The following is a 116,286-nucleotide window of genomic DNA, read 5'->3' on the forward strand; positions in this document are numbered from 1 at the left end:
TCTATGACTGCAAAGGCAGCTCCCCGTAAGGAGACATGGTTTGTGCAAGAAGTAGGAGGATTTTGTACACCACACAAGTTCTTCATGTTCCACAGTCCAAAATAGACTTATCTGGAGCCAATTTACTGAATGTAATTTATACCAGACCCTTGCTGGAATGACTTGCACTCTTGCGGCTCTTCAGATGTATATCCAATAGGGAGCTATCACTCTGCATGAGTTTTAATACAGAGGTCCAAGTACAAAATCCAGTACCCTGAGACACCATGTGGCTTTGGAGCTTTCCTTGAGAGAAGCAGAGCCAATAGCTCAGCAGCCAGGTTATATACACTACGGAGTTCTTCTACTTGTAACAGGTATGATATGGGTTATTTTCTTTTTAGGATTTGACAGTCTTCTCCAACAAATAACGAGGTCAAATAGTTAATCACTTTTTCAGCCTAGAAAGTTTTCAACTCAGCTATTATTTCAGAAAGACAGGCCTAGCCCTTAGAGATGCTGAGCATTGGCTATGCTATTGGAACAAATGCATAAGGAATATACAATTTTCTTCTGAATCTGTACAGCCCTCATAGCCTTTTTCACAGTGCTTATAAGCATGAAATGCCAAAGACACTATACAAGTCTGGTACAGAACTGGACATGAGATGTATAGATTACATGCACATAACCTGAACAACAGTTTGCACATAATTAAATACTCCCAACTTGAAATCTCATTCTACAGAGTTTTGTACCACAGAAAGGTCTTCCGCATATAATCTGGAACAACAGGCAGCCAAACAACTACATTGTACTCACCAACATGAGCTGTGCATTCTTTAAATTTATGTCTCAGGCAATTTCAATACCAATCCATTCTGCAGCTGAAAAATGAGGAAGTGAGAAATCACTTTTGATGTAAACCACCAGCATGAAGCAAGAATAGTCAGTAAAGAATATCCACTGTCTTTGAAAGAGCAGTGCTTCAGAAAGCATACACTGAAGGTATGTCTTTACTGCACCCTGCAATGCAGTGAAGCTTTTAGTGAACCAACTCCCACCCATACCAGAAGCAGCCCAGGCAAGGCAGCATGAAGCTCAGCAGGTGACCTCCTGATACTCACTGAAAGAGACCCACCATAAGCAGAATTATTTAGTTGCAACTGCAGCACCTAGAAGTCCTTAACATAAAGTGTGACATTCTCATTATTTTTTCTTTCAGATTGATAGGATCAGCTTTTGTGCAACACTTTCCGAATATTAATATATAGAAATTAGATTATATTCACCTGCATGTACACCTTAGAACATACTGCTGCTGTACTATCAAAAGGCAACTTTTAGCAGCCTCGCAATAGCACCGTGTCCTCATTATATGCCTGTATTTCAGCAGGGGGATGAAATGCTTTGAACCTAATGCTACAAAGTCAGTCAGTGAGGGAGCAAAGAGGTGAACTTACACCTGCAACACCATAGGTCACAACCCTGATTTCTACAGCAACCATTTTCCTTGGCCACAGGGAAGGAGCTCCCCCGTGCTTTGGTGCCCGCAGTCCCTAAACTGCAAAGGGAGGCACACAGCTTGTGGGGTAGCAGAACAGCAGGAAATACTTCACTGAAATTAAAACAAGTAGATTTTCACTGCTTAAACATGCAAATGGCTTACACATTACTGCAACATGGCAGGATCATATTAATTTTAATAGGCCTGCTCCCCACTGCAAAGCACTAGAGATCTTTCCTGGATATTTTTTTCTAAAATAGCTCAAATTGTTACACTGTCAGGCATGGTATCGGTGTTTAAGGCTCTCCTGTTGCAAACACTCACCCACAAGCAGCAGTCTCACCTGCTTTGATATTTATCAATGATAGGAAAGCCCTTTTAAATCCTCACAGCAGAGGAAACAGTGTAATGACCCTAAAGTCAGGGAAATGTAGTTACTGATTAGCAACAGCCCAAGAAAAAGAAGTGTCTGCAGGAGGGAAGAAAAAAAAAAAAAAAGGCAGTCTGGGGACCTTCAGAAGTTTATCTCAAAGACATCTGAAAGCCCAGAGAGTATTTTTGTTTGCTAACAGTGCAAGTATGAATGCATTTTCCTCAAATGCCTGTGCACCAGGCCCACAACTCAGTCTCTGCCTCTCATGAGGAGACTCACAGCAACCACGTCCTACCTGCCCTCACCAGGCACCTACCAACCACCCTCCTCCAGAGTCTGCCACACGGAAGGAATAACACCCCACCCCAGGACAGCAAAGCTGGGTGGGCAAGGAGGATTTCAGACATTTCCTGCTGTTTTTTGCTGTGCCCACGCAGCTCCCTCAGTAGCGCACCTCAGGCCAACACCAGGCAGCCATTACCTGCTCTAGGCCAGTCACAGCTGGTTCACTCAGCAGCAGGAGAACCCTGCTACACACCAAAACCTGACCATTGCCCCCCAAAATCATCAGCCCCTAACTTGAAAACACAGACTGCATTCCTTCGATGCTTCCCAGACCATTTTTACCAAAAGTTTTTACCAAAAATTTAGCAGTCACAGGGTAGGAGACAGTCCTTGCTCCCCCTCTTCCAAAAGAGCAGATACTTCTGGAGGCTGCTGGGTTGGTGGAACTGTTTCTAGGCTATTAAGTTTGTGTAAGTATTTGAAGAGCATTTTTTATTTCAGCTGCTACATCTCTTATTAGCAGTAATTTCCACTTAATAGATATTATTTACACATTGTTTTAAATATATTTAAGATCATCCCCATGCTTCCTAGCTTCATAATGGGTTCCCTTTCATAACTACCAAGGCTCTCACAAAAGCTGATTCAGTAGTAGGACATCATAGGCTACATCAACATCAGATTCATCTCAGGCAGATATATTTTGGCTTTATTCCCCCACACTGCATCTAAGGTGTGTAAACTGTCAGGAATATCAGCTTCAGGAAAGTGACAAATATTATTACTCTCACAAAACCACGCATTGAAATATGAGATGGCTACGAAGAACACGAGCTTGTTGTAGACCATTGATATTTTGAATAAGTTGAAATAATAACATCCATTCAACATGATAGCCTGTCTCTAACAGCAAACCTACTTGGCACCAAACAGTTATAAGAGTCAAGAACCATATCTCAAAAGCCTTGCAGTTAAAAATAAATATATATATATTTCTCAAAGCAATCTTGTAGGATCAGTAAATATTATGCTCCCACTTCATAGACAGATAGACTTCTCTGTGCCTTTTTAAACAGGCATAGACAAGGCCTGCAAAGTTAAAAAGTAAAAGCTCTAGCAAGGCTGGGGATTAAAATAAGAGAATATGGAGAGTTTGCCTCAGTCTTTCAACTAAGCATTTAATCAAAAAATAGTATTTCTATTCAAAAGCAGCTTGAAAAGCTCAGACATTTCTTAACCTCTCTTCCATCATAGCCCCAACTTGCCTCCATGGTGCAACATCTTCTCCCTTAGCAAGGAGGCAGCAACCATGCACAGCACAGCAGGGAAGATATCTAGCTTCCCAGCCACTCTTTTAAAGTTTCTTTTGCCACCTGATGTGAGAGACAGCTGGGATGAATCTTCCAGAATTGCTCCACCCAAAAAACTAGGCTGAATATTTGATGTAGGTCTAATGACTGTCAGAGTGGCACCAAGAGGCAATCAGTCTTCCAATGTGGCAGCAGTTTTGCCTGCTAAACGGAGCAGTAAAGTTTTGTATAAGGCCTAAAAGAGAACTGTAGCAAGCTCGTTGCAAGGTATCTGTAGAAACCTATCCAATATTCAGCAAAAAATAAAAATATAAAATATAACAAAATAAAAAAAAAAAATTGCTCCCTCTCCTCCATTGGAAACACCTTCCCAATTATGTGCTGCTTGCAGTCAAAATGATGTTGGCACTTTGTTGACACAGATCTTTCCTGAACAAACAAAGATCATGAAAACAGTCAAGAGTTGTCAGATGATAGGGAAGAGCGAACATTTCCCCATGGCAAGGAAAAAAAGCTATCATCATCAGCCTAAAGAGACAGGGGTTGATTTTTGTTTACAATACTTGAATGTGAGAGCAAACTGGGCCACCCATTTAGAGATGGATTCTGCTCCTTGATTGCACAGTTATTTTTAACTTCTGTGTTTTTATAACAAGTCTGGCTATGAACTTTGCTACAGTTCCTCATACAAAGAGAATTCACAGACTTTCAGCAAGACTGCTGTATTTTAGATTAGATGGCAATTTTATTTGAAAAGTGACAAAGAAAAAAGTGGCTTCTCTAGCTTGGCAGATCTGTGCCCTGTGTGTATTCAGTTATAATTTATTCATGCTGGTGATGAAATACATTCCCCTGGTTTTTAGTCACTCAGCCCTGCAGAGCTGGTGGAGCTCAGAGAGACAAGAGCAACTGTATTTAAGGGCTTCCCAGAACATATCAGTGTGAAACTTGAATGTTTTTTATTTATTTGTTGGGGTTTTTTTGTTTGTTTCTGATGTGGTTGTGATTTCTGTAGGTAGCAAGTACAGGTGGATGTCCCCTACATCAACCCAACAGAGCTAATGTGCATCCAGATGTTTGTGCCATTAAGGCTCATCCCAAGACTGTGATGGGCTCCACAGAAATTCCCAAGCCCCCTAGTTCCTGGGAGGCACCAGGCAGAGCAGCTGAGCGCGTACATATCAACTTGGCAGAGCATTGTGCACCACCATCAAGGCACAGTGATGTGGCTGTCATCAGCCTGGTGTCCCTCAGAAGGGTGGCCCCACTGCAAAGGCTCTGTGGGCTGCATGCATGTGTAGTGCTATCCAGGAAATCACAGGAAAAAAAAAAAAAAAAAAAGAAGAAGAAAAGAAAAGAAAAAAAAAAAAAAAAGAAGAAGCTTTGATGTTCTTTGGTCTGATTTCCTCAAGTAACAGCAGAATTGCTTGTAGTATGAAGTGGTGAAAAATTCATGGCTCAGACTTTTCACCCTGAAAGCTGCAAGACCTGGTTTCTACCAGGTGATTTTGAAAATAATAATAATGCATTGGAGGTGTTCTCATTTCTGACCCTTAGGATGTATGCCAGTTATCTTGCCAAGCCTCTTCTGTTGCAAACCTGGAGGCTAGAAATTTAGTTTTAAGGAAGACCTATTCAACTAGCAGTAGGTAACACACTATGAGATTCGCCATGAAGAAAAATCTATGAGATTCTGACATAAATCCCTTGTCTCCAAAACCAAAGGCTTTGAACAAAAGTTGTGAGATTTATGACAAAAAGCACCAGGGCTGTCAGCAAGGCATATAAAAATGCTGTTGAGGTTAAGCAAAAGCTTTAGAAGACGTAGGTCTGCAAAGTAAGCAAGGCTAGATTTTGGCCATAGAACCACCTCTGCCATTCAGCCCTTTGCCACAACAGTCAGCTCTGCCTCTTCCATGACAAGCAAACTTGTCATGGAGGTCACAATTTCAACCACTTACCATGTATATCGTGTAACGCTTAGGCCTCCCTCATTTCACACAGTATGGGTCAGTTCCTCCATCTGTTACATCACAGGAGAAAATCATAGAATGATAGAAACACAAGGTTGAAAAGGACCTACAAGATCATCTAGTCCAACCGTCCTCCTGTCACCAATACTACCCACTAAGCTACTAAAGCATATCTCATAGCACCTTGTCCAGGAGCTTCTTTAACACCGTGAGGGACGGTGACTCCACCAATCCCCTGGGCAGGCCATTCCAGCGCCTGACCACTCTTTTTTTTTTCCTGACATCTAATCTAAATCTCCCCAGGCACAACTTGTGCCCATTTCCTCAAGTCTTATCACTAGTTATCTGAGAGAAGAGGCCGACCCCCAGCTCCCAACACCTTCCTTCAGGCAGTTGCAGAGAGCAATGAGGTCTCCCCTGAGCCTCCTTTTCTCCAGCCCAAACCCCCCCAGCTCCCTCAGCCACTCCTCACAGGACTTGTGCTCCAGGCCCCTCACCAGCTTTGTAGCCCTGCTCTGGACATGCTCCAGCACCTTGATGTCCTTCTGGTAATGAGGGGCTCAAAACTGAACACAGTACTCGAGGTGCGGCCTCACCAAAGCTGAGTACAGGGGTATGATCACCTCCCTGCTCCTGCTGGCTACACTATTCCTAATACAGGCCAGGATGCCATTGGTCTTCTTGGCCACCTGAGCACACTGCCAGCTCATGTTCAGCCGAGCATTGATCAACACTCCCAGGTCCATTTCCTCTTCACAGTCACTCTTCCCCAAGTCTATAGCGCTGCATGGGGTTATTGTGGCCAAAGTGCAGGACCCAGCACTTGGCCTTATTAAACCTCACCCCATTCACCTCAGCCCAGCAGTCCAGGCTATCCAGATCCCTCTGAAGGGCCACCCTACCCTCAGGCAGATCGACACGACCTCCCAACTTGGTGTCATCTGCAAACTAACTGGGGGTACACTCAGTCCCCTCATCCAAGTCATCAATAAAGATATTAAATAAGATAGGCCCTAGTACCAACCCTTGGGGGACACCACTTGTAACAGGACACCAGCTGGACTTACCTCCATTAACCACAGCCCGCTGGGCACGGCTCTCCAGCCAGTTCTTGACCCAGAGAAGAGTTTATCTGTCCAGGCCATGGGCAGCCAGTTTCCCCAGAATACTGTGGGAAACCATATCAAAGGCTTTGCTGAAGTTTAAGTAGACTACATCAATAGCCCTTCCCTCATCTACCAGTCTGGTCACACGATCATAGAAGATGAGGTTGGACAAGCACAAGTCCACTTACTCAAGCAAGGAAGGTCTAAGCTTGTCATTTGTAAGAAAATCCGTAGGTCCAGTCACAAATTTTAAAAATGCTCCTGCCAAAACACAGAGAACAGAAGGGAGTGGTCCTTCCTATCCAGAGATGTGTGGGACAGCCTGCTTTTAGGAGAGGCGATGCTCCTGCAATGTGTTATGTGTATGTGTTTGGGGATATGAAAAAGTGCTATTCCATCAGGTAAATGACACAGATGACAAGGATGCAGCAGAAAAATTTCTACCTTCCCAGTGGCTCCCTCCAGAGTCTAGATTTTAGCTTCCTAAACTTTAGGGGAAAGTTTTACTTGGAGGAGCACAGGGGTGTTGATGGGTTGTTGTTGTTGTTGTTGTTGTGTGGTATTTTTTCATTGGTACTTAATTTCAGTAGATTCCCTAAGATAGAGAAGTTTAGAAATCAAGCAGCCAAATATATAAATAAAAAGAGAGAGAAAAAAAATGATGTCACCCTCAAGCAGTTCCATCAAGGGATGACATTTTAAATCACATCATGTCTCACACCCATTTCTTAGTGCAAAATAAATCACTTGAACAGAGTGCAAGCCAATTTTTACTTTAAAAAATGTTGTGTCCTAAGGCTGTCTTCTTGAACTTCAAAAGCATACTTCATAATTACTCTACCTATCAAAGGAAACTCAATATTTCACCTCCAACCTCCCTCTGCTTGTGTTATAATTTTTAATTGTTAATAAATTATATTAATTTTAAACTGGTTATTCTCTCTCAAAATTACATCTTTCAAATGAGTATGGAAAGTTATTTTAAATTAACATATTTACCTTTAAATTATATTTTAGTAATTTGTTTATGACTTTTCTTCCCTATTAATTCTTACATGAGGATTTCAACCTTGGGATACCCCATTTAACTTTATTTGAATACTGCTGTCTCAATTTAAGAGCCTTAAATCTATTTCACGGAGCTTGAGATTTCTAGAAAACAGGTATTTTTGTTTTGTTAGCATAGTTACATACTTGAGTTTGGAGGCATCACTATGCACTGCATGGGCTTCTGTCATCACAAGCTTAAGACACAGGAGGAAAATTTGAAGTCATATTTACCATCTAAAAGCAGCTTTTGCAGGTGTGTACAGCACTTGTAAAGAATATGCATATCAATATTTCTGGTGGGGCTATATTATTTTCTTTATCTAGCAGGTATATTACTTAACGCTCTATCCTTGCAAATGCATTCAAGAAGGGTAGATGCAGCATCTACTGCAGATGCACTCTTTTCTGTAAAGGTGAGTCTCTAAAGGTGAGGGTGCTTCTGGATAAAGAAAACTATGTTCCTGTGTGTATTCCAGCCTGGTAATAAAGGCATCGTTCTTAATAGTGCCCAACAGCCAGCATTTAGGAGTACTCACTGTTTTTTCAAGGCTGGTCACATGCTTAAATGAGTGAGTAACTACTGCAAAATGGTAGAAAAAAGCCAGCATGCCAATTTTAGTATTATATATAGCAATGCTCTTCAAACTCTAGCACATGGCAATTACCCTCATGGCAGGACCAACCAAAATAGGTGGCAATGTCCTGAGGTGAGACAGAGGCAGAGAAGTTCATGCCTAGGTGATGTTGAGTTTGCCTCTTGGGCTCCAAGAGTCAAGCAGAACTGGAGCACATGGCAAAGAAACAAAATGTACCCAGCTGGTGAACTCAACTACTTGGCTGAACAAACAATTCCCCCATTAAAAGGAAAATCTTCCCAGATATGCTTTTGGGATTCCTGGGCAGCCCATGGGAAAGAAAAACAGAGCACAGACTGTCTCTGGATAGTAAGTTGTGAACGTAACATTAAGCTCAATGTGTACAGGATGCTGTTCAAGTGCCAAACAGATACCCCTGTAGCCTGCAGTTTTCAAAACTAAATAAATACTGGGACTATCTCAACGTCCCTGTGTTACACAGCCACATACAAAAGTTTGTTTTTGTTTTTTTTTTTCCCAATTATCAGTAGACAACTGCAAATTGTCCATGTTCAAAGAACGCTGGCTACCTAAGGTGTGAAGCAGTCGGTACCTCAGAGATTGCTCTGCACTAAACCTGCCACATTTTGTCACCTTTCCCTCATTATTCTGCATACACAATAGTCTTCTCATATGAAAGAAATCCGGGTTTTGCTCACTCTTCAGTCATTTCTCTGTTCAAAACGAAACCCACAGAGTCAATAACTTTTTGTGAGTCCTCATGACACCCATTGCTGGTGGATCACGGGAAGACTAAATCACAGGAAGAAGTACAAGCAAAGTAAAGCAAAATAGTTTCAGACCAAATTTACACTCTTGCATAAATCTCCATACACACTCCCAAGTCCCAGCTCGTCGAGATGAAAACGCAGCTCCTAATTCTTCCCATATGCCTCAGACAAAACGTTATGAATGAAGCACAGCTCCCCGTCCCACTTTGTTCCCTTCCAGCCCAACCCACCCAACTCTGGATCAGCCCGCTTGGTTCTCGCTCCGTCTCGTCTGCCTGGTCGAGGCAGGCCGGGGAGCTGTGCCAGCAAAGACGCTGCACTCCTCCTCGCGAAGGGGACGGGAGCGTGAGGTGGATGGCAGCATGTGCTGGAAGGCTCAGAAGTGCTCGACACATGTGCTCCTCTCCGGCAAAAAGGCAGAGGGAGGGGATGAGAGGAACGGGGCAGCGCAGTTCCGCTCTTTCATGTGACGAGGGCTTCCAGAGAAGCGTGTTGCAGCCAAAGGGAGGCACGGAAAGCTTTCTGGATGTTCTAATTTATTTCTAATAGTTGTCTTCGTTTAAGGAGCAGCGTGTTTTCTCTTGAGCCTGGCATAGCCACTGGCTGAAGCAACAGATGTACCACTCTGATGATCCTGAAGAAGGGAAAAACATCTGTCTGCAGTAGCGTTTTTGGACTCCGAGGACCGAGTGTATAAGCCTATGGGAACTTCACAGGCACTTGAAGTCCCAATTTATTCATTGTTGATTTATTTATATACCTTTATGCGAGAGCCTTGGTGGCACACAGCAATGTATAGAGAAAAGTTTCAGCATATAAATTAAATTTTAAGACATCGAGTTACAATAAAAGAAGAGGCTTTAGGTATGTGTGAAGCGGCATGTCGTTAGATATTTGCGTATTGAGGCGGGCATCTGACGTTTTATAGTATACACAATTGACACATCTGGGAAAATGCATGCACTGCCAGCTAAAATGCCTAATCTCTTCTTTAACACATCTGTGGTTTAATTACAAAACCTAGCGAACAATTAAAATTCAGGTCAGCACACAGCAGCACTACCGTCCTTTGATGTGGGGTCAGTGTTGGTCACAGTCCTGTTCTCATTATATAGGTTAATCAACTTAGTGGAGTAACTATGACAGGGCTGACCAGAAATCCATGTAATTACCAATGCTCCGAGAGCGGTGGCAAGCAGGGCTGTTTTATTTGTTCGATACACAAATATTATTTCTTCTAAATAAAAACCAGCTCGAGATCCCAGATCCGGAGCTGTTGCTCTGAAGCAGATTTGTTTATTCGGCGAGTAACTCATTACTGCTGTCGCTCTCCTTATTGCCGTCCATCTGCACGCGCCCACGTGGCGGGGCGCGCACCCCCCCCCGACACACGTGCGAGCACACACCCACACGGTAGCCTTAATCTTGTAATTAGATTTGTACCGGTGACTACTTCTGCCCCTGCAGCATCCCACTGGCTGCAGTTGCTTGTGCTCTGCACCGACTTGCAAAGCCACTGCACAGATCCGCTCGCAGCAAATTTAGGACGAAACGATGCACACGTTGCTTTTGGTCTGGGAAAGAGGAAGGCACCGTGTGACACCCGCACGGAAGGGAGTGGGAACGTAGGTTTGTGACCCGGTCACCTCCGCCCATTCGTCCATCTCACGGGAGCTGCTTGTTGTTGTCGCAAATTTGGGGGCAACTTCCATCCAGCACCCATTTCATAGAAGCGGCTCGCTGTGGCCGGATCAGATGTTGCTTTCTCTTGCCCAGATGTAGATTCTCCTTGATACCTAAACAAAGTAAACTCACCCCAAACCTCCGACGGGTAATCCCGAGTCCAGCTTGAGGGATATAGCCAAGGCCCAAACGTCCAAACCCTCCATGCAGGAAAGCAGAAATTCCTGCCGGCTTTCTGGTAGGATGCACAGTGCCCCGAAAGCCAGGAGTTATCAGGCTGCTCAGCCTGGGATTTTCGCAATAGGCACCCATTTCTCCCTGAAATGAGAGTGACAGCTAGGAGGTTTGAGCTGGGATTTTTGCAACAGTCACCAAACTCCCGGGGAAATTCGGTGAGAGCTGAGAGTTTTGATCCCCCACATGAAAGTTGACAGGAAATTAATATGCATTTCAGTGGGGGTAGGACTCGGTCCGGGTGCCACACTCCCATAAGCTCTTTTGAAAAGCACAGCCTTAAAAGGTAATATTCTGATATCCTGACTATGCGAGGTTGGGTAATTTTTTTTTTCTAAATCTTAAAAATGTCTTAGTTATAATTTTCTCCAGCCCTTCCGTCCCCATGAGATAAAAGGAGCCTGGCTTTACACGCAGCAAGATTTACCAAAGTAGCCTCAGAGAAGTTTGAAACCGCCTCCTAAAACACTTCCAAATCAGTTTCTAGATTTTTCTTCCCGCACATTGAGTGCAACACGGGCAGGCAGCTAGGACTGAGCGAGGTGTCCCGGCTGAGCATTTGCCTGGGCTGAAGCTGGACCATTTGCTAGCGCAGCGATAACCCCAGGGGCACCCTCCCCAAGAGCAGCAAGCCAGACAAAGAGGACGCTGAGCCAACAGAGAAGCCTCTGGACATACGCCGAAGCACAGCCGTAAAAGAAATGACAGCACAGTACAGCGTGGCATTGTGGTGGCACGCTGTGTTTTCATTAGGGTGTGTCAAAATTTTAAAATGGGACAATAAAGAAGGAAAATATTTTGGTAATAAACCCTGGGTTGCCCCTTTTCAAGGGAAAAGTTTAAGTGCTGTAGGGGGGCAAGGACTGTGTTTTATTAGGTTTGTTGTCGGGTGTCTATCTCTTTGGCTTCCTTACATACTGTATTGGAATAGCAATAAATAAGAGGAGCCTTTAAGTGTTGCCACAGTGCTAATATTTACTACTTGTAACAGGCGTCGATGAGCAGATCTTTACTGCTCCTTTTCTGTTTGAGTCCTACTCCCTGAGACACTCTGCTCTCTCATTCTCCCCACCCACTACATTTAAACTAACAAACCAGGTTTTCTTTATGTCATCTCCATCCATCCCAAGAGCTTTGATCACCAAAGGGAACATGCCAGCGCTGGCAGCGTTCTCATTTGAGAGGAAACATTGATATTTCCAAGTTATTTTTGTTGTGTGGCTGAATGACAGCAAGCATTTTCAATTGTTTTAGTCTTCCAAGAAGACAAAAAAAAAAAAGTACTCTGGTCAGGATAGCTTATTTAGATTAAGTTTAAAATATCATTTATACTTTTTCTTCTTTTATTTTATGAAACGACTTTTTAACTGCTTCCTAAAAAAATAAAAACAAACCTTCAAGAAAAAAATTGTTTGGAAACGAAACACTGAAGCTCCTTGTTGTAGCAGGAGTCAAACAGGACATATTCATATTTTGCTTTCTTATGTTCAAATTAAAGTCACTGAAAAATTCACAAACCCGTTAAACATTCACATTTTTAATAAAAATGGCATTTTGGGTAGAAAGAACATTTGGATTGATTTTTCATCGACCAGTGGAAGCTCCCAGGGACTAGCACGATGTCTTCTTGCTGTTTCTCACTCCTGATGTTGCAATTTTGCTGCCACCCATTCTGTGGTCTTCATCTGCGTCGGGCTGGTTCACTGTGGAAAAGCACAAATGGAAACTCTTAAGACCCTCTTGAACAGAGCTAGAGGAGTACCAATGCACCGTTATGGGTTGTGTACAGAATCACAGAATCACAGAATTTCTAGGTTGGAAGAGACCTCAAGGTCATCGAGTCCAACCTCCAACCTAACGCTAACAGCCCTCCACTAAACCATATCCCTAAGCTCTACATCTAAACGTCTTTTGAAGACTTCCAGGGATGGTGACTCCACCACTTCCCTGGGCAGCCTGTTCCAATGTCTAACAACCCTTTCAGTGAAGAAGTTCTTCCTAACATCTAACCTAAAACTCCCCTGGCTCAACTTAAGCCCATTCCCCCTCGTCCTGTCACCAGGCACGTGGGAGAACAGGCCAACCCCCACCTCGCTACAGCCTCCCTTGAGGTACCTAAAAAGAGCAATAAGGTCACCCCTGAGCCTCCTCTTCTCCAGGCTGAACAAGCCCAGCTCCCTCAGCCGCTCCTCGTAGGACTTGTTCTCCAGGCCCCTCACCAGCTTCGTCGCCCTTCTCTGCACCCGCTCAAGCACCTCGATGTCCTTCTTGTAGCGAGGGGCCCAAAACTGAACACAGTACTCGAGGTGCGGCCTCACCAGAGCTGAGTACAGGGGGACGATCACCTCCCTCGCCCTGCTGGTCACGCTGTTCCTGATACAAGCCAGGATGCCGTTGGCCTTCTTGGCCACCTGAGCACACTGCTGGCTCATATTCAGCTGACTATCCACCATCACTCCCAGGTCCTTCTCTGCCTGGCAGCTCTCCAACCATTCCTCTCCCAGTCTGTAGTTCTGCTTGGGGTTATTGCGCCCCAGGTGCAGGACCCGGCACTTGGCCTTGTTGAACTTCATGCAGTTGACCTCAGCCCATCGGTGCAGCCTATCCAGATCCTCCTGCAGAGCTTTCCTACCCTCGAGCAGATCGACACACGCACCTAACTTGGTGTCATCTGCGAACTTACTGAGGGTGCACTCGATGCCCTCGTCCAGATCATCGATGAAGATATTAAAGAGGACCGGCCCCAGCACCGAGCCCTGGGGGACGCCACTAGTGACTGGCCTCCAACTGGACTTGGCTCCATTCACCACGACTCTTTGGGCCCGGCTATCCAGCCAGTTTCTAACCCAGCGAAGCGTGCGCCAGTCCAATCCAAGAGCAGCCAGTTTCTTGAGGAGAATGCTGTGGGAGACGGTGTCAAAAGCCTTGCTGAAGTCAAGGTAGACCACATCCACAGCCTTACCCTCATCCACCCAGCGCATCACTCTGTCATAGAAGGAGATCAGGTTCGTCAGGCATGACCTGCCTTTCATAAAGCCATGCTGACTGGGCCTGATCGCCTGCTTCCCCTGCAATTGCTGCATGATGACTCTCAGGAGGATCTGCTCCATGAGCTTTCCTGGCACTGAGGTCAAACTGACAGGCCTGTAGTTTCCCGGGTCTGTCCTCCGGCCCTTCTTGTAGATGGGCGTCACGTTTGCTAGCCGCCAGTCGATTGGAACCTCCCCTGATAGCCAGGACTGTTGATAAATGATGGAAAGTGGCTTGGCCAGCTCCTCTGCCAGTTCCCTCAGTACCCTTGGGTGGATCCCATCCGGCCCCATCGACTTGTGCACATCTAAGTGCCGTAGCAGGTCACCAACCAGCTCTTCATGGATAATGAGGGCCACATCCTGCTCCCCATCGCCTTCCACCAGCTCAGGGTACTGAGTATCCAGAGAACATCCGGTATTGCCGCTAAAGACTGAGGCAAAGAAGGCATTGAGCACCTCCGCCTTTTCCTCATCTCTTGTAACTAAGTTTCCCCCCGCATCCAGTAAAGGATGGAGATTCTCCTTAGTCCTCCTTTTTGTGTTGATGTATTTATAGAAACGTTTTTTGTTATCTTTAACGGCAGTAGCCAGATTGAGCTCCAGATGAGCTTTGGCCTTCCTAATTTTGTCCCTGCACAGCCTTGCTACTTCTTTAAAGTCCTCCTTAGTGGCCTGCCCACTTTTCCAAAGCTTATAAACCCTCTTTTTCCTCCTAAGATCAAGCCACAATTCTCTGTTGAGCCAGGCCGGTCTTCTTCCCCGCCAGCTCGTCTTTGGGCACGTGGGGACAGACCGTTCCTGTGCCATTAAGACTTCCCTCTTGAAGAGCGCCCAGCCTTCCTGGACCCCTCTGCCCTTCAGAACCATCTCCCAAGGGACTCTACCAACCAGTATCCTGAGCAGCTCAAAGTCAGCCCTTCGAAAGTCCAATACAGCGGTTTTACTGGTCCCCTTCCTGGCCTCGCCAAGAATAGTGAACTCCACCATTGCGTGGTCACTCTGCCCAAGACAGCTCCCGACGATCACGTCCTCCACCAGTCCTTCTCTGTTTGTGAAGAGAAGGTCTAGCGGGGCACCACCCCTGGTAGGTTCACTAACCAGCTGCATCAGGAAGCTATCTTCCACGCTCTCCAGAAACCTCCTAGACTGCTTTCTCAGGGCTGTGTTGTGCTTCCAGGATATGTCAGGGAAGTTGAAGTCCCCTACGAGTACAAGAGCTGATGATTTAGCAACCTCTGTCAGCTGCCTGTAGAATTCCTCATCCGTCTCTTCATCCTGGTTCGGCGGTCTACCGTTGGTTTCAGTTGCAAGTTAGTTAAAAATCTTGCGTTTAATGGATTCCCAGTGTTTGCATAATGCAACAGGGGATGGTGCAAGGAAATTGATTGTTCTTATCTGTGCCATCTGGAGGAACTGTAGGGCTGATACAGTGGAAAGTCACGAAATGAAAAATGACAGCTATTTCTGACAAGATGCTTTTTAAGGACCTTGAGAGGAAAGGTCTACGTATGTGTAGAGGAAAGGTCTACGTATGTGTCTGTAGCAGACTGGGGAGCGTCCAACGCCAGAGCCACCTCTACCACAATGCGCAGCACCAGAGCTGGTCCCTCTCGGATTATTTCTCTTTCTCTCAAGAAACCTCCCTTGGCTTCCTTGTTATTCCCAAATCTGAGAAACAAGTCCAAGAGCAGTGCTGTGCTGAGCTAGCAGGAGGTGCTCCTATAGCAAGAAAATCTGCCCAACAGACCAAAACATAGCTATGTGGCACCAAATTTCCTTGCCATTACCATACAAGAAGCCTTTGGCATACTCAAAAAAGGGGGTTCAGTATGGCAGGGAAACTGGTTTGAGCTATCCTACAGCAGGAGCCTAGACAGACACAATATTTTTCTTGTTTTTAAGTTATTGTAATCAAGCATATTGCAAAAGAGGGAAAAAAAAAAAAATGAAAATATGTTATTAGGTCCTAGTAGACTTGCAATTTCTGAATTTCTTTTACAAATGCCCATAGAGTATTCCGTCTTTATCCTCCCAAGTTACTGAGAATAACACATCAAAGAGCATGTTTGCATTTCTATAATAGATAACAGCATTGACATAAGCTTCAGGGTTCATACAAACTATAAACTGAATTACCAATCTCCTATCTCACATATTTATAAACTGTAAGTCGAGCCTGGAGAAAAAATTCCAACTCCAGGTGAAATAATTATTCTGGGGCTTTTGAAGCGTCACTTCTGAGCTACAGCCCGAATTCCGGTGGACATGAATTATCCTGTTGGCTTGCACCAGCCTCTCTTGGCGTAGCAAGAGGCAGGCAGCAGCCATGGCGAGGCTGGGAGCCCGCAATCGAGCAAGCCTGGATTGCCTGGAGCTCCTGCTTGTGAATCTGAAAGCATAAAGCAAGACACCTTTCTCCTTGTACCTTAAGGAGGAAGAACATAGTTTCCCTGATTTTCAAGAAAGCTCACAGAAAGGGCCCGTTTTTGGAGAAACCAGGCACCATACACCCTCCATGGACACCACAGCATCGATAAAGCCAGGGCACCTTGCCCCAGAGGTGAGTGCAGCAGGCTGAGAGCTTGCAAGAGACCACGGGGAACCACACAGTGAGTCTGCCCTGGTGTTGTGTCACTGGAAGAAGTCAAGGAAAGGAGCTTTTCACCTCCTGCCATGAGCTGGGCCGAGCGTGACTCACCTAAACCACTGGGTGAGAGCGTGGTTCTCGTGTGAGACACTCTTGAGTGCAACACCAGGCCTGGAGATGACGTGAGTCAGCCGTGCGGCAGCTCTCTGAGCGACCCTGTTCAGTTTGGGGGCACTGCGTTGTCAGAAAGGAGAGCAAAGCAGGAAGGAAAGCATTGCCAGAAAGGGTTGTAATGTCACACACGATTACCTTCACTGAGAAACCAAAAACCTGAAGCCAGGGACACTCGTGGGTCTCAAATACTGGTCCGAGCCATCAGCTCCAAGTCACAGCCCCTCAGAAGGTCTCTGCTGCTGCTGCCGCTGTTCAGCAGGCTCAAAAAGAGAGGAAAGACAAGGTGTTAGAGGAAATAACAGCCTGGTGTGTGAGACAGGATGTTCTTGGGTAGTTTTACAAACGGCAACTGGAGTCTAAGCTGGGCACATCTCTTTGTAGACCTCATACAAGACCAGTAGCCCCGATGGTGTTACGTGAACTCAGCAGGGCACAAAGGTCATCTGGTTCTGGACTACATAACAAGGCGTGGGCATTTAAGGCACGGAAAATTACAGGGGACATTTATTTGGGTTTTGTGATGAGGGTTCAGACCTCTCCTCTTAAGGTCCTTAAAAAGCATCTTGTCAGAAATAGCTGTCATTTTTCATTTCGTGACTTTCCACTGTATCAGCCCTACAGTTCCTCCAGATGGCACAGATAAGAACAATCAATTTCCTTGCACCATCCCCTGTTGCATTATGCAAACACTGGGAATCCATTAAACGCAAGATTTTTAACTAACTTGCAACTGAAACCAACTAGCTTTTTTTGGTGGTGGTGGTGTGTTGTTTTTTTTTAGCTGTAGGATGAAAAGCTTTTCTCTAATGTGTGGCTAATTCACTCAGCATTTACCAACTTCAAAACCTTCCCAGACAGACAGGACTGCTGCCAAACCAGACCAAATGTAACATACCTGAAGCTTTGCTGCTCGGTGACAAAACCAGCCTGTAAGCAGCCTGTACTTTTTGGAGAATGCCTCCTTACCCTCGCAAGCCTGATCGATTCATGTTTGCTTGCTACCGCACCAGTAAGAACAAAGTTGGCAATAGGATTTGGGGTCGGATCGGCGAAAGGATTCTCGTGACAATGGCAGCATTCACAAGCTCTGTCAACGCTGCATGGTTTATTTAATTCAGCAAACACTTAGCTTTGGCGGCAGAGAACGGCCAAGCGATGGAGACAGAAATATTAAGGTAGAAGGGCAGAGCAAAAATTTCTCCTGGCTAGACCATGACTAGATTCAAAGGGAGACTGAGGGGGGAGAGGGACTTTTTTGTTGTTGTTTCTGGGTTGTTGTTTTTTTTTCTGAAACAGAGTCCTGTTCTTGTGCTGCAAGTGGCAGAAACATGAGGTGAGGATCATTAAGCGATGAAGGCTCTGCAGCTGACAGATTACAGGACAGATTTGGCTCAGCCTCTTTAACTTTGCTCCCCTGCGAACCGAAACACTGTTTTATTTTTCTCTTTGGAGACATTATCTAAGAGGATCAATACATGCGAGAGAAGCATGTTCAGCCTTCTGGGAAACCGAGACATGGCACTGAAAAGACGCTCAAAAAAAGGCAGCAGAAAGTACTTGACTCTTGAATAGGTTTGTGTTTAAAAAATTGGACTGCGTAAGTGAAAGATGAAAAACTGTTCCAGTAGAATGTGCAACAAGCCCTTAAAATGGGAGTTTACAAACAAGAGCCCCTTTGTTCAGTGGTGCCATTTCATTTGGGGTTTGGAGTCTTTTTTTTTGTTCATTTCTGGCTCCAAATGGCCTTAAGAGAAACTAAAAATAAATCTTGCTCCGAAATCTGGCTGAAACAATATTTTTAGGTTACAACACACAAGAAAGCACGTGAGCATGATGAGAGGGCACATTTGGCCAGCTCCCCTATCAAAAGGTTTCCAAACTTGCTAGCAGTATAGAAATGGGGCAGAGCTTCCCGTGCATCGGGGAGATGCCTACCACCACCCCAAAAGTGAGGCTGGTCAATAACACGGTGTATGGAGGGTTTCACACGCCTCTACATAACGCCTCACTGCCAGTTGCCTTATTTTGATCTCCCAAGGACTTGCAGCTTTCCTACTTGTGCTACTCCACACCCAGCACGGCTGGTGGAGGTGCTGGAGCCAGATCTTATGCTGTTCAAAGGATGAAGGGCTTCGGGGCTTCAGAAGGCACTTACGTCAAGGAGCCCTACAGACTTAGAGAGCTGTCCTTATAGTTTTCGTGTGTGTGTAAGTGAAATAGATGAGTATTCCTGCAAAATTCCTGCCAGTTAAACCTTCCTGTTATATCAACGTGTCTGAAAGGCCAGATTCACTCACCGTTATTAAACCGGTGATGGACCACGCACAGAAACCCTCCTAAGTTAAGTAAGGATGGGTAATTGTATAGCCCCACCATGCAACACAATGGGTTATTTACACAAACAGCAACTGGTGCAGAAGAAAACCTTTAAATTGAAAGGAAAAGTATAGCCAAGAGGTCCAGCTAAACTGCATCGCCCCACAGCTGCAGCTGGGAGGAGGTGGGATCGGTTTATGCCGGGGAAATGCAGGGGAGCTGTGCTCCTGGCTCGGTAAGAGGAGGGCTGGACCCGACCACGGTGAGGTCTGCTTGCCTAAGCCATGGCCTCGGCCACAGAGATGTTCATACCGATAGCTCTCAGGCTGGTTAAGTGTGCGACACGTCCACCTACACGTACACACACATGCAGATACGTGTATTCAGACACCGGGATCGGAGTCCCTCTGTGCTCCTCGCTGTGCAAACACAGAGGACACCGTGGGCCAGTTCCAAGACCCAAGTCTCCGAAACCACAAGCAAGGATTAATTTTAAGCAACTGCTGCCAAGACTGCTGGAAGTATGTGCCTGAAAATCCTTTCATTGTCCCTTGTGTTGGAGGCCTTGAGATTAGTAATTAGCAACCGGCCTCCTTTGGCAGTGTTTTCCCTGCTTTGCTGTGGAACAATTGGCATTAAACGCTTGCAGGTCTTGGTCAATATCGTTGTCTTCTTTTCTGGTGTCATGTCCAAGTCCCATAAAAATAAGACTATGGGACAGTAAGGGACCTGGGGGCAATTTTCAGCCCATCCTGCTGTTGCACATAGCTTCGCAGACAGAAGGGCCATGCCCCCACTGCACCCAGCACGGAGGGGTAGACACCTTTCTTCACACCTTTTCTGTGGATCCACCTTTGTGGTATGCCAGAGGATGTTTTCCAATCCATCCGTAATAGCTCCCAAAGCATCATTTCAACATCCACGCACAAAACCTCCTGACGTGTCAGGTTTTAGAGGACCACGAACTACCTTAAAAACGTGACATAAAATTAAAGAATTAACTGTTCACAGCCCCCGGTAGGGAACCCAGTAATTAATATATAGCTTAATCTACGACTTCTGCTATCCTTACACAGCTCTAGCACTTTGGCCTGCAGCCCCTGTGTTTTAATTGCTCTCGCTAAAGATAACGCTGCTCTAATGCAAAATAATCTGGTGACTCCTATGCCCGTATCGGGGCCAAATGCCGGGTCTGTTAGACAAAAAGAAGCCAGCTCAGCACAACAAGGTGTTTGCCTGAGTTCGAGGGAAAACAGAAAGGTTTACTGTGAGTCAGAATACTGCATTGAAAATTAAATTAAATGCCACTAAAAGCTAATTTTTATGGTTATTGAATATTGTTTTTTTGTGGTCAACGTTTCACGGATAATCTTTTGTTAACATATAATAGTGAGCCACAACTTGTCTGCATGCCAGTGTTACCCTCTTTAAAGAAATATAAATACCGTGCAACACTTCTGATCTTTCTTATATAAAGATCATTTTTTTTATGAAACACTATTTAGATGCTTCATGGCCAGCAAACATAAATAAATGTTATTAAAAGTAGTCTCGGCTGAGAGAGAGGTCTGAAAGACTGCATTCCTCGAGGGAGAAGCAAATAAACCAGGGAAAGTTTTATTTCATTATCAACGTGGTAGTGGCATGCACACATCAGCTGGTATTAATCTTGGTTATAGCTTGAGGCTAGCGACTGACGGCATGCTGTAAATTCAAATTCGGAAGGAAAAAAAAAAAAAAAAAAAAAAAAAGGTGATCCTCCTGATTAATATATTAAAGCTCATTTTAAGTTGGATCAGATTGCAGACATCTGACTTTCACGTCACAGCAAGTGTTTGGGTCGGTTTCCGCTGTTTTGGTTTTTCCAGGCCGCTTTCCTCCGCTGCGTTACGCTCCTTGTGCCGGGACGGGCTTCCTGCGGTTGGAGGTTTAGGGACTTTTTAAGCCGGAGGTTGTATCCAAACGGTCGCGTTTCGTAGCCAAAATGAATTTGCCTAATCCTTTTCAGAATCCATTTCTAATTCAGGCCTCCATAACATCCTATGGCAAGGCGCTTCATAATTTAATTACACGTCGCGTGAAAAGGTAGTGAAATTAGTAGAAGTTATTAGGATTTCTCAGCCAAGGAGAGCATTGTTAGCTGGAGCGCCTTGCTTTGTCGAAAAGCCTTGCTGGCTGGGGAGGAAAGGCTGCTCCTGCTGTTCTTGCTTTTGGCCAGGAGCGTGGAGGAGAGGAGGAAAAGCAAAGGCATGAGGGAAAGCAGGGCTTTCTGCTGGGATATGAGCAGCCGGGCCTCACCCCTCACACCGGGCTTATCCTGAGCAGCGCTGGCTGGGCTCAAGAGAAACTGCACGTGGCTTTTGCCCACGTCCAGCCCTTTATTCCCCTGAGCCTTTGGTGGAGTTTCCGAAATATTTGACTGAAACTGCCCACGGAGGCAGCAGCCTGCAGGAGCTGGATGTGGCCCTCTGCGCCCCCATCCCCCTGGAGGTGCACATACATGGGCTGCTACCAGAGCCTGAACCGTGGGGCTATGGTGCTGAGATAAGAAGGCTCTCAACAGCACCACAGCCTCCTGAAAAGTCCTCTCTGACTGCACCACAGGCTCCTGCAAACTCCTCGCTGCGTTTCTCTGTCACTGGCCTAGCAAACCCTGCAGGGCCGGCTGCCCTTCACCCACCGCCGTTCAGCACCTCAGCCAGGCAAACCGACCTCTGCTGCCTCTCTGGGCAGCGAGAGCCGGCGCTCCACAGCAGATCCCAGCTCCAAGCAGCCTCCCCAGCACGCAGGGAAACTCGCCGCCTCCCTGCCAGCTCCCCACGCTTCCCACGGGGGAGCGTTTCCCTGCTCCTCTCCTTCCCCATCCAGCTGCGTGTGCGCGGAGGACACGGTCAGGCAGAGGTCAGGGCGTTGGAAAAAGCAAAAAAAAAAAAAAAAAAATTAAAAAAAAAAAAAAATCAAAGAGGAGTCACGCACGCGGGGAGCACATTCACCGCATTGCTGAACTGTCTCACCAGCCCGGGAGCAGCCTCCCACACGCCCGCGCCGCCGGTGCGCAGCTGCCGCTGGAGAGCTGCCCGCGGATCCGCCGCCCTCCCACCTCTCCCCGGGGACCTTCTCTGGAGCCACCAGGCTTCTGCTGGCCACGGGTGGCTGGGCACGCAGGAATCCTGTGGCCTAAAAGTCAGGCAGGGTCCACGAGGTGCTCCCTCCAAGTGCCTGGGGAGTGCAGGGCAGTGCTTTCGACGCCAGGAAAAAAAAATAAAAAAAAAATAATAAAAACAAAACCTGCTGGTGCGGTCAGCTCTGTGTCTTAATTCTGTGTTTGGTGGGATACATAAATTGGGTTATGTTGAACTCCAAAGTAGGCCTAGCTACAGCCAGGCCGAGGGCTTTTGCAGAAGGATGACTTCTCCACAAAGCGCCTCGCGTCCTTCTGGGACTATAAATACTAATTATGCGCCGTGCCAGCGAGCACCGGTAGGAAGAAACCTTTTCAGCCCCGGGCTCCCAAGGATGTGTGCACAAAACCACCAGCAAAAGCCCTTCCGTGGCTTTTCCCTGCTGCAAGCAAGAAGCCACAGCGTGAGGTGTTCACCGAGGTTCCTGGTCAGGGCCCCAGGAGCTGGAGGTGCCGACCTCGCTGGAGGGGCCTCTGGATATCACCGCCTGGCCATGGCACCCTGCCTCTCCAGGACAGGGAAAATTGCCACATCTGGGCCACATATAGCTTTTATTTATTTAGGAGCAGAATTTCTGCCTCTGAGCAAGGAGGAGATGTTGCTGTAAATGGGCAAAAGTGCTACTCTGCCATTAAAAGTCTTTCCTTCGGCTGGCATCTCTCCTAAGGGCCGCGTCCAACACAACTCCTAGAGTTTGGGTTTTGGAAGGTTCCCTTGGGGATATGGGACCACGCTCCCTTTGGGTCCTTTTAAAAACCCCGGCCTCAGCATCCCAGCTGGGGGGCAGCGAGCTGCTGTGCTCGTCCCGGGTCTCACCTTCCCTCCACCACTCGGCACGCGGCGCGTCGGGCGCTCGGCGCTGTGCCTCCCAGCCCTGCCTTCCCTTTCATCCGCACGCTGCGGATTATCCCATCTGATGAGTCATCGGAAACAGCCCTGCGGTGGCAGGGCGCGATGCGAGGGGTGACTTCGCACGCTGCTTCGTGTCACCATTCCTGGGAAGAAGCCGTGCCGCTTCCCCCTCTCTCTTCCGTGCTGCACTGTGGAAGAAAGCAGCCCCTGAACCGTCAGCTGTTTAATCTCAGAATAAGATAACCTGAGGCATTCAGGAGAGCTGAGCCACCAACGCCTTCGTCTAAACAAAAGTTCTTACAGCAAAAAGCACGCCGCTGGGATTTGCCCATTCAAATCTCATAAAGCCCGTGTTGCCGCGCGGGCGAAGAAAACCCGGCTCTTTAAACGAGGTAATTCCGGGCTAAGAACATTAATGGCATCCCAGAACCGGAAAGCTGGATGTGTAAATTAAAAAGCAAAAAAAAAAAAAAAAAAAAAAAAAAAAAAATCACATACACACTCTTAATATCCTAATACCTATTACACGCGATCTCTTTCAAAGTAGCTTTAGGTGAGCAGCGCGGTGATTCCTTGCTGCAGCTGCCAGGCACGCAGCTGGGATGGGATGGGATGGGATGGGATGGGATGGGATGGGATGGGATGGGATGGGATGCCCTTTGTTACAGTCCTGAAGCCGCATCCGCATCCCTCACAGAGTCGGGATCACCCAGTTTCGGCACGGATTAATCCCCTGCTGTCTCTTCCTCTCCCCAAAGCACAGATCTGGGGCAAGCACAGCACCGTCCCCCCCGCTGGGCAGCATCCCTCTGCTTCACCTCCCCAAAACCCTCACCCCAAAGGCGAAGCTGCCAGCTTTGGGGTCAGCCCACAGCACCCACATCTGCTGGGGAAATTAACCCTGAGGAGGGGGGGGGCATGCAGGGGGGGTGGTGTTTCCCTGGAAAACCTCCCTCCAAAGCCCCCCAGCGCCCTGAGGAACAGGGGGGGGCCTTCCTGCCTCTCCTCGCCCCTCCGGGGAGGGCACGGAGGAGGCGCAGCCCCCCGGGGGGGCTCAGCCCCGGCCGGGCCGGCCGCAGGGACGCGCCGTCGGGCGGCAGCTGCAGGCGGAGCCGCTCGGCTCCACAGCCCGGCGCTTTGAAACAAAAGGCTTTTTTTTTTTTTTTTTTTTTTTTTTTTTTCCCCTTTCAGAGAAGAACTCCAAACGTACATTTGCAGAAATACACGTTTTGTTTTCCTTTTTTTTTTTTTTTTTTTTTTTCCCGGAGAAAACGAGCTCCCCCCCCCCCCACCATGTGCGCGGCGCTCCCCCCCTTCCCTCCCCTTTTCTCCCCCCCACGCGTCTCCGGGCTGCGTTTTCCTTCTTTTTTTTTTTTTTTTATTATCATTCCTTTAATTATTATTATTACTTTTTTTTTTTTTTTTTGCTTTTCCTTCCCCAACCCCCCCCCCCCCCCTCCCATCCTCCCAGCTTCATTTCCACGCACGTTTCGGCTCCAGCTCCCCAAACTCTTTGATCTCCCCTTGCTGTCTCCTTACCCGGAAGAAAACCCTCGGCCGGCTCAGCTGGGAGCTCGGCGCACACGTGGGCGCCCTGGCTCGCCTCCATGCTCCTGCCAAATTTAGTCGCACAAAGGGCCCGGGGGGGGCTCGGGGGGGGGGATGAAAGGGGCCGCCGGCGGGACATCAAAGGCTCCGCCGCCCCGCCCCGCTCCCGCCCTCCCCTATATACCGGGCGCCGGCGGCTTCGCACGCAAAGGGGGTCCCCCCCCTCTCCTCTCCTCTCCTGGCTGGCTTTGGGGCACCCGGGGGGGGATTTGGGGTTTGGGGAGCCTGTGCGCCCCCCTTCCCCTAACCCCGACTCCCCCCCCGAGCCCGCTCCGGGGTTGGCATCGGGGGTCCCGTCCCCGTCGGTTCGTGTTCCCCCCTCCCCCCCGACCTCCCCAATTTCCATCCTCGACCCCTCGGGTCGGGGCTGAAATTAAAAAAATAATAATAAAAAAAAATAATAATAATTAAAAAAAAATCACCCAACATCACTAAACCGGCGAAAATAACCAAAAACGTTTTGAGCTAAAACGCCCAACACGGGAAAAAAAAATATATATATATATAAAAAATCCAACCCGCAAAGCCACCCCCCGCCCCAAAAGATGCCCGAAGTGCACCGAGAGCAGGCGGCCGCCCCCCCCCCCCCCTCCCCAACACCCCCCCGGCAGCCGCCAGCTCTGCCTCGTCTCCAGTGAAATCTGGCGTCGGAGCTGAGGTTTCCTGAGTTTATCCCCTTGACATAAATCTTGCCGGTCTCCACCCCCGCCGCCCCCTTCTCCTCCTGCGAAGCCCGAAACCTGCTCCGGGACCGGCCCCAAAGCCCGGGATGGGGGTGCCGGGGGGGGTCCTGGGGGGGGGCTGCCCGGCTCCGGTCCGAACCGCAGCATCCCCGAGGTGCCGCTTGCTCCCCGCTTGCCGCCTCCCCACGGCCCTTTTTGGGCTTTCCATGTCCCCTTTTTCCCTTTCTCCACTCTTTATTTTCGGTTTGCCCGGCTGGACAAATCCTGACCCCCCCATTTCCCCCCCCCCCCAAGTTTCCCACTACCTGCTCCCCGTCCCGGGGCTTGCGGCTCCCAATTCCGCAGCCGGTTTTTTAACAGCTCTCTCGTGGGAAACACGGCTTTTGCACCAAAAAAAAAAAAAAAAAAAACGGCGTGTTGGGACATTTCCGAGTGTCCCCAAAGCGGAGGGGGGGGGGGGGCAAAAAGGGACAGGCACCCCCAGGCTCCCCGCGCCCCTGCTGGGCCAATTTGGTGGGAGGCGGGCGGGGGGCGAAGCGGAGCGCCCCGACGCCGAAATCACGGGCAGTGGTTTGCAGCGAAATGCAGGGATTTGCTCGCTTACATTTTCTTACATTTTGAGACAAATATATATATTTTTTTAAATTATTAGTGTTGTGTTTTTTGTTGTTTTTTTTTGTTTTTGTTTTTTTTTGTTTGTTTTTAACGCGTCCGTACCCTGTCCCACCGCGGAGCTAACGGGGCAGCGCGACTTCCGAAGGGACGGCACGGGGAGGAGAGTTGGGGGTGGGGGGGGACACACGGGGACACCCCCCCACGGCTCCCCAAAACGCTGCCCCCCCCCCCCGGCCTCCCAGATCCCGGTGCCCCCCCCGGCGGCTCCTTTCATCCCCGCCCCGACGGCGGAGGCAGCGGGGGAGGGCGGCGGGGGGGGGGGCGGCCGCTTTTTTCCCTTTCCCCCCCGTTTTCCCCCTCCCTTTCTCCCCCCTTCCCGGGCCGAGCCGAGCCGTGCCGAGCCGGGAGCCGCCGGACAAAGCCCTGGGGGGTGCCCCCGCCTCGCTTTTTGTCACCCTCCCTCCTTTTTGTGTGTCCCCCCCCCCCTCCTCCCCCCCCCGAGCCATTTTAACCCGGGTGGCCGCAAACTTCGGGCGTGGGCACGGCTCGGGCCGGCTCCGCTCCCCTCCGCGACCCCTCAGAGGCAGCCGGGGGCTCGGAGGGGGGGTCGTGGGGAGGACCCTGGGGATTTGGGGCCTCATTAAACCCAGCAAAACCAAGGCGAGCCCCCCCCACACACACTTCTTCCCCGGGGTCAGGACCGGGAGGGAGTCAGGCTCGCTCGGCCCCGAGGGGGCGGGCGGGGGGGCTCCGGCTGGCGAAAGCCACCACCCCGAGGGCTTGACGGGGCTTTTTTTTTTTTTTTTTCTCCTTCTTCCCTCCTCCTCCTCCTCCTCCTCCTCCTCCTCCTCCTTCGCCTCCTCCCCCCGCTGCTCCTCCCGCTCCCCTTCCCGCGGCGGGCCGGCGGCCGCAGCAGACGCCGCGCTGCCGGGAGGATGCCGCAGCTGCCGGGGGCCGGGGGCGGCGGGGGGGACCCGGAGCTGTGCGCCACCGACGAGATGATCCCCTTCAAGGACGAGGGGGACCCCCAGAAGGAGAAGATCTTCGCCGAGATCAGCCACCCCGAGGAGGAGGGCGACCTGGCCGACATCAAGTCCTCGCTGGTCAACGAGTCCGAGATCGCCCCCGGCGCCAACGGGCACGAGGTGCGGGGAAGAGGGAGGCAGGGAGGGACGGAGCTGCCCCCTTTTTGCCCCTTTTTGCCCCTAGAAAAAACAGCCCCGGCCCCTCACCGCCGCTCCCGGTCCCGCCCGGGGACGGGAGGTGCCCCCAAGCCCCCCGACGGCACCCGGGGCACCCCGAAACGAGCCCGGCAGCACCGGCGGGGGCAGCCGCAAACTCTGCGAGGGATTTGCCCCAAAACTGCTTGGGAAGAAATTCCCGACGCTAAAACAACGTGGGGCGAGCCGGGGACCCGTTTGTGGTTGTTGGCTTTTTATTTTGCCATTTCTTTTATTATTTTTTTTTCATTCCGTCTTTTTTTTTTTTCATTCCTTCTTTCTTCATTCCTTCTTCTTTCACCCCTTCTTCTTTCATTTCCTCTTTTTCCTCCTTTTTTTCCTTCTTTTGTATTCCTTCTTTTTAATTTCTTCTTTTTCATTTCTTCTCTTTAATTTCTTCTTTCATTTCTTCTTTTATTTCTTCTTTCATTTCTTTATTCATTCCTTCTATTCATTTCTTCTATTCATTCCTTCTTTTTTTTTCTTTTTTAATTTCTTCCTTCCCTTTTCTTTTTCTTTTTTCTTTTTCTTTTTTTTTTTTTTTTCCTAAAGACCTGGCAGCCCGATTCTCACTGTTATTTTTGGTAACTCCATGTAGCGAGGGGGTTTCGCCAGCTGAAGCTGGGTGTGTTTTCCAGAAATCAGCCCCTTTCGTTAAGCGCAGGGCGCTGTGGCTCTGTGGCTTCGCACAGCCACGCAGTTGTCGTAAAACAATCGCTTATACAAACGATGATCCCGGTGCAGTTGCCTTCCAAAGGGCTTAGGAGGAAAAACAAAGATGCTTATCTCTTGCCGTAACTTTCTTCCGTCCCCAAGAAGATGTAAGCCCCGTGGCCGATACGTGAGCATCCACACAATGACTTTTCTTCTTTTCCTTCTTCCTCTCCGGCGGTGGATTCCCCGTGGTCAGGTTTCCAGGCAAACTCAGGCGCAGGATTCCTACCATGACAAAGGCAGAGAGCACCCCGAGGAAGGTGAGAACCGCACGGTCCCGTCGTGCTGTATTGGCCCGAGCCCCCGCGGACTGGAATTTGGTTTCTTTGGGGAGGCGTAAATTTAGTATCTTTTGGGGAAGGGGGATGCCGGGGCGCTTTCAAAGCACGTTTGGAAAGGAGATGGATGTACAGCATGTTTATCTCGAGTGACCAAATGGTTCTGCAGTTGTCTAGAAACTGATAAGTAGGCCAAATGGATCCTCGCTGAAGAAATAACTATTTTTAGGATATCAGCTTAAACACATCTATCTCCCCACTCAGACGGTGCAGCCGAGTTGTGTTCAGAAACTGTGTGCTCTCTTCCCCTTAGCCAAAGTCTGTCCCTTAAAGCCCCTCTTCAAATCTGAGCATGAACAGACCTCTTGCCATTTTTAATGTACCAGCTGCTTAATTTGGGTCGAGGAGGATGGAGGAAATAACAAAGTTTGTCAAATACTGCCTAGGAAGCTGGACACGTGTACAAAGAATGAGTGCTGCGAACGACGGAAGGCTGTGTTTAAAATGAAATGCTTATGATCGTGAGCTAAGCCAGATCATAAATGCCATGTAGGGACGGGCACCGTTCGGTCCTGCTGCTTGCCGGGACTCTGCAGTGATCTGTCACAAAACTGGTCGTTAAAGAGCCTCCAAGCAGTAATGCCCACGCTGCTGGCATTTGGGCAGTTAGGGGGAGGAGATCAGCTCTGCACAGCCTTCCCTTCCGCCTTGCAGCCTCCTAAAAGCTCACCTGCAAGTGGTGCCACTGCCAGCGACCCTCGGGTGGGAGACCTGTTCGCCCCCTCCAGTGCCCATCCCTTTGCAGGGCCTGGGGCCAAATTCTTTATTTTGGTACAAAATCACCTTCCTTGCTCGGCTTCCCCCTCAGCTAGAGTGCCATGCCTGTTACACAGCTTCCCCCTGACTCTCCCCCAAAAAATAATTCACCAGGGTCTCCTCAGAAGCCGGCCCTTGCCCTCTAATTGTTCCCGGTTAGCACGGCCAGCATGAATTGTTCGCTGCACACAGTGTCTCGGCAAGAGAAGGAAACAATTATATCTAGTTATCACTGCCCCGTTCCTCCCTTTCCTAACAATGATGGTGAAAACCCGTACTGACAATACTTCTGAATCCACAAATCCTAGAGGGATGTGTAAAATGGGGGAAGACTGCTACTTGAGAAATGTCATGTCCCTGCTGATGTTTCTGCCTCTCTGACTGGGGGCTTGGCAAAATAAATGGGTTACTCTGAGGGTTTGTCGTATACTGAGTGTAAACTCCTCGCTGAATGCACACAGCCCTTTAAGGATTAACTCTTCTTCCCCAAAAAATGTTTCTGTGAATTGCTGCAGACTACTTCCTGCTCGAAGTAATTGCCATAAGCGAGGAAGTGTTTGCATGCGGAGCATTTCCACGAATGGTACCTGTTCAAGTGCTCTGACTTACAAGAAATGCATGTGTGGGGAATAATGTAATCGTTGTTTCCTCTTCCACAGGAAAACATCCAGACAGTGGCTTATACAGCAAGGGACCATCCTACTCTGGTTATTCTGGGTATATCATGATGCCAAATATGAATAACGACCCGTACATGCCTAATGGATCTCTGTCGCCACCCATCCCCAGAACAGTGAGTGATCCCTTCCCAAGACGGGTTTTGGCGAGCGGGCTTTCCTCCTGCTCGTCCCGCAGCGTGTTTTTGGGTTGCTTCAGCCCAGGTGAAGGCTGCACCTCTGGTGCCCGGAGCCTGCAGCCAGCGGGGTTTCAGAGCTCGTGGCGGTGTCGGTCGTGAGCCCGCTGGAAAAAGCTGCAATCGGCGATTAAGCGCAGCCTTTGAACAGGGCCGGGGGCCGGGGGGGGGGGAGCCCTGGTTTACGACTGTAGGATAATGTATGGCGGAATGATGTAAATGCCGTCTTTGTAGTCACTAGGACAGATGTGAATTTTCTGGCTTTAACTCTTTGTTCGGCGAGGAGCAGCGAGGGCTGGGAGCAGAACCGCTCGAGTTGCTTGTCAGGGAGATGAAAAGGCTCGGTTCTTTTTTCCTTCCGCCGTCAGATATGGCACTGCTCCGTGCTGACTGACATTTATTCCTGCCGTCGGCTGCGCCGGGCAAAGGCTTTATGCATCCCCGGGAGCCGTGCTCTGGCACACGCGGTGCAAGTTCCTCCACACGCTGTGAAACGAAACGGTGCTGTAGGAATTCGTGTCTACGGCTTCCCGTTACGTTGCGGCAGGCACCGATCCCTCCAGGCCGGTCCCTCTGATTTCGTTGCTGAAGGTGTACCTGGACGGATGGACTTTAATGCATTCCTAATTAATTTGGGGCAGAAAATTCCTCTGGCCACTGGGTATGCAGAGAGAGAGGTGACGGGGAGATGGTATTAAAATGAGCCGTGGAAACTGTATTAGCAGAGTGAGAGCGGAGTGGGAAACACATTTGCTCGTAGGCATCCTACTGAGGGAATGTCGCTGCAGTCGTGTGTGCTGCGGTACAAGAAGTTGGATGCTGCTATTTCCTCGTGATAAAGCAGTTTTCCTCCTTACCGGCTCTCAGATTTTTATTTGGCAGCCTTTGTCAAACGACTGGCATCATTTTGGTCCCCTGTGTTCTTGATTTGTTCTTCAAGGCCATGGCTTTTGACTTCAAAAGCAAAAAGACGGGGCCTAATTAGTGTCGGCGATTTAATGGTAGCAAAGGGTGGTAAAATACCGGGTGTTCGGCTCGGGAAGGACCGAGCAGCCTGGCAGTCCGAAATTCCCACTTCTGCTGTCGTGACACGTCGCTGCTCACGTCTGAAAGATGCAGAGCCGTGCACCACGTCCTGCTTGCCACAGCTCTGCTTTTACACGAGACGGTGCTTGCACAGGACTTGCTGCTCAGGGGCCTGCGTTCGTTTAGGACGGGGCGCACACACAAGCTGCAGCGCTCCCAGTCCCCCTGTGCAGTGCCCATGACTGCTGATCCTCGCTGTTATAAGCTCTGCTCTGTGGAAAACTTCAGCTCTGATGCATCGAGGGGGAAAGGATGCAGCGTCGGGAGTGGGCACCGAGCCCCAGACCCGTCCCCGCAGAGACGGGGGAAGCCGAAGGCCTCTTTCCCCCGCTATGCTCCCAGGAAAGAACCTGGTGCTGGCGCGAGGCTCGGAGCCACAAAATCTGGTTTAATTATTCACTTAGGATTTTCTGCATGTATGCGTGTCGGAGTGCTGCTCCTTCTTACTGCTCTGCCATCGATTTTCAGACGAGCATCAGCTTCTTGCAGATGCACCCTGCTCGGGTAGCTCAGGTACTGGGGGAGCCCACATAGAGGGGTACATGGGAGAGAAGGGGGGCACGCATCTGCTCCCTGCTTTAAAGGCTCCTGCCTGGCATCTAAGGGGCTAATTCAGCCCGGCACTGCTCGTACATGTTGGAGCAGCACCACTAGATCCATAAAACAGCGCTCGGGGAGCGCTGCAATGTTGACATAAGTCTGGAGCGCCTTCAGTTTAACCGCAAGCCTACACGCTTGAGTTATTAAATAATATTTTTTGTTTAATTGAACTCTAATCTCCGCCGGTCCCGGAGCTGACAGCTGGCTCTTGACGGGCGTCACGTCCAAACTGGGGTCTCCACGCTCTGCCTTTCCCCCCAGCACCCCCAGTCCCACCTCAGCGGGGCATCCTTTGCCGGGGCCGGGGCAGGGGTCCCCCGCGGTGTACCTGCACCCTGCCATTTGCATGACAAAGCCGCCGCTTGCTCGCTGCATCTGTGGCCTGGAGGTGTGGGGCAGGATGAAAAAGCAGCCCCGGGGCCCTGAATTTTCTTTTTTTTTTTTTTTTCCCACCCCTCTGGGACACCCCGTGTCCTTCCCAGGGCTGGCACAGGGGTGGGAAAAAAAAATGCATCCCCTAGGAAATGGTGGCTGCACGGGTGGATCTGTGCTGGTTCGCTGGGAGCGTGAGCCAGGAGGAGGAAGGAGTAGGTGGTCGTTTGCTCATCAGGCTTCGTGCTGCCCTGCTTGAGCCAGACCTGTAACCGAGGTGGTGGGCCAGCTTTGCTGGGATGGGAAAAAGTTACTTTGACCAATGTGTGCAGAGAAAAAAACGTCCTTTTTCATAAAGAACAGGGAAAGGCTTTACACTCTTGCTCTGTAAAACTAAAAGTACAATTTTAATTGTACTTAGTACACTCGTGCTATCCTAATAAACCTTAAAAGAAGAAAACTGAGGTGTAATTTCTGGGAAGCTTTTGGAGGGAAGAGGGTATATGAGGAGGATTTCAAATTTTGATCAATCCACCGTGGTCAGAGCGGTCTCACTTTCCCTTCTCCACCTCCTTTCTGTATTAGTATGTATTTTTGTTTTCATTTTACTGGCAACTGCTTTGCCCTTTTCAAGTGGGATTTGCAGGAGAGTTAGCTGCAAGTTCACGCACAAGCCGGCTGCAGCAGTGCGTACCCTTATCAGCTAAAATCACTTCTAGCTGGGTGAGTGGAGAGGCGAAGCAGTGCGTTTGGGTAGCTGCAGGAGAGGGGGCACGTGATGACGCCAAAACCGCAGTAACACCTGGTGAATGTGCATCCTGTCTGCTCGAGATATCTTTCGGTGGTTTCTCAACATCACCGGCGTGCTGAAGATGGGAGACGGAGACAGCTGTTTGTTTTCTAGCATCTGCGGGTTTCTCGTACGTTTTCGTTAGTTTTGGGGCAGCAAACCTTTCTCATCTGTGTGATGGGAATGTGGAGGCAAAGGAGGAGGCTGCAAAAGAGCCTTGGCTGTTTCTTAAAATCACACAGAAAATTGTTTTGTCTTTGTTGCCCTCCCCCCCCCCTCTTTCCCAGTGAATTAAACTTTGTGCTGGAAGGTGCAGGATTCCTGCAACCTCCCTTTTGTCCCTTCTCCTCTGTTCTTGGGCTCCGGGTTTATTACTTTGTGGCTAAGCTGTGTGTATGTTAGCAGCTGGAGGTGTTAAATAGGTTGGAGGATACAATCTATAAACACCTTACAGTGACTTGCAAAACACAGCACATCCGTTTGACAGTGAAGAGGAATTCTGCTAGAAGAGTTCGAACGCAAAGAGCAACACTTATGCACAGGGCCCCCCTCCCTGCCCAAATTTTGGGTGTTCCTGGCGTGCATCTGCATGGTGATGAGCACGGAGGTGGCCCCTGTCCTGAAGAGGACATCCCAGGAGAAATGTGCAGGTAGCAAGGACAGGAGGAAGCAAGAAGGTAGAAATAGGCAGAGTGCATTGCCACAGGGTCTCAGTGAGAGATTCCCTAGCTGCATCGTGCTGTCCCTCAGGAAACACTGGCTTGTGGAAGGTTTTGGGGACCTTCAGAAGAATGTACTGGGGTGTTAGTGCTAGCGTATCCAGCCTGGAAAACAGTGGCTGGTGGAGCTGCAGAAGGCTATGAACGTGGTTTTCCTGTCCCCCTTGGTACCTCGCTGCAATGGCAGGCATTGCAGGGATTGCAAATTCTCCTTTTGGGAAGGGGGGGCAGAAGTTTCTGTGGTGCCTCTGGGTGGGCTTTTGTTCAGAGCCTGGTCTAGTCGATGACCCAGGCAGAGTCCTCGTGCATACACGTGCTTGTGTCCATCCGTCTGTGTGCTTTTGTATCTATGTTCGTGGCCTTTCAGCCCATACTGGTGAAGAAAACGACCTTTCTGCTTTCGCTGCCTTCTCCCCTTCAGGGTGGTGCAGTTGGTAAATCTAGCTAATTGTGAACGGGGAAAGGGGAAAGAAAATATTCCCCTTGTGGCTTGGTCCAGAGGTGGGTTTCGCGTGTGTGTGACTTCAGCTGAGGCGTGACCAAAAACCCCACCCACTGCAAATAATCAAAGCTGGAGCTTTGGTGTATCAACATGTGTATGTACGTGCCCTAAATCTCATTTCTCTGTATATCTAGGAGCGCATTCAAGGTAACCCATAAAGGTGGGGCTGCTGCTTTCATTTTCAGGTGGTGTACAAGCAAAATGTCATTCTTCTTGTTTTGGTGCTGTGCCACCTCTTCTCCAACTTAATCCCTGTCCAGAAAAAGGTGTTAATAAGAACAGCTTGTTATGGGCTTCGAGTGCCAGAGAGGATAGGGCTCAAGAAGGCCTGAAGCTCTACAGGTTCAGGAATTAGAAGAGGAAAAGACTTTCTCCAGATCCTTGCAGTGCTGCGTGGCTGCAGGCACTGAAGAGCTGGGTGCTGCTGGCCTGGCTCCTCCAGAGTGCTGAACTTCTGTTTATGGTTAGGGAAAGCTCTCCCGATACGGGAAGGAAATAACCCACACAAAAGCATTTTACTGCTGCTGTAATATTTCTGAAGTCCTATTAGAGGCATGCGCCTTCCTTTTTTTTTGTTGTTTTTTTTTTTTTGTTGTTTTTTGAGCCATAAAACATTGTCCGTATCTCTCAGAAAGAGACATATGTGCAGGAATATGCTGCGGAAGGAATACTGAACAATTTGCAGCCCGAGGTGTGTCGAATCCCCAGCTGCTGCCCCATGCACAGCACGATGCGCTGGGATCTTCCAGGCGGCCCCATCTTGGCTGGGGGGCAGCTATCGCCGAGCTGGGGGTGGCACATGGGGTGTGAAGACCCTTCCCACATCCCCATTGGGTTTAGTCCCATTTCATAGGCCCCTGGGGAAGGCAGCACAGCTGCTTTGCATGCTGTCCCTGTCCTGGCAGCCGGGGATTAGCATCTCTGTCACTCCGGCCCTTCCTAAGCATTGGATTCACTTAAGAAAATTGCATTCAGAATAACTTAATCTAGCAAGCCAACGGCTTCTATTTTAAGACTTGGATCTTGTGGATGTGTTTATTTAGTTTGGGTTTCCCACTTCAAAGGAATCTGTCCTGTCAGCAAGAAAGTGATTGAGCACTTAAATAAAAACGTATTCATTGAATCTTTGGGGCTGAACGAAAAGTATGGTAGGGAGTTAACTTGCGCGCCAACTGTGCTGATCGGCCAGGGACTGTCCTCGTAAGGGGGAAAAGACACAGTCTGAACCATGCCAGGAGGAATCTGTCCCCTGGCCTGTGCTGGTGGTGTTGCCAGCTGGCACTTGAGGGGATGAGGAAGGACCTCGAGTATCTTTGTCTGTGATCTTCAAAGTTACCAAATCCCTCATGCAAAAGAGCATTTTTGTGGAGCTGAAAGGTTGACTCGATGTTCGTCTGTTTTCTTTGAGTGGCTGTGAGTGTTGGTGAGATTGGGGCATAAAATCAATAGGAGGACCTTAGCAAGCATTACAAGTGTAAAGTTACAAGGCTTTGATCGAATATTCATAATATGGGCAGTTTAACAGGAGAAGTAGGCGCACTATTGACACCAGTGGTAACACTTAGGGACAGAGCATCACTTTGGCCAGGTGCTGCTGGGCAAAACCCCAAATGCACCTGCCTGCCCAAGCACTCTCTGCAGTCTAGCTCCTTCCTTTCCACCATGCCACGCAAGCTGGCAGGCAGCACCAATGTACTGTAATGTCCCAATAATGTTATGTACCATGGCCCTTAGGAGCCAGATTTCGTGCATGCTTTTGTCATGCAGCACCTTCTGAAAGCACTGGCACTTGGAGTGAGCACGGGGGTGCGTGTGTGCTCCTGTTTGCAAGGGAACTCCAGTCATGCTGCCTTGGCAAAGAACAAAAGAAGTCTATTTGTTAGACGATTTGTTTTTCTGCTTGCTTTCTGAGGAGGAAAGCTTTAAAGTGAACTGAAGCAGACAGCTGCACATCCAGCCTGGTGCTGGGCACTGTATGTACTTGAAGCTTGCAATTGTGACCCTTGGGAACCATGATAAACCCTGCAGAGACAGCACTGTGCATGAGGTATAGCAGAATTCAAAGTCCTTGTGCCGAAATCCCATTGATACTGATGGCAGCTCAGCTTCCCTCTTAGCTGACCGGAGCAGAACTCTGAATGAGAGGGCACAGTGGTTGTCTGGAGAAATGAGGCTGGAAATGGTCTGACTGGTCAGGTGCATCCAGAAGGAGACACAAACAGGGAAAGGGGCATGGGGCTTTTTTGGGGCAATTTTGTTGGCTCAGAGGTGGAGAGCAATGAAATCTAACAAGCTGTCCCTGTAGTCTGTGTGTTTTCAGTCTAGAGTTTGTGCTCCCAGTGACGCTGCCTGCTCAGAAGTAACTCTTTTTACAGTCACCTAGCTATGCTATGAAGCTCTGTTTCTACTATTTTCTGCCTCTTTCTATATTTCATAGAATCATGGAATCATAGAATGGCCTGGGTTGGAAGGGACCTTAAAGATTATCTAATTTCAACCCCCCTGCCATGGGCAGAGACACCTTCTACTAAAGCTGGTTGCCCAAAGCCCCATCCAACCTGGCCTTGAACACCTCCAGGGATGGGGCATCCACAGCTTCTCTGAGCAACCTCACCACCCTCATAGTCAAGAATTTCTTCCTAATATCTCATCTAAATCTAATTCTAGTTTAAAACCATTACCCCTTGTCCTATCACTATACTACCTGACAAAGAGTCCCTCCCCAGCTTTCCTGTAGGCCCCTTTTAGGTACTGAAAAGCCACCATTGACATTTAGTACCACCAGTACATTGAGGTACTGCAGGCCCTGGAGCCTTCTCTTCTCCAGGCTGAGCAACCCCAGCTCCCTCAACCTTTATTCATAGGAGAGGTGCTCCAGCCCTCTGATCATCCTCATAGCCCTCTGGACTTATTCCAACAGGTCCATGTCCTTCTTGTGCTGAGGGTCCCAGATCTGAACCTGGTGCTCCAGCTGGGGTCAAACTCACGAGAGCAGAGGAGGAGAACCCCCTCCCTCGGTCTGCTGGCCATGCTGCTTTTGATGCAGCCCAGGACATGGTTGGCTTTCTGGGCTGCAAGCACACATTGCCAGCTGGTGTCATCAAGCTTCTCATCAACCAGCACCTCCAGGTCCTTCTCATGGCTGCTCTCAATCCATTCCCTACCCAGCCTGTACTTGTGCTTGGGATTGCTCCAGCCCAGATGCAGGGCCTTGCCCTTTCCCTTGTCGAACCTCATGAGGTTCATTCTCACAGGCCAACCTCTCGAGCCTGCCCAGGTCCCTCTGGCTGCCATCCCTTCCCTCCAGTGCGTCGACCACATCACACAGCTTGGTGTCATCGGCAAACTTGCTGAGGGTGCACTTGATCCCACTGCCCATGTCTCCGACAAGAACGTTTAACAATGCCAGTCCCAAGTTTCAAAACCGCCTCCGAGATTTTTCTTTGTGATTGTTTTCTCTCCACAGTCTCAGCCTATCTTCATGCCTTGATCTTTCTGCCTTCCCTCCAAATCTTACACTCATCTACCATAAAAATGCAATATAGGGCATAAAATTAGAAGCATCAACACTTTTCAAAGTGGGCGGTGACAGCATGGCAATGTGGTGGCAGGCCTCACTGCGGCCTGCCTCCCTCCCGCCTCCCTGCCCTCTCCCCAGGCCATCGGTGCCATTTCTGTGTCCTGAAACACAAAAGATGAGGTGAAGCAGGACTGCAGCACGCCCAGGGCACATTTGGGATGCTTGGGATTGACAAGAAAAGGAAGAGTGGCTGAACCAAGCTGGTGCTTGCAGAGCTTTCATTGCACTGGGCTTCGTGGAATAATGTCTTGCAAACTTTCAACTTCATGTAGGTTTTGAAAAGGTTTTGAACACTTAACCATGTTCAGCCCTGCATTACTTTGCCAACAGTGCAAAAAGGAAATAAACCATACGTTGCACACACTAAAATACATTGTGAAAAACATTAGCAATTGAAAAACTTAGTCTGTGAAGTGCTCCTTTTGGTTTTGCTGCCCTCTGACACTGTAGCACTGAGTTACATTTGTGTGCTCCTCACTGCCAGGCTCTCTCCTGCAAAGTAAATTTGAACTGAGCATGTTGGGTTTAAAAAATAAATGTTTCTAAGTCCACTCTCTCTCACAAATTACTCCATGTCTTAAATACCCATGGTACAGGGAGAAGAGCAAGCTGTGATGGATCTCTAGGGGGGGGGAAAAGAAAGAAATGTGAAGAAAAAAATAGCTTTTGAGTGTGTGGAATTTTCTGATTTTGTTGTGACTTTTCGTTGTGGCTTTTTTCTTCTCTCTGTTATTTTAGGAATATTTCTAAGCTAATAGCTCAGAGATCCTGTTTGAGATGTAAGTGATTTTTCCAGAAAGAAAACTCAGAATAGGAGAACTGGGGAAAAAAAAAGAAAAAAGCCAGTTATTAGGCAGCTCCCCCAACAGTTTGACAGCACTGTTACTAACACTTTTTTTTTAAACTGGCAGCTACTAGGCTTCTTATCAGAGTGACCTGTAACAGATGACTTCATACTTTGTAATAAGGAAATATTCAGACAGTCTAGGAAAGGTGGTCAAAATGCTGTTTTGTTCAAAGATTTCTTGAATGAAAGGGCCTTTCCAAAGCAGCCCGTGCAGAAAGCTTTCCCTCTTTCTTTGAAACTTTAAATTTTTCTTTTTTTTTTAATTTTTTTTTTTAGAGGTTTATATAAATGAGAATATTACAGGCTAATGGGGCGGAATCAGAAATATTGCATCAGCAAATCTGGCTTAGTCGAAGCTGGTTTGATGACTCTTGTGTTTGGGAAGCGGGCAGACTTTTTAAGGGAGAGCGATTGCAGAGGGGTTTTGTAGAACTTGTCTTCCAGCTCCAGCTGCGCCGCTGCAGGTAAATATGTCCTGTTTGGTAAAGAGTTTTTTTGGTCGCTGTCCAAAAAAATGCCCTGCTCTGCTAAATGAACGTTTCTGGCTGATATCTTCCGGACAAAGCATTTTTCCAGGTTCAGTCCTGCTCTGGAGGCAGCACTCCCCAGCCACAAAGCCCTTAACGCATACGCTTGCTGTGGGCTGACTTTGATCTGTCCTGTGTCACCTGCGCTCGGTCTCAATTTCAGTGCCGGCTGATTTCTCACCGGAGGGCTCGTCTGGCTGAGGTGCTGGCTGGGATTTGAGCCTAGGGGGCAAAGCCAGGGCTGCGGCAGCTGCCTGTAGCAATGCAAGTTGTTAGGCTATGGCTGTTCTGGGGGTGGAGCAAAAGTTTTTGCTTGTGCAATTAAGCATGAAATAGGTAAATTCTGGGTATAATTACCGAGCACCGAGTTGAGCACGAGGACGTGACCCATGGAAAGGGCTGCGGGGCAGTGGCTGTGGGCAGATGCCGGGAAGGTGTCTGGCACCCTGCCCGGGGGGCACCGTCTCGCCTCCCCCCACCCAAAAGCAGGGCTATGAGCCAAGAGGATGGGGCTGCAAGCAGGGAGCCTGACAAGCAGCGTTTGTTTGGAAGGTGAGGGCAAAGGCAGGAACAAAATCCATGTTCCCTGAACATCCTTCAGGATCCCACCTGGAAGACAACTCCTTTATAAAGATATGTTTTTTGGGGTTTGTGATTTTATTTTATTTTTCCTTTTTTTTTTTTTTTTTTTTTTTTCCCTATGACAACAAAACAGAGTTCTGAGAACGTAAAAACTGGCATGTGTGTGGAGGGGGTGCTAAGAGGATTTCCCAACATCTCCATCTGATTACAGGCAATACAGATAAGAAAGTTCCTGGCAGCACTGGCGTGGCTGTTTCATAGCCAGCCTTTCCGCTAAGGACCAGAGAATCCTGATAAAGTTTTTCAGAAAAAAAAAAAAAAAAAAAAAAGAAAGAAAGGAGGGACTTAAAAAATTACCTTGGAAACTTTTTGGCAAAAAGCACACTTTACTTTTTTTCCCCTTCTCCCTGCCCACCACCTCAGCAGCACCAGCGTCTTCCCCCTCTTTTATGTTTGCCATCACTACTCCAATGGCAGGGGGCAGACCGCTTGCCCCTCTCTCCAAAATCCAGCATAAATGGGGCCAGGGAATGAGCACAGTGTGCTCCCTGCCCCCAAAAACTGCCATCCATCCTGGGCTCCTCCAGCTCCTGGGGTCAGGGGGCCAGCCGTGCCATACAGAAGTCTGGCTGGAAGCCTCTCCTGGGCTGGGGACGGTCTCTTCAGTTCCAGCTGCAAGAAAGGAGCAAGCTTTCAAGCACAAGGATCAAGTGGATCCTCTGTAAATGAAGAAAAAATGTCCCTGGAAGGGAAAATAAGCAGTAATTACAGAGAAAAATACTTTCTCATCACAATAATGGCTTGATGCTGAAAGGTAGGGTTGCAGCATCGTACGGCCGTGACTCCCCGGCGCTGTTTCGGAGACCTTTGCGATGCTGTGCGTGTTGCCCGCTGGGTTGCTGGGGGCTGGCGTTCACGTGCCAAGACCTGGGGCTCCCCGTGGGACGTGGGGATGGCTGTGCCACCAGCCCAGCAGCTGGCTGCTCCGGCTCTCCTTCCTCAGCACCGCTTGACGAGGATCCCTCCAGGCCGCGGAGCTGGTGCTGGAGACGCAAAGAAGGAGGCTCAATTTAAGAAAACAGGAGCGCAGAGGAAGCAGTAAATTTTCAGGGGGTGGGGGAAGAGTTGGGGACAAAAGAAAAGAAACGAAAAAAAAAGGACACCTTGGCTTAATGTTGAAAAGACTTCTTGATGCTGTTAAGAAATCAGGCATCTTGGTAGGGAGATTGCGTGCTGCAGTTGGCACCAGTTTGAGCCTCAGCAGGGCTGTGTGCACGCTAAGGAAGAGCCAAAGTAAAACCGAGGCAGTTTCCCAGCCCTGAAATGACAAGGACATTGGCGCTGTGTCCGCGGGGAGGGAGGGCAGATCCTGTGCAGTTGTCTCTGAGCGGGGTTTTAATGACTACAGGGAGAGAAGAAGCACCAGAACGGCAGAAGGAAAATGCTACAGCTAGGAGGAAATTATTTTTATTGCTAATACATGGGTGCTCATAATGTCTAATTCTTTACAGCTTATAATGTTTAATTCTTTACAGCTTTTGCTTTATTTGCACATTCTTCGCTCCTCGCCGCTCTGCAGGCTGTAGTGGCAGCGAGCATATTGCAGAATTACTGCTCTCAAAAGCCTCTGCTCAGTGGTTTCGAATGAATAAAAATGTTTGTTGAAGCAGCAGCGGTGCTCGGAGCGGTCAGCACCCGGACCAGGGCTGTGGCATGGCCCTGGCTCTGCCCTCCCCGCGCCGTCTCCTTCCCAGCGCTTACTTTTAAGACTTCCCTGGAAAGATTTTCTTGGGACAGCGTTTAGTCAAAGCCCAGGGCCGCCTCTCTTGGTGGAGGTTTGCCTTTGTGCTCGCTCCTGAAGCCAGAGGAGGAGAGGGGAGGAGGGTGGGAGCATCTGACACCCCCCGGAGTGGTGCTGTGGCAAGGCCAGGTTTTAGGGCAGCACCGCGGCCGGCCGTGTGGCTGGGGGAGAGGGAATCTGAGCGGCAGCTTTGCGGTGCTTTATGCTTTTAGATCACCGGTTATCTTTCAGATAACTAATGGGGATTTAATGTTCCCTCGCCACGTGCTGTGTCTGGTTCAGGATAAGCGAACCACTGTCAGTTTGCTGCAGAGGGGAGGCAACACCCAAGGCATCTGTATTATTTTGCCTTGCATCAGGTGCTAAAAGTCACTAAACGCACCGTGAGTCACAATATTTTTCCCCAATTTGACTCGCTTACCCAATCATATTTTTACTCCAGCCTTCAGGCCTGAAAAAGCATGTGCATAATCAGTTCATTTTGTGTGGTCTAGGCTATAAAAATGCCCCCTCTGTTCTTTCCATATGAAAAACGTGTTTTTAATTTTGGGAAACTTATATAATTTTCTGTGCTTTCTTTTGTATTTCAGATTGAAAACAAATGCTGCCTTCCCCTAACTTTGCATGTTCCAATTACGGAGTTGTGAAAATAAGTCATCCCTCAGCTTTTGTTACTTTAAAACAGCTATCGGTGATGTCAGAGTCAATACTAAAAGCATTAAGAATGCTGGCAGAATGTAATGCAGCTGCAATCCAACATGATGTTGGAAATGGGGTTGAGAGCATAAAGGCTTTCCATATTCCCAGGGCGCACAACTGCTCGCGGCCTTGGCTTTGATCTCTTCAAAGGCTGCTGCCTCCTCCTCGATGGAGAGACTTGGCTGCCACTCGCTCGCATTGAAAAAAGGCAGAGGTCTCTATTCAGGCAGAAATCAATCAGTGTGCAGGAACAATTATGTGTAATTCAACCATCATGAAAACAGGACGAGATTATGGGTTTGTTACCTGAGTGACTGCGTGGAGATGGGGAGCAGCGGACGCCGGCGTCCCGCTGACACGCCGCATCTCGGTGACAATTAGGGACGTGTGAGCGGGGCGGCGGGCGGGGGCGGCGGGATGACAAATGCTGGTCACGCTGTCCAGCAGAGCAGAAAATGAGGTTACAATTGGGAGATAATGTTTGCATATGTAACCATATTTCAGCAAGCTGGGCAACTCGAGGGAGCAGAGGAGACGGGCTATCGTAAACAACGGCGCTGCGTGCCGCGGCCGGCAGCTCCCCGTCAGACAGCGCGACCTCGGCGTGAGAAACCCGGGCGCCGCGTCCTAATGAGCAGCTCGTGGGACGCAGCACTGCCGGTGCTCGGGGCTGAGAATTTCCCAGGAAGAGGAGAAAAACCCCTGGTTTTGGCCCCAAGGGGGGGGGCAAAGGGAGCAAACAGGAGCGCGGGCGGCTCGCTGCGGATGCACCCGTCCCCTCTCGGTGGGGATCGGCTTGGCCCCGTGGATGTGTGTCCCCGAGCGGGAGCGCCTTTCGATTTGCATGGTAACGTTTTGGCTGTAGTAGGCTGCCGGGGGTGTGACGTGATGCTCAAAACATCTTCTGATGTATAATGGCCTCCTTTAATTAGGAACTTGCTTTCTTCCCCCCCCCCTCCAACCCCCCGCCTCCCCGCCCCGAGCAGGGAGCGAGAGCGCGCGGGCTTGAAAAAGAGAAGGAGAAACCTGCGTGCGTAGTGTCAGCCACGAGGATATTTATTTAAAGTGTTATTGCCTATAAAGTCTTAAAATAGTTTTCCTCCCAAAAAGGCAAAATAAAACACAGATGACTGATTATAAAATGGGATCCCTGCTCGGTGTGGTACACAGGACGAGCTTCACCTTTTATACAGCTCAGGCTTAGACATCAGAGGCGCAAGAAGCTGCTTTGAGTTACAGATCTTCAAACAATAAGTCAAAACAAAAAATCAATCCCTCCAGTCCCTGGGTGCAGTTAGCTCAAGATAAAAGAGAAAAATAAAGTTATGTGAAAGCAGGTAGAGGAAAGGAACGGATACGCCAAGGAAACACAGAGGACAAGTGCAGAGCTGAAGCGGGCCCGGCGCGAGCCAACATCAATGAATTTTTGTCTCATCAAAAACTTTTAGGGGTGCCAATTCTTTTCAGACTGGATCCACTGTGCTCCAGGACCGCCTGGAGCCTTGCCTGCCGTAAGGGCTGCTCTCCCCACCCTCCTTGGTGCCCTTCAGTTCGATGGCACCGGGGCTAGGCAGCGTCTCGCACACGTGTGAGACAGCAGCAAGGAATTAATGGCTCGGGTAATCCCTTGTCATTACAAATGCAAACTGAGAAGACTTCTCTTCAAATGTTTGGTAGAAGATGCACAATCTCAAAAAAAAAAAAAAAAACAAAACAAAAAAAAAAAAAAGCAAAGCCATTTCCCTCTGGTGATGCGTCCCCCTCCCCTTCCTCTGCCTCCCTATAAATGTAGATGGCAAAGGAATGTTTTTAATGTAGAAAAAAAAAAATATATGGGAACAATGTGATTTATGCTTTTTGGCAGCCAATTCGTGACATTTTTGATGCTGGCTAGCTGTCTTGACTCAATCAAGCACTTCTCTTAAGCCATAGCCTGCAAGGAAGCGAGCACTGCGCCCCGAGGCCACGGTGCACCCCTGAACTCCTCCTGGTTCGGAGAGGAGGTGGAGAAGTTTAGCTGGTGCCCACCACCTCCACGGCTGGGCCTACAGAGCAGAAAGGGACGTGTGGTGGCCCTAAGCAAAAGGTTGGGGATGTGCAGGTGAGCATGAAGCAGGGTGAGAGTGCTGGCGCTGGGTGTTGCTCGTCGCTGAGGTCTGAGGAGGGGATTTCAGGCAGGCTGGTGCTGGTTCTTCTCACTTCGGGCTGCCTAACCGCTGCCTTCCCTGCGCTGAGAAAAACATAAATCACCCTTTTCTCTTGTCAACAAAGACATCAGCCGCTACAAAGATGTTTATGGGATTGCAAGCTGAACAGGAAAAGGGTTAATGAGCGGAGATGTGACTACCAGATAGGGTGTGGGGGACGTGCCCCACGGTGCGAACAAAACGGCACCTTCGGTCTCGCGTTTCGGGGAGCTGGAAGTCACCGCAGGTAACCCTGCTCAGGAGAAACGCTCAGCCTTCAAAGGAAAAAGAAAAACCGCCACCACAAAACAAAAAAACTGCAGCATGATAACTATTGCCATTCATCCCTGGGCGGGACGGTACCTTAAAGGTGCAGTTTTTGATTGCTCTCCCCAGGGCTGCTGGCCGCGGGGTCAAGCTGGGGCTGGAGCTGCCCTGCATGCAGCAAGGCGCTGGGTTCCTCTCGTCCCACCTGGAGGTGACATCTCCTCAGCAGCAGCCCCCGACCTCTCTGAAGAAATATTTTGGGTTTTGCAGAGGCGCAGACGGGCCTGGGGCTAGGTGATGGAGAGCTGGGGTGTGGGACGTGCATCCCTCGCCAAGGGGAGGAGGATGGTCCTGTTTGGGGCTGCCAAGGCAGCCAGCAGGAGGTCACTGTAAAATACCTTCTACAATAGGGCACGTGGTGCCTTCTGATCTCCGCTGCTTCCTTCCTGAAGGGTGCCAGGCACAAGCTCCAAAATACTTCGGTTTGAAGCAGGATGAGCCAGGAGGGCCCAGCCCTCTGTAGACGTGCCACCCCAAAGGCCCCGCTGTCCCCGGCCCCAGGGGACGGAGCAGCAAGGATGGGGTTGTGCAGCTGCTGATTTGCATGTCTGCCAGCCCGGAGCAGCTCTGGTGGCACCCTGCTGTCCCCCCCCAACCACGTGGCGATGCTTTTTGGGTGTCTTCTGCTCTCCTCCTGGCAGCCCGAGCAGCTGGACCTGGAGAAGTCTCGAATTAGCTTTATTATGCCGCTGAGCCGAAGTCATTACTGGTGTAAGCCGATGCAGTCCCATTATTGTTGATGGGATTGTGGCTCTTCATGTCACAGGTGAATTGGGCTCAATTAAGCGGAGCCGGTTGCTCTTAATTAGAAGCTCGGCTCCTCCCGGAGGTGGGACACCCCGGCCCTGCCTGGCCACCCCCGGGGGGGGGCTCCTGCTGGATGCCACCCCCTGCAGCCTGCCTGCCTTCCCCTGCTCCCAACAAAACCACCTTCACCCCTGCAGGCGGGACATCCCGAGGCCCTTCCCACAGCGCGCTGCCTCCCGCTAAATATAGCGCCCACCCGGGCTCTATTTCGGGCACCCCATTTAAAGCAGGCGCCTCGCTGGGAGCCCTGCAGGACTCCGGGGGCAAAACCCTGCAGGAGGAGCCAGGAGGAGCCAGGAGGAGAGGAGAAGAGAGGAGAGGAGAGGAGCTGCAGCCGCCGCTCGGCTTCCTGAGGGCTCGTGCCCTTCCCTGGCCAGGAAGGATGTGCCGGGGACGGAAAGCTCGCGTGGGGCTGCCGCGAAACAGGCGGTGCGACAGCTGACTGCTGCCTCCTCCCTGGCTCGCTAAGAGCTCCTTCCTCTGCCCGCTCGTAGCTTTTTAATTTTTTTTTTATTATATTTTTTCTGAAAGCTCGTGGGAACGCGGCCCTCGGAGGCCTCTGCCCCCGGCAAGGTGGGGCTGAGGGTGGCCGGGGGGACGGGGTCATCCGTGTGGGCGAAGGCTGGCTCGGTGCTGATCCTGTTCAGGCCACGTCCCCCCAAGGGCTTTAGGATTTGGTAGGGCTGTTCTGGCGACCCGGCGCCTCGTCCCGTGGGCCGGAAAGCGGCTGCAGAGAGCCAGGAAGGGGGCGAGCAGCTGGAGGCACTGGCGGCACTCGGAGGCGGTGGAAGTCGCGCTTTCTCACGACCCCGCTGGGGCCTGGCCCTTCCCTGTGCACGTCTCACCCACAGCAGGGGACGGGGGCTCAAGGGGAGCGATTTGGGTCAGTTTGGGTCAGTTTGAGTCAACAGGGAGCCAGCTGGGGCATGGGCTGCCTGTCCACGTCTGGGATGTCCATGCAGGCAGCCCGTGGTCCGTGCTGTGCCCCGTATTTCATGTGGATGCTCAACCTGGTTGTACCGTGGAGGCTTCCTGGGCCATCCTGCTTGTCATCTCCACGGCCCTAACGAAGGACCCCTCGTTTCCCAGCGGGGGCTGCGAGAGCCGAACACCCCCGCGGCTGCTCGAGGGGAAGGTGCTGCTATTTCGGTTCCCCCGGTGGCTTGCAGTGGGTGCCGAGATAAGATGCGGTGGGTGGCACTCACATCAGACAGCTGCCCCCCTCCCGCCGAACAGAAAACAAACAGAAAGGGAGATAAGCCCTGCTTTTAAGGGAGATCAAAAACTCGCCTGCGTGGTTCTTCTCCCCGGGAGAAACCGGTGGCCCGACCGCCAGATCAAACGCGGGGCGAGGTGGGCACCTTCGGGGCACCGCTGAAGCGAAGTAGCAGCCGAGCACGGCTGCCAGGAGGATGTGACAGCTTCGGCGTGAATCGCCACACGGGCACCAAAAAAGCATTCTCTGAAGAAGTTATTTTCGTTCCAGCGGAGGTGCTCAGCCATCCCTGCGCCGTGCGGGGTGGGAGGCAGGGAGGCGGCTGCGTTTTGGGTGGAAGTGGCACGAAACAGCCTCTCTCTCGGTACCTTGTCTCCTCAGCTAGCTTGCAAAACGGGAGCTGCTGGTGGGGAGGGCACGGAGCCGGCTCTCCCGTGCCAGCTGGGTAAACGGGGAGAGATTAATGACTGCCTTGGAAGCCAGTTTTCCAGCGTGCCGGCCGGAGGGCAAGCATCGTGATAGTTGCAGCAGCTGGCTCGGAGAGGAGGGAAATGAGGGGAAGATAAAATTGCACGCCCCGAATGCCAGGGTAGCCTGTGTCCATGCTTTGATGTCTTCTCCCTCCACACCCTCCTGTGGGTTAAAAATGCAACTAGACTGCATTTATCATGGGTGTGTGGAGCTCTGGATTTAGCTCCAGCCAGCCAGCTCCTGGGCTGGATCCTCGCGTGTGCAGCTGGGCCAAGCGCGGGGAGGGAGGGGAGCTCGCTGCGCCCTGCTTTTTGGGGCACCCTGCCCCTCATCGTGGGGTGCCAGGGCAGAAGAAGGAGCTCCTCCAAATTGCCGGGTGGCTGCGGGAAGGCAGCTTGGGGGAACGGAGCCTGGCTCCTGCCATCGTGCCACGCCGCTGCATCCACGGCTGCTTTAATCAGCAGCCCTCCCTTGGCCCCCGGGCCTCGAAATTCCACAAAACCCAATTAAGAGAGATGAGAGAGCTCCAGCGTGTATACATCTGAAATTTCAGGAGGCTAAAAAAGAGACTCCTAATACCATAAAGCCTGCCCTAAAGTCAAATTTGCATCTGAAATCTACATAGCCAAGCCCCGCGAGGAAGGCGGCACCGCCGAGCACGCCGCCTTTTCCCCCCCCAGCGGGGAGAAACGTGGCCAGCTGGGGCTGGGTTTGGCTGCAGCTGGGGGAACCTGCGTGGGGTGGCTGCAGGGACCCCGCCACGGCCACCCCGAGGGCCAGGGGAACCTCCCCGGGCCCAAAGCAGCCGGGTGGATGCGGTTCATTAGGGGAAGTGCTGGAGACTCGGCTAATTAGCGCCCGCCGACTCAGCCCAGGTGTTTCATGCTTTACTGCCCCTGCACCTCGCTGCCTCGTTCCAGTCGCCCGTCCTGGGCTGCTCGGAGAAAGACACCCCCTCTCCTTCAAAATAATTAAAACAAACAAAAAAAAAAATCAGCAGAACCAGTCCTTTAGGTACAGGTTAGGCACTTGGGGGAATGGGAGGGGGGAAAAAAAAGCTTCATCCCCTTCTGCTCTTCGTTTTATGGTTTGGTTTGTGTCAGGTACAGCGCTTTCTCCTCCCATTATCCTACCTGCAGCATAATTGTGTGCTAATTGGAGGCCATGCCTCTGTGGCTCTGCGTATTTCGGAGCCTCTCCATGCGTGCCTCCCCTCCGAGCCATGCACAAGGAGGGGAAACGGAGCCCAAGCCTCTGGCCCAAATTCCCCCAGCGGTTCCCCGGCAGGGCAGGGGGGAGCTTGCAGCACAGGTAAGCGTTTCGCTGCCAAAACACGAGGCCTCAAAGCTGCTTTTTTTTTTTTTTTTTTTTTTTTTTTTTATTACCTCCGGATTCTGCAGAGGGCTCGTTATCTCACGCCGCGAGCCAGCATGATCAAAGCCCCAGGAAAGGTCAGGCATTCCTGCAGGAGCCACGCTCAGCCAGCGCTCCCCCAGCCCACGGCACCTCCCCAAATCCTTTATCTCCCTAAACGAGCCGGCCTCCAGATTAGCCAGCTTGATGTCGAGAGCACCCAACACCTGGCCTTGGTTTTCTGAAGAGGAGAGGGTGCTTTTTTTTTTTTTTTTTTTTTGTCTTTACGTTCTGTTTTGTTCTTGTCTCGTGGGGGAGGCAGCGTTTCCTTCCTCTCGCCGAGCGCCAGGCAGCTCGATGCTGAGAGCAGGGCGCACCTCTGAAGGAGCTGCCCCTCTCGCAGCAGCGGCTCCCAGCTCGAGGCCAAGTGATGCACACGGTGAGTTGCCAAATTTCCCGCACCCGAGAAGCCATCCGCGGTGCCTTCCAGCGCTGCTGTCTCTTTGCTTTGCTAGGCTGGCAATGAGTTGCTCTCCTGGGGCCTGTTTCTGCGCCGAGAAGCGCCGAGGAGGAGCGTGGCTGTGGTCAGAAATTGCCCACACCTCTGCCGTGCTGTGGGAGGAGGTAATTGTGCAGGGGAGCCTTAATTGCCTGGAAAATCAAGCCGGCCCTAATGACGGGGCCCTGGAGAAGTTCGGAAGTGCCTCTTGACCCAAGGAAGGCGTAGCTGGCTTGGGGTTTGGTCGGGTTGAGGTGTGACTGCAGGGCGACCCCGTGCCACGGGCAGGGTGCTGTGTGCAGCCCCAGGGCCATCTGGAGGGGTGATTTACCAGGGGCTCCGGCACTTCAGGCTCTCTTTTTATGATGTTTAGGCTTTTACCCACGTTATAAAGCGCAGTCCAGGCTTTTTACGAGGACGGAGGTGCCTGCTGCACAAAACTCAGGCTGTGGGCTGGGTGTTGTTTTTTCTTTTAAGAGTGATTTTAAAGGGCAGCTCTTGAATTTAAAAAAAAAAAAAAAAAATCAAGTCTAGCAGCAGGCAGGAATATCCCACGCAGGATTTAAAGGGCATCACGTGCGCCGTGCATACCGACAGCGTTTTATTTAAGCCCTCTGGCACCTTCCTGGGGTGAGCGCAGAGGCTGGAACAAAGCCAGAGCAGATCTGGTGCCACCACTGGTGGGAAAGTCACATTTTGGGTACCCCCTGCGTGATGATGCTGCGTTTTGACAGGCGCAGGGCAGCTCTCAGAGACTGACCAAGCACCAAAGCCGATGCAGGAGCATCCCCAAAAGACTCCCTTGTTGGCTCCTCGTGATGCTCTGGGTCTGGTACCTGGTGCTGAGCATCCGTGCCTGGTCCGTAGGAGGTGCATGAGTGTGAGGTTTAATTTTGACAGCTCCCTGACCTGAGCCACCTCCTCTTTTACGTCTTCTGAGACAGTGAGATTGGGCAGCTGGGGATGCTGGCATCCGCGGTGTGGGCCAGAAATAGCATTTAAAGCCCAGGTTCTTTGAGCCCAATTCACTCTCTGCTCGTGCTGAGCTGTGTGCTGCGATAGCTGTACCTTTAGCTACATGTAAGTGTCATTTCGGGGCGTGATTTTGTGTCTCACGACTGTTACAACCCCTCGTGGGGCTGATCCATGACATTAAGCTAGCAGCTTTTCATCACTTTTGTTTGTACTGAAGTCATCCTGCACAATGTGGCGGAGAAATAATTCCTGTTATGACCTTCTACGGATGGTTCAAATAACCTGTCTAAGAGACATCCTGTTTCTGGAGGGCCCTATTGCTTTAATTCCTATTAAAATTGGTTTTGCCTTCTGTGGAACAGTGCTGCAGAAATTAAGTACTTGCAAATGCGTTTTACCTCCAGATATATGTTGCAGTTTGCATTTTCAATCCCGGCGAAGCTTTAGCAGACTGCTGCTTTTGGCCTAATCATTTGTACGTTTTTAGGGATTTTTTTTTTTCTGAGTTTAAAAATGAATATTTTATTTTAAGCCTTCGGACCATCTTGCCCACATCCAGTGATGGATGTCTAATGAGATGACTTTTTACCTCCGCTAAATGGTTATATTGTTTGCACTGATGTATGCTAAGACTTGGTGCATTAAATCTTTGGTCATTAGCAGATGCCATTAGCAGAAAAGTCCAAATCACTTAGAGCTGTGACTTAAGACTTTTCATTAAAACCCGAATTTGCATGTTATTGGATAAATCTGCTAATACGGTTTAGCTGGACTCAGAGAAGTTACTCGAAAACTTTTTCCAGTGGGTATGCGGGGTCAGCAGTGCCTGGGAGCCTTGGATTTCGAGGAAGCGACCCCTCAAGTGCTTGCTCTACGCCCTGCTGGGTGTCCTACGTGTGCTGGGTGACCTCTGTGTTAATCCCACCGCATGCTGCCAGCCCCCAGGCTCGTCACTCCATGGCTCAAAACTCCTGGACAGTGCACGGATGGCCCTTCCCATGACTTTGGTGCCAGGCAAAGCTTTCCCCGTGGCAGCATTTGGGGCTGGAGTCCTTGCCTTGATGGGACAGAGCTAAGGTGTGCTCCCCGTGCATGCGTGCTGAACTTGAACATCTGAACCAAAACCGTGTGCGTTCCCTGAACCAAGAACATCTCTGTTCAGTTCACCTCAGAAAAATCCCTGCTCAGCGAGAAGCTGACAGTTTTCGGCCTTGTTGCTCTCAGCTGGCCTCTGTCATGGCACGTGACAGCGAGCAGGCCGTGTGGCACGGACACCACGTAGATATATACTTGGGAGCGGCCCTATTTTAAGCGCTTTCATCATGCTGCCAGGCACCGCCGCTGCACGGGATGGGGCTTGCTGGGTTCGCCCCAGGATCCTCGGCCTGCATCCTGTGGGACGCGAGGAGGCCGACGAGGAAGAGTCGCCTCATCCTGTGACGCACGGCGGCGGCCCAAACAGGAACACGCCGGAGCTCCAGGCACACACAGGAGCACCGACATTCAGGGGGTGCCCTCAGGCCGCTCGCTCCTCTACCACATTTTGGTATTTATCCACCTGACGGCCTCGCGTTTGCCTGAACAGTTTCCAAGCTTGGTTTGGAAACTCCCCGGGCTGAGTGTTGGACCAAAGCGCATCCCCTTCTGCAGGAGCGTGGCACCAGCTCGGGCTTGTGAAAACCGTGGCTCTTGTGTTCCCCCAGGAACAGGAAGGGCTGCGGGCAGGTGGGAAAAAACAGGGGGAAAACACCTTTGTGGCTGGTGTATGGTGAGGGAACAGCAGGCTGCGTGGGCAGAAGAGCCTTTGCTTAACCCCACAGAGCTGCGTATTCCCAGTGCTGGATGAACTGTTCAGGATGGACAAAGTTAAAGGACCTTCAACCTAAACGGAGCTTCGAATGAGCGCCAGCTGTTAAAATGTGGAGCATTTCCTAGGAACTGATGGCCGTCAGGAGGACCCGGTGCTGTCTTGGGAGAGCAACATAAAACATTGCAAAATACTTGAAGAGAAAAGGCTTTCCGTGCGAGTGTGCGGCTTTGCTGGTGATTTCATGCCCTATCAGTCGTCAGTGCGTATTTCTAAAACTAATGGGCTGTGCGACATTAAACGTAATCTGCACACACGTGCTCTGGCAGCACGTAAATAGCAGCGGGCTTGTCCTCTCCTCGATAGCAGCCTTGAAAGAGCTGCCCGGCTCCCCGCGCGGTGCCGCAGCATCTCGGGTCTCCCGACAGCCTTCCCGAGAAGGCGAGAACAAACAAATTAAGGAGTCACGAGAGAGTAGAAAACTCAGATAGCAGGGGATTTCTAATCAAGCTATTTTAATACGGGGTGTGCTTTAATCACTCGCTTAATGGCGGTGCTTAATGAACACTCGAAATAAAGCCTGTTTCTGTCGGAGATTCAACAGCCATGTTTTTAAAGCTGTCTTGAGGGAACTCAAATGTTTATTACAACTTTTCAGCAAAAAAAAAGCAGTCACAGTTGTGCTATATTAATTTCCAAGATTGAAGGAAGGAAAGAAAAAAAAAAAAAAGTTGCAAAAAGAACAAGGTAGACCCGCCATTAGGACAGTGTTTTCTCACTAACATCGCAATTAACCTGAATCCAGTTACTTCTTGTAATCCGTCTAGATAGATGCTTATCCCGGGCTTTATCAAATCCCATTCACTCTTTTCTTTGCAGTGCTCCCCTGGCTGCTGCACTCGGGTTTTTATTGTGCACTGACGCTTCAGGCTTCAAGCAGAGCAGTTTGCCCTTCCTCTGCTGGCATCCCTGTACGCTGTCTGTGTTGCCAGGCTTGACACCCTGTGGAATAAGTGGTGCAAGATCTGGTCCAAAAAAGAGCCCAGCATTGTTGCTGCATGGCTTGTGCTCTCGGAGAGGAGGCTGAGCACCTGAGAAACTGCCCCTCCCATCTCTCCCATGCATTGCAGCACTGCTTGCTGCCAGGCTGTCTGAAAAGGAAGGGGGTCTTGGCGGCTCAAAAATGGGCACAAACTTCTGCTGCTCCCAAATAACCACATGAGGCTCTGGCAAGGATCTCAAGGGTGCATCCTTTGCACTCTGGTGGCTTCTCCACAGCTCCTGGGGGTCTCCTGGGCTGCTGCATCTCCACATCCACTGGCACGAGGTGTCCCAGGGAAGGGGGAAGCGTACCATGACTTACAGTAATTTTCTTGTTCTCCCCTTCCCTGGCTCCCAGCACTGAATCCAACTTAATTATCTGGCCATGCACTGAAACAAAGGGCTTGAGGGAAAGGGGGACTGGGTGCAGTTTTCTTCTTTGCTAGTGACCGGTTTACTCCCTGAAGCATGCAGTTTTGAGGATAGTTTTGTTCTGAATAAGTGTTACCAGTTGCAAAGCTGCAAAATGTGATGTCAGAAGGGACGCAGGGCTTGGCTTTGCCATCTTACTGTGGCAAGTCCCATGGGTGTCACCCCTGGTGTTTCCAAACAGGAAGGGTCAGCAACATAAACAGCCCTGTGCTGCCATGCTGGGAAGCAGCATATAAAGAACGTGACTCTTTTTGTCTTTTATAATTCAAAATATTGCGGCACCCCTGTTTCTGAGGGGGTGAGTGGGGTGGTCCCTGTGGGCGTGCTTTCAAGGTGAGGTCAAAAGTAAGGCTTCAAACCCATCACCTCTGTACCTGCTATGTCATTTTCTCAGCTGCACTGCCTAGCAATTGGAGAAGGTTTTGAAAGTTAAACATAAAGTGATCTCTGCCGTCAAGAGCTTGTAAGGAGATTGGCTTTATACATAAAAACCATTTGCTATAATTTGCACCTCTGCAGATCTGCCTATGGAAAGGGATGGTATGACGGCTCCCTGGAAGATAGAAAATTGTAATTGCAATTATTGTTTGAGTCGATTACCTGTTTCATCTACTGGTAACGAGACACCTTACTTTACTTACTGCTCCTTCCACCTCCAGCCCCCTGTGCTAAAGCTTGCCCATGACAGCGGGCCTTCATACACAGGCCTGGTTTTCACATTGCTCCAGAACTATGCTCTTCTGGCCCTTGCATTCCTATTGCAACAGCTGGTCATCAAAGGCATAAATCCAGAGTTGGGTTAGCCATTAAAATGCTGTCGCTATTTTGAGATGGCAACTGAAATGTCGGTCTCCTCCGTTTGCCAAGTCCTTCTGCCTAAGAACGATTTCAGGGCCCTCGAAACTATGAGTTAAACAGGCTAAAAAAGGGACAGATTTCCCTCATCTTTGCAGGCCAAGGTATCCTGAAGTCCTTCAACAAGTCATTGGTCTTTGTCCTTTTTTTTTTCTTTTTTTTGAGGTAGACCCACAGCAGTAGTGGACAGGGTTGGTTTTTTTTGGTGGTATACGTTTGGAGGAGCTGTCTGCTGTTGTGTTTTCCCCTCTCAATTTAACATTTGCTATCAAAAACTTGCAGCCATGCTTCTCAAAACGACCTTCCCCTCAGGAACAGAGGGAACGCTTGCATTTGGCCACACAGGTCTAGTTTTCTCTTTCCTTAAGGTGTTTGCTGGTTTGTTTTGTAAATCTGTTTATTTTCGTTTTGATTGAGAAGACTGTCCGCTAGTGCTTGTACCCAAGGTACCACTTATTGACAGGAGAGAAGTAAGGAGGCTGCAGCATTTCTTCTAGAAGCAGACAAATGTTTAAAGGAGGCGGGAAAAAATCAGAGCACTGTTTTGGGTGTTGTTTTGACTCCAGGAACTGGCTGGAGGACGAAGTATTTCTTCATTTTTGTGACCTGGTGGTGGGGAGCCATGGCAGGCCTCAGGCCAGGCCCTGCAGCCTGCTGCTCACAAGGCCACCTCCCTGCTCCGTGCCCCTTTAATGTCTTTCTCTGGGACAAATGCCCCCCTCCAGCTCCAGCCTGCCTGCCCAGTGCTGACCCACAGGCATTTTTGCTGTGTCTGGCTTGGGATTTTTATAGTTTGTGCACACTTGTTGCATATAGGACACCATATAGGTGCAGGCCGAAGCTTTTCGCTAGCTGTTAGTTTAAGATCCTCGCGTAGGACAACAAGTAATCCTGTAATACGCCTTTCTTATTGAAGGCATAAGGTCTGATAGGGATTTGCAGGAGATTTTAACATTGTATTAAGGGAAAAAGGTGCTCAGTGCATCACGCCTATATAAGATATATATCTTGTCAATGTGACAGGGACTGAGGGACCACGTTCCCCTTGTGTGGAGCTCAGTGTGGTCAAGGTCAGCAGCCCCTGCTTTGGGCCTGACAAACAGCCTGAGCTTTCCTAAAGTACCGTGTTCAGAGACAAATTTGGGGAGAATCTGGGGAAACAAATGCACACAGCCCATGCTGCATGGGCAGCATGCTTGTGGGAGGAGGAGGAAGTCCACTGATAAAGAAAATATGACTTAATGAAAATATGACTTAAAGAAAGAGAAATCATGTGTTTTCTGCCCATCACACATGGTGACTGTCATGGTGAGACCAGCAGGGAACACGATGCTCAGCCTGACCACCAAGCCCCTGTCTGGTGGTGGATGTGGGTGCCCAAAGCACTGTGAGACAGGCCAGAGCACCTCTATCATCATCATCATCATCATCATCATCATCATCATCATCATCATCATCTTCATCATTATTTTCATTATTATTATTGTAGTTATTAATTTATTTTGCCAGTTCAGGCTCTGCAGAAGGACCTCCAAATGTTGTTAATGGAGATCCACCCTGTTTATATGTTAATTTTAAGCCCGCTGACAAGCGGTTTGCTTTTCTCCTCACTTCTCACAGTTCCTTCACCCGTTGAAAACCACTGCCATGGGCTTAGGGGATAAGGTGCTGAGAATTAGAAAATAAAATCGAATCTGCAGGATGCTGAGGAGCGAGGGGGTACATGGATTGGCTGACTGAAAGTAGGAATGGATGATTTCTGAAAGCAAGCAGCCCTGATACCACGGGCGTGCATGACAATTACATCCAGTATAATACAAAATGTTAATTACTAAATTTTGAGAAATTAATGCTGATTAGCAGCTGCGTGTGTGACCTAAATACATCTATTCCTTGATCTTTATTCATAATGTACAGTTTATTGTTGATAAAGTAATTGCTGAATGGTGGGCTGGCCCGTGCGTCTTGTAGCTAAAGACTGAGGCCTGATTTGTAAATCATCTGAAATTTGTTGGCATCTGTTTTTGTTGAATATATACAGATTGGGAAGATGAATAGCAGCCTGTGGTATCGCCTTTACAACTCAACTCATACATATTCTTGAGAATTCATATGCTTTTATTATTTGGTCACAAAAATGGACCTAATGCTTGTTGGCTTTAAAACACCTACTAGTGCTGCTTTCTCTCTCCATCTTGCAAAATATAAGACAAGGCCAAAGCTTAAATTAAAATCCTCAGGTTCTTATCTCTTTCCCACAGGAAAGCAAATCTGTGTTGAAAACCGTAAAATTAAGAGGAGAGCAAGGATAGCATAATTTAGCAAAAATTCATGGCACCAGATTCTGAGCTATATGACTGGAGGGATAGGTCAGACATTAAGAAGATACTGCCTGCTAATGCAAGTTCCTTAAGGTGGTGCTCTGAAAACAAGGAAAGCAGAAAACGCTGCACTGGTTCCCATTTGCTCCTTTTTCCTCTGCTCCCACCAGCCTTAACAATAAATTGAGTTGTCCATTTAATAGCCCTCCTGGTTCTAGAAGTCCAGAGAAATCCTTGATTTGTACTTGGAGTATTGTCGTAATGTCTATTTGTGCCAAGGCTTGAATAGTGAGACTCAAAATTAATTTCATTGGGTTCCTAAATGATTTTTTACTTCTCTTAATTCCTGGCATTTGACAGGCTGTTCTTGCTGCGATTTATCAGCATTTTTGTCTGAAGGCCTATTGCTTTTTTTTTTTTTTTCTCCTTTTCTTTTTTATTTTATTAAAAATCTGCTAGTTGCATAATTATTTTTGCCTCAGGGCAGGGTGCAGGGTGGTGGGGTAGAAGCTCGGAGCGCCTCTTACATGCTGGGATGGTCGCTGCGGTTCTTCCCACCATGGGAAAAGTGACATTTGTTTCGAGCAGTGTGAGCATGGAAGTGTTGCATTGGCATGGATGAGTCCCATTGCCTTGCAGCCTTCATTCAAGAGCGTGGTTTGTGGGAACATTGCTTGACAGCACCCCTTTCGGGACCCTGTTGGGTGTTTTCAGCACTTTGATTCCTCCCTGGGGTGACATGGCAAAGCTCCCAGCCATCTCCGCGTCTCCTTCCCAGCTGGCCCCTCCAAAAATGCCACTGCCAACATGTGAAATCAGGCTCTTAAGGGTGACTTTGTAGATAGCTGCTGCACAGACTGAGAGATTTCAACCTGAGTTTATGAAATTGCAAGGGGAAAAGCCCGATGTGTAAGCCAGCTTTGTCGGGCACTCGTCTTTGCTGCGCTGCGGTCCTGCAGAAAAGCAGGAACGTGATGGAGAGGAGGAGCAAAGTTGATAAAGCTGATATTGCTGTGTGAGCCAGAGACGTGGCAAATCTTTGCTTTAAACCTTTTGCCTTCAGTAACATGAATATATAAAAACCGTATTTTGTTAATGCATTTTTATTATTATTAATTTTTTAAATGCAGAAGCTACATTTCACTAATGCTATTTTTTTCCCCATCTCTTGCAGTCCAACAAGGTGCCAGTGGTACAGCCTTCTCATGCGGTTCACCCCCTCACCCCTCTTATCACCTACAGCGATGAGCACTTTTCCCCGGGGTCACACCCATCTCACATCCCCTCCGACGTCAGCTCCAAGCAAGGTGAGCCCGTCCCAGTGCCCCCCATGCTGCTGATGGCTTTGCTTGTCATATTTTGGGGGGAGAGCTCTGGCCGTGCATGCCTGCTTCCAGAGACAGCTGTTCTGCCGTGATGCTGGTATTTAACTTGGCTTTTTAAATCTTCGTGCTCTTCCTAATGTGATAATTCTGGCTTGTTTTACTCATCAGAGCCTTTTAAAATCTCAGTAAGCAGCAGCCAGCCCTCACCGCCCCCTGTTGTGCCTGAGGCTTGCAACGCACAGACACAGAAACAGCAATCATCCCTCACTTTCCCCAAAACCAGGGAAGAGCACTTCAGTGCTGCGGTTATCAAAGTACTGCTGTGTTTCCCTTTTAATCAAAGCTGAATTCTCATATTCTGAATTCTGTCTGAATTCCTCCACACAGTAGCTGGCATAACTGGAGCGTAGTCTCTAAAATACAGGGGAACAGTCTAGCACCTGCACAAGTTAAGGCTTTGCAAACGTGACTTATTTTTTTTTAACCTTCTTGCACCTGCTGCCTTCTGCAGAAAGCATCATTTTACATGTCCGAGTCACGGGTGTCCATTTTCTGCGTGCCCCTGGGACTTCTCAAAACCAACAAACAAACAAACAAACAAGCCCAGACCCCGTCTGGTGACGTTAGGGCTGCCCTGCTGCTGGGGGCAGGCTGGGCTTCCCGAGGAAGCACCAAGCCTGGGACTTGCACCCAGCGCACCCCCTGGACACGTGGGTGATCCCAGGGGTTTGGTGTGGCCTTTGTTTGTGCTGGGTTGAGATAAAGGAGCTGGAAAGGCTGGGGTGAGGGGAGATGTGGTGGTTCAAGGGCTGCAGGGGGAGGACTGACCCCATCCAACATGGGTTTGGGTGAGCAGTCTAAGGAGAAGCCTCTGTGGGAGAGCTGGTGGTGAGGAGGGAAGGAGGGGAACGGAGGGCAGATGAAGCTGTTTGCTGTAGTCAGGATGTAGCTGCTGATATGAGGGGTTTTGGCTGGTCCTGGAGGGGTTTCTTCTGCATGCACATGTCCCACATCAGCTGGCTGAAAAGTTGGTGAAGCTCTGCCTTACCTGGACACGCGTCCTCACACAGAATTGTCCTGTTTATTTGGAGCAGTGTTTGGCCACCATCACCCAAGGAGAGAGACTTTTTGAGTCCTGACTTTCCCTGAATGCTTTATTTTTACATTGGCCTTGCTATGCCGATAATAACATGGGCTACATCCAGAGAATGCCATGGCCTTGTGGCCATGTGGTGTTTGCTTGTTTTTTAATTTACTCTGGCCTGTAAGTGCATGTAGAATATATTTTTTTTCAGAGCAGCGGAAGCAAACACAGCCCCCTTGTCCTCATTTGTCTTCCTTCGTTGCATGAGTGCCCAGGAGGAGGATATTTCTGCTCATTCCTTGAAGCCCCATGGGTGCCGTGCATGTTGGAGTGGGGATTTGCACCCCTTGCCAAAGCCAGCTGCGGCTGGTGGGGCACATCCCAATGCCACAGCCCTGAGCTCAGGAGGCTTTGGCTTTCCGTGATGGCAAGTTATTTTTCTCCTCATCTCCTGCAGACCCAGCCTGGACACCTTGTTTGTGTTTGCTGCCCGTCCTCCCTCCCCGCCTCGTTTCTGTCTCTTCCCTGCGCAGCCCGTCCCTCACGCAGAGCTCTGATATTTCTGAGCGGGCTCCTGACTCCTGCGCTCAGCGTCTGGAGAAGATGCCAACGGACAATGTGGGCTGGAGGCTTCTTTTTTTTTTTTTTTTTCTTTTTTTTTCTTTTTTTTTTGCTGCGACGGTCTCCTTGATGTGTGTGGTCTTCCCATGCTCCCCATTCCAGCGCCGCGAGCGTGTCAGAGCAGCCCCAGTGAAGTGGCCCGTGCAGTTGTTGCTGCTAAGGGAAAATTTTCCCTCAGGTCCTCTGCCAAATGCCTCCGACCATTGTTTCTGTCCTCGCCTCCCAGCGTGGGGCTGGAGCGCCGGGGTGCCCTCCTCCCCCGAAACCCCTCAGCAGGAAGGCGCCGGGGGGTCCCAGGGCGGCTTGCCCCCAGCATCCCCTCCCGCACCCCGGGCACCTCAGGATGGCCACATGGCCAGCGCCTTCCTCCAGGCAGTCAGCTCATCCTTCCCTTTAATTCGTGTTGTTTTTAACCCTCCTGTGAGCACAAGCTGGCCTCCCCGTGGGTCAGAACAGGCCGGCTCCTCACACGCAGCTCGGCCTGGCAGGAGGGAGGTGGTGTCATGGCTCCCCGGGAGGATCAGCTGTCACCAGAGAGGAGAGGCCGGGCTTGTTTTTCACCCTTTTATAACCGCACTGAAAGAGCCTTCCCTCACTGTTAAAAACCCTGGGCTACACAAAATGTTCTCTCTCCTGTCAGCCGCCAGCTGTTTTTATGCCTCTGAAGAGACAACTGGCCACAGATCCGATCATCGGGCTGTGGTGCGAGGTCTGAGGACTGAGCTTTTCTGAGGCACCAAAAGAGACAGAGTTAGCAGTACCGCCACCCCTGTTGTTTTCCATCCTTTCCTCCGCACAATCCCGAAAGATATTCCTCAAATCTTATAATTAAATTCCGAAGATTTAAATGCAAACTGTGGGGTGGGGTGGGGAGGAATCAGTAGCGTCAATCTATAAAACCAAGTCTCAAGGTAGCGCACTCAGTCTTGGACCTTTGGAGTGTCACTACATAAATATTTAATACCCTTTTAAAGCAGCTGATTTAACATGTGAAGTAGACTTAACAATTCCTTCTGCTTCAGCCTCCTCTTCCCCAAACACATTTAAATAAACCGATGTCTTTGTGGCCTCTGCAACTGTAATTCCACGTCCCTTGGGGGAGCGAGTTTGAGGTGAAGAATGGAGACCAGGGGCCCTTTGGGGGCTGGGATTAGCTTTAATCTTGAGGTGATTCTTACAATTGTAGGACTCTGTGTTCTGGGGAACGAGGGCTGATGGATCGTTTCTGATGGGACTCTTTATTTTTCCATGAAACACTACCAATGCAAAACAGATTGACCTTGGAGCCCACAGGAGTCAACTTGATGAAGAGCTTAGTTGGAGCTGGAGTGACAATTGGAAGCCAAATGAATCATATCAAGTGTGACCATTACAGGCCTGAAAATGATTCTTAATTAACCACTGATCCTCTGTGGTAGCAAGTTTCCAAAATCTGTGAATCCATAAGGGAGCCAGTGAGAACATACAAGTAGCAATTTACCTAATCTAAGAGCTCGGCTGTGCTGCCTCTTTGGCAATGCTTTATTTTCCTCTTGCTTCGCGCTGTGTGTTAGAGCAGTTCCTCGGGATTCGCTTGGGTTTGGTGACAACACTTAGAGGATGGTATTGCCTAAAGCACCTGACAGGAAATCTGAACTTGTGCAGGTCCTTACCTGAGATGTTTATTGCACCTTTCCCCCCCTGTGTTTCCATTTGAATCACAACACCATACGCAAGGTATTTATTATTTAGAAGGGGGCATGGGTGGCCTTTTGCTTCAGCACTGGCCATAAAGGTGGTTAATTCCAGGGCACTAAATCCATCATAGTGCTGGCTGCATTAGCTCTGAACTGTAGCTCGCATTTGCAATATTTTGAGGGGAAAGTCATTCATTCTTCTGTACTCTTTAACAGGCATGTCCAGACATCCTCCAGCTCCTGATATCCCTACCTTCTATCCCTTGTCTCCAGGGGGGGTTGGACAGATAACACCACCTCTCGGCTGGTAAGATCTTTTAGCTTCTTTTCAGACAAGGTGCATGTTTGTACCCTCCGCTGTTGTTGAATCAGTCGCAGCATTGACAAAATAAGAATGTCGCTGCAGTAAGAAATGACTATGTTATTTAAGTTTAAAAGATCAAAAAATGTTGATCTTTGAAATGAATTGAATCTGGTTTTTGAACACGTACAGAAATTGAAGTGTGTAGATTTCACTTTGAAGTCTATATATTTCTTATGGCTCAGATTTGTGGCTCTTGGCATTTGGAAAGATAGCACAAAACAGTTCTCAAGGAATTAAATGTAAATTTTTAATAAACAAAATTGCAATTACTGAGGGGAGGGGAGGTAAGAAAGAACTTTGAAGTGTGTGTGTGGGGGGGGGAAGGCTTGAAACTGCACCAGAATGGAGAACAAACTTTTGCAGCTTTTTACAGTTTCTGTACGGAGAGATGCCTCAGTTACTGGGAGATTTTGCTCTTCTTGCTAACATTAGCACTCGAAGGATCTTTCTCTGCCATTGAAGGTGTCGTCTTCCTTTTGGAGGAAACGTGGTACTTTCAGAATGCAATCAATGTGACAAGGTGCCTCACGTCTGCTAGGGGTGGATAGGTGCTAGCCCCCAGTTCTGCCAGAGCAGGGAGCAAGGAAACTCAGCAACAGTTTCAGTGCTTTAGAAGCTGTGTCTTGACTAATCTGTGCCCACACAACGAGAGATGTAGATTTTTTTCATGTGTCTGTGTATGGGAGGAAAACATAATCCAGATGACAACAGGCAGAGAAAGTAGAGCCCAGAAGATGGTGAAATGCTTCACTGCTGGCAAATCTTTCAGGAAGGGCCACATACCTTTTTGTAGCAAATTATTATCAGATACAAAGCTAAAATATGGAAGCATCTGACTTCCCCCCCTTCCCCCCTCATTGCTGCTAGGCTGACTCACCACCTCCACCACCACCAGGCAGTTCCTGGCATTCATTTTCCAGATGTGGTCAATCGTTTCTTTTGAATGGTTTCTCAACGCAGAGGCTGGCGGGGAGGGGACTGGGAAGGAGGCTTAACCGGCATGAGAAAGAGGAGAGATGAGCTGAGATTTTACAAGGTTTGGGAGCGTGTTCGGTGCTGCTCATTGACAACTGGATGTAGCCAGCCTCCTGTGTGGTAGTGCTGCTGAGACTTCCTCCTCCCCCTTTTTTTTTTTGTTCCTCTTCCCTTTGAGCATTACTCGTTGCCAATCATTTACCCCAAGTGTGAAACCCGTATCCTGAACCCTACAAAAGCCACTCTCCCTTTTTCCCCCAGCTCTGAAAAGCTGCTCTGCCCTTCAATAAGTAATTCTTGGAACCAAATTGATGTGTGTGGTGGCCTTGCTGGACTGGTTCAGGTATTTGGGCTGAATTTGCAAAGGTTGAACTTTTAAGTAAAGATGCACTAAGATGTACTTGTGTTGTTGTGGGCTTTTAGGTTGTTGTTTGGTTGTGTTTTTTTTTTTTTTTATCAAACAAAATTCGAGTTTCTTAGAAAAGCTGGCCACTCGTTCCACACTGGAGAAGGTACAAATGAAGAGAGCCCTAAGTCTTCACAGACTGAGTAAAACTGTTCAAGAGGTTTTCTAGCTTGGTAATTCACGCTGTGGTGTTCTTGCACTGAGCTACAGTGGAATAAAATGCCTCTTTTAGAGCTGGTTAACCAAATCCGATTGCAGTGCATTTATAGCTAGGTGAGGGAGTGTGTGTACACGCACGTGTGCTGTACGGGAGGAAGGCTGGTTGTTTTTCTTTCCTCCCCAGTGGAAACCTAGATTTGGGAATCTCTCAAGAGCGAGGGAGGAAGTTCCTAAGTGCTCAAGCATTTGTTAGCTTCGAATACAGCCAAACTCTCGAAAATTTTACCTATTACTATTTTTGTCTCACCCTGAGCTCCCATCAAGTGCTTACAGATCTAGAGTAACTATTGAATACCGTATCATGTGATTGATGGGTTCCTTTCTTCTGTGACCTCAGGCAAGGTCAGCCTGTATATCCCATCTCGAGTGGATTCAGGCAGCCCTACCCATCCTCACTCTCAGTCGACCCTTCCATGTCCAGGTAGGTGTAGGAGGTGAATGACTGACTGGGGAGTAACTGCTGGCACTAGAGGGCAAGTTGCTCTTCTGCTTGCATCTTGGTCTGCCTTTGCTTGCTTTTCAGTCAGCTAAAACTTTATGCGTACATTTTTATTTAACGTATATGTGCATACACAGTTTGCCTGGATCCCACACTGGTTTCACTCAGCATTTTCTTGGCAGTCTCCGAAGCATCGCAATTAGGAGCAGCGGCAAATTGTCAGCAGCTAATTGATCTGTTTCATCTGAAATGAGTCACTAGTTCCTTCCTCGGTGCAACGGCTCACATGCATACTTTGTTTTTACTTTACACGAGTATGAAACCAGGTGGATTGTCACTCTCGTCTGCGCTCCGTAGTTTTAATTTCCAAGTTGCTGGTAATGAGGCTCGAATCATTTAGGTATCACTCCGTGTAGAAACTTGCTCGCAGGTAGATATTTCACAGCCCCAGGCCACTAATGGCGAGGGATGCCAGCACGGCGTATTCGCACTGGTGTGTGACTCAGGCACTGTCCTTATGTCTAAGTGCAAGCGAGCGATGCTAACTGAGACTTGGCCGTGACACACTCCAGACTCCTCTCCTCTGCTTCTGCACTCTAAAGACAGCTTCTGCATCCTGTGCTTGGTGTACACAAGGTTGCAATGTACCGTTCTTGTTTTTTTTTGTTGTTTTTTTTTTGTTTTTTTTGTGTGTGTGTGTGTGATCTGTAGAAGACACATCCTCTTGCACGGGGAATTAAGACAGGCCACTTGCTAAGTGGTAGGTCCTCTTGCCTCTGTTTGCGTGGGTGCCTTTGGGTTATCGCTATCCCTTCGCTTCTTTGCAGGGGAATGACAAGCATGTGCCTGGCAGGGTGACTGGGGAGAGAAGCCGTTCTTTCTGTACAATTAAAATCACCCAGCTGGTTACAGGGCTTCGTGTTTGCTTTATTTTCATGGAGTGGAGGATCAGGCCAAAGGGACTAGGGAATGGAGAAGGAGAGGCTGAATGCAGTTCCTTAACCAGCGCTCATTCAGCAAACCTTTAGCTTGCTGATGATGTTTTTGGGGGATTCCACCAGCTCAAAGCAAAGCGTGCAGGTTCTCCTGAGCACCTGGGGCTCAGCACCCCGAAGGCCCCTCACCCTCGAGGATGAGCTGGGTTAGCAGGGTGGGATGGTGGAGCTAGTGGTGCTGTTTTGTTTTCTATTTTCCTTCTCGTACAGATGGAAGGAAGTTTTACTTAGGGCAAGTCTTTCTTTTTTTTTAATTCCTTCTTCCAAGGCGCAGGAATTTTTCATCGTAATTAGTGTAAGCATTTGAGGGGAGGATAGTGAGCTTAGGTGATGCTAAAATCTTTTCATTTAAGTACCTCGAAAAGTAAGAGACTCCATACAGAGCTCTCAGGGACTTCTTGAAGAGACTTCTTCTTTTATTTTATTTGTTTCTGCATGGCAGTTCCCTCCTTCGCATTGGCTGGTGGTGGATAATTTAAGAATGTTTATATCTTGGTGTGGAAATACAGTTTTTGGTTAAGAAATGTGTATTTCTATTGCTAGTCAGTGCAACAGTACGACCACTAAATGTTTCTCCTGTGCATTGATAAAACTATTTGCCCGAAAGGTAATAAAATAACTTCTTCAAAACCAAAACATTGACCGAGTTTTGTTTTTCTTGAATAAAACCGGCTACAATGCACGAATCTTAGCCAAATATTTTTCATGCACTCTTAAAGAATTGCCTTTCCCTTGCAAGCTCCATGGTATTTGCATTCTTGGGGCGTCTGCTGCTGTCATATTTGCTTGATGCCTGCCTTCAGTAGGGTTATAGACCTTCCTTTGTTTTTTTTTTTTCTTTTAGGTTTTCACATCACATGATTCCTGGTCCTCCAGGCCCTCACACAACTGGAATCCCTCACCCAGCTATTGTAACACCTCAAGTAAAACAAGAACATCCGCACAACGACAGTGAGCTAATGCATGTGTGAGTCTGCCTTCCCGCACCGAGCCCCCTGTCAATAAATGTTTGAGAACTAATGCTGTCTGAAGACATGTCAAGGTCTAAAATGAACGAAAAAAAGAAATACCTCTCGTGACCTCTCTGAATTTTGACCCCTTATGTAACTAAAAAAAGGAGATAAGGGCGACTTTTTAGAAGAGTAATGAAACATGAAGCCCTTGCTCATTCCAGTCCAGCACTTTTTAGCTATCAGCAGCAATCATCTTGACTCCGACATAACCATGGGCCGGTCTACCCGAGGATGCTGCTTGAGGGTGAACTCATGAGCTTCTGCTGGAAAAAGTCTTAGCTGCAAAACATACCAGTAGAAAGCAACGTTGCTGCTTAGTGCTTGGAGGCAAGAGGCCCAAGAAAGAAGCAGATGAGGGGCTATCCTCCTGCCTGTAGCAGGGTACTGCAGATAACCATTCAGAAAGAGAATAGGTGAGATAGGGATGAATCTGGAGCAGATCCACAGATCAAATGTTATGTGCCCATCAGCCGGACACCTTGCATTAAGTCAGTTCTCTGAAAAGCTGTGAAAGGGGATGGGGCATAACCACTGAAATTCACGTCCTCGGGAGCTATTTCACTGTAACCACTGATTGGAAATTCTCATTTGGGTGGGGTTTTTTTAGGCTGAAGGTAAATAGATGCTTTTCTTTCCTCCTTCCCCCTTCCCCCACCACGTTTTAGGAAGCCTCAGCACGAACAGAGAAAAGAACAAGAGCCAAAAAGACCTCATATTAAGAAACCTCTGAATGCTTTCATGTTGTACATGAAAGAAATGAGAGCGAACGTTGTAGCAGAGTGTACTCTGAAAGAAAGCGCAGCTATCAACCAGATTCTTGGCAGAAGGGTATGTACAGAAGGGTGTGTGTGTGTGTGTGTGTGCTCACGTGTGCTGCTAATTTGTGTGTTTCCCTGTAGTGGGTGTGATGGCTCACTTTCTGCTCGAGGTGCTAACTAATGTGCAACTATCAAATTAGCTATAGAAGATAAAACATGCGACTAAAAATAAAAGCAAGGTCTTGATTTTTTTTTCCCTCCCCATCAAACTGGCGTCTGTTCCATTCATGTCAGCGCCTCAGGCAGGAAATATTCTCATCCACACGTGGAAGGAGCATTCGAATCGCCCTCGCTGTCCTCCCTTAGGCTGGGATCCAGTCAAAGATGAACTCTGGACGTCAATGGAGATGGAACTGAGAAGTGAATACAACCAGGGTCTGATTGTAAAATCACGTAGACTGACAGGGACCTGTGCAGGTGGTTCAGCCCAACACCTGCTCAAAGCGGGTCCAGTGACCTCAGCTTGCTCAGGGACCTGTCAAGTTTTGAATACCTCTCAAGGAACCAGCTGAGTATTTGGTGATCCCAGACACATCCCAGAGCCTCTCAATGGCCTTGCTGAGAGTCGTTTGGTTCTGTGGCATCACAGGCATGTTCTTTTCTTTCCATGCTCTCAAAAATTGCAGGAACCCACAGTTACAAACCTCGTGCTCACTGTCAGCATTGTTCTTCCAAAGGGAATGCAGCAGAGAGATGTACCCGTTTTGAATTTGATTGTCCCACAAATTGAAAAAGGGATGACATTTGTAGCACGTGGAGTATGGATTCTTGCAATCCCCTTGCCCAGTGAGCCCCATTTTTGACTCCTGGCTAAGTCAGTATGAGGAGGCACTACAGCTCTCTGAAAAAAATGTGCTTTTAAGTGGGAAGTCAGTGCACAACTTTAGCTGCTTCTCGCCTGAAGACCTATTTTACCCCCTTAAACAGCGCAGGAATCTCTTGTTGCTTGTCCCGGTTCCTTTAGCCCTCTTCTTTCTCTCTGATGTTCTTGTTGCTTGCTCTTAAAGGACACCTTGCAGCTTTTCTGTCCTTGCATGCAGGTCTCTGTGATCATGTTTTACATTCTCACCCCCCTCAGTAATTCGTCTTAGTTGCTGAGTACATCAGTCTTGTTTTCTTGACTTGAATGATGGCAGTGGCTCGTTTAACTCCATTTTGCTAATGAATCAGTGCTCTGCTCCATGCTTTTTTCCACTGCTCTGACTTCTATTTCCAAGTAAAAGTACCTCAGGTTCCTCTTTCCTGTGGTACAAACAACGCATGAGTTATCCCATATAATTGCAGGGAGATTAATTATTATCAAACGTTTTGTGTTCAGCCATCCTGGCCACTATTTGCTATGCTCTCTGCCACTTTGGAACGGGAGCCTCTGTTCCCGAGAGCTGACGCTCTGCATGCTGCTGGGCTCTCTGATGCTGCCACTTAATCCGGAAGCCCAAGGCTGGAAATCCTCTGCTTTAACTAAGGAGAGCTTTTTCCTCTCCTTCCCACCCACCCTTGTGCCTCCGTGGGCTCTAGGTTTAAATCGTCGCTTCTTCACACCCAGCAAGCAAGGGTCAAGGCACAAAAACACCTCTCAGGGAAACCTTAGGCAGCCTTAGGGACCTTCCAGGTCTGCAGCAGGGAAGGATGCCAACTTCTAAGAAAAAAAAACTTCTAATCCAGAGCTTTCTCTGCATGGTTTGGAGTCCCAGTTTTGCTCTTTTCGAGCTCAGAGAGTTTTAAATGCGGGCACTGAAGCCAGTGAGAAATGCAAGTCCAGTGTCACTGCCACACAAGGACCAGTTTTGTAACTCTGAGTCCAGGTGACACTAGAAAATGAGGCAGAAAGTGTCAGCTACAGGAAAGCTCTATATAATTTGTAAAAAAAATAAAATAAAATAAAAATCTAATAATGTTCTGAGTGGAAAAATAACTTTAAATTCTTAGATTTTTGACCTTCATATTTCTGGTAAGGCAGCTGTTCTCCGTCTGTCCTCCTGTTAGCAGCAAATAATGTCTGCAGAGAAATGGGCCGTCCCCTTATCGTATTTTCTTAAGGTTTCTCACTCCATTTGCACTGAACCAGAAATGTTCCACCTGTCGCTGAGGCGGCCTGACCCTTCTCGTCCTGCCTCTTGCTGTACTGAAATTTGGCTGCCTCAGTTGCTCATGTGGAATTTTTTTTTTTTTCCACAGTTGTAACTTTGCCTTTATCAGCTTACTTGCTGTTGCAAATGAAAAATGCTCGTTCCTGGGATGCTCGGGACCTTCCAGTCCTGGAATGCGTGCGTGGAAGCCGAGAGCTGCAAACAGGCTGAGAGCCGCTGTGCGCTCGCTAACACATCGAGCTTGTCGAGGCAGACAAGTTCACATCTTCCACCATGTAACAAAACAACGTATTAAATCAAATGTGATTTGACCCGAAAGCCTAGTTCTGTGAATTATTCGTGCATGAGTTTCTCACTGATTTCATGGTTCTGTGTTTCTAACATCTTCCTTCCTTTTGTCGTGGCCCCCCTGTCGTCGTCATCCCTCTCTCCCCCAGTGCATGTGGTCAAACAAGAAGGCACATCTAAAGCCGCAGCGGTGGACCCAATTCTGAATAAAACTCCTTTTCTCTTTCTGGTTCAGGTCTAGTAGCTGTTCCCCCAACTACAGAATTATTAGATACCGAGGTAGATGGTGCCTTTTCATCTCTGCACGTCTTTGGTTTCGTTTGGTGTTTAAATGAGATAAAGAAAGCAGGAAATTTATCCTTTCTTGGCCACCCAGGTCAGCTCCCGTAATTTGGAAGACTGCAGCGCTGTGGGTTTTGTACCTTAGAAACTTTCTGCAGTTGCCATTTTCTCTCCCTTTGTTACAACAAGAACTCAGAAGGCGGGTGCCTTGGAGCTCGATACGTAGAGGTTGATCTTGGAACAGGAGCCTGAGAGCCCTCCGTGTTGGCACTGCAACCCCGTGTGTAGCTGCTGCTCAAAAGCAAGACAGCAATCCCTTCTGTGGTGGGCAGCTCTCCGCCCTTCAAAGGCAGCACAAACCATTCCGTTTTGTCAGGAGCTGGAGTGCTTCTTTTTAAGCTTTTTTTTTTTTTTATGTCATGTTGGGAAAGCACGGTTCTGTGAGCGGATTATATGGTGAGCCCTGTTTCCATAAATGATTTTTGTCTTGCTCAAGGCACTTGGCAGTTACAGAGCTGACAAATGCCTGAAAGTTGTTTAATAAACACGGGTGCTTGTAACTGCTAATGAATTTCATTTTTGCAATGGAGGACTGAATCAAAGTCACAAAAACACTTGCTCATGTCATCTGTTGCCTAGGTATGAGTTATTTCCAGGTCTAATGCGATGTTTATTTTGTTTGCAGTGGCATGCTCTCTCCCGTGAAGAACAAGCGAAATATTATGAACTAGCTCGTAAAGAAAGGCAGCTACACATGCAGCTTTATCCAGGCTGGTCTGCAAGAGACAACTATGTAAGTCGCTCAGTTGAAGGTTCCTTCACCTAACGGGTTTTTTTTTTCTTTATTTTTTTTTTCGCTTCTAGCTTGTGGAAATACCTGGTAGGAGGGACGGTGAACAAATATACAACATAAGCCTTATATTTGTTTGTACTTCAAACATCCAGAAAATTTCACGTTTCGTTGTTGTTGAGATGCATCTTATGAAGGTCACAGATTTTGAGGGAAAATAAATAGCACAGAAACTTTTTCATAGTCAGTCATCAGCACTGTCTGAAAGCTTATGTCCTACTGCACAGCTGTGAATTTTCCATTATTTCTATTTGATCACCTGCTCTCCAGAAATCTTGTGTAGACCTGAGCAAAAAATAAAAGGGGTGCGTCCCTTGCAGGAGAACCTAAAGCCTGGGGTAGTGGTGGAAGCTGAACTTCAGTTGAAGGTAATTCTGGATGCTCCACCCCTGAAATAAAGCCTGCAAAACGTGTACAGATAAACCTTACGATAGATTCTGCTTTTATAGTTTGGCGAGGCTGAGAAATTTAGCTAAGGTTTTTTTTTAATGATTGCTCATATTTTATACTTAAATGTCAAACACCATTCCCGTGTTGCACAGCTTGCACTGCACAGCTGTAGTAGCGTGCTCGCTCCGAGCAGTCGGTGTAGCTGTTTGTTAGGTAACGAAGCCCAAAACCTTTCTGTCCCCCATCAGGTGTAACATTATTTACTGCGTTTTGAAGTGTGCATGCCACGTCTGGCTCGCTTTCCCATCTGCATTAGGCTGACCGTGGCATTTCTCGAGTTGTGTCTCGTGGACACTGAGGATTGGGGAGCGCCCGAACGCGGCGTTAACAGAGCCTGCAGAAGCACTCAGCGTTTCCAGCCCAGCACAGCTCCCGTTCAGTTCAAACACATTTTTTTGTTGTAAGCCAGAGTCTCCGAGGGAGATTTTTGGCACGGGAGGTGTTGACACAGAAACCATGTGATCATCTCCGAAGCAAATGCCTTGGTCTTGCTGACATCCGTGCCCGGTTGTGTAAGCACAAATACTACTGGAAGCCCTGGCAGCCTGTTTCAGCCTGTTGCTGCCTGTTTTACACGGCCGTCTTCCCTAGCAGATGGGCTCTCGTGACCTTATGCAGGTGGCTGGCTTTTAAAGTAGCAGGAAAGGTGTCCTTCAGCAGCTTACTTCACCTGTGGGGCACTGCCCGGTGACACTCAGACGTGTTGACTTCATGAACCTGATGTGTTTTGCCACAGCCTGCTGCCATACAGCACAAGCAGCAGACCTGTGGTTTCCTAAATGCCTCGATAAGACGTTGCCTGCATCAGGTGGCACGTGAGACCTCTCTCTCAGACCTGCTTCCTGCTAACATCCTGTGCAGCTCTGACGTGCTCCAGCCCTGTGTTGCACCAGAGGATCCTCCTGAGCGCAGCACTGCTGAGAAGGCAGTCATAGGAGACCGCAGGTTATCACTGAAGCCTTTTCAGGTCCAAGTCGTCCTTTTTTTCCTTCATTTTTGCTAACTTGCCGTCAAAAATGAAACTATGCATTTAGCCAAGAGATTGCTGCAATATTTTGGGGTTGGAAGTGAATTAGAGAGGCCCTGTTTCCTGCAGCTGATCTGACAAAACAGTGACTTTTAAGAAAATGTACCGCTTGGTTTTAATTCTTCTGCTTTGGTTTGCCCCGTTACTCAGGAGTTCAGGAGTTCCAAGAAAATGTTAAGCGTTGTTGTTAAACTGCTGACAATATCTGGGCACTTCTCATTGTGTTTTTTATTACTGACACCCAGAGAAGTCCTTCAGAGGTGTGCGACAGGCATGAGAGCAGTGTTTCCATACCGTGGCGGTGTTGCCAGAAGCTAGTTTCAGCCCAGCTTTTTCCTTCTTTTCTTCCACTTCTGGTACCCACAGGTGGGTCTCAGATCAGTGTGTTTCAGCTGAAGCCAGCCAGACTCAGAGAACAACAGAAAGCTCTCCTTGCGTGATTTTTCCGTGTAACCATCTGCAGTAAGGCCACGCCGCTGCAGAGCAGCCTTGCCCGGCTGCCTCCAGGCCAGAGCACACCGCCCTGATTTTCCCAGCCCCCTTGAAATCCGCTTTCTGCTTTCCCAAACCCGCTGTCCGTCCCAGCCAAAGGGACACCCCAGCCCTGCAGCTCTGCCCTTCCCGTCTGCGGCCGCCCCACGGCAGGGTGCTGGGACGTGGGGCACGCGTTGGTGGCTGCCAGATGTGCTGGGGGGTGCAGGGCAGAGCCAGCGGAGCCACACACCACTTGGCCACAGCTCCTCTCTTCAAGCCTCTCCCGCAGCTCGGAGGTTTTCTTAAAATACGAGCGGATCCACGTTTCCTTTCACTTCTCTTTATCTCTTTCTGGAGAAGTTTCCGACGGACAACGCAGGGCAACGAGGGGAAGGCCTGCGGCAGGCCGTCAGGGTGGCAATTAGGGCGCTGCGAGATGAGCGAGGCTGAAAATTGTGGGTCTAAAGCGAGCCTTTGCCTTCCGAGCTCGGGCCTTCCCCACAGCAGGGGGCACGGGAGGAGGCTGACTGTGGGTTGGCACGGCGAGCCCGTGCTGACACGCTGGTGCCAGCGTGGTGTCCAGCACAGACAGCTGCCCCAGGCCCCTTTCTGGCCAGCCCCTCGGTCTCGCCAAGGTTACCACACCGCACTGATAGCTCTCCAGGCACGGCCACGCGGCCTTTGCTCAGCCACGGGTGTTATCAGCACAGTTTTAGCTTGGCTGGCTGGCACCCTGGGGCCAAGCCGTGGTTGTCCTAGGTACTTTCAACACCCTGTCTGCTGCTGCCGTAAGTATCCGAATGTGTGAAGGGCTCTTGTAAGAGCCATAAATTCGGATATCAACGTTTGTGTCATCGGGTTATGAAGCACGAGAAGTCTTCCGGGTGCTCGTGGCTGCAAGCGTTCGCTGAGGAACTGCCAGAAATTGTATTTCGATTTGGATACAAAAATCTGTATTGCTCATGTGCATGGTTCTCCGTAGATGCTGAGGGGAAACCTTGTTAGCACTGAAAGAGCTGGAAGTGGGTTAGAAAGGGCTTTAACTGCTCTGAAAAAGATGTGTTTTGTTGTTTTTTTTTTTCCTAACCACTTTCTTGGTGTCCAGCTGGCTTTCATTTCAATGTTGTGGGACAGGGAGGGATAAAAGACGTTGTGCGTGTGTAATGGGATGGTAAAGTTGCCTGTTTTGCAGGGGAAGAAAAAGAAGAGGAAGAGAGAAAAGTTGCAGGAATCAGCATCAGGTAGGCCATGACCGACTCTTCCTTAGCACTCACTTCAGGTGTGTTTCAGAAACCAGGGCTTGTGCTATTAATTTTCACATGCTGTGCTCTAACAATTTGCTGCTGACTGATGTTTTAAGATACTTCACTTTGAATGCAAGCTCGTAAAAACGCACACAATGCTTGTTTCCTCTCCCTCACCCCTCTCCCTGTAACTCTCCTGACCACATCAACATCTTTGGCTGAACTGACGCCTTGCTGCAGTCACTCTCCTGCTTTACCTTTGCTTTTCTTCCCCGCCAGTTGTATCATCCTTAGACTTCATCTCAAGTGCTGTGTGGGACCATTGGACACTGGAAAGTTTACACTGACCTTTTTTTGTAGCCACTTTAGTTTTTAGCACCGTATTTTACATTTCCATCTACACTAACAGCTGCCAGTAGGCTGGCTAAAAGCATCAGTGAGGTCTCCTCTTTGCCTTTAAAACACATAAAAAGAAACACTGTTTTCCCCAACACGAATGGCTGGTATAAGAACCATAAGGATTAAAACCCAAAACCAAAACCACAAAAAAAATAAATAAAAAAAAAATAAATCCATGTAATGCTGTAGCAAACAGACTTATTTGGAATGTGCAAAAACTCTGTAACAGAAATTTGTTAAAGGAAAACAATTTTCTACAGGTACAGGCCCCAGAATGACAGCTGCCTACATCTGAAGCATGGTAAGAACATCTCTAAAGCTTTCCTGATAAAACTGAATTGTAAGCTAAGCTTTCTTATAAATTTTTATGCCATAATATGAATTTTAGCAAAAATTGCAGAAGTTTCATATCCCAAAGTGAATGTTGCTTTGACTACTGATGGTTTTTATACCGGCTATCTACTAGGCGTCCACCATTTCACTTCTTAACCTTAATACTTCCAAACTGACCATACCTCACTGACTCGCTGCAAGTCTGCCTGTGAAGCACAAGGACGGGTTTATGTTAAGCAGTGCAAGCCCTCCCAGCCAGCAAAACGCCACAGCTCAGAAAGAGCAGGCTGGAAGCTGGCTTTGGAGCACATTTTATGTGCCGACGCTGGCTGGCGGGGTACACTTCATTTAAAAAAAATTGTTTATTCACCTGTATACTAACAAACCATCTGCTGAGAAAACGGGACTGTATTTCAGCTGTATCAGAGTTGTTCCCCTCGGCTGTACGGTGGTGTGTTGTGTGGGGTTTTCTTTGTTGCAGTTCCAGCCTGTGTTTTCTCTCTCCACACCACCTCCGGGAGGTGGACCCGCACCGGCTATTGCACACACCCAGCAGCACCACCCCGCCGGGCTGTCAGATCCTCCCTTCTCACTGCTTTCTCCCCTCTCCCCCTGACTCGTTCAGCCACACGAGCCCCTTGGCACTCAGTAGGCAGCGAAGCGACCTCCTCCGGGCTGTCCCCTCTGCTCAGACTTGCAGCTGGAGGGAGCCAGGTGGAGTTTGTTCCATGTCATCAGCCGGCCAGCACGGCCCAGGCCTCTCCTCTACCTAAACCAGCAGGCCAGTGAGGCTGAACTTGCCTAGGTTTAAGAGTTTGCTGTTTTGGTTCGCTTTTGTAAAGCTGAAAAGAAGGGAAAAGGCAAAATGCACGCGGACAGCCTTGCTCTTTGCGATATGCCAGGCTCGTGCTGGTTTTGGGTGTGGATTGCAGCATTTGGGTTCTGTAGGCCACACAACAAATGCAGCTGTGAAGCGTGCCTCCAGCGACTGTCCCAGGTGTTGTACCTATAAAGCAACAAAAAAGGGCAAGTGCTTTAACCTTGACTTTTCTAATTGATACTTCGCTGCCCAGGCCCACGATTGCTGTGAGTGCTTTTCCCTTTGATGTTAACACAGCACCAGCAAACAACGCACGGCTGATACAGGAGCTACACGCTTTAACATTGTGCTCTGGCATATCTTTTGGCATATCTAAGTTAGTGCACAGAACTTAATTAGGAATGGGGTACGATTAGGGTTCATGTGACAGTTAAAAGCTGGGGAATGTTTGGTCTCTTGGATGCGTTACACCCCGAGGATGGCTGCCTTGCCTACACCCCGGTGCTTTTGTTGGAGTTTCTGTTTGCATTTCCCATAGCAGAGAATCAGTAGAAATAGGAGATGATGAAGCTGTGGGTTTTCTCTTCTACCTCTACATCCTTTCTGCCCTTCTCTTAAGGCCCATAATGGTGTGGAAACTGTTGTAATATCCTCATCTCTGTCCTCGTACAATTTATACCACGAAGGGTGAGAAAGGGAGGCATCGCCTTCCTCTGAAGGGGAAGTGTGCTGCTGGCTCCACGTGGGCACGCATCGGCAGCTTCACCGGGCGCTGCGTGCCGAGTGAGTGCTCTCCTCTGAGCCGTACAGATGTGCCCTAGCTGGAAGTAAAGGCACGGGATGATTTAGGGAACCCGAATCAGCCAGACTTCAAAGTAAACTTCTGAAGGTTAAGACTCCTGCCCTTTGCAAGCCTACTCCAAGGAATGTTTTGCCCACGAGCGGAATATTTTAGCAGGCCCGCAGCAGAGCTGTTGCAGTCTTTACTGGATGGAGATGACAAGTTTGGGAATGCCTTTCGGTGAGCTCGTGAAGACAGGAAAACACTGGCTTCCCTGCTCGCATGGCTGGTGCGAGGCAGAGGGGGAAGGAGGGTGGGAGGTCTGGGAAGGAGACAGGCATTCTGTTATCTGAGAGGAATCAGAAACGAGTAGGTGGCAAGACCAAAGAAAGAATCTCGAGATCAGCACAAAGGCGATCAGCCAGGGCTGTAATTAGGGTGATGTAAGTGAGAAGGATGAAATGGTGGGAGGGTTGCGTGGTGGGATGTTCAGAGGAAAGTAACGGAAGAGATATGGAGACATGCAAACAGAAATGATTTAAGAGACTGTGAAAGTATTTTTTTTTTTTTCTTTCTCCATGAACACTTCAGAACATTACTGATCTTTAAGACAGACTTCTGGCCAGGTTCTTGGCTTGCTCTTCATTTGAGCGGTGAACTCAAGATGGTAGCATGAAGGTGCTCCTCTTCCCAGCACTGTACACACCAGGACGCTCCTCATGGCTTTCCTGCTTAGGATGTAGCTGAGCTCCTCTAAGCCCTCCAGCCTGCTGAGCTGCCAATTTGTAAAAACACTTTAATATTAGAGAGTTTTAGGAATGCTGTGACCCGGTACTCCAGTCCTTGATAAATTACCCAGGGATACTCTTGAAGAGCTGCAGAACGGCCTCCAGGTGGGATTTTGTCTTCGGTTCCTATGGCCCAACACCGTGCTTCGATTAGCTCCCATTTGCTGAAGAAGTAACTCCTGTTTGTTATCCTCTCCTTTGAAATCAACTGAGAGCGGTGCAAGACCTGATAGTGCTAAAAAATGGGTTTGGAGAAAGCCAGGAGGAAGGGGAAATGAGGAGAGCTAAGATCAAGGACAACGCAAAGACTGCCTGTTGAATACCTTTCAGAAAGACTTCTTCCAGAAGATTTCTAAATGGGAGCAGTTCTGTGACCGAAGTGGTGATTACTAATTTCCTACCCAATTTTACTTCTGGGAGGAAAAACCAATATTTTAGCATCTCACGAGTATTTTTAAATCATTGAGGTAGTAGAAGGGTGCTACCAAAAGTGCCCCGATCATTCCGCAACACGGAAATAGTTAACTTTTTGTGCCTTGCTATGTGTGGCAATTGCAAAAGGCACATCGTTTGACATATGGCAGGAAGCAATTGGGAAGTCCTCACAAGCTACATAATTTAACATTGTGTTTTGGCATGTCTTCAAGGGCTAAAAAGAGTGATAGAGAAGTGTTATAGACATTTGAAAACCTGTGAGAAGTGAATTTGTGGCTTGCAAAAACTCCGTGACAATTAGCATCCAGATTAGCAAAGTTTTCAAAAATAAGGAAACTTGACTAATACTGATTTACAATCAGAAGCACTTAAAGGGATCGCATTAAGACTGCTTGACTTTAAGCAAGGAATGATCTGTAATGTTTCAAAACCCCTAGATGGAAATTCGGCGACGAAGAAACTTTGGATAGCGCTGCAACAAGAAATCTCTGCCTGGATTATCTTCTGCTCATTACTTAGACAGAAAATGGAGTTAGGCTGTGAAAGCAGAATATGAAGTGGGTGGCAAAGAACCAGCTGATGACCACGCTCATAGCTGACCCTGGCTTTCTGGCCAGTGTCCTAGAAAGGAGATGCAAAGGGGATGACGGTGGTGTAGGGACGTGTCCTGACTGAAGAGAAACCCGTGTTTCCCCGTTCCCTCTCCTGCCTGAGTAAAAAATGAAGTAAAAAAATGAGGAGCATTTGATGGATTGAAGTATTTCTGTGATCCAAATAGTCACTGACTTCGGTTAGCCTCAGCCTTTTTCAGGCAGGCACAGGAACTCGCAAGGAGGAGGGGTGTAGCCCTCACGCAGACCCCCTCCTGCAGCCAGCCCTAACCCAACGCGGAGCCTTCGGGGCAGAAGATGGGAAAGCTGCATCCTGTCAGGCTCTCCGACAGCAAGGAAAACATCAAAGGAGCAAACGTGAAGGGAAGCCGGCTCCTGTTTAGGCGGCAGGTACAGAAGGGCACTGACACCTGCTGGGAGAGATGCAGCAGAGCATGTGGAGAGCCCCATTTCCCTGTTCCAGCCCGCGACGTATGGGTGGGAAGGAGGCACGGAAGCAATTTTGGGTGCAGTCAGCGACTACGGGAGGCATAAGGGCAAGGCAAGGTAGGGGCAGAGCACAGGTTTGCTAAATAAGAAGCAGAAAGCTCTGAGCCAGGCAGTCAGCATGGGCACGGGAGGGACAAAACAAGGAGACTCTGCCAGTGTTAACAAAATGTTGGGTTTTGCAACCAAAGGGCTTGAGAAGGTCAGCAACGAAGGCAGCACTTCCAGACTTCAGTGGCAAAGGACAAAACTTGGTAACTCGGCAGGAGGACACCTGCAACCTGTGATGCTTGAGCTGCAGATGCTGCTGCAGAAATTAAAAGCGGCGTCAGATTATTTCTAAGGTGTTAGCAGCAGGAGGCTTGGGCCAGAGAGAAGGAGCAGCATTGTTCTACCACCCTTCCTGTGGGACAGGGTGGGGACAGGGAGGAGGCTGCCGCGGCACCATTCTCTTCTGGCTGAGGGCTGTGTGTGTCGGTGGCTTTAGTAAACTTAGCACCAGACTGGGGACTCGAAGGTCATGAGGAAACCGTGGAAACAAACGGATTCAGAAGGAAAACCGTGAGACTTCGGAGTGCGGTTTCACTCCAAACTGGAACGAAACCGGAGCGTTTCAGCGCCCATCTCATGTCTGCGTTGTGTTTTCTTTTTGTAGTGGCAAAAAGTTCAAAGGGGGAGACCGACGTGTGGTTGTGGCATTGTCACAAGTCCTCCCACTTGTTTGTGGAGCCCAAGCTTGGGTGAAGTCTGTCCTCTAAGGCCAACAGCGTTGCGTGTCAAGGCAGTTCTGCCACAGCTCGCCCAGCAAACTAGCACTGTTTAGTTTCTGTTGCTTTCAGGGGTTGTGACTGAATTTCAGAGGTCTTCTGGCACATGAGTGCAAAGCCAGCCACCCTGACGACAAAACCAAAAACCAAAACCAAGCCTAAACCAACGACTCGCTGGTTCTGATGTTGCACAAGTCACTGCAGGTAGAGCCAATCTTCTACAACACCAGCTTTAAGCCCAAATTGCATCAAACACACGCGGTGTGTGTGAGCTCGGCGGTGCTTTCTGCGCACAGCTCCCACACTGCCAGTGCTGCTCGATGGGTGCACGACGGTAGGAAAGGTGGAAGAGCTCTCGGACACGCTCTGCTTACACCTCTCACCTTCGGGTGCAGAAAATCACTCGTTTCCATGACTCTACCCATGTATTACCAGATGGAAACATTCAGCCCGTCTTTCCAAGCGCAGGAAAAACTCTAGCTTTTGTTTAATTGCGGCAGAAAAGGTGATCTACAAAGAAAACTTCACGTATGTTACTTCTTTTCGAAAATTTCCACTTACTCCTTTGCCAGTCCCTCACATCTTTTGTGTTACCGGAGGTTAAAACTGCAGCAGCAATTCCGGTGCCCCCAGGAACAGCCAGATCCCTCTGCCAATCTCTCAGTCTATCAAACAAGCAGGGCGTGGAGTTTTGTTGTTGTTTTTAAATTAAAAATAAAGTAAGTCACAGGCATGGAGTCCTGGCTAAACGTCTGTCCCCTTCCTTAGTGCTTTAACACTTATGATTTTGTCATTGTTTTTAAGAGGAATGGGGCGTGAGGGGTTCATTTAATTATTTCAGAAAGCAGAGAGACTTCATCTTGGTCTTCCCAGTATTTACTGTAGGCAATAAAGGGGCACAAGCCGATTTTTTCTTCCCCTGCAGATCACTCTTAGCACATTTTTCTCCTTTAAGAAGCTGCTGGAGATCGCTGTCTAGAGGTAATCTGGTTTTTATTACAAACACGGAGCCTCCCCCACCCCCCAACAGGAAAAACATGTCGTGGGCCTTCCAGCCTTCCAGATCTCGGCGCGGGGCGCGAGGCTCACGCTGCCCACCCCGGGGGCTTTTGATAAGAGCCACACCTGCTTTGGCACCGCCGGCTGGCGCTCGGCAAAGTGGGAGCCCGAAAACACCGGGGCGTTCCCAGCGCGGCTCCCGGCCTGCCCTGGCTCCCTGCAGGAGGGTGGCGATGGTGTTAGCAGCTCCTCACCTCCCTGCACCCAACCCCTGTGTTTGTGTTTGCCCAGCACGATCCCGATCCCGGGATCTGGTTTGGGCTCACCCCACACGCCGTGGCCCAGCTGGGCAGGAAGAGGAGCAGACGGCAGCGCCGGCATCGCCCCGCTCGGCCTTCAGCCCCGCTGCTAGAGAGCCTCTGAGCGCCCAGAGGGAGCCTCGCTGGTAAATCATCGCCTGGTTTTGCGTCCTCACCTTTCCAGAGCGTTGGCTGAATGCTGGCAAAAGGTCGATCGTGTTCGTTTGGGACTTCAAAAGAGAAAGGACAGCTTCTGCCGTCGGGTCGCTGAGTTGGCCCCGTTGTTTAAAGCGCTGGATTCAAACCCAGGGCTGGAGACCGGTGCCTTTTTTTTTTAATTTATTATTTTATTTTAAATACACGTAACTGCTGTCATCTTGCATCTTTATACAACTGCGTAAATATAAACAACCTGCGGTGAGGGAAGGTGTAGACAAAAAGCGCCTGGCTTACATTTTTAACTTTCTCTTGCCTTCTGTGAAGAGTCAGAGATTCCCTTTCCCCTGTCCTTACTCCTGGAGTGACCCACACCCTCAGCCTTCCTCCGTGACCTCTCCTGATCAGCGTGACGTGGACGAGGCTGCCTAATCCCCTCTCCCTTGTTGGAGCAGGACGGAGATGAGCCGAGGGCTCCAGGAGAAGCACGGGGAGCACGAGGCGCTCGCAGACCCACCCTCCGGTCCGTCTCCTTCCCAAGAGCGAGGAGGGATTTTGATCTCCCTCCAGTGCCCTTGTCCTCAGCCACGGAGCCCAGGTTTTTTAGAAGGCTTTATTTTTATGGTGGAGATTCCTAAAGTGCAGTTTTACCATTTCAGGAGTAAGGCTTTCCTTGTTACTCCGACTTATTGTTGAATTTTATTTCTGTTCCTTACTCGAGGTAGGTTTTTTTCCCTTTTTTTTTTTTTTTTTTTTTTCCCCTTTCCTCCTGCAGTCAGATGCACGCTGCAAATGGCACAGACAGTGCCTCCTATTGTGGCTCAGGCTCAAGACTTCACATATGTAAAATGTGACTTGCAGCACTTTCTTTGAAGCCTAACCACAGCCAGGGAGCTGTAATTGCAGTCTTTGATTGCGCCGACTTCACTTGTGGATTGGGCTTTGCTAGGGCATGCCTTGCTTGGCCAGACTTCAGCTACAGCCCCCCAGTGAAGCCTTAGATGTGGGAAGTCTTCAGTCTCCTTCGCTCATGCCTGTGGTTTCTTGAAAAGAATCCTGAGTTGACCTGTTTTATATCTGTAAGGCAACACGACCGTCAGCCTTATTTTTTTAGGTATTATTTGGTTTATCAGCAGCGGGAGCAAGTCGTGCGGCTGGGGAAAGGCTGGGTTCTAGGTGCTGGTTTCGGGACGGCCACCGTGTCGTTTTCTGTGCTGCACTGTCCTCTCAGAAAAAAAAAAAATATATAATATATATGGGGGGGGCTTTGCTGTGCCTGACCCCTCGCAGAATTAGAGCAGAATCTGCAGCCTCGCTATCGGGGAGAGCTTGTGGAGAGCAGGCAGCTGCTGCGAGCGCTGCTCTGGCCCCTGTCCGAAAAAGCTGAGGGCCAGAGCAAGGCCGCGGTGGTTATTTTAACCTCCTGACTTCAAAGGCAGCTCGCTGGTAGGGGAAGGGGGGAGGAGGCAGGGAACCATCTCAACAGAAGAGCATTTCATTTCCTTGGGTGCAGGAGACATTCCTGGCTGCTAATGGGGAGTAGCTCTGAATCACGGCGCTTGTATCGGGCGGCTGTGAACTACTGGCCTGGCGCCTCAAGGCCATTCCTCAACAGGAAGCTGAATGTTTTCATGTAAGACTGAGAGGAAAACCTTCCCAGGAAGAGCAACCTGGACCAAAGCTTTGAAAAGCCAGGATGAAAAGGCACAAAATAAATATAAAGCTGCAGGGTGCTCTCCCCAGTGTTCCTCTGCTGTTTGCTTGGCCTCCCTTTTCGTGCTCCTTGGAAAGGTAGAGCCCTTCGTGGCGCTTTGATCCGCATGTGTTACGGAGCACTGGGCTTTTTTTTTCTTTTTCCCAAAAAAAAAAAAAGAAGCAGGAAGCGAAGAAGGCTTTTTTTAGTCGGGACTTGGGCTGGTTTTATGAGGAAATAGGAACTGAATTAGTCAATACAGACCACCTCTGTTGAAACCGCTGGGTTTCCAGCGGACTTTCAGCTGCGAGGCCGCAGTGGCTTTAAATGTCCTTTTGTGGCTACGGGCAGCAGGTGAAAATCATTTGTGATGTGCCAGGGGACGGCGGTGGCTGGGGCAGGGAGCGTGTCCTTGGAGCTGAAGCCCTGCAGCACGCTCCTGCAAGCCTCAGCACCCTCAGCTTTCCCTAACACGGCCACGGAGGCGGCCCCTGCCGAGGAGTCAGCATGGTTGGGAGCAGTGTGGGCGCTCAGATCTCGTGCTCACCAAAAGCAAGCGGTCCCAAATCAGTCTCGGGGGCTTTCTGCCTTGTGTACACCAGCCCCTGCAACCCCTGTGCAGGACGGGGTGCAGGGCTTACACTGAAGCTGCAGGGGATGGGGGCAGGGGATGGGACTGGGTTACAAGTGGCCCTTGTTTAAGCACTGCAGCTGTAATACTCACTGGTTATTTCTGCTCGTGGCTCGTACAGGCTCAAGCAGTCAACCTACTACAACCATCCTAACAGGATGCACGCAGTTGGGAAATTCTGGTAACAGGAGTTTGAGTTATGGTCTAAACAAGGCGGCTTCTTCAGAAACTTGTCCTGTCTTGCTTTGCAGGATTCAAAGTGTCAACAGTGTAGCTGTGTCTAACAGTTTGTGTTTCTTCTGGTGAAAAGTTCTCTCACCTTCACCACCAAATTGCATTCACCTGCTGATCGCGCTCATTCCTCCAAGCTCTGCTCCTCGAAGCCTCTCTCTGCTCGTTGGGCAGCTGAGCAGTACCTGGAGGTTAGCGTAGGGTTTTGGGGCTTCCACTAATCCTGAGCCCAGCACTGGAGACCACCAGATTCCTCTGCCCAGCTGCTCGCAGAAGACAGCATTTCTGTGTTTCCACAGTGCTGAGCTGGAGGTTTAATTGACCTTAACAGCTGCAGTGAAAAAGCCCGAGGATGTCTCATTTTGTAGCAGGTATATGGGTGAAATGCTGTAGATAGACAACTTAAATCCACTACGAAAAGGAATTACTTCTGTAATATGCCGAAGGTCTAAGTAGCTTTAAAAGCACTTTTTAGTTGTTGTGGACATCTATTTACAATCCAAAGCACTCCGGTGTGAAACGAAGCCATGAATATTCTTGCAAACCTCAGGTGAGAGCAAATAACGATGCACCACACTTAACTCAACCATTGCAAGCCCGTGTTCCACTCCCTGCTGTCAGAGTTACGGGGACCCATCACCACGTGTTTCCCAGAGGACAGCTTCTTTGAATGGCTTAATTTAAAAAGAAAAAGAAAAAAAACACACAGGTTTCAAATCATCTTTATCTCTGTCTCTCTCCCGTCCCTGTAGGTGGGAAAAGAAACGCTTTCTCAACTTGCAAAGCAAAGGCGGCGACACCAGGACCCCTGCTGGAGATGGAAGCTTGTTAAACCCTAGGTGTGTCCTTCATCCACACAGACCACCCCCAAGGAGTCTGTCTAGGATGTCATTCACCCTGATGTCACTGCTAGAGACACTGAATCATAAAGACAATCACTGCCAAAATCCTTCACTATCACAAGGTCCAGCCCCGATAGAAATAGAGCAAGCGAGCTCCTGGGTCAAGCAGAGCAGCTTTTGTCTCCACTCCACCTCTGCCTTGCACTCTTAAGCCCTCGTCTCATCCGTGTCCATGTCGAGTCAGCAAACAAAGTCGCATGGCTGTCTCTGCCTGCTTCAGCCAACAGGGTCACCTAGACCACAGCTGCCCCATACAGCACGTCGAGGAACGGAGTCTGCCTGGACCAGGACGACACGCTCAAAACTTCTTTTTATTTAATGGTGCGACAGGATCAATTTCGGTTTTAGCTTTTTTAAGAAACTTGAATGCTTTTGTATTTTAACTTTTAGTTTGTAATTTCCTTGGTGTATATTTTACTAGGTATGAGCTTTTAAACAAGTGTCAAAAATCTGAACTACTTTTTAAATAAAAGGGTTTTTTCTTTTTTGTTTTTTCTTTTTTTTTTTTTTTTTTTTTCCTGCCAGAGGAAAAGCCTGTATGGAAAAAAAAAAAGGTGGCTTTTTTGTTAAACTATTTGTAACAAATAGTGGCCTCTCAGTCTATATAGTACGGTGTCATATAGAACTAAATAAATGTAACAACAGTCAGCTGGTCAGTAGACACGTCAGTCTTGCATCACCTACTCTGTAAACATAAGCAATACATCCAGCAAATCTGACTGCAGTGAGTTCTCCTTCTCACCCATTCCCCTTCTCCTTGTAAAAAGCCCAGCACTTGAATTATTACTTCAATTGTTCTGTATTTGTATCTGTTTTTGTTAGCCTGTTAGTGGGATTTTATGCCAGTTGTTGAAATGAGCATTGATGTACCCATTTTTTAAAATAGTAAGGCACAGCCTTTGCCAAAAATACTGTCAACCAATTTTATTTTATTTTTTTTTTTGTCATTCCAGTTTGAGTTAATGTGCTGAGCATTTGTTTTTTAATAAAAGCTTTGTAATAAAACTAAAGTCAATTGTCTGGCTTCAGAAAAAAAAAAAAACAAAAACTACTCACACTTGAGGGAGCTGAATCCCTAGAAAGTAGCTGCGAGCCCCCAAAGGTGCAGGCACCTCGAAGGCTGCGGGCTTTTGGCTGAGGGGCCCCTTGGAGGAAACGCAGTGCATTTGGCTGCTTGCTCACCTGAAGCCGAGTCAATTTGGAAGACGTGGAACTTTTTTCTTCCTAAAGGGAGCAGAAATCTTTTGTTTTCATCCCAGGAGAGAGGAATCAGCAGGCCCAGTGCTCCCTTACGCTTCTCAGATAGAACTGGCCCATCAGGCAGCAGCAGGCGCTGCGGCTGCTCCCTCTACTTTGTTTCCTACTAAAATCTCATGGGTTTTAAGCCTGTGATTGATTCCCTTCCTTCTGGATGCCATCCATGCCCACATAAGGAGCAGGAGCCTCCACTTGCATTTCTTATGGCCCTATAAATTCTCCAGCAATCAGGGACTGGAGCCAGCTGCACGATCAGCTGCTGAGGGCCCGGTTTCACGCTGCCAGACCCAGAGCAGCAGCAGCACGGCCTGCCTGCTGCTGGTGGTGCCCGCGAGGCAAGCAGCTCCTCTGCACTCTCCAAACCCGAAAGCACAAGCGTTTGAGTCTGTCCAGCCCCAAACCCTACCAGCGACTGCACTGCTACCTTTCCCCTTTTGTTCAGGGACTGGTGTTTCACAGCTCTGACAAACAGATACAGTTGACTTCCACTAAAGGACTTCACATGGGGGAAAAGGAAAAAAAGCCACTGTAGCCGTGGGTAAATTATTGCAATGGCTTGTGAGCACCACTGCAAAAGAAACGTCGTGGACTGTGAACTGAATGAGCATACCTTGTGTCTTGAGCCTCGTGTGGCGTGGGACTGGCCTGAGTCAAGCTCAAGCCACCAGAAGTGGCACAGGTGCCTTAGTCCCGAAGGAAGCTCCGTGCTTAGGCTGCTCGCAGCTGACCCTGCAACTCTGTTGCATAAGAAGAAATTTCCTAATTAAAGATGTTGTATCACAGCTTCCTTCCAAACCAGCGCGCACCGCACACAAACGCAATTGTAAGAATGCGGCCAGCCTGTCAGTCCCTGCCATGTTTATTTCTAGCAACTGGTGATTACTTAAAAAAAATAAATCTAAAAAGTGACCCAGCAAAGGAATGCTTTCAGCCAGCAGGAGGAAAGCCCTCTCAAAGAGCAGCAGCCACATGCTGGAGTTTTGCAAGACCTGGCTTTATTTCCGTTCTTGTCAGTTAGCCCAGCTTTTGCTGGCAACCTGTTCATGGTTTTGTTTCGAGGGCTGTTTTTGTGACCTTTTTGAAAATAAATAAATAAATAAAAATAAATAAAGGGGGAAAAGCAAACGCTTCAGTGCAGGAATTGTTTTAAATCAGGGATTACTTCAGCGAGGTCTGTAGATGACACGCTCCAAAGACAGCAGTCCTCTTTGAAAACACAGCTACTTTCGTTGTTTGGAACTTTTTTTTTTTTTTTTAAGGCTGTTTAAAAAGCCACTTACCCATTTTAGGGAAAAAAAAGAAAAAAAAAAAGAGTTCCCAATAGAATCCCAATAGAAGCATTAGCCTTAGGTAGCAAGGTATCCCAGCACACTCTGTAGACTTGCCTGTCCCAGGGTTGAGAGGTCCTTCAGCAGTAATAGCGAAGGGGAAAAAGAATTCGGGAGCTAAAAATAACACCTCTGCTGTTCCCGTGCAATGAGCAAGCGCCATGTGTTGGACTCGTTCACAGATCAAAGACCTTTCACGTAAGAGCAGCTGTGGAAAAGGTTAACTGATAGACAAGGCTTCGGATGCTGCCCTGAGAGCACCTGCAAGAGGCCAATGCCGCTGTCCTGGAACAGCCTCTGTGGGTCGGGTCAGGGTCTGCTCCTGCCCTGCTGTACCAAAATCCAACAGCCCCGAGCCCTCCCTGAGCTGCAGCACAAGGCACACGAGCTGGTAAAGACAGCCCAGTGCTGATGGTGTCAGACTGGCAGCAAAACCAGGCCTAAACCCTTGACGGACTGAGTAAGTTACTCCAGGCAAGACCCAAACCCGACAGCTGAATCCCTGAGGAGCAATTTGGCATTTCACCATTTCTCTCTTGGGTGCCTACGGAGACAAAACCCACTCGTTTTGCACAGAAAACACCTTTAAGGATTTAAACGTTCCTGTCGAATGGCCAACCTAACTCTACAAATGCTTCTGTAGAGGTGGCTATACGCCCAGTCTCTGTGCCATGCACTGCATGCCTGGCACACCCCAAAAAGCTCTGCACAGGTCCCAGTACAGGTTCTGTGCTCATAAATACAGAAGATGCCCTGCTAGCTGGGGAACACGCGTCCCCTCCTCTCCTCACTGAAGAATACAGCAAAGGGGAAAGACCCAGAAGAGGGCAGCAGGGCCAGAATTATTTATGGCCAACCCCACCGGATGAGGTGGCTCCTCGGGCTCCTGGATCACCTGGACCAGAGCCATTTCCCCTTTGTTATATAAAAGAACAATGCCCCGGGCTAACTTCGGCTTCTTACACAGCAAGTGATGACAGATAATAGAGAATTATCTGCTGCTACAGCTCCTGCTTGGCACTAATAGATAGCAGAGGCAGTAGGTTAGTTAGCTAACCTGGCTGGTTAGGGGAATCTCAGTGGGTGTGTGAGCTGGAGGATTGTTCGAGGCTGTACGAGAGCAGAACCCAGAGCATCAGCCATCTGCACGCCTCTGAGAGCTCTGCAGCACACGAGGCTTTGAAGCAAGCAGCCCCTGGTTTTTGATGCCTCCCCCTCTGATCCACGCAGCAGCTAATTGCGCTAAAGCAAGACAGGCAGAAAATGAGGGACACTGCGGGGACGGGGAAGTGCCCAGCAGCCCCTCTAATCACGTAATTGCAGTTTGCTCCCTGGCACTCACGGGGGGGGAGAGGGGTCAGGCAGCCTCCCCTCCAGCCAACTGCACAGCGCCGAGAAGAAGATTACGAGGGGAAGCAGCAGCTCCACAAACAGATCGGCTGCAGGCCGCCAGCTCTGAGCACATCCCTCCTCGGTCAGGTCGGTGGCACAACTGCTGGGCTAACGAGGGAGGTGGCCAGAAGAGGAGCAGCTCTAAGAGGGAAACTGTAAGCAGACATCCTGAGAGGAAGCCAGCAAGCTAGAAAGTGCACGCTCATTTCTCTACGTGACAGGCCAGGAAGAGAGTCTCTGCATCAAAGTATGAATTTACACCATGAGTCTCCTCGCAGATACAAAAATCATTTTTAGAGAGAAAGAAAGAGCCTGCAGCCCCAGTAATGGAGATGTATCTGCCACAAATATGGGAAGTGAACCTCTTAAGCAGCAGCTTTCAGCCAGGTCAAAGAAAGAACTAAAATTCTGCTCTCCATCCTCCCAGGTAAATACTCCTACCTTGACTCCACGGGCTTTAGATGCCATCTTCTCTCTGGCTCCTCCTGCAGCAACCGTAACTTCACTGAGCCACAGAAACGAGGAGGAGATAACAGCCACTGCTTACCTGACCTGGGATGCTAAGGTTTTCTTACTTTACGAGCTGTAAAACATAGTAGGATAAACTCACTGGTCCTACTTCAAGGAAACCCACCATATCCAAACGGGTGACAGGTTTGTTCGTCCCTCTCAGCTTTGGAAAACCAAGGTGAGGTGCTGGGTAACAAAAGAGGAGACAGCATGCGCCAGAGCGTGACAGTGGCTACAATGCTTGATTCATGCAAAGTTTCAAAGCCCGAGATAGACAAAATTCTTAAAATCTAGTTGCTTCTTTTGCTACCATGAAATATGTTTTCTTATTTTCTCCTCCTGTGACACCTGTTTTGTTTTGCCATGAGTAAAATCACCAGGGGTAACTTCTTCCTCTCCCCCGCAATCCTAAATGACACAGGTAGTAATTGTATTTGCAAACAAACTGCGCCTGAGGAATCACAGACTGCCCACTGCTTTTTTCAGGCCTGTAGGAAACCTGCTAGCTCAAACTCTACCCAACTTTTTAGCACAAAGTCCTGAAAGAATTCATAGTGAAAACATCTTAACCCAAGGTCCCTCAGCAGAGTTAACAATCAGTGTTTGCAGTCACCGTATGAAAGTTCAGATTTTGTAAGGCACATTTTGACATATGGCTTAAAAGTTTCCATTTGTGTGAGCCTGGTGTAACTGCATGACTCAGAGCTAACACCACTCACACCACTCAGTTAACCACTAAGCTTTCTCATTCTGCGTGTGCTGGTACTCTCAGGCAGTTACTCTGTGATTTTTTTTTTTTTTTAAGTGTAAATTTGCTGAAATTACTTACTGAAATAGAACAGCAAATAGATTTCTCAATATCCAAGCACTTGATTCTCTTTCTTCTGGTCCACTCCATTTCCCTCCTGCTCTAGGGTTTCTCTGTCCTCCCACTTTTCTCTCACCTTTTGCTCTGCTCCTGCCCTACCTTCACGGGGACTTCTCTGCTGACAGAACACACTGCTGAGTGCTTCTTCCACTGGGAAGCAGTCTTTCCTTTCCAGTGACCTGACGCTGTGTTTCCTATGAGCATAAAGAGATAGACCTGTGCTAAATTTGAAGTCCAACACTTATTCTATATCTTCATCCAGTCCAGTTTGGAAATAAATACCATTTGATGACAGAATAGATAAAAATGCTGTTTTCTTTTCAAGTCAGTTTAAGAAAAAACTCCTTGCATATCTGTTCCTCAAATTCATTCTAGGAATGGCACTCCCTTAGCTCACAGATATGTTGTGAGGATCAGATATGATTATATATAACTACATAAACTGCAGATGGAAGAATTACAGAGTATCATAAATGAGATGCATTAAAGAGGTAGTTATAACTGCTACCACACACATACATAAACATGCAATATATTATATTAATCACCCTGCATTCAAAGAATTCTTCAGATCACCCAACTTCAACAGCTGTCTTGCTAGCTTAACCTGCCATCGTTTTTGTTTGGGAGTTACCTCACTTTTAGAGGCAATGGTGACAACTCAGGGAACGGTAAGAGAACAGAGTAAGACTAGGGGAAATACTGAAATCCACAGCCATAATGTATTTTCTGTTGTAGCATTACTCTTCCACGAACCCAGGGAAGTGTGAAGATACTTTGGTTGTGGGTTGTAACTAAGCAGAAGTAACATCCAGCAGAAAAGAAGAATGGGATAAATGTACCATCAGACTGCTACCTGTTACTACTATGACTTCTAAACATGAAAGACCAGGCAGCACATTTTCACCTGCACCTTTACTGTATTAATACAATTTTTGGTAGGCACTACTGCCAGTACTTGGCTAATTTGTCTAATTTATAGATGTGACAAATCTTAAACAGGACAGGAAAACCCACAAAGGTCTTTGGACTGTACACAGTTGGGGCTGACTGACATCCTTGTTAATTCACACCTTGAAATCAGTTCTAGCTAAAGGTATCTAAAATCCTTTAACAAATGTTAGATTTCCAGCTGCCCTGTCAAAGTTCAAATTTTGTTACCTCTTTCTCTACCCGTCAGCAGATCCAGCAGCATCTCCAGAATAGCTTCCTCCCCTGCACAAAAGTTAGCTGCCACTGAAGAAAAGCTCTGTCCTTTGCCAAAAAGCACTGAACCTGCAGGTGAAGATCATGTCTATCCATGTCCAAAGGAAGGCTAATAAGATGGTAAAGAGTCCAGAGGACAAGATGTGTGAGGAGCAGCTGAGGTCCCTTGGTTTGTTCAGCCCAGAGCAGAGCAGGCTGAGGGGAGGCCTCATGGCGGCCTGCAGCTCCCTCAGGAGGGGAGCGGTGGGGCAGGCGCTGAGCTCTGCTCTCTGGGGACAGTGACAGGACCCGAGGGGACGGCATGGAGCTGGGACAGGGGAGGGTCAGGCTGGGGGTTAGGGAAAGGCTCTGCACCCAGAGGTGGTCGGGCACTGGGACGGGCACCCCGGGGCAGTGGTCACAGCACTGAGCCTGATGGAGTTCAAGGAGTGTTTGGCCAAAGCTCTCAGACACACGGTCTGATTTTGGGGTGGTCCTGTGTGGGGCCAGGGGTTGGACCTGTTGATCCTTCTGGGTCCCCTCCAACTCAGTATATTCTGTGATTCTCTATTTCTCACTATTTACCATTACTCTTCCCTTCCACCACCATGCTACTTCAAAGGCCACATGCCAATAAGCTAAACAATTTTTTTTCAGCTACAAATCTGTCAAATAATTTTGCGGAGCGTAACACCGGTCTTGAGGTAAACTACACATTCAAATTTTTATTCTAAGACAACTGAACCTCCTTACAAATTTAGATCCAAGTAACAATACTGGCTTCAGTTCATAGATTTGCCAGTTCAGTGTCAACTTAGGCAACAATAGCTTTTAGCCTTAGCCAAAAATAAAACGCAATGTCTCTAAGAAAGACAAACACTTCCTCCTCAGTCCCAATTAATGTTTTTGTTTAAAAAAATAAATTAGAAAAAAAAAAAAAGGAGATGGTATCAGGAAAACCACTTCTGTGAAATTAACAGCATCTTTTTCCCCACTCTCGTTATTATCTCTCATTTTTAAAAGGAAATTTTACCACTTTAAAAAACCTCACCTCTAGTGCTGAAGGAATTAACTTCGGTATCTTGTCTCCTAAAGTAAGCTGTTTAAATGCTTATCACAGATCTCTCTTCACAGACACTGCCATTTCCCCAAAAGCACCCAGACTGTGATTCAGAACCAACAGCCTCATGCAAATCAGCTCTCAATGAGGCATCTACCCCTTTGTAGCTTACTTTACCACACTCTTTCTTCAAATAATACCTACACAAACTTTTTTAGGCACTTAAAACATTATTTGTGTGCTTAACTTTCGCTGCTTTCCCTCTGATGCTTCATAATAGCATCCTGAACTTAATCCATTAGGAGTAGTGACAACCCTTTGGCTCAAAAGAAAGTGAAGAAATCAGGAGGAAGTATTTTTTCTGACTGTTAGATGCAAGTTCTGATTGCTACTGTCTGAAATTATTAATTAGCAGCCTGAGAGGAGTTCTGTTCCTGTAACTGACTCTGTTCAAGAAAGTAGATAAGCAGCAAACAGAGGAGGAAAAGGCTGAAAATTGCTGGTTTCTTTTTCTCTCAACAGCTAGGGCAGGGGTGGGGTGGGCAAACATCATAGAAATCCACGCCAGTTCTAGTATTCCACATTCTTTTGAGGATTAAGATCAAGATTTAAATAAAACCAAGACCCCCAAAATCAGACTCTTAAACAAATACTTCTTGAAGTTCTGAGAGACATTTCAGTGCTCAAAAGAAAAATCACTGGAAACTGGATGCCTCACCTGCTTAGACAGTCTCGAAAACATCGCTGGGCTTCCAACTGACACAAAAGGCTTTCAGAAATCTCACCCTAAATTGCAAATAAAAAAAAAAACAAAAACACCTGCAACATCAGCTGAAAGGAACCCATTAGTCCTCCTGTTATCTTCAGAGAAATACATGTCAGAAACACTCTACCTTTTACAAGCTCTTTAGAGAAAGCCAACAATTAGAAAGGCCTGTGAAATACAAGTGCAGTATATCTTACACCTGCTTATGTTTGCGGCTTTGTAGGATTCAAAACAGCAGGTCGCAAAGTTAATGTAAAGTAGTTGAAGATTCAGAGTAGAAGCAAGTGTTTCCAGTGGCTGGAGTGCTTCAATCCAGCTCAGGGCATCGCTGCATGGGGAGGAGGAGTCAGGGAGCAGAGCACTCCCTTCCTCAGGTCGCAGATCCTTACGTTACTTGCACAGACCCTGCCAGCAGCACAGCAGACAAATCTCAGTCTGAGCTCAATCAGGAACCCACTTATTGTAAATGTGTGGTTTTACCAATTTCTGTTGCACAAACATTTAATAGATTTATTTGAGGATGCAAGAATAATTAAGCAAAAAAAAAAAAAAAGAGGGGGGGTTTACTTGGTGCTAATTCGCCACATGCAAATTCCAGCTGTTTACTGGGGACCTACCGCCAAGCATACACATCTTCCCACAGCTCATCAGAAAGCCTCTTGCTGGTGAAAGTGGTTAATCCACAAGATTTTTGTTGCCGAAGCCAAGACTCCAAATGGGGGGTTTAGGTTACTAATGACAAAAAATTTTGCATTCTTTAACTAGCAAATACTGTAAGGGTTTGTGCATTTACAGAAAACCACCCTAGAAGTGGTTGCTGGCAGGAAAACGGGACCAGAATAGCAGAAGCTGTTACCAGGCAGGACAGAGATGCACCAAACAAAGCAGCAGTGAACAACAGGCTCGGAAAAAATCCTGTTATCTGGCAGCCTGAAACAGCCAAAGTAAGCGACAAGTTCCTTAGTGCCCGCCAAGCAAAAGCCTCATGCTAAAATATCCTCCTGTGCCCTGGCCAACCTACAGCATCTGACCAAGGCTGGAAACAAAACCTGGCATCATGCCTCATTTCGATGCCTTGTGCAAAAAGGCACCCACACAGCCAAAGAAATGGCTCCTTTAATAACTAGGGTTTTTTTTTTGTATTGTTCCTACCCCAGAAGCAACCAAAAAAAAAAAAAAAAATCCAGCCTGCTTCCACAGCTTTATGGAGCTGGCTTCTGTGCAAAGAATGCATTGCTGGGAGTTACTTGCAATCTACGGAAAATAAAACAGAAAACCTCTAACAGAGTAAAACAGAAGCAGAAACTGAACAAGTGCAAAGCTGCTCTGTGGGCATAAAAACCTAAATCTGATTAATATAATACCAGGAACAACCCCAGACCTCATTACATACCGTCCTGAGATTCTGTGAACACGTACATTTAATTTCATACTCTGCATAGCACTGCATTCATAAATGGGGAAATATGGTGGGTAAGAAAATGGTACATAAAAGGGAATTTCAGTTTTATCATGAACTTTTGAGAATATCATCAAAATCAACGGAGATCTTTCTACAAATCATCTTTGATGATTTTTTTAAATTACCAGATTGTGCCTCCGCTTAACCCTTCTCTAACAAAATTCAGCAGAAGGCTAAATGCCACTTCCCTCTGGCTATGAGCAACAGGAAAAGCTACAGAAGAACACACAACAGAAGAGATCTCACTCTCAAAAGCGCTCACAGCATCTGCTTTTGTTGCTGTTCTCAGCTCTTCCAAAAAAGCACAGAGAAACAGGAATCATTCAGATCAGCTTCATAATTGCTCACGTGGTCGCAAACTGTAGTGAATAAAAGTACTGAGTTGTGAGTCACTGCTGTGGTACTCGTTAGAAAAGTAAAGCCACCTGTACCATAGCCACAGGGGCAAGAAGACTACTGCCCCTCTGCCTCTTTTGAAAATTCCTGGGCAGGAGCACTTAAAACGTCCAGTTTTCAAATTCCCTTCTAATTCTAACAGCAAGTACAGATTTAACCTGACAGTCATATCTCTACGCTTAGCTGCATACAAAGATTTTTGCCTGTTCTTCTCCAGCCTGATAAACATCTAGTAATTTATAGCCCCTGAAGAGGTTGATTGACAAACCTCAAGCTTTCAGAGGTACCTGAAAGTGGGAAAAGAGCCTTAACCGCAGAACAAACATTGTGAGAAGAACCAAACAGGGCATTGAGAAATAAGTGAAAACAAAACAAGAACTCTGAATCTCGATTTCAAGCCACCACCCATGTTTCGCAGAGGCCTGATTCACTGTTGGAGCTCCGGACTCTGGCAGAGGTGAAGATCCGCTGCTAGGTGCTGGAGTTAACTCCAGGCCTGTCAGCAGCCTGCCATTTGTAACAGCTGGTTTCTGAAGGACATTTGCATTGACACTCCAAAACCCTTGGGTCAGATGGTCCGGGAAAAAATCCCACTTGTCTAGGAAGGAAAAAGGATACCTTTCCACGTCGTTTCCTCTAGTTGCTGTCAGCAGTTCTTCCTACTGTGTAAAATGAGGCATAGGCTCACAAAGCTCCCACGTGGACAGAGCTGGGCGACTCACTTCAAGGCAGCTACTCATTTCTGGGGGCTAAACTATATCAGGAGACAGTTACCATACAAGAAATGCTTGGGCAGTGCTGTTTGCCCAACTAAATTCTTACCCAGGTGATGTTCTCTGCAAGTCTCCCCAGCAGGGGATGGAGGAAGCAACAACCTGTGATCATTTCTACTGCGATCCACCCAGTTTAGCAGGCATCCACGTGTCTATTCCACATTCACATCCAGACAGAAAGTTATTTGTGTCTTCTACAGCAAGAGAAGGGACTCAATGATTTTTGCAAACAGACTCGGATTTAAGACTTCAGGACTTCTGCACTCAGCAAACAGGCATCTGTCACTGCTGTCCCACGCACAAGTAGTACTGTGCTCAGTGCCATCAACGGAGAGCATTTCATTTTTTAGGCCACAGCCAAATTTGAACTTCTAAACCACGCTTAATGCCTCTTTGGATCCAACTTTACTGCTGCCTCTTGCACTTTATACTCCGTAAGTCCCTCAAGCAGAGCATTCTCCTCCAGTCCAACTAGGATTCCGCTTTCAGCCCTTTCTGTAAAGTTTGCTGTGCTCCCATTTTCTCCCCAACTGTGCCAGCAGTGAGGATGACCATAGATGGAGCACGTTTGGCAGCTGACGTGACCCAGATGCTGAATCTGGAGCCATCTTCCCAGCTGCAGTAGCTGGGCTCACATCCGACTCCTCAGCTGTTGCCTGTCAAGCTGCTCCCAAGCTGTGCCAGGCATCCATCTCAAAGCTTTGATGGAAGTGGGGCAAATGCTCTAAATCTGTGAGGCCTGCTGACAAAAAGGATAAGGAAGACTAAAGGTTTTAAAAGTGGGCCGTGAGGGAAACCAAACACTCCTGTTTCCTTCTTTTTTATCCTCTTTTTTTTTTTTTTTTTCCACAATCTGGTTTTCCCCTATTAATAAAAAAATCAGGAAGAGCCGAGTGGTGAGAGCAGAAATAAATTCCCATGTTCTAGTCTATGTACTGCCCAGCCAGGAGATCATAATACATACATGCACTCAGTTTACAGGTTCAAAAGGCAGAGTAAAAGAAGGCTACGACCCAGCTGAATGGGAACTCCAACCTTCGTGCCCACCTGGCTCTGCAGAAAAGGCTTCCCAGCACTCCTAGCAAGGACAAATCCAGGCTTTGCTAAGTCCCAAGGAAAAAGCTGCAAAGCAGAAGGTGGCTGCCACACCGATCTGTTTACACAGCACAGCCTCTAATTTCAATCCCCCGAAGTACTCAACTACAGTAGTAGTGTAGTGCGTGAAAAATGACACTTAAAATAAAGTGCCAGTAAGTAAAGCCAATTTATAGGACTCTAGAAAGCATCCGGAAGCTTTCACAAGCTTCCTAGCCTAAACAAAACAAAACAACTCTATTTACTAAGCTCTTCAGAATAGGAGCCACCTCTTCGGTATGTTTCTACAGCATCTAGCAAAAGGAGGCCCTTGACCAGGAATTGTAAATGCCAAAAAATCCCAACACAAATCATGAGTTCTGCTTTTAAACGCTGGCATTGGGACCATTTGGTGCAAGTGACAGCCTGCCACCGCGGGATTTTATTTTTATTTTAAACGATACGACATTCAAAAAGCCTGTTCAAGGCACTGTTCATACCTACAGATTAGCACTGCACTTAAGGAAAACCCTAACGAAACAGCTTGCTGCCTTTCCACCACTACGTTGCCAGAGTGAAAAGAGACTGCCCCCCAGTGGGCTACAACCACGTACATCAACTGCAAGCCACAGCGTTCAATAAAGAATTGTTGAAAATTTTATTTTTAAGAAAGTGTGGTTATTTTTTGGATTTTTTTTTTTCCCATTAATATAACGTCTTTGAATACATAAATTCACTTGTCATTCTGTCTTGCACCTGAAAAATCAACGTCTGCATGAAGGCACTGTACATATAAAGCTTTTCGGAATTACAAGAAAAAATAATCTACCAAATCAAGCTTTCAGCAGAGAAATAGGTAACTAGTGCAATCACTCCTCGGAGGTGGGTTATGTTCTAAACGCAGCTCGTGCCGTCCTCGGGAAGGTTTAAACAGAATTCACCTGTAGTTTGGCAATGCTGAATACAAAGAGAGTTTAACACCTCTCGAGGTTTGGAGTTCATTTGTATTTGTAGAATCCTTCTCCAGTCTTCTTACCCAGCTTCTTCTCTGCCACCAGTTTATCCAGGAGGGGGCTGGGTGCAAAAAGAGGATTGTTGGGCTCTAGCACATGCCATCCTGGTGGGAGAAAAGAAGGGGATGAATGAAAAATATTCCTGTTTACATGTCAAGATAACTGAGATCCGTATCTCTTTAGACAAATATTATGAGCTTAGCAAACTGAAGAAGGTTTGAAGCTTATTCTAGATTCTCCAAGACCCTTCAGTACACCCTTCCCAAAGCACAGGCCATTTGTCAGTTATATGCAAGTCTAGCAGTTACTCCGTAGGAGTGGTTTGCTCAGAACACTTTATATTCCCTTGATCTTCATAACTGATGATTATTAATACCTACAAAAACATTAAGGAGAACTTTTAAAATAGTAGAAAACAAAAGGCGAAGTACAAGGAAATAAAAGAAAGGCTAGACTGAAAAGAAATTCAAGGAGAAAGAACTTCCAAGTTTCCCCTCTACCTGTGAAAGGCACGGCCAGCTAGAACAAAGTAGCACTGCCCAACAGCACTGCCTAAAAGCAGAAGGGACTTCACTGAAGATCTGGTTTTGAAAGTGATATTCTGCCTAGAGAATTTACGCTGCTCATTCAAAACAAGACAGCAACCATCAACAAGCTGTCACCAACTGCACCTCCTTTTGCTGTCATACCGACATTTACCCGCTTACTGACTGAAGTGAAGGGGGACAGGACACCTGCACCCTTTAAACTATTTACTGGTTCCCTATTAACTGAGGATGAAGACATGGCAGGCAAAAAAACAGTAGGGAGCCTCAACTTTTGTTGCTTTTTATAAAAATATCTTACCTCCGTTACTCTTCCCACTGACTCTTTTTTAATTATACGAAGTCCGATTGACATTATTAATATTTTCCACAGGAGCTTGATGCAGTAAGCACAACCACCACTGTCAGGTCCCCATCAATAAGGTGGGGTGCGGTACAAATGCTGCGCTCAGGTAGCACGCTGAGCTGCATTCTCATCCCTTTCTCCTCTACAGTTAAAAGGCCTGTGCCATAACTGTGCTTAAACATATAGTTTAAGCTAATTAGGAGTCAGATTTTCCTTACAACATTCATCTACAATTAATCTAAAAAGGGCAAAAAAGAAAAGGAAGGAAAATAAGCATGCAGTACCATCTATAATGTATTTACTGGTATCCAACCCAACGTAGTCCAAGAGTTCAAATGGCCCCATGGGATAGCCAGCCCCGAGCTTCATAGCAACATCAATATCTTCCTTTGATGCGTCTCCTAGAGAAAAGATTGACAGTTTGATGAACAGAGAGGATTCTGCATCTGCTTGGCACCACCTATAAATAATTAACAGGGTGTTATTTCACACTGGTGCAGCTCTTCACAAAAATCTCTGCACGTTTCAGAGCCACAAAACCTGGAGTCAGCATACACAAAAATACACGCTGGAATACAAAGTTGAATCCCTCACACACACACACAAAAAAAAAAACAAACAAAAAAAAAAACTGCAGGTCTGCTTTCTATTTTCTCATCTTCCTCTTGCATTTCAGTACAGATTACCATGTTTTTGGTGGAACCGCAGCTACTGTGCTCAACCTAACAGAAAGAGTAGAGGAAGAATCAGTCACGAAGAATCGAGAGCTTCTTTTAGAGGCAGCTGAATGTTGTTAAGGAGAGGGCTCAATTTCAATTTTGTGGTGTCAGCAACACCTTTGGGATCCGGCACAGGACAGAGCTGCCCTTCCTCGAATGCAGTCAGAAGGCAAGGTCTAATACTGGACACAACTACCTTTGACAGCAGCTCCTGAGGTCAGGGATGCAGCCAGGTGAGCTGGCAGGCAGCACGCTCCATCGTGCTGCATCAGTTCATGCTTTAGCAAATGCAGCTTTCTGTTGAGACGCCAGCCTTGTGCACCTGGAGGTGCCCATTCCCACCTGCTTCTCCTGCTACAGGAGTCAGCGATAGCCAGCAGGTGGACAAGGCAGGACCGGGGGGAGTGGCTGCAGCTGATTCACGTGTTCAATTTCAACAACTTTCAGCAGAGGGTAGCTAGCAGAGATGGCAGAGAGGAGCGATGACCTGAAGAGACTGTGCAGCTGTAGTAAAATTATTGATTTCCAAGATTATTAAAGAAAATCAAAATGATTTGTAACATCTACTTCAGTCTGTGCCTACAAAAACAGGAATCCAGATTTTCAATTGTCACAGTTAATCTTCACCTTGTTCTTTCGCTGTGAATGTCTGTTTATACTGTCATGAAAGCAGATGCACCTTTACTGTTTATTTTTACCACATCTTTTGATAAAGGCAGTGTACTTCTTTGCAGATCTTATAAGGGAAAAAAAAAAAAAAAAGATGAAGATAACAGGTACCTGTTGTTGTTTTTTTTTAAGCATGCTCCATGCTCAGTTCAGGCTATCCAGAATCTTAGAGGATCATAGCCAATGCAATTTATGCACCCAGAATAAGACCATCTTAGAAATGATTTCTCAGCAATTTCCCATAAAGGCAACAACTTGAATAAAATAGTCTTGTATGAAATCATAGAATCATTTAGGTTGGAAAAGACCCTGAAGAGATCAAGTCCAACCATCAAACTCACCTGCAAACTCCCATCACTAAATGATGTCCCTTACTGGCACATCATCAGGTAATAATTTTTTTATATCATGGAATGGTTTGAGTCAGAAGGGACCTCTTGGACCCCTCTGCGAATGGGGCATCCACAGCTGGCCTTCTGGGCTGCAAGTGCACACTGTGGCTCATGTCATGTCTCTCTTTTTGTTCTCTAAAGCTAACAACTCTTTTATTTTTCTTTCTTTATTTATTTTTTTTTAAAACTTTTTATTTTTGAGCAGCTGGGAAATTAGCCTTACTTAATTCCAAGATGAGTTCCCCGGATTCAAATACACAGAAGCCTTCAGCTCATTTGAAGCTGATGCAGGTGTACTTACTTCTCCTATCCACAGATTCAATCCACTTCGTCAGAATTGGCACTTTGCTACCTGACAGCACAGACCGGCCAATACAGACCATCACTTGCTAATATTTCCAACGCGCCTCTGTTTAAATTACTGTAGATATACTACAGGGATTTGGGCTGTGTAAAAGTATGGAAGTCCTTCCCCACTTAACCCACAGAGACTTTGCATAAGTAAAGAATGAAGGACTGACCAATAAAAGGGTATTTCAGTGCCTGTGGTTGCCGGGGAAGAGACCCAAATTCCTTACGACTGTGGCTGACAATCTGCTTCAAGTGTCTGCTCTAAGAATTAATGCAAAAGGTGTGATAAAAATTTAACACGATTTAGTAAGAAGCATGAATCAGAAGACAAGCATCAGGCTTTTCAAAACATTAATCAGGTTTTTACATCAATGTCTTCAGAGTTAAAAATTCATAAATGGACTTTAAGAAGTTTGGAAATATCATGCTGTTGAACAAAACACAAACAGAATAAAGATGAAATCAAAATACTGTTTTGCCTAGGCAGAGAGCCCTCAATTTTAACGCACAATCTCAGTGACTGTTTTCTTCTACATTTAATTAAAAGTTCCCTCATCCCCTGAAATATACATAATGACAGACGCCACTCACCAAAGGCGCCCCTTTTACACACATTACAACACCCATGCACTATTTAAAACTGTGACTTTTTCTAAAAGAATAATGTCCCTTTGCATTCAAGCCTTTGTTTTTCCAGTCACTAAAATCTGCTCTTCTCTCTGTTTGAGATGTAATTAGGTACATCTGTTGATAGATAAAGAAGCAGTGCTGGTTTATATTTGTTTCTGGAGATCAAACCATCCCTTCCGTGTGCTATAAAACAGATTTTTAATATTTAAAGCATATTTGGTGGAATCCTGATAATGCGATGCTTTCATCTGTAAAAAGGGGTGCTTTCAAAAACAAAATGTTTCAAATGACATTCTTCAGTAGCACGCAGCTACAAGCAGAACACTTGAAATAAAAGCAATTATACTCCATATTTCCTCTTTAACCACTCACGTTATTGGCTTGTTTCCTTTTCAAAACAATTATCAATGCTTTCAAAGTTGGATGGTTCTTTAGGAACTCCAGATTACTTCCACCTGCCCTCAGCATCAACGTCAAAAAAGACCAAAACTAAGATGGGAGGTCCTAAGGAAGGTATGCTTTAAAAAGGACCTGGAAGAGGAGCAGGAGGTTTTACAGAGCAAAGGTTGAGCCCAAAACACTTGTATGCCAGTACTGTAGTATGATACTGAGTACTGTAGCTTATTCTACCTGAATATTGGTGTTTTCAGGTAGAAGCCCAGAGTATGGAACCTCAGGAGAACTTTCCTAATGGTCCCCCACAATGGGATTTTTAGGAATTTTCATAACGGCCTCTTGGGCTGCAGAGAAGAGGGTTCCTGCTCAGCTGGCAGAGGCTATTTTTACAGCGGTACCACACTCACCTTTCCAAACCAGAAACATTTTCCACCAGCAGGAGTTTCCCACACAGGTTATCAGTAACTTCCCACTCTGCACACCCTGACGTTTCAAAGGGAAGACAAGCGCTTTCCAGCTACACAGACTGGTTCGTGCCTGACGTGCACGACCCACCTCCAGCCTTTAAGGCGTGAAGGTTTTAAGGGAACCACAACACCTTTCTGAATGGATATAACACTTCGCAGCACAGTATGATGCCAGCATCCCCTGAAGTCAATAACCCAGCAAGTACCTCTCTCAAAAAGTCGAACGGCTTCCATCATGTACGGCACCAAGAGACGGTTTACAATGAAGCCAGGAGTGTCCTATGAAAATCAACAAAAGAAACAAAAAGGGATTCTAAATAAACATTCACAACTACTACACTCAGGCAACACATAAATTAAACAAGTGGATGAAGACACTTATTGAATCATCAGCTTCTGGTGTGCTCTGAACTGTATTTTCATCTGATTTATCTGCTCGCTATTCAAACGCAAAAGATGAGTTTCACAAACCAGGCATGGCACACAAACATTCATCATGATTAAGAGCAATTAAGACTACTACAAGTCCAACTCATCAATCTGAAAACGATGTAATGTGACCCATTGGAAAATGCCTTTTCTTTAGCAAAATTCTGCTGACACAATTTCCTGAAGGATATGAAGAGTTTTTCTGTGTGTGCGTTGTTCACTACTGGAGTTCCTGGCTCAACGTTCTACCTCTCCCCCACTGCTCACTGCTAAACCAAGCTTTAATCAAAGTCAAAAATACAAAGAAAAGAGAAAGAGCTTTGCAAATACAGTATTATTTCAAATATTACTACAACTGTTTCAGGTCTTTATTGATTCGTTCCATTTCATCTCAGTATTTAAACCAGAGAATTTCAAGCAAACAATTGCAATTTCTTCTGCAAACAGGAAAAAAAAATCAAACATGGAGACTGACCATTATTTCTGCATTACCCTCTACCCAAGCTGATTTATAAACAATATCGAATCGTATATTTGCCACATTCCACCCTGGAAAACTGTGACAGAAACAGGAAAAAAGAAGTCACCTAAGGCCACGCAGCAATGTAGCAGCACAGCCAAAATCTGAGTGCAGCATTCAGATGCTGAATTACTGGTAACCACCAGATCGCAGGCCCTTCTTTTTATGACCAAAAGTCTCCTGGGGGTTGTGAAACTTTAGGCAATAGCTTGCACAAAGCTTCCCAGACCACAGCTTAATGGATTTGGAAAAAGTGTGCTTAGGACGCGGGGCGTTCCTCTGGAAAAAAAACAAAACTGCGAAGCCATGAAGATTAATATGGGCGTAGTTACTGCAGTCTTAAGAAAATCTTGTGATGAGCACACACCATGGAGGACGTATCCAACAGCTTCATGGTACAAGAGGTAGCAGTCTTGCCTTTAACATAGCTAAAGATAAGCTCCTGTTTAAGCTTTTCAGCCCAGGACTGGAAAAGGCAAAACAGAGGGGTATGCTCTGACCTTGTAAGTTTTGCTGCTTTTCAGAAGATATCTAGAGTCCCTATACTTTGAGGAATTTGTGGTAAATGTGGGTATTTTCTTTGTCAAAATATTTTTAATATGGAAGTGAATCTGGAAATAAAATTGCCTGGAAATTCCAGAAATGCTCTTATAATCTCCTGAAAACCACTTTCTTAATATTAAGTTTTCAAGGAAAACAAGTTTTCTGGACATCGTACAATCCAAACTGTACTCACCTTACAACTGACAGGACTTTTTCCTACCGCTTTGCTGAAGTCCATAAGTGACTCAAAAGTCTTTTGGCTAGTCATTGGAGTCTTGATGACCTGGAAAACAGGAAGGAAAGGAGAGATAAGCACATTTCTGAGCAGAATTTCCCAACACAGAGATGATTAAACCAAATTTCAGAATACTTACAGAAATTCATATGACATTTGTTTTGAAAAAAAGAAAAAAAAAGTGTATATATATACATATATAACAAACACAGAAGTCTATTTTAAAGACAAGTATATCATGTTTTACATGTTCTCAAGTTATGTTTCCTTGAGATAGGTAAAAAGGTCTCTCTTTTTAGAATCCTATGTAGAGATAATAGAATAACAGACCCACTTTAAAAGCCACATAGTCTCTGCTGTCTTGGGAAACACATTGGCACTACTCTAGAAAACCATATTATAAAATTAATAAACCATATTAAACCTGATATAAATGATGAAACATCTATTCTGTGCCCAGGGTACACGTGAGACAGACATGTAATTCTAAAGAAAATTTAAAATCTTTCAGATATGCAACAGCCTCTTAGCTTTTTAGTATATTCCCATGTTGATTTTCTTCACAAATGAGTCTTTTTCTTTTGTCACATGTAGTATTTTCTAGACTCCCCTGGAGTTGGGATGTAGAGTGTTATTTATTACACTGTATTTGTTCTTTATTAGCGACCTACCCCCCACCACACACAGAATGACTTGCAGAAGCCGAACTGGTTGCAATATTTGTGTTGAAACTGGCCTTCATGGGTGGTAACTGAAAGCTGCTACGTGCAAGCGGTTAAGGCTGACTTCTTTATTCATACAATCTTAAGTCACTCAGATTTCCGTGCCCCAGACACCCTAATAACTGATGATAAGGCCAACACACAAAAAACCAACATTGTTAGGACTGAGGAGAAGGCTTATTTTTCGGCAGAAAAAAAGAGTGTTTTTTTAACTTCATTATTAGATAAAAATCTCCAAAATATTTATGTAAGACTGTGACAGTTTCAAGAACGAGTTTTTAGTACACACACTTGAGAGTTTTTAAACACTATCACCAGTCTTTTGAATTATTAGAGAAAGAAGTCCTCTCATAGCTATGCTCTTCTGAGCACAAGATCAACAATCTATGGAAATCGCAGATATGATGCAAAGCTACTGCAGAGTTGTGACAGGTATGGAGGACAGCTTCCATGACAGATGCCTGGCAATTTCAGTAATATCCTTTACAGTTAGGGCAACTCCCTTGATTTTTTACCCCTTTATTTCAAATGGAAACAACTATTTTACATAGAAGAGATCATACAGTGTTCTTCAGTGCCAGTCCTGATTTAGAGCAGTGGATCTGAAACAAAAGCAAACCCTTAAAAAGTGTATTTATTTATTAATTAATAATAGAACACAAAAGCTGTGCTTAAAGACCTTCAAATACTGCTCATCAAGCGGAGTGACTTTGGGCAAGGGCATTCATAAATCTGGTGAAAAAAACACCAATTACAATGTTGCCCACAGCAGTCGTAAAGGGGTTGCTCTGTTTTGTCTTTTTTTACGAATACTGATAGATATCTTCAGTAGTTTTCAATCCTCACAGAAGTTTAGTTCAGATATCTAAAGTCTATCATTCGTTTTAGGCTTGAGACAAGGCACAGGACATTTCAACCTCACAAATAAATTACTGGAGACAAGTAGTTCTTAGTACAGAAACCAATAAAGCTTTACTGTGCCAGCCTAAGGAACTATGCTAAGATTTCTGTCATCTCTGACACCACCTATAAAATTTCTCCCTTTCCTCCTTACATTTCCCCAGACCATTTCATCACAATACAGAGATTAAACTAAAACATTTCACATGGGTACAGAAGTTAGGGAAAGGGAATTTGCAAGTGGTTGAGTCCTTGCCAGATGACTGTACTCTGAATCACATTTGTCCGTTTCAGCTAAAAGGGTCAAACATATTTTTTTGGGGGGGATACAGTCAAAGACACAGAGCAAGGAAGTGCATGGCATGTATTTTAATGTGAAACAAGCGAAATTCAGGAGTTTCAAAGCAAGGCACAGCTTATTCAGAGTGTTTGTCACCAAAGCACTACTAGAATTAATCACTTAAGGGACAGAGGAAAAAGATTTACAGCATTTAAGTGCATGAAGTACGTGAAATTTTGTGGCAGGCTGGCTGAGACACAACATTAATTTTCACTTAAAGTCTTGTAAGTTGTAGCTGACCAAGATGAGCTGTAACAATCACACGCTCTCCAGACACGCACATTCTTTTGTAGTTTAGCTCATCTCCTGTGCTACTGCACAGCCACCTTAAGGTGCCCTTTTTCTTTTTTTTCTTATTTTTGGGGGGGAGCGGGAGGAGAACAGGCAGAGGAGGAAAGCCCTGGCAGTTGTACTGCAATGATGTCTTTACTTTGGAGACTCAGACCCTTATATCAGATTATTTCTTATTCTGCTCTGCATTTCAGCATTATTAGAAGGTGCCAAGGAGAGTGTACTTAGAAAAACTTCTGAAGATTTAGTAAAGGCTGCTCTTTACATATTTCCCAACCTTTAAGGACCTCCAATGGTAACGTTAAGACCCGTAGCTTCAACCCTTCCAGACAAATCATCTGGAAGACTGAATAAACACGACTTACTTTGCGTCTCAAAAGTCACAAGGCAGTACGAGTTCCTCTGCACATCGCCTCCTGTCAAGCCCAGACTGTTAATAATCAAATCCCTCTGTCAGTCATTGGATGGTTTTGTTTCGGCTGCCAATAGTTCGTATTAATCAGCTAGTCTGCGGGACTGAAACAGTCACTGGAAAGGGCACGTCGGCTGGCAGCTCACCAGGGAACTTTGGAGCCTGGAGGCAGGAGTTACCTCCGTGGTCAACCTGCCCCTTGACAGACCGTCACCAGAGGTGGCTCGTTCTGCATCAGAGGAGCTGCAAAACCCACACCGACCCTTTCACCAGACTGAGTTCCCAGCGATAACAACCGCGCTGCTGTGATGACTACGTGGTTGTAATTAAGATGGTGTAAGAGCCTTACCTCCACGAGCTTCATCATCGGCACGGGATTGAAGAAATGGAGGCCACCGAATCGGTCCTGCCTGGTGGTGGAGTTGGCCAACTGCGTGATCTGCAGGGACGAGGTGTTGCTTGCAAATATTGTATGCCTGGAAAAAGAAACACATGGGCTGTGCTGTCTTCCTGACAGCAGGAGGCTGGTGCACCACGCAGAAAGAGACATCCACTGGCTAGCCATCCACACAACTCCTAAAAATACCCCTGCAGATTATCACTTTCCTTTTGCTGAGGTATAAATAGAGCAACAAAGGAATAACCAGAGGAAGAGCTGTGTGAGCTTCTGACTCCCGAGACTGCATGTTGAATACTGTGTCAGGTCAAAGAAGAAAGATTCTGTAAGCAGAACATTTTCGTTACAGCCCCAGATCTATTGCAAGTAATTCTTTCAGCAATCCTGAAAATCAAATGGAATTTTTTTTACACATCTATGGAAAGCCAATCACATGACATATCAAGTATGTATTTTGGAGCTCAAAACAAACAGTATTTTTTTTTTTATAATGATCAGTGGCAGACACAGTAAGTAAACTTTGTACCAGAGCAAAGAGGTGATGAGAAAAAGAAGAAGGGACACTGCAAAGGTTACACAAAACTACACAATTTTCAAGGCATATTTCAAAGATCTTGTCAGAGACATAAAACACATTTACTAATTCCAATTTGTAATGATTTTTTTCAGAGACATCTCAGAGCCTCAGCAGCCCTGCCGTATTGACATCACACAGAAAACTTAAATGGCTTTTTCTTCAAACCACAAAATCAAAAACCAAAATTAGACCTGAAACCCTACCTTCCATTCCGGACTGCCTCAATCTACCTTTCAAGAAGTTATCCTCCTGGACTCGTCAAATGTTAATCTAGATTGGTAGTTTGCTTATATTTCACTGAGATATAATTGAGCTTCCAAACAGAGCTTTCAGAAGTTACATCTAAGTCATGGGGACATCTTATAGATGCATTAGAAGAAAACATTAAAAAAAAAAAAAAAGATTTTTTTTTTCTGTTTTTATGTTTTCTGAGTTTTGAAAACTTGTTAAGGGAAAAGGAAACAAAATATCCTGAGAATTCCTGCTTATATTTCTCCTAAATATTCTTTTGTTTTCCCCCCACCATAAAGTGGGCCTTCCATTGTTCTTAGACAGGGTACTAAAAATAGTATTTCACACTTCATCATTTTGATCTTGTAAGGTCAATGAATCCAACAGACACTTATCTTCCCCTAAAATCTGTCACTGTATACAAATAATTCAAATATTCATTAAAAAAAAGCTTCGTGAACCCACGTGTAAAACAGCAACAATTACATCTCACAGAATAGTGGTCTTAGAGCAAGAGGTTTGAATTCAGCATCACTTCTGCAGGTAAATCCTATAAACTCTCACAATGTAAAGCTTTAAAAAAAGGCAAAAAGGCATTACATTGGTGCTGTGTACAAGGGCATTTTATTTACACTTTCTGCTCTGACCAACAAACTGACTTAAACTGAGGTTAAAATAGAACTGACATGCCTCTGTGACACAGAGTACATTATCTGTGTTTCAGGTGACAGCACGGTCTGAAGGCTTTTAAAAGCAGCGATAGGAGTGAAGCCCCAAGGATGATTTTCCAGCCATCAGTGTGCTTTCACTTGGTGCCATCTAGTGGGCCACAGGAAGAAATCAAAAGCAAAGTCAAACACAACAGAAACACACCGTTTCGGTAAGACTTACTTTTACAGTCCAGCTCTTTAAGCAGGGAACACTGAAGAAAACCTCTTTCACAGCGCTTTTATAACGCACTGCTTCTGAACACCCTGACCTGTCCCAAAACACTGGCCTGTTCCCGGCTGAGCTTCCATTTCTAAAGACCAATCCTAAACCAAGAGATGCTGAGACTAATAGAAGGCAAGAGCTCTTAGGCAAGTAGACACTCCAAAATTCTTTTGACATCATTATCATCCTTCTTTGAAAGTGCTGCATTGTTTGAATGCCCCAAAGATCATGAAAAATGCAGAGGTATTATAAAAAAAACAAAACAAACAAAAAAAAAACAACTAGCCTGACCTTTTTCAGAACAGGAGCACGAGGACTGATTCAACAGAGGAAAAGGAAAACAGACTCAGAAGTGGGTAGCAACACTTTATCACCCATTCTGAAGATGATAAGTTACTATATGAGAGAGATAACACACCTGGAGGTGTGTTTTATATATATATATACACCACACTTTGCACTCTTGCAAAGCACTGCTAAGAACAAAAACCAGGATGCATTCAGACTGATGGCCTAAGACCAAGCAACGGCCCTCACTGTTTTACCTTTTTACCTGCTCAGTTACCCAGGTGAGGAACACCCCAAGTTCTCAGTGCCCTCTGGGGCTGCCAACCTCTCCTCGTTCATTGCATTTTCTCTGAAAACTTAAGAGCAATTCGCTTTCCACTCAACCACCAAACAAAACCTGTCTCAATAAGGAACAGCTTTCTCATCCCCCTCCATTTACAGATCCCCTCTCAGAGGAATGCTGGTTCCTACACAGAAAAAAAGGAAGAGGAAAGAAGCTCGTTGTGGGTTATTTTTTCATGAGATGCTTTGGCTTTGCTCTGTCACCAGGTTTATGTTCGTTGCAGAGGTCATCGCAGAACAAATACGTGAGGGGGCATGTAGTGTTGCACCTGAGGAAACAAACGAAACCCAGGATACAACATAAACGAAGAAATAGGCATACGCACAGTTTATGTTTCAAAACCAGGATTAATCATCTTGTCTGATCAACTGTAACACACAGCCCCTTACATTTCAGTCAGCTATCAGCTCACTGGGTAAGTTATCAGGGTGAGGCTGAAGATTTGCATTAGTAAAAGCCCTTCCTCCTCAGAAGGCTGGCCTTTCATACTCACTGCCTGTAACACAAAGTGCCACCGAAGCCCCAGGCCCCACAGAATTAAAACTTCTCCCAGGCCTTGAGCTCTCTGGAAACAAATCTTGCCTTTGTTACAGCTGCAAGACCCACGCTGAACTGATGCAACAGTGAGGTGGCTCAAGAAGTAATTCTACTGCATTTGGAAACATCTGATCTAGCGAAGGCTGCACGGCACCTGTGCTGACAGGCACAGCCTTCCCTCCCATCACAGAGCCACAAGGGGGAAGCAAAGCCTCCTGCTCCATTCAGGCACAAAAACCCACCGACTAGACGGTTCTGCCTTTCCTCACAGCACCCACATGATAGGCAAATCATGGATATTCCCCAGAAATAGTTACAAACTACCATTTGCATCTAATAGCTGGTAGTTTAAGCACTCAGCTACTAAGCTTCACTGTTTCACTAGCTTTTCTTTCTTTTCACCTAACCTTCCATACTGCAACTGGTATTCTTCACCATTCACTACCCTTTTCTTCGACCTCTACATCTTTATCACCATCTCCAATTCTCCTCTTAAAAAGGAAGGCTTCTTGTCTAATTTTTCCCAGCCCTGCAGAGTCACGCTTAAGGCAGCACGAAGGAGCACACCTGAACCTTTACCTACCCCTACCTTTAACGCTCCGCAACGTAAAACTTGTTGTTTCAAGGCAGCTTTATGTATAAACCACTCAGTCTTAGCAAAAACAGCCTCAAGTGTTCCAAATGCATGTAGTATTACATGAGGCTCCCAATCCCTACTTTTCCTTGTGCCTTTTCCAAGCGTTTAGTTTCCCTTGCTGGCTGCTTCTAGATGATTTGCCATTTCGTACACTCTAGTTTGCTCGTTAGCTTTCTCTGTTAAAAACAGAGACTGGTTGCCTGAGTCCTTCTCTGCTTTTAACAGAAGCAGCCAGTGGTCTGTTTTCACAAAATTAGGATAACCTAACCATGATGAGGTATCCTGGTAATTGCCAAAGGCAGCTACTTAATTTTCTTTGCCTGTGAGACTGCGGCTAAGAGCAAGTTACGCTGTCCTCAATGCAAGGCTTCTTGCGACCATTTATCGTTCTCAGAAACGCCAGGCAATTCTGAACACTAACCATGAGGCAGCCTGAAAACCTCCCCGGGCTGAAGTCAATTAATGATAACATCTTTCCTCCCTTGACATTATATTCAAGCTGCAGCCTGCTTAGCTCTTAGTTAAACAATCTGGAAGACCTCTTAGCCAATACCCCCCGATTCAGCTGCACCAGTTAGAAGTTCACTCTGTGAGCAGTCAAGGTCTTGTGATTCTGAGTCATCCATTACAAGGATCAGGCTCCCGAGACTGCATGCTCAGCTTAACAGCATTTTGAGTTTTGGATGGAATTGAACAGTAACTTCGAACAGTTATCAAATATAGGTCAAGGCAAGCTCCACAGACTGTAACTGAGTGTGTGGTAAGAAAAGACAGACACTGCTACCTCAAAAATCATAACTGACAATGATCTATGTCCAAAACCTTGCAATATTCAAGTTTATCTCACTTAAGCTATGACTTGTGGCTTAGAAGCTGAAACTTCTGAAAATTTGTTCGTGCTAGCCACACCAAAACCAAATATTTCACCATTCCAATTCCCTATTTAACTATGGGAATGCATGTTAACCATACCCGATCTGTACCAGGATAAGCTTATGCTACAGCTGCACATTTGCATTTAGATCTGACTTGGAAAAAGCAGGCTTTGAACTTGTTGAGTAGATGGACAAACCTCCTCTTGTCAAATCATACCATGAAGCACATCCAATAATGCAATGCAACAAGTAAATAAAGGAGATGAAGGTACCTGAATGTGTTTGTAACACATGTACCTGGCAGGTACATGTTACATGTGACAGTCTGGAGTAAGGCTAAGGAGAAAACCTCCTGTTTTTAAGAAGAACAGCTAAGAAAATGCAGAATTAATGGTGCAAGAGAAAAAAAAAATAAAGGTGCAAGTTTCAAAATGAAAGAGAAGAAATACACATACTCTGGAGCAAATTTATCCAGCCTCTTGAAGAGTTCATTTTTAATTTCCTGGTTCTCCACGATGGCTTCTATCACCAGATCCGTGCTGTGGACCACTGCTACCGCATCTGTGCTTGTTGTGAGGTTCTTTAAGGTCTTCTCAATAAATTCTGCACCAGCCTGAAACATCACGAGAATTTGCAACAATGATTTCATTTCTTTTTACATGAAAACCCACATAAGCGCTGTAATGTATTTCTGGGCCCCCCAAACCTCAGGATGAATTACTTGGCACCATTTTGCATTTAACATTTGTTTCAAAAAGTCACCAAGCTATTTAAAGCTTTGTCTAGAGGCTGAAGGAACAAAAATCAGGGAAGGCATCCATCTTTCAGCCTCCCTGAATTGCCAAAAGAAAATCCAAGCTCTTCATCGTACTGACAAAAAATCTATTTTTTAAGCCAGCATATTAGTAACTTATTAGTAACATATCTGTAACGCATAACTGCAAAACAACACCAGAACTCCAGTACAGGAATTTTATTATCCTAAGTTCTCCTAATGGTGCAAATAAAAAATGCCAACCTCAGGCTTATCCGCAAATTTCTTCTTTGTCACTCTCTTCAAACTCTCTTCAATTCCCTTTGTAGACTTCTTGAGGATTTCATCTGACTGGTCTACCAACACCACCGTGTGACCACTGGCTGCTGCAATCTGAAAGTTAAAATCAGATTCAATATCAACATCATAAACAACCAGACTGATGTGGGTTGGGGCAGACAACTGACCAGAATTAGGCAAAAGACTGCTAAAGGACCTAGAATCAATAATCATGCACTTTAATAGAAAAAAAATCATTAAAATGCTCAAATATTTGGGGTGGAGAAGGGAGAAAGGAGTCAACTTGAGAGAAAAGGAAAGAGAAATCCCTTTTTCCCCTGAGCTGTCTGCAGAACTGCGCTTGGAGGCAGCTGGATTCTGCAGCTCTGACAAGTGAAAGAAATCTGTCTTGAAAAGAGGAAGCGGCTTAGCCGTGAGCCTCGGATCTGTGAAGCAAAAAGGGCTGTGGAGACCAAAAGTAGAAGGCTGGCAGGGTGAACAGGTGCCGTAAGGGATGGCTGGCCCTGTGATCCCGGGGCGTAACGTAACACAACGCTGCTGTTTGACCACGAGCGTGTGCCTGGAACAACGGAAAGGTGACAGTGGAACTGGGAGCAGAAATGAGGCTTTTGCTCCAGCAAAAGCTGGAGGGCTCTGTGCAGATCCAAACTGCTAGCAAATTCTCCTTCCTTCGTAGTGGGTACAAACACTGGCTCAGCCTATTAAAAACCAGCTTGCCATTATCTCTTACTTTGCTATTCATTAATTTACATTTCTCTTGTTAGCTAGCAACAGTCTATCTTCATTTTCAGAACTCCTGAACAAAGTTGCAATGTAATAACTACAGAAAATAACAGATGTTGAAACGTGTTGCCACTTTTTTTTTTTTTTTTTTTTTGTGAGTGACACCTTAGGAGTTCTCGTTCTGCAAACTTTCCCTTTACACCTAACTCGCACCTGGATTTTAAAGAACCTCCTGTGCCCACAAGACCTACCCCAACAAAGCTAGCTGAAATGAAAAACACAGACCTGAAGAAAAGCGTGGCACTATTCTCATTCAAGGTTCCTCACAAATCCAGCAAATAAAGAAATGCCAGGCTGGTTCCAGACAGAAGCACTGCAGAATTAACAAGGTGTCAGCCTGCAGCTGGACATTTCTTCATCCATTTTTTTTTTTATTACTTTCATTATGGCCATTTCATAAAATCAGTTGTATCATAAGAAATTTTTAAATTAAGATTGGACTTCCATTTCTTATACTTCATCTGCTGCTATCATTTGCAACGGCAAAGCAAGGGCCTCTACTCTTCAGAAAAAAACTCATTACCAAGCACATTCATAAGACATGCTTCAGTGATTATCCATTTACAATTGTACCAGAACATCACTGAGCAGCTGGCAAAGAATCACAGAGAAGTTAAGAGCTCCCTTTTTCCAGTTCATTCTTAACATATGTGTGTTTATAGGAAAGAAGAAAAATGTCAAGAAATCACATCATCGCCTTGCAATTCAAACACACACTTCCACAGGCTCTTCTCTCCAGTATCTTTATGAATATTACATATGAAACACAACAGTGCTGGGGAGTCAGTTAATGCTTCTCTCACACTGTTCATTTGGCCGAATGAGAAATTGTAGTCTCCTGGCTTTCAGCCATGCACTGGTTAGCTTCTCCTGACTGTATGAGAAAGAAGGAAGATGATTTCTGAAGCGTTCAAAGCAGGAGGAAAATCTTTACTACCAGGGTGCAGAGGAGACCTTGCTCTGTCACAATCATCTCTGCTTTGGGATAATTCTGGATTGATAAATCGGAGGCAGATGGTCAGCAAAACACTCCTAGGTCCTTAACAGTGCTAGAACACTACAACTGCTGTTACTGCCAAATACCACACCTGTTTCTCTTGGTAAACTTCTCCCTAAAACATGCAATCTAACAGAATATGCATATTAAGTCACTTACTCTACAGAATTACAACCTTTGCATAGTGTGCATGTTCCTTGAGCATGAGAACAGCTTGCTGCAAAGTTGTTATTTGAAGATTCCTTCAGTGGAAATCTCAAATTCTAGTATCAAGGTGCAGAAAGGTGTTTGTTACCAGACAAGTTAATAAACAACTAGTTTATTCCTTACCAAAAAAAAAAAAAAAAAAAAAAGCCACACAGCCCCTGTATGCCTCCTACTAGAAATTTGCAATTTGCCAAGAATGTGAAAAATCTTCACTTCTGAGAAGGTCATCCATTAATTAAAAAAAAAAAAAAAAAAAAGGAACATTGCTATTTGTGTACTCCAACTCCCTACTGGCTTCCACCTGGGGAAAGCAGTGCCAACCTGGAGGATGCTGGATGCTCCAGTTACTGCTTGTGAAGCACCCAGTACCTTTGACATCAAGCTCTGTCTGTGAATGAGGTAAATAACTAAATCTTAAATCACCGGCAAGACTGTTCAGTCACAAAGCAATCAGGTTAAAGATGAACTTGAAAGCCAAAGGCCAGAGATTAAACACTGGGAAAATAAGTGCTATTTAAATATTAACCGCTCCATAACTCTATAGATGACTGACAGCCTAATGTTCGTTTTAGCTGCTATACGGTATTTAAATAACTGGTAATAATGTCACTTGATCCGCTCCCTTGGCAAGATAGAAGAAGCTTCTTTCTTAGCCCTACATTTTACAAATATTTATTACACACTGTCTGGTTTTATAAATAGCCCACACGCTGTCATAAGAACCATCCTAAATAATTTAGGACGTTAACCTCAGTTCCTCTTGCCTACCTGTCTGACCTGAAGATCTGTGGCTTAACAAGAGAAAAGTTTTAAAGTTGAGCAACCGGACAGCAGCGGCACGGCAGTGTTTTCTACTCTGAAACAATAAAACCGAAGATTGCAGAAGTCTGCTAACACAGCAGCTCAGGTGTGCCCTGTCACAGGCAGCCCCAAATCCTTGTCCTGAGGGTGAGATGCCCGTGTGCTGCCCACCCTAGGTCGCCTGTGTGCCTTGTATGCTACATGCTGAAATAGGCATTGCATTAAATCGTTTGAGTGCAAAGCGTGGTATATTCAGACAAGTGATTTGAGGCCCTGGAGCGTGTCCAGAGCAGGGCTATGAAGCTGGTGAGGGGCCTGGAGCACAAGGCCTGTGAGGGGCGGCTGAGGGAGCTGGGGGGGTTTGGGCTGGGGAAGGGGAGGCTCAGGGGAGACCTCATTGCTCTCTGCAACTGCCCGAAAGGGAGATGTGGGGAGCTGGGGTCGGCCTCTGCTCACAGATAACCACTGATAGGACCAGAGGGAATGGCCAGGGGAGGTTTAGGTTGGAAATGAGGAGAAATTTCCTCTCAGAAAGAGCAGTCAGGCATTGGGACGGGTCGCCCAGGGAGGTGGTGGAGTCCCCGTCCCTGGGGGTGCTCAAGGCAAGGTTGGACGTGGTGCTTGGGGACACGGTTAGCGGGTGACACTGGTGGTAGGGGACGTTTGGACCAGCTGCTCCTGGAGACCCTTCCCACCCTTAATGATTCTTTGATTCTCGACCAGCCCCGAGAGAACCCCCGCGGGGCCATCAGCTCCCCAACATGGCGCCCCCCCCCCTCCCGCCCCGCTCCCCGTCATGGCGGCGGCGCCGCCCCCGCTGCCGCTCGGCTCCCGCCCCGGCCGCGCTCACCTGGGCGATGCCGGCGCCCATGAGCCCGCCGCCGATGACGGTGACATGTTTGACCAGCAGCTTCTTGGCGGCCGCCGTGGCGGCAGCAGCAGCAGCAGCAGCGGCGGAGGACGAGGAGGAGGAGGAGGCGGCTCGCACGAAGCGTCGGGTGGCGAAAGCCATGGCGGAGGCGGGCAGGAGGCAGCAAGGAGCCTGCGGCCGCTCGGCGGCGGGGCCGGGCCGGGCCGGGCCAGGCGGGGCGAGAGCCGCGCTCCGCCCCGGGGAGCCGGGGCCGCCTGAGGGGGAGAGGCGCCCGGCGGGGGCTGCCCGTCCCTCAATGGGTTTGGGGCTGCTCCTCGGCCGCTGGGGGGCTGCTGGCACCCTCCCCGGTGTCCCCAAGGTCAACCCGATAATGGCGAGGGGCTGGCTCCCTGTGGGGGCTGCCTTGGTGCCCGTCCTTCACGCCGCGCTTCCCCCCAGCTGGTGGCGTGGCAGCAGGTTATTTTCCTCAAAATCACAGAATTTCTAGGTTGGAAGACCTCAAGATCATCGAGTCCAACCTCTGACCTAACACTAACAGTCCTCCACTAAACCCTCAAAATCAGGCCTGCTGTGCAGTGTGCCATCAGCACGCATCCTAACTAGACGGACATTTCGTTTTCAAGCCTAGGCAAACTATAGGAATCCCCCCAAATCTAGCCCTTCCTTCACAAACACTAACACTAACTGATCAGACACCCCCTGCCACCCTTTTCCACCTAATTCCTCCAAAACCTGAAGGACTTCAAGCCAGCAACAGCTGACAACGCCACAACCGTAGCACTTTTCACTTGAGTCAGCACGGAGGTAACCATTAAGCAACTTGTTTTCTTCAAAAGAGCTGAAGTATTTTTGGATCCGTGCACTTTTGAGTACAAAGTGTAATGAGAAAATTTTCTGTGCCGCGCCTCATCTGGCTTGAGTCAGGAACGGTAGCAGGCTGCTGGGAACAGTTTCACCCAAGCAAGCAGGCTCAGTCACCGTTCCCTGCGTATACAAATGACCGAGTGGGTAATTAACACCGTCCTCTAAAACCAAGTTCCCTGTGCCAAGCTACTTGCAGCATAACTCCAGGTTTAAAACCCAGGACTTCCCCAGAGAGCAGCCAACCCTCTGCCAAGCTCTCCAAGTGCAACAGGCAGGGCTCCAACCCATTTCTCCCCAACAAGCACTTCACGTACGGCCCACTCATCCCTTCACCTTCTGCATTCAGGGGCCTCCTGCCTCTCTTTGCACCCCTCAGGCCCCAGCACCTCTGCCCTCTGATTCCTCTGCACCAGGGGTCCAACAAAACCTCCTCAGCTCCTCAGACCGTCCATCTCCTCTTTGCACCTCCTCCCTTTTACCTCCTCCATCTCCACGCCTCTCTCCTCCTTTTACTCTTTCGGAGTAACAGGGTTTGTAAAACTGCATGGAGAGAACGAAGAGACGTACTCTATTACTTGCTCATAACATCCTGCTATAATATTTTCCCAGTTTCACCCCCCCACCACCCTCCCACTACTTCCTTGACTCCTCATCCAAAACATTCTGTAACATCTTCTCACTCAAAAGCTTTTTGTTTTACATAACATGTAAAATGCCAAATATTGCAAGCTTAGCCAA

At 47.5% G+C, this 116,286-nt stretch overlaps 2 protein-coding genes across 6 annotated transcripts; one reads left to right on the forward strand and one right to left on the reverse strand.

The window, feature by feature from the left end:
- Nucleotides 1-26,850: 26,850 nt before the first annotated feature.
- Nucleotides 26,851-83,092, forward strand: LEF1 (lymphoid enhancer binding factor 1; the record flags this gene model as incomplete). Of its 5 annotated transcripts, none has more annotated exons than XM_084286369.1 (11): nt 26,851-27,060; nt 28,046-28,109; nt 29,603-29,736; nt 57,366-57,498; nt 61,114-61,204; nt 63,199-63,282; nt 65,140-65,262; nt 65,974-66,136; nt 69,472-69,579; nt 72,780-72,828; nt 83,013-83,092. In XM_084286369.1, the coding sequence occupies 11 exons, from the start codon at nt 26,851-26,853 to the stop codon at nt 83,090-83,092; spliced, it is 1,239 nt and encodes a 412-aa protein (XP_084142495.1). The 5 variants fall into 5 exon arrangements, with proteins under 5 accessions (XP_084142495.1, XP_084142496.1, XP_084142497.1 ...); XM_084286370.1 differs by lacking the exon at nt 83,013-83,092 and adding an exon at nt 73,491-73,525; XM_084286371.1 differs by lacking the exon at nt 63,199-63,282.
- Nucleotides 83,093-95,872: 12,780 nt separating this feature from the next.
- HADH (hydroxyacyl-CoA dehydrogenase) lies at nt 95,873-114,926 on the reverse strand. The gene is made up of 8 exons (XM_084286775.1): nt 114,664-114,926; nt 110,990-111,118; nt 110,427-110,584; nt 105,503-105,629; nt 102,447-102,536; nt 100,968-101,040; nt 97,422-97,538; nt 95,873-96,350 (listed from the first exon to the last, which is right to left on the reverse strand). Exons 1-8 carry the CDS (start codon nt 114,823-114,825, stop codon nt 96,232-96,234), a joined length of 975 nt encoding a protein of 324 aa, XP_084142901.1. The 5' UTR covers nt 114,826-114,926; the 3' UTR covers nt 95,873-96,231.
- Between the last annotated feature and the right edge of the window lie 1,360 nt (nt 114,927-116,286).

The sequence above is a fragment of the Netta rufina genome, assembly GCF_964035555.1.
Source record: "Netta rufina genome assembly, chromosome: 4".
Lineage (NCBI taxonomy): Eukaryota > Metazoa > Chordata > Aves > Anseriformes > Anatidae > Netta > Netta rufina.

Excerpts from the sequence above, each read along its gene's own strand:
- HADH (XM_084286775.1), bottom strand. The coding sequence starts at position 114,825 with ATGGCTTTCGCCACCCGACGCTTCGTGCGAGCCGCCTCCTCCTCCTCC. Across the intron at positions 110,585-110,989 it reads AATTTGCGGATAAGCCTGAG|GCTGGTGCAGAATTTATTGA; the intron begins GTTGGCATTTTT and ends GTGATGTTTCAG. Across the intron at positions 102,537-105,502 it reads CGATGATGAAGCTCGTGGAG|GTCATCAAGACTCCAATGAC; the intron begins GTAAGGCTCTTA and ends CCTGTTTTCCAG.